This window comes from Cricetulus griseus, chromosome 8 (assembly GCF_003668045.3).
Source record: "Cricetulus griseus strain 17A/GY chromosome 8, alternate assembly CriGri-PICRH-1.0, whole genome shotgun sequence".
In the NCBI taxonomy this organism is placed as follows: domain Eukaryota; kingdom Metazoa; phylum Chordata; class Mammalia; order Rodentia; family Cricetidae; genus Cricetulus; species Cricetulus griseus.
The window spans coordinates 92470800-92604316 of record NC_048601.1 but is presented as its reverse complement, the minus strand read 5'-3'; the positions used below and the strand labels follow the sequence as shown (position 1 = coordinate 92604316).

Sequence of the window (133517 nt, the reverse complement as noted above, 5' to 3'; positions counted from 1 at the left end):
ACTGGTTCAGCTGTTAAGAGCCCTGGCTGCTCTTGCAGGGACCCAGGTCCAATTCCCAGCACTCACATGGTAGCTGGTAACAGTCGACAGTTCCAGTCCCAGAGGATCCAACATTCTCTGGTCTCCAAGGGCTTCCACACTCTCTGTACACATGAACACACACACACACACACACACACACACACACACACACACACACACACACACACAAACACACACACATGTGCGAGCGCGCACACACACATACACCATTAACTTAAAAAAGAGCCCAGGTGTCAAGTTTCCAGCTGTAAACTCACTTGGGCCAGAGGAGATTAGGATGATTATGGAAGCTTTCAGTTTTCTCTTTCTTCTTTAAAGAAATGACTCAGATTTAGTTAGGGCTCTGTGAAACAGCCCGGAACATTCTTCTTGCATAAATGAAGGCGCACACTCCCACCTATTACAGTGCCTTCACTTAAAGGACACTTGACCAGCTGTGGCTGATGAGACAAAAAATAGTTGCCATTCTGAATGAGCAGACTGATAGCCTTTAAGAGTTCACTGTCTACTGAAATGGATAGCCAATGAAAGTGATACAAAGGCAGTTTTTGTGGAGGGTCAGAGTTTCCATTTCATTAGGTTCAAGAGACTTTGTCATTAGGAAACCCAAAGTCTCCCTTTGTGCGTCAGTTGTCTGCATTCAGACATCAATAGGATACGAAGCACAATGAGATTGGGTTTTGGTTTCATTTAGCCACCACCACTTCAATGTCTAGTGAAACAAGCACCGTTTCCTTTCTAAGAAAAGGGGCACCTATTCAGTTCAGCAAGTGACAAACTGCCATCATTTCCCTTTTTTTCCTGTGTAACAGAGGGCTGGGTGTGTGCTGAATTGACAGGGCAACCCTATGGGAGACATTGAGTCACAATGGATGTCAGTCCTCTATGATGAGTCTAATTTCAGACTGCTTGGAACTAAGGTTGGCCATACAATTGCTCAAGCCAACGAGCACTCACTCAGCAGACTGGGGACTCTGGGGGAAGCTGTTGCTTTCAGGGCAAGAGGATCGCCTTCTTTGTTCTTTCCCACCTCATCCTGTCTTTGACCGTGGCCAATGCCACTAGCTACAACAGCTGCCATGCAGTCATGACTAATAGTCCAAAGCCAGTCTGCTGAGGGTACCCGGACAGATGGGCAGAACCAGCTGAAGGTCTGATGGCATCCCTGAGCTGCTAAGCCCTCCGGTCTTCCCTCCCTGCCTTCCTGTTTCTGCAGCAGGATCTCACCTTGTAACCCAGGATGGAGTTAAAATCCCTGTGTGCTGAGATTACAGACATGCATGCACCACTGTGCCCAAACTGACTGTCGACACTCTCGGTTTGCAAAGAACAAATGTTCTTCAGATTGAAACCACTGTCAGCTCTGTCCTATGTGCAGTCACAGTGCTCCCAACTGCTATGCAGGTGTTTAATTACCCTTTCAGTGACTGCCCACATAGCCAACATCTAGATTTAACCATTTCTCACGTTTTCCATGTTTGCTTTTTTAGTGTATATTTGCATTTTAGTTGTATTATTATTGTTGTTGTTGTTGGGAAAAGGGAAAGAAAGAAGTCAGGGGGGATATTACGTGCCTGTAGTGCATATGGGGGCCGGGGAACAACGCTGGAGAAGCAACTCTTTCCTCTACCTTTTCAAGGGTACCAGCAATCAGACTTAGGTCATAAGGCTTGGGCAGCGAGTGCCTTCACCAGCACTGCCTTTGCCTGTTTAATGTGGGGGATAAGTTGTAGGTGCTTCATTCCTTCAGCACTCATCTCCTAAAAAACACTTTCCGTCATACCCACAATGTGTGTGTCTATCTCCTCCCCAAATAATATTCAGTCTTAGAGAACCCGCTCATATTAGTTTTCTCTATTGCGTTTTGCAGTTGGAGAGATTTGTCTTTTAAATGAGACTGGTGAGACTTGGGAGTTTTTCACTCTTCCTTCTAATGAAAAGGAAGGATTTACTACTCCTTCCTCTTGTGAGGTTAAAGTCACTTCCCAGAGCAAGACGACTTACGAGGCCCACAGAGCCCCTTCGACAGTATGAGACAGTCTTGGAGTGGATAAAGACTGTAACTGATCACCTAAGCACACTGTGTAGAGATGTTCTCACTGGGGAAAGTATGTGGGGTGGGGAGGAGGAGTGTGTGCTCCTGGGGAGTGTGTACTCCCTGGGGAATGGGAGTGTGTGTTCCTGGGGAGTGTGTGCTCCTGGGGAATGGGAAGTGTGTGCTCCTGGGGAGTGTGTGCTCCCTGGGGAATGGGAGTGTGTGCTCCTGGGGAGTGTGTGTTCCCTGGGGAATGGGAGTGTGTGCTCCTGGGGTGTGTGTGCTCTTTCTTCTCAGACAGCCATGGAAAGCACACTGAATGCCTAATGCAGACCAGGGGCAGGCTTCCTGATGACACACAGTGGTCACACTCCACAGTTCACAACAGCCACATGAGAAAAGTGTTTGGTGGGCGTTCCAAACCCTGCCCTCAAGGTGCCAAGGGTGGGCCCTCCCCTGGAGTCACCTCAGTCCAGACTCCGCCCCTAAAACTCTGCCATTGGCAGCTCTGCCCCAGAGGGTATTAAAAGTCCCCACCTCTGGATTCACCTTGTGGTTCCTGGTTTTCTGTTCCCCTGGAGCCACCCAGCAATGCTTTGCTCAAATTCAACCTGGATTTAATTCGGTCTGATTGGCTTATTGCACCAGTGGTGGTGGGTTTCCAGTAACCTTTCCTGCTTACCCGGATTTTTAAACATAACAAAAAATACTTTAATGCAGTGCTGGGGTAATTATACCACTAATTGTGTATATTAGTCAACACTGTTTATGAGTATAATTAAAAAGTAGACTTAGCTCAAACTTTGGAAGAAAGAGATAGGAAAACAAAGCTAATTGTGTTATGACATTTAAATTAGTAAAATCAATTATGACTTAACTAGAATAGTGTTACAAAGTTGACAAGAATAGCATTAAAAGGACAAATGTTATTTGTCCTTTGCTTATTGTTTAGCCTTTTTTTTTTGCATAGTCACAGCTGCTGTGTTCACAGTGCACAGTTCACAGTTCACAGTGTTCACTGTGACTATAACCTGGGAAAATGTGAATGAAGCACTGTCGTCCCCACAGAGAAATGAACACACCCCTCCCCATCTCAGGAGGAAGTTATGGAAGTCACAGCTAAGCAGAACTTACCTACAGCACTCTTCTCTCTCTTCATGCATCTGTTGTCTGAGGCTGTAGTCTGTTTCTCCTCATTTCCAGAATTTTCCACATCAGTCAATTTTTCCACCATAATTAGAAGCTAAAAGGAAACAGGTTTCAAACAACAAGAAGTACATTCCAACAACATGCTTAATCAACTTAATTCTGATTGGCTTCTGTTACATCAGTTAATATCACCCTCACGTCACTGTAGAGAGTTAACTGTGTGACCCACTATAAGGGCTTTATTGCACATGAATAAAGTCATGGCAGTTGTCATAAACATATACAGGCCCATTATTAATGCTCAAAACCAATTATTTGGGGGAAACGTCCATCCAGCTGTAATGAGAGACTCAAAAGATTAGTCACACACATACCAAAGCTTAAAGACAGCTTCTGGCCAAGTTCTCTGTGTTATCATTCAGCCCAGGGTCCACAGTACATGTAACTTGCCCTCCTTTAACATGTTACGTTTCCAACTTTGGACTCCCAGCAGGGTAAATTAATTAAGGCTGGCAAGTCATAACTGATGAAAGTTATAAGTAAAAGCTTCTTTTCCCTTAACATTTATCCACAGAAGAGAATGCTTATGTCTGCTAACGACTATTTTGTTTCCAAATAGGGTGAAAACTGGGGCATTCTTCCAAACTTAATCATTTTGCTTACCAAACACAGAGGACGACAGCAGGGTTCGGGTCTCTCACCGAAGGCCAAATGCAAGGACAGAGCTGCGCAGTTGGAGAGCTTCCGAACCACACACAGGTCTTGCTCCCCAGCCCTGCTTTGTGTGAAAGTGCTGGGGGTGCAAATGTGTCCTGTGGGCTATAGGAAAGAGAGGCCAGCAGTTTCTGCCTCCCATGACCGCCCAGCACAATACGCCCTGGCAGGGGCCCTTCTGGGCCCAAAGTTCAGTGCACTAAAAGGGTACCTGGGGCTCAGCCACTCCTGTGGGCCCAGACAAGGATATGCTCCAAAACCTGGACACATACTGTAACATCCATTAAGATTAGTAAAGGGACAAAAAGGCTTATTGGTACTTTGAAATATGTCAGAAATTACTTAGAGGCAAGTAACTGGTCCTTGATAGAGTCAAGAGAGCAACATGTCACAAGACCTCTAAATGCTTAGCGACACGCCCCCCCCCCCAACTCCGGCAAGGGCTACAGCTTCCCAGGCTTTCCTGAAGGAGGTTCCCCAGAACCCCTCACCCACTTCTCAAAAGGCAAACTCTGAAATGCTAACTCATCCCTAAGTCAACTACACAGGCCAGCCCCTGGGCAGAGGAATCTCACTACAAGTCAGCACTGGCCACAGGCTTTGAGCTGGTCCTCCATGTGGGGTGGCCTTCTTCAAGAGTAGTGCCAACCTAACCTAAAGAGTTCTAGTTTAAAACTGGAATTTTTTTTTTTTTTAAGCACAGTATTTTGGGAAGACAGTAGGACTAGAGAACATATTGGTTACTTTAACACTGCTGTGACCTGACAAAAAGAACTTAAGGGAGGGACATTTGTTTGGGTCCACAGTTTCGGGGGTTTTAGTCCAATATGGCAAGGAAGAGAGTGAAGAGATGATGACATCAGAGTGTGTGGCAGAGGTCATGTCACAGAGACCAGGAAGCAGAGGAGGGGCCTGAACACCTCCTCCCACTGTCTATGCCTCCTGAAGGTTTGTTTCCTGGGCTTCCAAAAACAGCACCACCAGCAGGAGAAAAGCAGTCTTCATCTGAGCCTGGGGGGCATTTTAGATTCAAACCATAGCACTAGCTCCAGGTGTTGGTGTCATAATACAATGGGTAGTACTGAGTGGCAACTGTAGCTCAATAAACATGTCTTTAGCATCCCAAGCATTCAGCACTGAGGGAATGCTTTGATTATTTTCAATAATTACCTAAAATAGTCCCTTCACATTCCTAAGACTGCCTCAGAAGTTCTGGGTCTGTACGTCTTGTTTGCAGTTAGCCAAGAGTTAGTTGAGAAATCTAAAATAACAAAGTTTTCAGATCATAAATGTTTTTACAATGAAACAAGATTTGCAGAAGCCTTGTGTTTAACACATTATAAACATGACATTTAACTTCTGCTGCAAACACTTCAGCCGAACACAAATGGTTTTAGAATTAAGTAGCATGGATTTGTCAAAACTCTCCTATTTAGAAGAGCTGTAGTGCCTGTGACTGTGAGCTCAGGGGGATGGAGAGGAAAATCTTACAGGCTGATGGTGGTGTGTGTGTGTGTGTGTGTGTGTGTGTGTGTGTGTGTGTGTGATACAACTCCCACCATGGGGGGCTCTTAGTCACCAGGTCATCTTCCCAACTTGGGCCTCAGCCAAAAGGTGGAAACAGAACAGACATTTGTGCAAGGAGCCCCATTTGTTGAATTTCCAAGAGTGACTTGGGGGAGAGATAACTAACAAGGAATACAACATGTCCCGGTTTCATCTCTGAGGGACGCACGGGAGGAGAAAGGCAGTAGCAGAATTGCTCCATCCAGGAAAACACTGTCAAGGAATACAGTGATAACAGAGCAACACTGGAGCCCCAAGGACCTCCCGTGCAGAATTAGGGAGGAATCAGAAATGTGCAGAATTACGGAGGAATCAGAAAAAGCAAAATTAAAAAAGAAAAAAATACAAATGGCCAAGAAACATATTTTGTTTGTTTGTTTTTGTTTTTTGAGACAGAAGCTTTTGTGTATGTGAGATGATGATTGAATTGAAAAGTGTTACCATGTGGCTCTGTTGTACATTTTCCCAATTAAAAGGCAGATTAATTTTCTTTATCTGTCTTCATGTCTTTCCTCTAGCCTTTGTAATTAAGTTGGGGACATCTTGGGAATTTTCTTTTATCAATAGATACATTATCAAAACACACATAGATAAGAATGAATATACTATATGCATACATACATAAGTGTGTGTAAATACGCTTGAATACAGATTCCTGTCATCAAACTAAAAATTTTAGTCATAAAATTTTGGATGCTTTGGCTGTGACCACAGAAATAATAAAATAATTCCCCAAATATGGATGGAGATAGAACAAATGGGAAAATGTAATTAAGTGTAAGATGGCCAGCTTCCTGAAAAACAGGGAGATATAGGAATTATTTCAAAGCATGCCAATTTATGCTTTCCTTGTCCTTCTGAAGCAAAACATATCCAAACTAAAATCAAGAGAAGGAAGGGAGTTGGTCACTGGCCCAGGCGGGCTAGCTGTGATCATCACTAAAGGACATTTCTTGCTATTTTTATCTACTGTCATTGTTTTACAGAAAGTAAACTGGTGATGGAGAAACTGTTTTGAGGCTTGTATGTGAGAGTAGACAAGCTTTTACCCTCCAGTTAAGATTTTACCCCCATTTCACGTTGCCTGATATAACGGTGCAGTTGACTTAGAAACTCAGGGCTAATGAAAACTGAAGGACAGGCTTGAAGGGACTCAAGGAGGAAGCAGTGGGACATGGATTAGACTATGGGGGTCTCCAAAGTCCTACACCCTCCAGTTTTGTAGTCTGTGCACTCCTCTGAGGACACTGACAGCTCACCTGCCTCTAAGGAATGGGCTCTTCTGAGCCCACTCTGGGAACACACTGCCTAGGTTCAGACCTAGGTTCTCCACCCACAAGGCACACAGCCACACTCAACTTGGCTGGCTTCTTTACGCCTTGGTTTTTCAACTCTAAGATGGATATGATAATAGTAGTTACCTCAAGAAGAGCAGCGGGAATGATCGTACACAAGGTGCTTAAGATGGGGTCTAGCAGGGTTAGTGCTGGAGAGAGTTTAGGGAATGATACGTGTTGGCAGCAGTACTCACGTTCAATTATTATCACGGTTATTACATTCAAAGCGTTAAAGGGCAGTCAGTGTGGAGGAGAGGTGGTGAGTCCTCTGGGAAAGATAAGCTTATAAAAACAACAACAACAACAACAACAACAACAACAACAACAACAACAACAAAACCCCTTTGTTCCTTCCTTGTCTGTCAGGCCCCAAAGATGAGGGATTAATACAGACATTCCACTGGGATAAAAGCAACAGGATGAATTCCACAGAGCAGGACCACAGACAGGAACAAAGCCACTAGTGTGGCATGAGATGCAATACATGATACTGTTTTAATGTTTGAACTTAATACTTATGCCATAAATGCATAAGCTTGCCTTACAGATGCTCAAATAACACAGATGAGGGACTACTCCTTTGATCACCATCACGGACTCAGGTCCATTCTTCTATGCCCTGCACAGGAAGAAAATACACACCATTGATTTGATTGTCATAAGTGGATTCAGCTCCCACACTGCTTCATAATTCCATTCAGCAGTGTCTGGAAAGGTTTCCATGTTGCTATGTGTAAGTAGCTCCACCTCACTGATTCTTTTCCATTTGTGTCTATTACCACTAATCATAATGGATGGCACCCGTAGCTGGTGAGCATTTGTTGCTTATTTGCCTCCGATTGTTCTAGAAGTCATGGCTTCATGGCAGAAATGCCACTAGCCCGAGACTGCTAGCTGCTGTTCTTTGGTCCTGACAGTTCTAAATAGAGATCACGAGCTCATCATTAAGATGCCCTGAGCTTCCACTCGCTGATCTATTGATGAGAGCTTGCATTTTTAAAATTCCCACACACCTATGCTAATCTGTGTTTGGGGCTTTGAGATGGACGAAAAACCAATCTCTTCTGAAAGTCAGAATGAAGAAAATAATGTGAGTGGGTGGAGCTGATGCTCCCTCCCCACCCCCTGTGAGGTCCTTCACACTAACAGCACATGCCTCACACAAAAATGAGGTGGGTTCCAACTAACTTTGTTCCCCTAATGCATATAGACTACTTAACAGCATGTGGGCCTTATTCTCCATTCCAAGAAATGCAGTTGGATTGTTTGTTGAGGGGTGCTAGATGTGAAAAGTGTGTGATACAAAGAAGGAATCTGAGTGCTCCAAAAGGGTGTGCTCAATCTTTTGTTCATTGTTTATTGAGCATCTACTATATTCAGTGGTGGAGACATTGAGATAAAAGGTCTAAGAACATTACCCTTTGTACTTCTGAAGTCTTAGTGATTGCTGTTGTCCATCTGTGTGTGGGGGGGTGCATTCCGAGATACTCTCTCACTGCCCAGCCCACCATCAAGGTATCTATGTGCTGTGGAAGAATCCTGGTAAAGCCTTTGAAAGTGGCTTGTCAGCTTCCTTTTTCTTTTTTGGTTTTTCCAGAAAGGGTTTTTATGTGGCTGTCTTGGAACTAGCTCTGTAGAATAGGCTGTCGATCTGTAGGCCTTTGCCTCCCGAGTGCTGGGATTTAAGGTGTGCACCACCACAGCTTGGCTTTCTTAATGAGGTCCCTATTATCCCCACTATTAATGTTCAATCACTGAAGGGGGGGAAATACCAGTAACCCTTCTATCCATGTTTGTCTTTAGTAATTGCTTTTAGACCATACAAAACACCATTACCGATAGCAAGAGGGAGGGCTCTTTATCACTAATAAATGGGAGCGTGGTCTGTTAGGGTATGAATGAGTGGTGTGATAGTTAATACTGTCAACTTGCTAGGGTCTAGAATCAACTACAAGACACACCTCTGGGCACATCTATGAGGGAGTTTCTAGATTAGGTTAATTCAAGTGGGAAGACCAAGCCTACATGTGAGCAGGACCACTCCATGGCTGAGGTCCTGGGCTGAGTGAAAGGAGGAGAAAGTGAAAGACTCCTGCCCCTTAGCCCTTTCTTTCTCAAGTTTGTCTCCTCTTCCTCCTGTCGGCGGCTTCCCTGATCCCCACCCCCGGCAGCCTTCCCCGCCACCCGCGCACGCCCGGCCCGAGAACGAGCACCAGGTGGGCCGGCACGAGGGCGAGCACCAGGTGGGCCGGCACGAGAACGAACACCAAGTGAGCCGGCCTGGAGCCCTGCCCCTGAGCCCCCGCCCGATGAGAAACACTCCGTCCCAAGGTCTCCGCCCCCAAGGTCAGCCATCTGGACGCGGAGGGGGGGGAATTGAGTCTGTTGTACCAGACACCAGACCTTGAGAATATGCTGATCTGGAATGGCTCTGTGTCTCATTTGAACCATCCAATAGAAATGATTCTGTATTTCGCCTCATTTGAAAGACTCTGTGTTTCACCTCATTTGAATAACTCTGTACTTCGCCTCATTTGAATAACCCTGTATAGCGCCTCATTTACATTGACCAATGGGAATAGCTCTGTACAATGTCTCATTAGAATTATCCAATAGCATCCCTGCACCTAGCTTGCGCCTTTTTCCCTATATAAGGACTCCTTTCCCTTGGCTCAGCGAGCTTAGCCACACAGAAGCTAAGTCGCCCCGGGTACCCGCGTCTCTAATAAAACCTCTTGCGGTTTTGCATCCAAGTCTGTGGTCTCGCTGATTCCTGAGTACGGGGGGTCTCCTCCTACGAAAGTACCTCTTTGGGGGTCTTTCAAAAGACTGAGCACAGGTACTGACTGTAATTCCTGGCTGTGGCTGCAGCTCGAGCCTCACTCTCCTGCTGCTGTCACTGCTCCACAAACTGTGGGGCCAAATTCACGCTGTCTTTGTCCCAGCAATGAGAACAGTCATTCATTGCAAACAGTGTGACTGAGTGTGCGGAGTGTGCAAAGGCTGACGAGGAGGTTGTGGTGTTAGATAAGGAGGGAAAGTCACAGCAACTTCTGTATTCCCTGTGACAAAATGCCTGAGGTAAACAATGTAGAACTGTACAATGTACAACGTGCAAGATTTATTTTGGCTCCAGCCTTCAGAGGTTTCAGTCCATGGTCACTTGGCCTGGTGACCTTTGGCCTGTGGTGAGGTAATACATCACAATGGAAGAAAGCCGATCACTTCATGACAGCAATGAGAGAGTAAAGGACCCCGGAGGGGTCAGTCACACTCTTCAAGAGCACATTCCCAGCCAAACACTTTCCCCAAAAGATCCTTAAAATTTCCGCTACTTTCCCATAGTCTGTAAAACTGGGACCCCACCAGTGATTTCAGACCTCACCTGAAGCAGTCACCTCCCAAACATTACCCCTTAGCATTGCCGCACAGAGGACAAAGCCTCTGAAATCTGAGCGGAAGGGAAACATTCTGGATTCAAACCAGCTCCCCCTCTGAACTGCAGTTGCTTGTAAAGACTTGGAGAACGCACAGTATCCACTGTCCTCACACAAACTTTGGTGCCAAGCCCTTGTGGACGCTAAGGTCAACCCTGAAAGGACTGGCATTGACAATGGACACACCAAGACCAAGTTCAAAGTGATATGTTTCTGCCAATGCAAAAGGCCAGATCGGAGCAGATTAAAAACAGACAAATGCAGGTGTATCGAGCATGGCTCCTGGTTGGATTCACTGGGCCCAAGAACCGGGCCAGAGAAGTTGCACTAAGGCAGGGAGGTTTTATAGACCTTAGGTGAGGTGTGCCAGACAGGAGCTGGCATTATGCCCAGGTATGGTCAAAAGCTGAGTCCCTGGGCGGGCACTTGGGTGCCACTCCTTTGTTCATCATTTTGCTCAGTGTGGGAAGGTTTGGGGGAAGTAGAGCAGAAGGGGGTTTTCCAGCCTTGTGCAAGGGAAGCCGAACACTCAGCCTAAAGGAAATGCCCCAGAGGGACAGAGGGCAGGGAATAAGAGACAAAGACAGGAGACAGAGGACAAGAGAGAAGGGGGAAGGTAAAGGAAGAGGGGGAAGGGGTATTTGTCCCAGAGAGACAAAGGACCACCTTTGGATAGAGAGGAGACAGATGCGGCCCCATAGGCAAATGGCAGTTTATAAAGGGAATGGGGGAAACCCCTGTGTTAGGTTTATTTTGTTTGGACATGTTAATTAGTTGAGCCCAAGGGGGCTTTTGATTGCTGGACTTCAATACTTTGATAGCTGGACCTTGGTGGTCAGCCTCAGGAAGTGGCCAAATAAAGTGACAGGTTAGCTTTACATTAAATTACAGGAATGTAATTTAATGGTTTAGTGAGGAAGAAGGGATAGGGAAGGGCAAGGCCTGCCAGAGCCCTTCAAACCCCCTTGTCTCTAACTCAAATTCTACGCGTTGTGTACACACTGGCAACTGCATTCTGACCTCTTAACTGTAGTCTTCACTCCTGCCCAATAGTTTACTTCATAGTCTCCAGGGAAGTAAGATTGTTTGCTCAAGAGAGTCCTTGGAGAAAATAGAGTTTTGTTTGGTTTTAGTTTTGTTTTTTTGAAACATAGCCTCATTATGTAGTCTTGATTGGCTTGGAACTTGCTATGTAGGCCAGGCTGACCTCGAACTCATATTCAACACTGTCTCCAGAATGCTGGGAATAAAATCATGAATAGTTTTGTTTTTTGAGACAGAGTCTGGTTGCATGGCCTATGCCACCCTCAACTCTGCAGTCTTCCAGTCTCTGTCTCCCTGTGCTGTATCAGGCAAGTATCAGACCTGGAAACCCAGCAGTTTTAATGGCATGCTTCAGGCAGGAACAGCTAAAAGGGGGTTGGGTTATTTTAAGTCACAGTGTTTGGTTTGGTTTGGTTTGGTTTGGTTTGGTTTGGTTTTGTCTGAAGCCTCCCAGATCTCCCTAAAGTGCCTTGCTAAGAACAGCAGCGCCATGAGTCTGTGTAGTTCTCTTTTCATCCTTAAAACTGAAGAGGAAGAAGAGTGGAATAAAGCTGCCATATGCCTGTGATTCAGCAAGATGGAACAGATACAGACTGTGAGTTATTTTTAATGTAAACTGAAAACAAACTCATCAGTGAATTAAAATCAGAATATTTGTATTCTTTGGCAAAAGTGCTCTAAGATCCTAAATTTGTGTTGGGCTGAAATTCTTAAAACTGTTCTATGTAGATTGCCTTCTATACATATACTCGTTTTCTGATAAATCATTATCTTTATATTAATCTTATGTCAGAAATAACAGTGGGCTAATTTTAATTTGTTCTGTTTAAATGGAAATTTAAATGCATTATTGAAATTAAATTTTTTCTTTTTGGTTTTTCAAGACAAGGTTTGTCTGTGTAGCCCTGGCTGTCCTGTCTGGCCTCAAACTCACAGAAATCCACCTGCCTCTGCCTCCCAAGTGCTGGGATTAAAGGCTTTTGCCACCACCACCTAGCTTAAATTTCATCTTTGATTGAATTAAAACCCCACTTTTTTTTTTTTGCAGGTGTGTATATTTAGTGAATTCCTTTAGAAATATACTTTATTTATTTATTTATTTATTTATTAACTTAGTGATAGTGGTTGATGTTGATGGACTGAGAAATGCCTAGAGAATTAGGAAATAACTCCCCTGGGAATGTCTTCTTCAAGGGACATTTTTCCAGGCACATGTTTCTGGAGAGGATTAACTAAGAAGGGAAGATCAGAACCAACCTATAAACTGGGGGACCCAGACTGAACAAAAAGGAGATGAAGTCTATTTGTGTAACCAGTCTCTCCCTGTCCCACCCCCCTCTTTCTCTGCTGTCTCCAGCCACTGTAATGTGAGCTGTTCTCGTCCTCCACACCCTCTCAGGCACAATGGACTGACACCTCTGAAACCATGAGCCAGAGTACATCATCTTCCTCCGTTAGTCATCTCTCTGTCACAGTGGGAGAAAGTCTGACTTACAAAGGACATTCATCCCAGACAAGTACTGTCACGGTGTGACTGTACCTGACTATGGTTTGGAAGCCTTTGCAACTGATTTGTGAGAAGAATTTGGAAAAGTCCAGAGAAGCAGGCTAGAGAAGCCATGGCGAATGCTGTGCTCTCTCTTTCAAGGTTTATTGTGTAGGAGTTCAGAAAACCAAAATGCAGATAGTAATGCCTATGCTCAGGAGGTTTCAGATAGAAATGAAAACTCACTTAGGAATTGGATTTAGAGGCCAGTTATTCTAGCAAAGAGTTTGTCTACATTTTGTCTGTGTTTTGAGATGGTTGGGAGTCTTTGGGTTTAAAGGTGTTGGGATAATTAATCTGGTCAAGCAGCATTTAAGGTAGCCTGGCATTGAATGTGGGCTGGCGTTCAGGCTGTGGATTTTACTGATTGCTTTTAGCCAAGTAGACAGTGAGAATATTGAGAAAAATGAAAGGTGTGAAAATTTAAAGAGTTTTCCAAGAAAGAAAGACAGGGAAAGTTGGAGCCAAGGAAAGTGTGGCTGCTTTCCTTGTCAAGTTATTAAAACAACGCCAGGACAGTAGGAAAGAGGCCTGCACGGCACCCTCAGGCTGCAGGACCCACACATCACAGGCTCAAGCTATAAAGGGTGTCTGTTGTTGCTGGGCTCGCTGCTTTGTTTCTGTGAAGGGGATAGAGACAACGTTTCACAATGTAGTCCAGCCTGGCCGGGAACTCACTTATACAGGCTGGCCTCAAATGAGATTCGAGGTGTGTGCCAACATGTCTGGAATGTTCTGACTCATTGGGAAGACTACACTGAGAGGAAAGAGCTCTGGGGAGTCCTGATTGCACTTGGACCCCTATGGAAGTATACCCCTCACCCCATTCAACCACTCAGTCACACAGAGACCCCACAGACACTGCCCAATGGCGCACAACTACTGCTCACGCTGATGGAAGAACTTGGCATCCAAGTGCTGCTAGTTTCATAGTCACGGAGTCTCCATCAGATTTAAAAAGAAGCCATTAGAGGTAGCGCGTGGCTGGGTTGGGAGCCTTTCGGGTGGCCCCTGGGAGGTGACACGAGAATCAGAAGATACAGTGTTAACCTTAGAGGCCCAGAAAGTGGGAACCGCCCACGCCACCCTTTGCCACCGTGCCCCTCGTCAGACAAGGAGGATTTAACATTGTCCCACCCGGTTCCAATCTCGCTTTGGTGTCCTCTCTGCTTTACAATGGGGATGCTTACTTCATGTCACAGTGGATTAGAAGTATGTAACTTTATTATTTTTATTTCACAGGTATCAAGGCCAAACGTTTGCCGTGAGTCTCAAAGGACACTTTGAACTTGGACTTTTGAACAGTGTTGAAGCTGTTAAGGCTACGGAACTCTTGGGATCAGACAGGATGTAGTTTACATTGCAGGGTGTAATGTTACCATTTAAAGAGACGGTTTGTGCATCAGGTTGACACAGGTGTGATGGTTAACCTTGACAGTCTACTTGATTGGACTGGAAAGAGCCCTGGAGGTCAGAACAGCACAACTTTGGGTACTTCCGTGAGTTTTGACAGGGAATAAATTAGTGTGAGAGATTTCCCTAAATGTGAGCAAACCATCTCCTAGGCAAGGGCCCAGGTGCAGTGAGAAGGAGAAAAACCTGTCAGCTTGGGTGTCTCTCTGCGTCCTGGTCCCTGTGATGTGGGTCACTTGGCTCTGCCATACCCTGCCCCACATGATGGACTAAGGCCTCTGAAGCCACAAACTTACCGTTTCTCCAAGAAACTGTCTCTGTCTGGTATTCTGTTATAACAATAAGTTTACACAGCAGTCAAGACCATTCTTAGAAATGACAGAGTGATGGACCAGTGAAGATGTAATTTTCTTTCTTCCTAACTTTCATCCAGCAGGATCAGGCTTTGTTAAAATTTAGTTCTGTTTCAGGTAATTATATATAAATGCTCTTCCCCCACTCCCCCCAAATATTTTCAGATGGATAAACAAAAGTTACAGAGTTGTGAATGTTATGCACACAGTCCTGGGACGGAACCAACATATACTGAAAACTTGGCCAGATTTCACACCAGGATTCCAGACCACTGAATGCTAAAAGCCTTCCTTACAGCTTAGCCATCTGTGTGATTCTTACACCCGACATGGCTTTCAGCCTTTCCTAATTTTCTCTCTTACACAAACCTTACTTTGGCCCCAGGAGTGAGGCAAACAGTCTTGAGGTCTTAGACGCATTGTTTTCAGACAGAAACACATCCTACTTGAGCTGCTGAAAAGCACTCCTGGCTGCCTGGTTATTTGTCATAACTAAATTTTCCCCCTTTAGAGCTCTCATGGACCATGCTGTTTTTCTAGCCCACAACATACAAAACCCAGTATAGGTCACAGACAGCACTACACACCAGCAAGATGAGGACGATGTTTTTATTACCATTACCTTCTGCTGTGCACACTGAGAGGCCTAGTTAGATGAGCCCCGAGATTTATATTAATGCAAAATGAAAAGATTCCAAGTTCTTCAAATTTGGCATTCTCAGAGCTGTCATCTTGCCTTTCTATATTTTAGAAACAGACTTCTGGACGCTATGATCGTATTTAAATCGGCTTTGCAAATTCCAGCAGGAGATTGTGTCCGAATCGATGCTGGCTCGGCTCTGCCGACTTCCCTTGCTTCCGCCTAGCCAAAAGATAAGTCATTTTTTTAAATCATAATTTTACTTGTAAGTCTGTTTAAGCAGTAAACATACAGCTAGCTAGGTTCCTTGGGAATCACGGTACAAAAGGGAAAAGGACAGACAGGGAAATGCCAGGCAGAGTTCAAGTGAGACTCTAATAAGACTAAAGGAACAGAGCAAAGCACACTCTAATGGGTGGGCTGCGGGTCTGGCTACTCTAGTTATTTAGTTATTACTTAGTTATTTCTCAGCTAACCTTGGGTTAATTTGTTCAAAATGCCCATCACAGAGCTGTTGAAGTCAACGGGGTGCACACACCTGGGGGCATGAAGCCCTTTTCCTGCAGCATCTGGCAGCAAGGGCTGGGCCTCAGAGCTGTTTAGCACCTACAAAGCCCAGGGAGTGAAGAGGACTTTGGATCCAGTTTCCTTACAGCCTCCCACCTTGTCCAGGTTTCTGTGCCTTAGAGTCGGCTTCTACACAGTTCTCTGTGGTTATTGCACAAAACAACAGGAACCAAATGGAACGGGGGGGGGTGGGGAGTGGGGGGGCGGGAGGGTGGAGGGAGGGCAAGGCAAGAAGGAAAAGAGGGGAAGGGAGGGGAAAGGAGGCCTACTGGGCATTTCCTGACCTGGAAAAAGGCCTTACTCTTCTTATCTTTTCTGTCTTTTAATTTTTCTTTTTCCAAAGGGGAGTCTTCTCTAATGGGCTGGGAGATCTGAGAATAACTCTACTCTTAGTTCTGACCTCTGGTCAAGTGTCTCACTTCTCTAAGCCACCTGGATTCAACCAAAATGTATCAAACTTGTATCTGCCAAGCAGTTTGTATAGACACTTTATGCCCTAAATTCTCATCAGAGAGAAACAAGACACAGCGTGATGATGAAAAGGCCTCTATTATAGACGGCTGTAGAGGTACAGATTAAGATACACATGACTAGGATATTATAGGTTAATTTTATTCAGGGAGAAGTCACTTACATGAGAAACTGACAACCCACAAGTTCCAGCTCCGAGGATCAGCTCTCAGCTGCTCTCTGTGCCTGTCCTGGAGACCAGACCAAATCCCACACAGGAGAGTGCCACAGCTGAGTTTGCTAGATCTCTCACTACAGATAGCGCCACGTGCCGTAAATGAAAGGCAGAACCAAGGGAAGAGGATGGAGAAGAAAGACTTCAGTTTGGTTTGGTAGGAAAGGCAAAGCTCTCCAGGAAGGAGGTTCAGTCAGACGCCAAATGAATAAAGAGAGCTGTGTCTGAGGGAGGAACAGTATCTGCATTCTTCAAGGTGAGAGCAAGGTTGGCTTGTCCCATGAAGACGATGAGACGTCATGGCTAGTGTAACACAATTGTAGGCAGAGTAGGTAAGGTCAGATATGTTTACGGGACCATTTCCTATTGGTCCATGTGGGTCTTCAGAGTATATTGAAGGACCAGGAACAAAGGGAAAGTTTTAAATTTATTTATTTATATTTAGTGTGTGTGTCCTATTTGCCAGTGTCTGAGGAGGCCAAAAGAAGGTATGGAATCCCCTGGAGCTGGAGTTACAGGTGGTTGTCAACCACCTAACACGGGTACTGGGAAGTTAACTCAGCTCTTCTGGAAGAACGACCAGTGCTAGTAAACACTGAGCCATCTCTCCAGCCCCAGACAACAGGAGAGTTTTAGAAGAGGAATTGCATGGTGCCTTTGTGAAGCTGGGTACAGTGACAGAAGTGGCTTACTCTGTCTAGCAAGGACTCTGGGAGCATTTTCACCCTCGAGGTCATTATTGGAGATGATCCTTCCGCATCATTCCCATTGCCCGAGGTGACACAGCTGAAGTAAAGACTCATTAAGGAGAAGATGAAATCCCTGACTTTGGTGGAGATCTAAGTACACATATAAATCCAGCTGGGTGGACCAATCACCAGGCCAAGGGACCACCCATCAGGAGGGCAGTGTCACCTTAAGCCTTGGTAAAGACACAGGCAGGATAATTATCCAGTCAATGAGATGCTGTACTCTTCCTGCCGGGCATTCCCATCCCCCAGTGCAGTCCCTACAAGCTGCCATGAGGTTCTGTTGGCTCTGCCCACCTTTCTGAGTCTTGGCTCAGAAAGATGTAACTTTTCTTTCTCTGTTTCTTTCGGATGATGGCCAGAAGCTAAGTGTACTTTGGGCTTCTTCATCTTTCTCCAAAGGCGTCCTCTTCTTCATGTGGGTACTGGTCTGCCACATGGCTGCCTCCATGCCAGCATAACTCAAAAACTGTATTTGTTTGTTGGTTGTTTTTGTCCTTCTCCTCCACTCCCTCCTCCAGGCAGCTGCTGGGATTGACAGCTGGGCTTGCCTGGAGCTTTTCTTTTAAACTCTAATGGAGTTGTCACATTTGAGTAAACTTTGGGTTGGCTTGACTTTCAAGCTTTCTCTGCCTTGTAATTCTTTAATCAGTGGGGAAAAGGAGCCTGTCCCCGCACCCCACACTGTGTCGAAAGGATTCCAAATGCTCCTTGCTCAGCTGTTTGCTCAGGAATGCAGAGGACGCACTGAGCAAGTGAGCAGGGTGGTTGGTACACAGCTGTAATCTTAATACTTGGGAGACCCACACAGGAGGGTTTCGAGTGGGAGGCCTTCTTGGCTGCGTTAGTCAATTCCAGGCCAGCCTGGAATAACGTAGGAAAACCTTATCTCAAACAATCAAAAAGCAAAGCAGCAAAATGTCCCAAGCCTGTTGTGAAGACTGTTGTCCTTTAGCTTTAAGGCCTGCAGTTGGTGACACGGAAGCATCATGGCAGAAATGACTCAGAACCGAACCCCTCCAGGGGGCATCTGACTACGCAAAGGGGGGTGTCTGGAACACACAGTGCAGGATGGGGCCGTGCTGGTACGGAGTGTCTGAGATCTGGGGCTGCTGCATGAAATAGTCTTGTAGTGTATAAACTGAGGGCATGGCCGCTCCATGGTATGGTTAAGTGGAAGGTTTTTAACTATAGATACGAGGGAGAGTACAGCCAGAGGCATGTGGCATAGACAGGTCAGAACAGAGTGAGAAAGTAATAACCTGAATACGGCCAGAGAGAGAAAATGGGAAGGAGACAGACAGAGAGAGAGAGAGAGAGAGAGAGAGAGAGAGAGAGAGAGAGAGAGAGAACCAAGAAAGGGTAAAAGAGAGAGACCAAGAGAGCTCATAGCCAGAATAGCAGGGTTATGAGGAGAAGTATCTGGAGAGGGGGAGCCCATGAGATGGAGAAGCTTAGGGGAGGGGAGGGCCAGGATGTCAGTATGTGCTCTGGAATGTGTACCAGGCACTGATACTGAGGGAGCCTGGAGGCCAGCTGCACTTTGGTATGCTAAAAGGCGCCACAGATAGCCATTTGTCCCTTCTACCAGTGATAAAGAAAAAGGGCTCCTTTGGTTGGAGGGAACTGGCTTCACAAATTCCTGAGGAGTGCTGACTTTTGTCTAATTGTGGGGTTTGGGGAAATGCAGTTTCCTTCGGACCCGACATACAATAAATGTGTGACTTCCCGTGTCATCCCTCTGGGAAATACACAGGTGGCAGGATATCCTGTGTAGCCCAACTCTAGGGAACCTGTGAGGCGGGGACCCCAGAGGAAACAGCATTGAATCCCAGATGCACCCCTAACTGAGAAAACTGGGAACCTGAGATAGCACACTGTAGCTATCATTTTTGCCTTAGCTTCTTTACCCATAAAATAGGAAAGTCTCTCTCACCAGCTCCTTGGAAGGCTATGAAAATTGATTAAGATGTGTACTGTGCATGCTCTTATTATGTTACAAATCACAAGGCTAAGCAGACTACCTACCTCTCTGCATCCACAAGCTGTTAACAAGATAAAAATCCAGTCTGTGCCCCAGAGAATTTATAATTCAATCAGCAGAATTAAAGAGCTGCAAGCCTTTATTAGATGACAAAGTAGGAAATATGCTTTCAAAATTATAAGGCTGTTTTCACGGGCCAAACATCTTATATTTAATTAAAATTTGCTAATGTCAATTCTTTTTTGTTTCTGGCAAAGGATATTTTCAAAGCATAATCCATTCTATACTAAAATACATTAACTCAAAGATATCTAAAATATGAGTTGGTTTTTAGGTACCATTGTTTCTATCATTTACTTCCCTTTATTTTTTGCTTTTGTTGAGACTAATACTATTTCTTATATAGCAAATTATTTTCATTGAGAAAAATTGTGATCTGCTAAAATAAAACTGAACCAATTCCTAACAAAATATTGTGGAAAAACATTTTTAGGTTTATTTATTTTATTTTATGGATATCATGGTTTGGCCAGCATGCATGTATGTATGTGCAACCATGTGTATGCCTGATGCTTGATGGGGTCAGGGAGAGGTGTTAGATCCCCTGGAACTAGATTAATGGATGGTTGTGAGCTGCCATGTGGGTGCTGGGAATAAAACCTGGGCCCTCTGCAAGAACAGCAAGTGTCTAGCCTCCAAAACTTTATTTTGTTCACAGAAAATAATGGTGTCTGGGTAGATGTCTCAGGCAGTAAGCCCGAGGACAATGCTCACATTCCCAGTGCTCATATAAAAGGTGGACTTAGTAGCACATGTCAGGGTAGGGGTAGGGTTAGAGGTTGAGACAGGGAGAGCCGAAGGGCTTGCTTGACAGCCCGTCTAATTGAAATGGTGAGAGCTATGAGTCCAGTACAAAACTGTCCTGGCTTCTGGTGTGGGTGTAGAAGGACTCGGTTTTCTTTAGGGGACTGGCCATGGGAGTTTGATCATGTTCCAGGAGAGAATATAGGCAACCCATATTGAACTTGTTTCTTCTTCTTTTTCTTCTTTTTCTTCTTCTTCTTCTTCTTCTTCTTCTTCTTCTTCTTCTTCTTCTTCCTCTTCCTCTTCTCCTTCTCCTTCTTTCTCCTTTTTCTCCTTCTTCTCCTTCTCTGTCTCTTTTTTTGTGGTGAGGAGGTCAGGTGGGAGGAGAGGGATGAGGGGGTGGGAGAGGAAGAGACCTGGGAGGACTGGGCGGTGAGTGTGATCAGGGTTCATGATGTGAAATTCCCAAATAATCAACAAAAATATTAAGTAAAAAAAAAAGCAAGAAAGAAAAGAGAGATGACAGCACATGCCTTTCATCTCAGTGCTCAGGAGGCAAAGGCAGGAAGATCTTTGAGAGTTCAAGTCTGGCCTAGTCTACACATTGAGACCCTGTTTCAACAATAGCCCCCCCTTTGGAAAAAAATAAGGTGGAGAAAGATTAAGGAAGATACCCAGCATTGTCCTCTGTGAAAGGTTCAGGCCTGCCCCTGTTACTGGGCAGAATCCACTCAGGCAGTGCCCTGGTCAGCCCAGGGTCCCATGGGAACTAAGTCTGCACACAAGTGTAGAGGACCCCTTTAAAAGACAGACCCCGCCCACTTACTCCTCTTTTACACTTACACTCTTTTACTCTCTTACTCTCCGCCCTGCTCTGTTCTTCCATTTCCCTCTCCCCCTCCCCTCGATCTCCCGACCTATAATAAACTGGTTAATGTGCTCTCGATAGTTCGTGTCCATCTCTCAATTTCTAATTTAAGCAAAAACTTAACACTCTGGCCTTCACATACTTGGGAACACCACATGTATGTACACACACACACACACACACACACACACACACACACACACACACAAACGCACGCCCATGGCAGTTGCAGTAGTCTGAACAAGGGCACAGCAGCATGGGTTGGGGAGGGGCTTTCGAGGCAGGAAAAGCCCGGGGAAACATGGGGGACTTGAGTAATACTAAAAACTACACTAATATAATCAATATTTAGTATTACATCCAGCAACTGCATAGATTCTCTCTTCAGGTATGCATGCATTCACCAAGACAGAATATTTACTAAACCATAAAAGAAATCTCACTAACTACAAAGGGATTGGTGGCAGAAGTATTTATCTGATCAAAACAGAACTGAGGTCTGGAGTTGGAGCTTAGGGATAGCTTTAGATTGCCTAAAATGTCCAAGGTCACCAAAAAGAAAAAAAAAATTAAATTAGAGATCAACTTTTAAAAAGATAGCCAGAAAATCTCAAATATTTAGAAATTAAAGAAAAATCAGAAGGAAATTGAAAAATTGTTTTGCATAGAACAGAGAGCCATCTGACACATGAGAATACATAGACGAAGGCCAGGCAATGCCTGGAAGCAATGAGAGTTAGGCTCACTATCGCTGTGGTGAAACACCATGACAGAAGCAACTTGGGGAGGAGAGGATTATTTCACTCACTTCCACAGCTCATCACCAAAGGGCAGAAACTCAAACAGGGCAGACACCAGGAGGCAAAAGCAATGCTCCTCCTGGCTTGCTCAGCCTGATTTCTTACAGAATCTAAGACCACAGGCCCAGGAATGACACCACCCCCATCTATCACTAATTAAGAAAATGCCCTACAGGCTTGCCTACAGCCCAATCTTATGGAGCCAATTTCTCAACTGAGGATCCCTCCTCTCAGATGATTCTAGCTTGTGTCAAGCTGATGTAAAACTAGCCAGCCAGAGAGCTTCAAATACTCACGATAGAAAAGCTCTAAGACCACACTCATTATATTGTAAGCTTAACAAGTATCAGACAAATAGCCGGGTGTTGGTGGCGAACGCCTTTAATCCCAGCACTCGGGAGGCAGAGGCAGGTGGATCTCTGTGAGTTCCAGGCCAGCCTGGTCTCCAGAGCAGCCAGGATAGGCTCCAAAGCTACACAGAGCTCTAAAAAAAGAAAAAAACAAAACAAAACAACCCCCCAAAAAAAACAAAACAAGTATCAGACAAATAAACTCAAAGCAACAGAGGAAGGAGATAAAATCAACTAGAACAGCAGTCAGAAAAACAGCAAAGAGACAGAATGGGCACAGCCATCACTGAGGACTACTGGAGCCAAAACTGGAGCCAAAACTGGAGCCAAGACTCCCTGGGCATCAGTGACAAAAACAGGTTAGTATTGGCAAAAGACAGACACAAAGACCACCAGAACAGAGAGCCCAGAAATAGGTCATACACACGGTCAATTTAAAAAAACAACTTTTTAATACCAAGCCACTTAAAAGTCAGTAGGTAAAGTAACCTTTTTTTTTTGTTGTTCGTTTGAACTTTAAAGTAACCTTTCTAACAGCTGGTTCTGGTTATTTACAGCAGAAAAGTAATCAGTGATTTCCCAATCATCTAAAAAATTAAGTTGGATTTTATATGACAGACAATTGTAATGAAGGGACCAGCTCCCCATTTTGGCAGCCATAACAGCTGAACACGTGCGTGTTTGACCTTGCCTTGGTCACTAGGAGGTCAGATGCCTGCCTCATGGCAAGGAACCAATCAGAAGTTGGCTGGTGGTGCTATGCTTTATGGCTCTGGGTGTGCTTTACGGACAAGTGCACAGCAATGACACTCAGAGCATAGCAACCACCCTGGGAGGGCCTATGGTCCATAACAACCAGTTGACCAATCAACACAGGGCAAGCCCTCCAAGCCTGGAGGCACACCAATCCTGAGTCTGTGCGTACCCCTAGACACTCCCCTTATGCTGCCCTATAAGATCTCTATGCAGACGATTCGAGCAGTCTTTCCTAGCCATCTGCCATGGCAGGTGGATGGAAGGCCCGAGCTAACATGGGGTTAGCTCGTTAAGCAACTATAATAAAGCCTCGTGCTGTTTGCATCAAGCTTTTGACTCTGCCTGGTGATTGGGGTGGCTGCAGTCCTGGGCTGAGATCCTGGAGGCCTGAGCTTCCGGGGGTCTTACAGTAAGACCTTAAACTATAAAACTCCTACAAGAAAACATAGTTATTTTAGAATAAACAGGTCTTTTTAGATAAGAACACAAAAAATATGGAAAGTCAATGGGAAAAATACGATGTCGGATTTTGGTAGCCAAAGGGCAGTCAGCATGTAAGGACTTGCTCCAAACCACAGCAAGATCCCCCTCCAATATGCTGGGGCAGCAAGAGCAGAAAAGTCAGGGCTGGCAAGTTAGCCAGCAGGTGGAGGAGCGACCATGGTGGCACTGAGGCCAGCACAGAGTGGCCTAGACACTGGAGAGCAGCCTACGACTCACCAGAAGGAAAAGTATAGTGTCACTACAGAGCCCAGCAGTTCACTCCCAGGCACAAGCTGAGGACAAATGAAATGGACATCCATGTTTAAAAAAAAAAATGGCACAGAAATGATCACAGCATTTGTAACTGCCCCCAAATGGAAACAATTCAAAATTGAAAAACTCATGGTAGGGTGTCAAGAAAACATGATTTCTTGATATCAAACATGATAGGGTGAAACGTGAATACCTGATACCAAGAGTAAAAAGATCAGGGTTAAAGCTACATGCAACAGAAATTAGAAGGATTATGGAGAACATTATGAAAATGTCAGGCAAAAAAGAAAACAAAAACTGGACAATTTAGATGAACTGACCAAACCACAATCTGTCGAAACTGATAGAAGAAACAGAATATTCAAGTGTCCCTACCACAGTTAAAAGAATTGAGTATTTTATCCTCTGTCCCACAGAAGGAACTCAAGGCCACGTGGTTTCAATGGTGAATTCTCCAATCAAGGGACAAAGAGCACTGATTGGTTGTGAAATCTTTCAGGAAGCAAAAGTGGAAACAGCAATGGTCTGTACTTGAGAGCCTGTAACTCTAGCAGCTTCTTAGAAAGGCATCCCATAGTGACACCCTCCACAAGCTTCCACTTGCCTCTCCCAGGGAAGGTTTCCAACATGGGAAGGCATTTCATTATCATGACTGGACAGAGGGAGGGAGCCAGACTGAGTGAAGGTGCAGACCCTAGCAACCACATTCCTGCAATGTTTTAAAGGTTTTACTTCATTATAGAATATTGAAGGAAAACAAGTAGAGAATTGTACTTTTTTAGATTCTAATAGAATTTTTAAAAATACTTATTTTTATTTTATTTACATTGGTGTCTTGCCTGCATGTATGTTTGAGACACTGGATCCCCTGGAACTGGAGTTCCAGACAGTTGTGAGCTGCCATGTGGGTGCTGGGAGTTGAATCTGGGTCCTTTGGAAGAGCAGTTGGTGCTCTTAACCACTGAGTCATTTCCCCAGCCCCTAGATTTTTAATCTAGATGTAGACAGCTGTAAAAACCACGAACATAATATTAAAGCTGTCAAAACACAATACACAAGAAGGTAAGGCTAGGAAGATAGAATGTATAAAAGTGTCACACCTAAAGGAAAGGTTGTGATTACTGAAAGGTTCAGGCTTTAATGCTGATTGGCTCTACCTCTTTAAGAGACAGACCCCGCCCCCTGACAACAGTCAGGGCACACACAGGGACGTGCCATCACCACATCACCCACCACGCACACCACGCATTTACAGCCTGCGTGAAGACTCTGGGCATGCGTGGAACCTCAGTGCATGCACAGTCTTCCCTTTAAAAGTTTCAACTTCCCTGCTTCACGCTCTCTCTGCTTCTTATTTACTCTCTCTCTCTACTCTTCTCCTCTTCTTTGTCTGCTTCTGCTTCTCTTCTCTCTCTCTCTCTATGGCGACCGGCCATGGCAGTCAGCCTCCTCTTCTCTCTTGTCTCCCTACTCTGCCGGGCTTATAATAAATTGGTTAACATCTCTCATCTTGTGCTTCCTCTTTTTCTTTATATCTAATTTAAACAAAAACATAACAATTACCACCTTAAATTTCACCTCTAAGTACTTATTTTTGAAAAGCAAAGGGAAAGAGCACACTGCAGTTTCAGGAGGAAAAGTCTCATTTTAAGAAGCAGTTTCTGTCACCATCTTTACCTTGCTCTCCTCTCATCTCTGCTTATTTAGCATTTGTTTGCTTACACTGAGACAGGCTTTCCTCCTAGCCTCAAACTCATGATCTTCCTTCCTCGGCTTCCAGTGTCAAATCACAGGTGTATGTTGTCTTGGAGAGAGACAGACAGAGACTGAGAAAGGGAGGGAGGGAGGGACAAGAAACAGACACTGGGCCTGGCTTGAATATTTGAAACCTCAAAGTCCACCCTAGGTGGCACATTTCCTCCAACAAAGCCACACCCCCAATGGTGCCACTCCCTATGAATCTATGGGGGCCATTTTCATTCAAACCCCCACATTCCACTCCTGGACCCCATAGGCTTGTCAGCCATATCATAATACAAAACTACATTTAGTCCAACTTAGTCCCCATTGCCTGCCAAAGCCTGAATGTTTAAACTCCAAATTCTCTTTGGAGACTCATGCAGTCTTTTAACTGTAATCCTCTGTAAAAGCAAAATAAAAAAGCAGCTCACATACTTCAAACATACAATGGCACAGGATATACATTATCATTCCAAAACGCAGGGAAGGGAGCATAGCGAGGAAACACTGGACCAAAGCAAGACCAAAAACCAGCTGGGCAAACTCCAAACTCTGCATCTCCATGTTTGAAGTCAAAGTGCTCTTCTTCAGATGTCCAACTCCTTTCAACTTTGTTGGCGGCAACACACTTCCTTCTCTTGGGCTGGGGTCTCCAAGGAAATCCAGGCTTCACCTTCACAGCTTCACACAAAGGCTTCTCTGGGCCTCCATGCAGGGACACCCCTGACACATGCTTGGCCTCAGTGGCTTTCCTTAGTCACAGAGGGAGATTCTACAACCCCTGTCTTGTATCCTTAATTCTAAGCCAGAACCACGAGGTTGAAGCTGTCAAGTCTCTGCTGCTTGCTGGGCCTGGAATGCACCCCCACCCTTGTTCAAACACATTTTCATCAGCTTTCTGTTTTTGATGGTTTCCTTCACTGCCTAAACTTGACTGTTCTGGAACTTGCTCTGTAGACAAAGCTGGCCCTGAACTCAGGGATCTACATGCCTTTGCTTGCAGAGTGCTAGGATTAAGGATATGAGGCACCATACCTGGCCCTAAACTTTTCTTTAATTCTTTTCTACAAATTAGAAGCTCAGTTGGGTGGGGCCTTGCCCTGAGGTCACTTTTCCCTTTATTCCATTTAGCATCAGGTTTTTCTTTAACTTTTTTTTAATCTCCTTGAGCACTGGACTTGACTCCATTAAACTTCCTAGTGCTCCTTTCCTTCCTTCCTTCCTTCCTTCCTTCCTTCCTTCCTTCCTTCCTTCCTCACTTTCTTTCTTTCTTTCTTTCTTTCTTTCTTTCTTTCTCTCCTCTCTTTCTCTCTCTCCTTCCTTCCTTCCTTCCTTCCTTCCTTCCTTCCTTCTTTCTTTATTTTGTTTGTTTGTTTGAGACAGGGTTTTTCTGTAACAGCCCGTCCTGAAACTTGCTCTGTAGACCAAGTTGGCCTCAAACTCACAGAGATCTGCCTGCCTCTGCCTCCCTAGCTGGTCTGGAACCTCCTGCTCCCCCCAGCCTTCTCCCCAACCCACCCCTTATCCACTCTTCAGAAAGGGTAAGGCCTTCCACGGGGAGTCAACAAAGCCTGGCACATTCAGTTGAGGCAGGATCAAGCCCCACCCTCCAACGCATCAAAGCTGAGCAAGGCATCCTGCCATAAGGAATGAACTCCAGAAAGCCATGCACAGGGGTAGAGCCTGTTTCCACTGCCATGGATCCCATAAACAAAACAGGCTGCACAACTGTTGCGCACATGCAGAGGGCCTAGTTCGGACCCATGCATGGCCTGGAATTCTTTATGTAGACTAGACTAGCCTCAAAATCAAAGAGATCTGCTTGCCTCTGTCTTCCAAGTCTTGGGATTAAAGATATATGTCATCATGCCCAGCCATGTGTTTTATATAATTCTTTTTCCTTCTTTCTCCAGATAGAGATATTTGTTTGTGTCATCAAAAATCTTTGGATTTTTCATCAAAGATATCAAATGTTTATGCCTACTTAATAAAAGTATTAATTTATGCCAGATGTTGGTGGTGTATGCCTTTAATCCCAGCACTTGGGAGGCAGAGGCAGGTGGATCTCTGTGAGTTCGAGGCCAGCCTGGTCTCTAGAGAGAGTGCCAGGATAGGATCCAAAGCTACACAGAGAAACCCTGTCTCAAAAAACCAAAAATAAATAAATAAATAAATAACTTAGAGTGGTTGTTTTTAATGGTACTGGGCATTAAAGCTATGGTTTTGCAATGCTGTTCAAGCAGACTACCACTGTCTACAATTCACAGCCACTAAGGCTTTCTTTCTCTTCCTTCCTTCCTTCCTCTTTTAAATGTGTTGTTTTATTTTATGCGTGTGAATGTTTTACCTGCATTTCTGTATGTGCACCACATACATACCTAGTGCCCACAGAGGTCAGAAGAGAGCATTGGATTCCCTGGAACTGAAGCTGCAGATGGTTGTGAGACACCATATGGGTGCTGGGAATCCAAGCCAGGTCCCCTGAGCCATCTCTCCAGACTTTGAGGTTTTTGCTGCTTTCTTTTCTTTTTGTTTTGTAATGTGTGTGTGGTTTGTATACTCGTATGGCATGTATGAGTGTGTATGTGGTATGTGTGTGAGTGTGTGTGAGTGTGTATATGTGTGTGTCCCTGAGCAGTACTGGTCCTACAACCCATGAATGGAGTCAGAGGACAACTTTGTGAAGCCTGTTCTGTCCTTTCACCTTTACTTGGGTTCTGAGAATTTCTTTTCTTTCTTTCTTTTTTTATTTTATTATTTTGGTTTTTCGAGATAGGGTTGCTCTGTATAGCTCTGGTTGTCCTGGAACTTACTCTGTAGCCCAGGCTGGCCTTGAACTCACTGAGATCTACCTGCCTCTGTCTCCCGAGTGCTGGGATTAAAGGCGTGCACCACTACTGCCAAGTGAGTTCTGAGAATTTAACTCAAGTTACTGAACTTGCATGACAAAGGCCTTTACCACTAAGGCGTATCACCAACTTGAAGATTTCTTAGCATGATTAGTAATTCCATAATTCACCTAGTGTAGTGGCCCAGAGCCAGAACATCAGCACTCAGGAGAATTGTGAATACCTGCCCAGCCCAGGCTACATATCAGGACCTTGTCTCAAAAATAAAAAAAGAAGGAAAGAAAATGAGTTAGTAATTTTACATTTTAACAGAAGTTATCTTCTTGACAAAATTCATAGTGCCTTTTATTAGGAAGATTAAGCAAAACGGTTGTCTAGTGCTGTCGCTGCTACTACTAGTGATGGTGGTGACGGTGATGATGGTGATGATGGTGATGATGGTGATGATAGTGATGATGGGGACAGTGATGATGGTGATGGTGATGATGGTGGTGATGATGATGGTGATGGTGATGGTGATGATGATGATGATGATGGTGGTGATGATGATGATGGTGGTGATGATGATGATGATGGTGATGATGGTGGTGATGGTGATGGTGGTGATGGTGGTGATGATGGTGGTGATGGTGATGATGGTGATGATGATGATGGTGATGATGATGATGGTGATGGTGGTGATGATGGTGATGATGATGATGATGGTGATGATGGTGGTGATGGTGATGATGGTGATGATGGTGGTGATGGTGATGATTGTGATGATGATGATGGTGATGATGATGATGGTGATGGTGGTGATGATGGTGATGATGATGATGGTGGTGGTGATGATGGTGGTGATGGTGGTGATGGTGGTGATGGTGGTGATGGTGGTGATGGTGATGGTGGTGATGATAGTGATGGTGGTGATGATGGTGGTGATGGTGGTGATGATGGTGATGATGGTGATGATGGTGATGATGGTGGTAATGGTGGTGATGGTGATGATGGTGATGGTGGTGATGGTGGTGATGGTGGTGATGATGGTGGTGATGATGGTGATGGTGGTGATGGTGATGGTGATGGTGGTGATGATGATGGTGATGATGGTGATGGTGGTGATGATGGTGATGATGGTGATGGTGGTGATGATGGTGATGGTGGTGATGATGGTGATGATGATGGTGATGATGGTGACAGTGATGATGGTGGTGATGGTGGTGATGGTGATGATGGTGGTGATGGTGATGATGGTGATGGTGGTGATGGTGGTGATGGTGGTGATGATGGTGGTGATGATGGTGATGGTGGTGATGATGGTGATGGTGGTGATGATGGTGGTGATGGTGGTGATGGTGATGATGGTGATGATGGTGGTGATGGTGGTGATGGTGGTGATGGTGGTGATGATGGTGGTGATGATGGTGATGGTGGTGGTGATGGTGATGGTGATGGTGATGATGGCGGTGATGATGAAGAGTAATACAAGTTATCAAGTACTGTCAACATCTTAACCCCCAGTGGCCTTGATACTCACAGCCCCACATCAGTTAACATTTCATGTCCACTGGCTCCTTTTCTGAGCAGAGGACATTTAACATGTCCACATATATACCTAAGACGAGAAAGCAGATTGTGTTCAAGAGGAAGGATGGAGTACATGCCAATGTACCAAAATCTGACGGATTAAGCCAAGCATGTGGTTCACACCCACAGTCTCAGTACGTGGGAGATTGAGGCAGGAAGGTTGCTGAAAGCTTAAGGCCAGCTAGAGCTACAAAGTGAAGTTCCAGGCCAGTCTCCACTACCCTAGGAGATCCTTCCCTGCCCCTAGAAGATAGATTAGCTCTCAAAGGAGCCTTGAACAGATTAAAAACTATTATTAAACTTAGGAAAAATAGAGTGGTATGTATTTATTTCAGCTACAGAACAATGACACATCATTAAAAAGGAGGCCATTTTTTTTCAGAATGTATAACACAGTAAAATTTTGTACTAGTATAAAATATCCAAAGAAAAGTAGCCAAAAAAATAGAAATACATAATGAGTGATAAGGAAGCAAATATATATGTGAATATATGAAACACACGTGCATATATATATATATATATATATATATATATATATATAATGATTGGTATATGATTTTCCTTTACTTATTGTCAATGTGGACAGTGACATACAGATTTACAGACATTAGTTTCCAAAATGAAAAATGGTAACCTTGCTGGGCTCTTTAATAAATAGAAAACCTATGGCATGACTACATGTCTATTAAATCTATTAAATTAAGAGTTCAAAATATTAAAGCCCAAGTGTTGGAAGTACTGGCTGGTGGGGGCTGGAATTACAGTACACATGTTGGAGGACTATGCAAATTTCATAAGGTGTAGTTCCAAACAGTGGAGAGACAGAGAGGGCTGCTGAAAATTTTTTTAAAAGATTTTATTTATTTATTATGTATACAACACTCTGCTTCCATGTATATCTGCACACCAGGAGAGGGCACCAGATCTCATAACAGATGGTTGTGAGCCACCATGTGGTTTCTGGGAATTGAACTCAGGTCCTTTGGAGGAGCAGTCAATGCTCTTAACCTCTGAGCCATCTCTCCAGCCCTGGGCTGTTGAAATTTTTAAGAACTTTGATGCTCTTCTGAGCATTATTAGCTACTCAGAGCTCCTTAACCTATGGTTTGTTGGTTAGTTTCATTTTTGCTCTCTCTCTCTCTCTCTCTCTCTCTCTCTCTCTCTCTCTCTCTTTCCTCTCTGTATGTGCCTGTGTGTAGATATACATAAATATATACATACACACATATATACATACACGCATACACATATAGAGACAGGGCCTCATGTAGCCCAGGCTAGCCTTGAAGTCACTATGTAGCTGAGGCTGACCTTGAACTCCTAATCCTCCTCCCTCCACCTCTATAATATTGGGATGTCAGGCATTTGATGAACACTTGGCTGTTTGTTTTGTTTTGTTTGTAGCAAGCATCACCTATGGCCTCAAACCTGAAATCCTCCTGTCTCCTGAGTGCTAATATTATAGGACTGTGCCATGACTCCTGGCTCCATAGTTTTCTTGAAACTCCCACTTCCATTGTTTCTTCAATTTAAGAAATATTCCTTCCTTGGCTAGATTTTCTGGGCCGGCACTGGTGTGACACACCCAGCCTCCCGTTCCTGCACACAGTACCTAGCTTAGTCTTCTCTCCCCTCCCCAACTTGTCTTATGATTTGGGTTGAGGGAAACAGCACACTGAGAGGTCCTCAAGATCAGCTTGTGCTGAGGGAAACAGGAAAACTTCATTGCCCAAATCCATCTGCTAATTCCTTGCATGCCTTTGAACTATGTCTCCTCTCAGTGACGTCCATCCCCTTCTCATTGGTCAGCCTATCGGTGTTTCCGTCTGCCTCCCACCCGCTCCCTACACCTCCCTATCCTCTGCTACACCGCACTCCAGCTAGTCCGAACCTTTGGACACGGGTGTGAAGAGTTAATTAATCGCCCCCAAAGAAAGGTCAGCTCCTGAGAGGTGAGCCCTAAGCCATAGACTGTATGGTGGGGCCCTTGACTCCACAGTGTCAGCTTGCCAGGGGCTAACGGTCAGCTATGAGGGCAGTCAGCCATAGCTGTGCAACTGACTTCGATAAAAACTGTGTGTGCAGTTGGGTGAGCCGCTTGACAGTTCTCCATCTTGTCTTACACCATTGCCAGGAGAGGTCATCAGTGTGCTGAGTCCCCTGGAACAGGAGAGGAGAGGAGAGGAGAGGAGAGGAGAGGAGAGGAGAGAGGAGAGGAGAGGAGAGGAGAGGAGAGGAGAGGAGAGGAGAGGAGAGGAGAGGAGAGGAGAGGAGGCTTCACACAGAGACTCCTGGGTTCTGCATCCTGCATGCTTTCCACTGGCTGGTTTTTAGTGTATCCTTGTGCCGGAATAAACCACAACTGTGAGCGTGAACTGCTTCCTGTGAGAACCTCGTGTCCTAGCCAGTTACTGAACTGAATTTGGTCTTGAGGTTCTCTCACTGTGCACGGAGACTCTCGAACATCAAGGTCTTCCATGCCCCAGACCTCCACTCCTACAGACCCTCCTCCTCCTCCCTATAGACCCTCCTCCTCCTCTCTATAGACCCTCCTCCTCCTCCTATAGACCCTCCTCCTCCACTCCTATAGACCCTCCTCCTCCTCCCTATAGACCCTCCTCCTCCTCTCTATAGACCCTCCTCCTCCTCCTCCTATAGACCCTCCTCCTCCACTCCTATAGACCCTCCTCCTCCTCCACTCCTATAGACCCTCCTCCTCCTCCTCTCTATAGACCCTCCTCCTCCTCCTCTCTATAGACCCTCCTCCTCCTCCTCTCTATAGACCCTCCTCCTCCTCCCTATAGACCCTCCTCCTATAGACCCTCCTCCTCCTATAGACCCTCCTCCTCCTCTCCTACAGACCCTCCTCCTCCTCCTATAGACCCTCCTCCTCCTCTCCTACAGACCCTCCTCCTCCTCCTATAGACCCTCCTCCTCCTCCTACAGACCCTCCTCCATTCCTGTGATCTTCCTCCTACAACTTCCCCACCACCCTTCTGCCCCTTATTCCATGACTTTTTTCTCACTACCCAAGGCCGGCCTGACCCACATAGCTAGCCAAGATAATATAGTGAGATGCTGTCTCAAAACAGAAAGAAAAAAACAAAAGCCAAGAACAAGACACCCAGTTAATGTTTGTTGCCTTCTTTCATCTGAAAAAGTAAGCTTTCTTTTTATATGAAAGACTTGAAAAGACAAGTACGAAGAATTAATCACCAAAGAATCACATTTGTAACTGCAAGGTGAGGAATGTTAATATATGGGAAAATGTTACCCTTAAAAGGAGTTAAATTTCCATGTGGATTTCTTGTAGCAATCCAATTAATTTTAGCAAGAAAATACATCATTATAGTTTCCCATTTCTTCTCAGCCAGTGAATTTTAGTTAACTTTTAGTCGTGAGTTACTGTAAGAAAATACTTGAATAGGCTTTTTTCTCTTTCTGTTTTCTTTTGAGACAGGGTCTCACACTGTAGCCTAGGCTGGCCTGGAACTCACGACGAAGCACAGTATAACTCATGGCACTGCTCCTGCCCCAGCATTCTAAATGTTCAAGTTACACATAAGAATGTCCCATGCTTGGCTTAAATGTACTTTGTTGTGGGATTTCCATCCTGTTAGCCCATGACTTTTGCGGCAGCAAGCCCTAGGGTGTGGTCTTGTCTTCATATGTGACAATGTATACGCTGAGGGATAGGGTCTCTGACTTTTCGTGCTCTGTTGGGTGGTTAGAGCCGAGCAGTTGGCTTGGTTTTTGGTACTCTTCAGCCCTGGGCAGAACAACCAGATGGGTCAGTGGCTGGGTCTAACCTGTTCTGTATCAGTGACTGTTTACTCCTATTTTCTACCTAAATAAATTCTAGAGAACCTTTACCAGACTCTCGTGGTTTCACACTACAGGTTTTTTTTTTCTTTCTGAAGCATTGGCCACCAGCCCACACACAAAACTTAGAAAACTGATGAAGCTTTTGTTGTTTTATGCTAATGGGTGTATTTATTATGTGGGACCAGCTACATAGCTGGGTCTTGTCTTTCTGGACGTCTCTATTTTGAGTACCTGCTTTTATTCTAAGAATGCCTACAGCTGACAACAATTCATGAAGGGTAAAGTTACTAGTGTAGAAAGTGTCTGTTTGCAAGCATTTGATTTCAAGAGCAGAGAGGAAGTATCCGAGACACACTTTTGTAAGACAGCCTTCATAAGCAGTTCCGGAGCCCAGATCTTAGTGATTGCCAACAAACTGGTGACTGCTCAGAGGCCTTAGCCCTAGAAGGCATCAAGAGACCTTGTCATAGAAAGCAGCGTTAAGTGGGGTTTTGTTTGTTTGTGTTCTGGCTCATTTGTTTACTGTTAGTCGTAAGTTGTTAGGCAGGGACTAGTCTTGTTTTGTTTTGTTTTCCACGCACTCAATGATTTAGACATAAACTTTAGCAATGTCTTTGGCAGCAAGATAATTCACCACTAAAACCATCCAGGAGCCCGCATACTACTGTTCTCACGTCTACCTTCAAGTCTGAGTTCTTGTAAAGCTTCTGGTCCCAGCACTGTGGCCTTAAGTCTGTCCTAACTAATGGGGTTACAGAGCCCCGTCTCAGCAGAGCAGTCATATCGCCATCGTTTTTGTTTTGTTTGTTCTTTCCAAAAAGAATGTTCAGATGGTCAACATTTGAGGACTGGTCAGTGATAGTGTCACAAAAGTATATCCATTGGTCTCATAGGAGGTCACCGGCCACTTTGAAACCCAAGAGATGATGACAGTTTTTCTTCTAAACTCCAAACAAACGATGATTCTTCTTCTGGGGGAACAACATGAGGGACTCTGAGGATTCCTCCTCAGAAAACAAGCACGACTGGTGAAAAATACTAAACACATCGTTTAGACCAGTGGTTCTCAACATGTGGATCAAGATCCACAGGGTCACATATCAGCTATGTGCAGTACGGTTCATAACAGCAGCAAAATTACAGCTATGAAGTAGCAATGACTTTCTGGCTGGGAATTACATTAAAGGGTTGCAGAGTTAGGAAGGTTGAGGGCCACTGATCTAGACACTGTGAGCTGTGCTAAGCATCCAGCAAATGGGTGGCTATTCACAAGCATCTACAAGAGTCGGAAAGAACAGTGGTGTGCTTTCACCCCCTCTGAGTAACTGGCTTTGCTTAAAACACAGTGTAAGAGAGTGCGAGCATAAGGAAGCTCTAGCCAACAATGGCTCCATAAGAGCAGCAGCTAAACCAGTGACTAGATAGCTCACCAAGGAAAGCCAAGGAAAGTGAGAATTAAAATCTGCTCCACTGGTTGGGACTCAGAGATGGCTCAGCAGTTAAGAGCACATGCTGCTTTTGTGGAGTTCCGAGTTTGGTTCCAGGACCGACACTGGACAGCTTGTAACTGCTTATAACTGCAGCTCCAGGGGATCCAACACTTCTGGTCCCCACAGGCTACACAAACACAAGCATACCTACACACAAGGTGGTAGTTTGAATGAAAATGGCCCCCACAGGCTCAAAGGGAGTGGTATTGTTTGAAAGGATCAGGGGGTGTGGCCTTATTGGAGGAAGTATGTCACTGAGGGTCGGCTTTTTGGTTTCAAATGCTCAATCCAGGCCATGTCTCTCTTCCTGCTGTCTGCTGATCTGGATGTAGAACTCTCGGCTACCTTGCCAGCACCATGTCTCCCTGTGTGCTCCTTTGCTGCCCACCATAATGATAATGGACCAAAACTCTGAACCTGTAAGCCAACCCCAATTAAATGCTTTTCTTGATAGAGTTGCTGTGGTCATGGGGCTCTTCACAGCAATAGAAACCCTAACTAAGAAACATATAATTTAAAATAAAATAAACCTTTTCTTAAAAAAAACTGCTCTCAGCCGGGCGTTAGTGGCGCATGACTTTAGTCCCAGCACTCGGGAGGCAGAGGCAAGGCCAGCCTGGTCTACAAGAGCTAGTTCCAGGACAGCCTCCAAAGCCACAGAGAAACCCTGTCTCAAAGAACCAAAAAAAAAAAAAAAAAAAAAAAAAAAAAAAAAAAAAAAAAACTGCTCTCACTACTGGGGCAGGGGGTGTATAAAGGGTGGTGGATCTTGGAGGAGCTGAAGGAATAAAGGGTGAGGATGATCAAGATATGATGTATTATTATATGGGATTCTCATAGAAGAGAGACAGAGACAGAGAGGAAAAATATTAAATGAAATTCATCAGGCTAAAACAAAATAAACTCAGATTAATTTGAGTGCATCTGAAAGCACGGCAAGTGTGGGTAAAATTAGAACTATATTCCCGAGCAGACACAGAACTCTTCTTTGTTATTTTAGCTGGCTTACCAAGCCAAGAGCATAAATCTTTATACATGTACATATGTGCATGCTTCTGAGCCTGTGACACAGAGCAATGCAATGTGCCGGCAGTAACGGGGGTGACAGAGATGGAAACTCAAACTCACGAGAACAAGCAAAAAGCACAGAGAACGACAAGCAAGAGCGCTAAATAGAAATACATACCTGATAGACATTATTTTTATCAGCAACACATATACAGTCACATAAACTAACGATTACGACAATGTTTTCCTGACTTTGTAGAGCAGAGAAAACATGGTATGTATAACAACAACGGCATGGATGAGGCCAGTACACATCTGACAGTGACTCTGACAGGCTAAAATGTATCTAGTGAACTCCAGGGCAACCACTGAGACAAAGACAGAAGGCCACAGTGGACACAATCATTAAATATGTTTAAACATGGTAATAGACAATGTTCTTTTTTCCCTTTTTAAGGATTTATTTTCTTTGGTTATGTGTATGGGTGTTTTGCTGGCATGTGTGTCTGTGTGCCAGGTGGTGGTAGCGCCCATAGAGGCTAGAAGAGAGCATTGGGTCCCCTGGAACTAGTTACAGATAGTTGTGAGCTTCCATGTGGATGCTGGGAATTGAACTTACGACCTCTAGAAGAGCAGCCAGTGCTCTAACTACTGAGCCATCTCTCCAGCCCCAGACAACGTTCATTTGAACATAGACAAATAAAATAAAACAAAAAGACACGAGACCTAGAGGAGGAAACTCAGACTGGCAATGGTTAAGTCCAACTGTATTAATGATAACATTAAATATGAATTATTACTTCACCCAGAGGCAGAAAATGGAATACTAGAAATGTAACAACATCCAACTACATGATCTCAAGTGTGTTACACATTTCAGATTAAAAGACAAAAACATCAAGTTGAAAGCAAAAGTGTAGGAAAAGAGATGTCACACTGACAGCAAGCTGGGAACCTGCAGCCATACAGTCTGCAAGCATGGGAAGCTGCAATGCTACCCAGATGGCAGACAAAACAGCCTTTAAACAAAGAGCACGCACACACACCGTGGGGCATGTGTGGAGAGCAAAGGACAGCCTGCCAGTCGGTTCTCTCCTTCTGTCACGTGGGTCTCAGGGATCAGACTCGTTAGGATTGGCTGGCATCAGGAGTCTTTACCTGCTGTGCCATCTCATTGGCTTTAAAGTACGGTGGGATAATGTCAGTAGAGCTCACTGACTCCTTTATGATTTCTAGCTGCATAGTGTATCTCCTGGCAGATAGAGTTTGGGGTAGGGGTGCTAGGATAAAGGGGGACTGGAGCTTGCTGGCCAATTAGTCTGGTCAATTGTTGAGCTCTAGGTCCAGTGAGAGACTCTGCTTCAAAACAGAAGTTGGAGAGCAATAAAAAACACCTGAGACACCTGACATCAACCTCTGGCCTCCACAGCACAGACGCACAACGTGAACATGCATACACGGGTAACACACACACTCATGCACACATGATCCTGGTTCTCATGACTCATTGATCAAACCTAGTTGTAAGTCCATCTCTGATAACACTAATAATTGGCTTGTTTGTGGACCCATTTTTTTGTCTTTAGATTTTCAATAAATGTATAAAATAGCATGTTTCTGTATGGCTTTTCTACATTTTTTTTTCTGAGACGGGATTTCTCTGTGTAGCTCTGGCTGTTCTGGAACTCACTCTGTTACCAGGCTGGCCTCGAACTCACAGAGATGCACCTGCTTCTGTCTCCCCAGTGCCGGGATTAAAGGCGTGCGCCACCACTCCACCTTTCCACCTATTATTAGTCCCAATTACCTCTCCCTCCTTCCTACCTTCCCACCCCTTTCCCACTTGGACCCTGCTGCCCAAAGTGCTCTACCCTCCATCTCAAGTCGTTTATGGTCTACTATACTACCCCACCCCCCAACTCTCACGGCCCCTGTCTGTCTTCTGGACTTTATCCAGTGTTAAGAACAGTACTCTAAAAACCTGTAGCTAGGATCTGCCTGTGAAGGAGAAGATGTGGCATTTGTCTTTCTGGAGCTGGCTACTACATTCAAGTATAGTGTTTTCCAGAACTTTCTATTTTCCTTCATATTTCATAATTTTATTCTTGTTTATTGAAAAATTCCCATGATTCCCATTTCACCATCAGTTTATGGACAACGAGGATGGTTCCGTTTCCTAGATTGTGAACAGAGTCTCAATGAACATGTATTTTCAGGGGTCTCTGAAGTAGGGATTTGCCCAGGAATGGTGGAGTTGGCTCATGTGACCATTTTGGCTTTTTGAGGAACCACCACACTGGTTTCCATTGTGGTTGTACCAGTTTGTTTTGATTTTGTGACAGGTTCTCAACATATAATCCAGGCTGACATAGAACTCAGTATGTAGCCCAGGCCAGCCTCAGCTTTATAGTCACCTGAGTGCTGGGAAGACAGCTGTGCACCAACATGCCTGGCTCCAAACGGCTTATTTCCTTAAGGTGTGTGAGCATGTGTGTATGTATGTATGTAGGGGCGTGCGCATTCGTGTGCGTGCGCGCGTGTGCGTGCACGCGTGTGTGAGCGCACGCACATGCCCCTACATACACACACACATGTGCGAACCTGTAGGTCTCCACAGAGGCCAGAAGAGGGCGTTGGTCCCCCACTCCCCAGGGGGAGTTGCAGGTGTCTGTTAGCCTCCTAATGTAGGTGCTGGGAACTGAACTCTAGTCCTCTGCAGAGCAACAAGTACTCTTAACCACTGAGCCATCTCTCTTGCCCCTAAATGACTTTTTAAGAACATGTTCAGAAAATAAAACAAAAGAATCAAATTCTCCATGTGAGCTCACTCAAATCTTAGAACACAAATAGACAGGCCATCTGTGGATCAGCTGCCTTTTGGTTGTTTTGAGGCAGGGTCTGGGTGTAAAACCAGCATGGCCTGGAGCTTGGCATGCAGCCCAGGCTGTTCTAGAACTCTTGATTTTCCTGCCTCAACTTCCCAAATCCTGGGATTACAGGCATGCATCATCATGCCTGGCTTTGTGAATCTGTTTTAATTCCTTTTTCTTCTCAATGACTCTCAGAATTTGTAATTCTCATCATTCTAGAATTGTGTGTGGCACATTTTACACCTGATCATGGTGTTTCCTAGTGGGAAGACAGAATGGGGGTGTGCAGATCAATAGTTCAGTTGACTTGATTCAGGTTACAACTTTATAAGGCTTAGTTGACTCTGACCTGCCTGTTTCTACGGTAAAGCTCTATGGTGTCCTGTTGTTTCGTTGTGTTCTTTTGGTGCTGGGCGTCGAACCCAGGGCTTTACACGTGCTGAGCCTCTGCCTTATCACCATGCTACATCCCCAGTCTGACCGTTAGTGGGCTTCTCAGACGTATACTCGTATCTTCCTCATTGATTTATTTGCTTTTTTTCGAGACTGGGTTTCTCTGCAGCTTTGGAACCTGTCCTGGAACTTGCTCTGTAGACCAGGCTGGCCTCGAACTCACAGAGATCCATTTGTCTCTGCCTCCCAAGTGCTGGGATTAAAGGTGTTCGCCACCGCCCGGCTATGTATCTTCCTCTTTAATGCACTCATGCTCTTTTCCTTTTTGCCTGTTCAATCTCACAATCAGTGAAAAGATCAAAACCAAAGCCTTGGCTCTGGCTTTCAGCCTCTGTCTCTGTATCTCTCTCTTCTCTCATTAGTCTTTCTGCTCTGAGAAGTTGATGAATACAACAACACATCCCCTCAAGGGTCAGCCATGAGGGCCAGACTTGTTTCTGAGTCTCTCCCTGACTGGAATCATTGCTCTCTCAAGTTCTGGCTGGTTTGGCAGCCTTTATTTGTTTCTAGTTCTGTGTGTTGTTGCCATAGTGTGTTTACTTCTCTGATAATTAGCAGTAACTCTTTTCACTAATTTTTTTTCACTAGAGTCTTTTGCTCTAATTTGTGTCAAAAATTGGCAAATTCCAAATGAAAGAAACAGCTGTGGAATACAGTCCCTTTTTCTGACTATCTTCTGCATGGGGAGACCCCGCATCTCACCCCTGCAGTCAGTGACTCACAAAAGGATTCCAAAGGTTCAGCTTACAACTGTGTTCAAGGCTATGATTTATTACAGCAAAACAATGAGAAGCCAAATCAACAAAGGGAAGAAAAATGCATAGGGAGAGATCTGGGGGAAACAAGGCCTGAGCTTCCTTTCCCTAGAGGACAACATCTTGTGCTTTATTCAGCCAGCACGGAATTGTGCCAAGCTCTGGATGCTCATTAGACACTTACTGTCCAAAGTTTGTGTTATGGCTGCTGCACACATCACAATTCCATACTCCCCAAAGAAGGCATTCAACATAAACCGCATTGCTGAGCATAAGCACAGAGTAGCAAAGGTGGAGCGTTTTAGAAAGCTACGTTCCAAGACCCGAGCCAAAGCCCAACTCCAAGTTCTTCAGCAGCTTCAGACTTGGGTTTCAAGCAGTTTTATCCAGTGTTGTTTATTCTTCTAAGTGCTGCATTGCCATGGAACCTCAGGTAGTCTACGCATTGATCTTGAGAAACTATACAGCTCTAAGTTCAAGATGACAGGCTGTTTGTCCCTCCGCAGTACATCTTTACTGTCAGGCAGCCACAGGGAAACTTGAACCTGGTTTCAGAAATTGAGATGACCTGGGGAGGGGACTGAGCCGCCCTGCTCTGCAAGCACAGCTGATTCTGAGCTCCTCATCCGCCTGCCTCAACCTCTCGAGTGCTGAGCTCTCTGCCCACGCGTCTGCAACTTCAGCTTTATTCCTATGGTAGGGAGTTCTAAGGCCCTAACCCAGGGCATAAGCACTCTCTCAGTCCTCTCTCATGACTTGGAAATTACTGCCATCCAGTTTTTAGCTCCCTGAAGCAATAAGATGACCAGAAAGTAATCTCACATCTTCAGGGTTTCTTCTAGAATTGGCCAGCATTCCCAGGAAATACGTTGGTTTTGAAAGTCTTTGCTGGGCCAGTGAGATGTGAGTGGGTGAGGCCACAGCTGCCAGGTCTGAGCTGAACTTGATCCTCGGGGCTCACAGGGCAGAGGAGAACCAACTCCTCAACACCGTCCTCTCAACTCGGCCAGAGCTCGTGACACGCACGGGTGGGCATGTGTGCACACACACAATAAGTTAATAAATAAATGTAGAAAGTCTTTCCTTACGTTCTTGTTTACTATCTAATGGGACATTTGATGTTAATTACTCTGGTTGCCAGTGTCAACTTGATAGGATTAAGAATCACCACGCAAACACACTTCTGAGTGAGTCTGTCAAGGTGTTTCTATAAAGAATTAACGGATTGGGGAAGGCCCACCCTGCAGGTTGGCTGGGGTGTCCGACTGGATAAGAGAGAAACGAGGGGAACACCAGCATTCATCAAACCTCCTTGGCTGCGGATACCACGTGAACCTCCATTCCTGACGCACAGCTCCTCTACCTTGATGGACGGCCTCTACCTTCACACTGGAGCCAGCACAAACCCTTCTTTCCTCACGCTGCTCTTGCTGTGTTCTGTCCCAGCAATGAGAAGTACAATTGCCCATTGTAATGTTACTAGAAATGGAACTCCGACTCTCTCTGGACATTTTAAGGTGAGGTGCTTCAGGAACCTTAAGAGAAAACCAAGATGGTAAGCAGGGTATCTGGTCTTACACAGAGAAGCCCCAATACTTGGGGAAAGCAAACCTAAATCCAGACTCAGAGTGATGACGTGTTCAGGGAAGACAGACAGCTGCCTCTCTGAGAGGGCGGCATTGATGGAACTCCTTCCATGTTGCTGTTGCTGACATTTGTGCACAGCCTTGATCCAGGGTAGCCAGTACTCTTCCCTCACGGTTGTCTGCTGACTGAACAGGGATGCCAACGAGCCCCATGGGCACCCACCCACCTTCATTTTAATTATGTGCTTGTTAAGGGCTTCCTTCACAATGGGGCCTGTGCCTAGCATTTATGGCAAACAATTATTCTTATAATATGAGCCCATTATAAGAAATCCAGTCATACCTCTAGCTCCAAAATTTCCTTCACACGACCTGTTTCTTTCATGTCCCCAAGCACCTGAATGGGTATAGAGGGTGCAGATCCGCACCTCAGGATGGCTCCCCGAGCAGACAAGAGCATGACTTGCATTCCTGGTCTGGCTCTGCTGTCCTCTCGCTGCCTCTGAAGGGGATTTAATAGCACAGCTTCATCCAACTATCCCAGTGCATTGCGCGTTATTGCTGGAATGGTTTTTTCTCATTGGTGAACTCACAGTGCATTATTTCCCATTGCAGGTGCAGCTCATGACTTTCTTTCTGGCTGTTTTCTCCACTCAAAGGTCTTATGGATGTCAACTTGATGTAAATAAAGGCTTAGGGAAAGAAGTCATTATTGAAACAGGATTCAGGATTCTGAACCTGTGTGGAATTACAAAAGAAGAAAGTGGTGGCATATATGGTAGGGGGTTCGTTTTTAAATCAAAGGAGAGAAGAAGAAACTGTGATCGACAAGTATGTGGCACCATAGGAGGGTCAGGAATAGAAAGTTGCTGGTTAAACTGTCAGCAAGAGAGTTCAGATGAGTGCTCGGATGGCCCAGGGCATTACACAGTGGACCCAGCTGCAGACACAGCTAGCAAGGCAAGGGGAGTGTGTGATACGGAAGACGGATCTTGCCTATTTTGCCATCTCATTATCACTCAAGTGCACCAGATACACAGGAGAGAACGATATGGTAGAAAACAACAAAACAAAGTTAAAGTTAATGCGAAACACTAGTGTAGAAAAATCATTCCATTCCATTATAGCTCTGAGGAAAAAGAAACATATTTTGCAACATATGGAGAAACAGGCATAGGAATCACGTTAATCACATTTTACAATCTTCTCCATGCAGACAAATGGGAGGGAATTGGTTTTCTGACTTCCCTTGAATGCATGAGAAGCAATGTGTTTCTGCTGCCTCCCTGGACTAGAGTCAGAGTTCACCTCATAAAGCACATCTTTGCTCTCTGTGGTGCAGTGTGTACTAAAGTTTCACTAGGGAAAACACAAGCACAATGCATTGTAGAGACCCTACTAGAGTAACCAGTTAGGCCCAAGGGCTGTTGGGGTCAAGATGCTTCGGAAGAAAACTGTGGAGATGGATCTTCAGGTTAACCCTGAGAAGTCAGTACACACTGGCTACACACTGACTTACCACCCTTGTAAAAAAGAAAGAATTCAAGCCCATCAGCTGCAGCTACCATGGGCAGTGTCCCTATCGACCTGGCTTAGTTATTGGTTCCGGGAATCTGTGTCCAGGAAAGAGTAGAATGGAAGTGAATGAAGTAAACACGGAGTGTCTCCATTTCTTTCTTTGCTCTAAACAGACTGGAAACAATAATCTACATTCCTAGCAGTTGCTTCTCAGTGCAAGGTTGACTCAGTGCAAGGCTTTCTGCATCCCTGCTGCCACCATGAATCCTAAATGTTGGCTTTTCCAAACCCAACCCCTCCCTCAAGACAGAGATGCTTATTTGCACAAGTTCTGCAAGTACCTTGCTCCAGGCTGCAGATGCACCCAGAGATGCCAACCTTCACATAGTAAGCTCTGTTTAGTTTTGTCTTGTTGACAAGCCATCTGAAGTGAAACAATAGCAAAGGTGCTTTAAAAGAGACTGTTGACTTGGTGGGCCTGTACTCTCCTACAGGAAGTAGTCTTTAAAAGAGACTGTTGACTTGGTGGGCCTGTACTCTCCTACAGGAAGTAGTCTTTAAAAGAGACTGTTGACTTGATGGGCCTTACTCTCCTACAGGAAGTAGTCTTTTTTCTTTCTTTCTTTCTTTCTTTCTTTTTTTTTTTTTATGCCAGAATAGTTTGTTTGTTTTTCACTATAGGTCTCTGTCAGTGATGTCACTGACCACCGATCTTAGGGAAGCTCCACTAAAAATACCACATCTCTTTGAAAAGGCTTTCTAAAAACAAACCACCACCAAATACCTAACCCAATGCTGGTAGTTACTGGGACAAACTCTGGGTTAAGTTGAGGAACTTACTAGAAATACAGGTTTCCAAGTTTCACGCAGAGTGATTATGATTCTTGGAAACTAGCACAATCCCCAAGAATCTCCAATTTTAGAGTATCAGTTTTTCACAACATAGGCTGTTGACAGTTAAGAATTTATTTATATGCGTGTGGTGCATGGTGTGTGTGTGTGTGTGTGTGTGTGTGTGTGTGTGTGTGTGTGTGTGTGGTCAATATGTATGAGTATGTGCTATTTGTGTTTGGGTGCCCACAGAGACCAGAAGTGGGCACTGGATCTCTTGGAACTGGCGTTGGTTGAGCCACTAGATGTAGGTGCTAGGAAGACCAGCAAGCACTCTTAACTGTTCCAAGCCTGTCTTTAGACCACATTTTGAGAAATAATGTTCTTTCATGCATACTGTATGTGTATTATACATATTATACATTAACTATTCAACATAAATATAATGAAATGGGCTCATGCTGTATACGACATATGCAGATCCACATTTTTTTCACCCCACCCCAAGATCCACATTTTTAATGGCTACATCATGGGGGCTGGAGAGATGGCTCAGAGGTTAAGAGCAATGACTGCTCTTCCAGAGGTCCTGAGTTCAATTCCCAGCAACCACATGGTGGCTCACAACCATCCGTTATGAGATCTGGTGCCCTCTTCTGATGTGCAGATATACATGGAAGCAGAATGTTGTATACATAATAAATAAATAAAATCTTAATGGCTACATCATATTACACTATATGTACTAAATGAGACATTTAAAGTCCTGGATTTTTTTTCCCTATTACAAACAATGCTGCAATGAACACTCTGCATTTACACATTTGTGTCAAATTTAATGCAGATATAAGGTAGGGTTGCTAGGTCAGAGGATATGGGTAAAGATTCTGCTGAACTGCTTGCTCACTGATTCATTTGTAGCAATTTACAATCCCAGTTGTCTCAGGCACTAATGATTTCTCCAGATAAATACAAATACCAGTTCCAAACTTACCAATCTTTGATTTGAATTAGCCTATTTCTAATATAGCAATAACTAGCATTCTGATTACTAATGAAACACAATTATCTCATATTCTAAAAAATATAGCATCATTTAGTTTCATGAAAATTTCACTTTACTTTAATATGGAGTAAATAAATTTTAAATACATGTCCATTTGACAGGACTTAGATCCTTTTATTAAGCAATAACAATGCTGTAAGGCCAGTTTGTGTTCAAGGTTGGGCGTGGCCACCCAATACTTGGTGACCTTGGGCAAGGCACCTGCTCCCAGAATGCTTCAGTTTCCTCTTTTGTAAAATGGGGTGCTGCTCACTTTTCAAGATTGCTTTGAGTAATTAAGTGACGAATCAGCTATTATAACCACAATAATAATCTAAGAGAAATTATGGAATGACTAGCTATTTACAGGCCTTACTAATAATTATAAACCAGGTATGCAGATATTAACAAAGTCAGACTCTCCTAGGCGAGCCAGCTACAGTCACCAGAAGAGTGCACATTTCACAAGGTACAGTTATAAGTCTTTAAACTGTCAGGTGCTGGTTCTACAAGCCATCTTCTAAGAGCAGCTAAGGAAGTATTTCCTGGCCTATTTTTCCTTAGGTCAGCTGGAATGACTCACATATACAATCATCTGCCCATTAGAATGGTTCCATTTTAATGGAGTTTGTTTCAGTATTCACAATGCAGATCGGGAATGCCACTGTGATCTCCCGCAGCCAAGAAATGAAAATACTGTGATGGATCCTACCATCTGGAAGCCAGCAGCAACCCAGCTCTACTCTGCGCACCCACACCTGAAGGCATGTGCTCAGGTCTAGAGGCAGCCTTCTGCACTCAGAGATAAACTCATTAAAGGCAATCCTATCCACTTTGTCCATGTTTGATTCTGGCATAACAAATCAGCCACTGCCTCAACCCACCCCCACCCCCACCCCCAGTTCCTCATCCTGAGACATAAAGCCAGGAGTGAGAGCCATCGGCTGGCTAACCCCAGCAGCTCCCAGTGGCTGGGCTCACCCTAGCTTAGGTTTGTCTTTCCCGCTTCAAAGTTCACAAACTCTTGTAGCAGTTTTTAAAGAATAAAATGATCTGGAAAAATCATGTTTTAGTTTTTATTTCAACAAAACAAGAGGAAACACGATGTATAAAGTACTGCATATGGAGAATGTTTATACAAATGTATGAAACTTCAAAAAACTCCAGTTTATTTCATACCTTAAAAACATAGAGAGCACATAAAAATACCCAAAGTCATGTTTATTCTTAGGAATGTAAACTCTAGGAGTACAATGACAAACAAGTGTATCTGTGAGAAGAGTTTAGCATTACCACATGATCAGGAGGGAAGGTCACAGGTGCACAGTCAGCTCCAACAAGAGACAGTATGGGGGAGAGGAGAAAAAAAAACAACTGCAATCCAGACCCGAGGCAATAGCACTCTACTGTAAAACACAAAACTGGCTTCAAATTGTTCGCTCTTAGTCTTTTGGGATATGTGCAAGTGACAGCGTGCAGAAGCGAGCACACTGAACACTCTGGTAGGCCTTGAGCAGTACTGAGCACACATGTCAGTGCCCACTGTGTCAGCACTCAGCAGCACAGCTGCAAGTGTCAGCTTGTGTTCACTAAAGGACTAACTAGGAAGACAACACTGTACGTTCATTTCTATCTACAATGCCTTAGTACCCAACATTGTGTTTTCTACATATTTTTCTGTTACAATACTTAACATATGCTTCCTTAATGTGCTTTCCTGTATGGATGCTTAGTGTGCCTATAGATCTAAACATTAAGCTGCCTTACTTCAACTCTTTGCTTAAAATCAGGTTTCAGAGTAAACACTTTCCTCCATAATTTACCATTCAACATTTTAGTTATGACTTCCCAAAATGGGCAAAAATTCCTTTAATCTGGGATCTTTTGTATCTTTTTTTGATTTAAAGATATATCTCTCTTTAATTTAACTTTTAACATCTAAGTATTATTTGCAGAGTGATTGCTTTACAATTGAAGGGACAAGGAAATGTTCCCTGCTCTTTGGTGCTACAGAGACGGATAGATAGTTTAAGCAGCGTCCCAGTGACCCTAGGGTGCTCTCTGGAGGCTCCCAGGAAAGGAAGGGAGGCACCCGGGTGGGAAGCAGGACCCTTGGGAAAGTCTACTTTTCTTCTCTCTTGACTTGGGTTTCAGAGGCTAGTGCTGGGCACACTTCACAGGAGTGCCCAGGCAGCAGGGCTTTAAGAATGCATGGGTCATGTTAATTCAAGAACCCATCTTAGATCTGAACTATAGGGTGCCGGGCCCAGTTTTGTGTGGAATCCTCTTGGTAAAAGCTGTTACACTGGATCCACAAAATGTCTATACTTAATAACTTTATAGGAAAGTGACCCACAAAGCCACCCAACTTTTCACATTTGAAAGACAAGTAGGGAAAGAGTTGTGAGTATAACAATTGTTGCCATAAGCAATATCATCCGACTTTCACAACTGTTATAAAAAGCCTTCAATGTGCACAATCCTTACTTGAAATAGTATCAAAAGTAGTATAAAATAATTTATTGTTAACATAACTCCATACTTCAGAGAATAAATCAGAGTAAATCATTTGTAGCAAAAATTCAGATTCACTCCATGGTGTAAGCTGTTGCAGATTTTGTAAAAGAGAATGAACACATGCAAATATTCTGTGCATCAAGTAAGAGTTCAAGAACAAAGGCAGAGCCTTTTCCACTTAAAACCAGAATCCAAGGCTCTGGTTTCATTCATAGTCAACAAGAGAAGCAAAAGATACTATATTTTATTACAGAAATAAGTGAGGACTAGGAACTTAAAATGAGGTGTAACAAGTCAATGTCATTAAAAAGTTAATTAGCTGTCAAAAACAGTATCTAATATCTGTGCTTGAGGACCGTGAGACCACTGAGACTCCTGCGTATTAGATAAGTAATTAGCACTCTGAAACTGTCTTCACAAAGACAAATGCACACAAGCATCCCTTGGGACCTTGTTAAAATGCCAGTTTTGATTTAATAGGTCTGCCCCTAAAATTGTGAAGTTTTATTAAGATAACAGGTAACACCAATGATCTTTGAACCACATGAGTATCAAAGGTCTTGAACAATATCAAAATGAGGTTTCATTATAGAACCTGAACATTATCCCAATCTCTCATTTATGCCAGATAATGTTTCTTTAAACTTATTCTATGCTTAAACAAGCACCTCAACTTGCCTAATGACAATCTTTTCAATTTCTTCTTAATATTATCAATACTGCTCATAACTATGTGTAAGAAAAATTCTTCGTTAAAGAGTTATAAGTAGACAACAGGAAATTCACAGTGACATTTTACAAACATTTTTAACTGTACATAAGATTACTATTAAATCATTCCAATATCAATTTTACTGTCTAGTTACCTTATAACTTTAGAGAACATTTAAGCCAACAGTTCATTCTGTTACTGAAACTAAAATGTTAAACTCATTTATGCTAAAAAACAAAAAACCCCTCAGGTCTTTGATAATTAGGCTTAAATTGGTAGGTAAGCATTTAAAACCATATCTCAATTGTAAATACGTTGCACTCTACAACATGTTCAGGTTCAAAAGGGAAACACAAGCATGTTCTCGTGACCACAGCTAGGGACTACCAATAAGGAAACCTTGGTGTGCTAAGAGTCAATGGAACCAAGAAGTGGTCAGCTTCCTAGGTCATCCCCACCGACCTTGCTTCCCCTCACTACAGATCACCACTCAAGCACACCGGCTTCACCGACAGTCAAACCGAGATGACAGCACAGGTACAGAGAGAGCCTTGGAGTCCGTCCAGAGCCACAGAGCTCTCCAGAGCTACAGACACATTTCTTAGCCTCTGCCTGGTACCCTTTCTCGGTTTAAGGGTCTGACTGGCAGAGGTGGGTGTGCAACTGAATTATTCTTTCTACATCATGACAAGAACACTGGAAGCTCACAAACAAGAAGTACATTCTTTTCTTATGCTCAATTTAAGAAGACAAACACGAGCAATCCTAAGTTAATGCACAAATATCCTTTGTCCATATTCACTAGCTTCATCTTCTTTTTATCACATTTTTGTAGATGAAAAATTATCTATTTCCTTCATTTGCAGACAATTCACTATTAAATGCTTGACACTGGTATCATGGGAGCTGTGTTGCAAGATTTACAGTGGATTTCCAAAGTCGAGCAGCAGAGTCAATCAGCTTCATGGCTGGTTACACTTTAGAAACCCAAAGGGACTTTCACCCGTGGAATCCAGATCAAACACTTGAAAACATTATCTACCAGCAATCTCAGTTTTGCTGTTTAATGTTCTCAGGACACCAACAGAAGAAATCCTCCCACCTTCCCTTGGCAACTGTCCTGCCAGGCAACTTGCAGCATCTGAGTAAACTGTCCTCATCTTAAGGATGATGTGGCCACAGAGCTTTTACTGGCACTTGGCATCCTCATTGCTCTCATCGCTTCTGTTTTCTCAATGCCTGTTTGTCATCGTGGCTTCAGGGACTTGCTCCTCTGTCCAGGCTCCACAGCCGAGTCCTCTCACACAGAGACTCTCTGACTTCTCAGGGCAAATACACAGACACTAAAACACGAGGTATTAAAAACAACCTCACCCAGGATGTAACCAACTCAGACATCTACAAAAATTTATTGTCACCCTGATCATCTTAGAACAATACAACTAACAGGAAAGAGGAAGAAAAGAAAAGAATAAAGAACTTAAACCAAGGGGATAAGGGTGCCCAGGAGATAACAAGACCATGTATGTCTCAGCTTACAGCAAACTAGACATTTTCCCCTTCATAGTCAAAGGAGCCTTCAGAACTCGAGACACAGGCTTCCTGCCAGGACCAGGCATGAGGACTCGGTACTTTCATAAAGGAGCAAAGCCATCTTTCCAGCCTCACTACTCATAGGAGAAAAATAAGTTACAAGTTAATCTGCGGACAAAGTGATGCTAATACTGGGGGGTCCTTGAGGACCTGCTTGATACTTCATGGCAAGCTCAGTCCTTTCTGACACGTAAGTGAGCTTTTCTTCTTGGAGACTACAAGCAGAAAACCTATGGGCATCTGCCCCAGCAACACAGCTGACGGCAGGAGAGGGACTGCGTGGGACTGGGACGCCACTGACCTGTTCAAAGGACTTACTAAACACAGTGGCTGCAGTCTTAGCCAAACCTTGGCTGCTGGGCTTGGGCAGGGACTGGCTGGAGGTCAGGGTCAGTCTCTTCAGAGAGAGAAGCTCAAGGTTCTCGCTCTGGGCTCTCTGGGTTTGTTTTCGAGCAAAGTGATCTCTGCAAGACTCCCCTGCAGTTTCTCTCTCTTTTGCTCCAGCTTTGCTTCCTCCCGACCGTCTCTGGTTCTTCCCTACACTTGTCTTGTTACTACAATTGTGACTACTGTTTGATAGACCCGACTGGCTGGTGCTAGACGCAGCCCTGGAATAAAATCCCTCGTCAACTTCAGTTATCTCCATCAGTTCTTCTTGACCTGTTAATTCTGTATCTCCTAAACAAAGAAATGACAAAGATTAATTATCATTAAGTATCTTAAGCAACTTTTAAAAGAATACCAAGTCAATTACATTTAAATCAATACCTTAGCAGAATTTCTTAAAGCAATAGATTATAGAACAAAATCAAAGGATAAATTGAAACTTTTATAAATGTCAAGGAAAACCAGTTCATTATAGTTAAATGACAGTGATTTAGAGTATTATTAATCCAAAAGCATGCTGTAAACTATCCCCCACTACATTTTTAGAAAGAGTTCTCCTATTATGCATGCAAAGAGCAGAAGCAATTAGAAAAACTATCAGGTGTTATAAACTAGGGGTGACCTCTCTATCATAGCTCCTACCAAGGAACTTAAGTTAAAACAGGAGAACATTTAAAGAGGCTTCTTGTTGTTGTTGTTGTTTTTAAAGGAGGTTGTAGTCTCCATTACAAATACTCAAAGAATTAAAAAATATATACATACACTGTAAATATCACAAGTTCAAAACTTGTTAAAATTCTATACACATTACCTTTCATATAATAGATGGCAAAAAATCATTTTAGTTCCAAAACTTAAGCAGAAAATTACGTAAGAAGCAATTTTCTGCCTCAGTTTCTCTAAGAAATTCTCAAAGACCACATAGGGATGGTCATTGCAAACAGTATTAGAAGTCGCTGAGAAATTACAATGCATAATCCATGCACCTCATTAGATGGCATGCAGATCGTCTGTGGCTGTGCAACTGTTGCTTAGCATGCACAGTGCCCCTGCCTCAAGGTACCTTGGATGCAGCTATAAAGTGCTCTGCTAAAACTGCACTCTGCCAGCAGGGGCCAGTCCATCCTCCATCACCTTTCTCACAGATTTCTGCCTCCTGAGCTCGGGCAAGCCTTTGCTCTCACTTCTAGGGTCTGTGGCTGTCTCCTGCACGCCCTGCATATGCTGGGCACCAATGTCGCCCAGTGTTCTGCCTTTTTCCCCATTCCCGGCTCTCTCTCCGGACACATTTGTGACACTAATCTCAGGAATGACAAGGATGCCCACTTCAGTAGCATCATTATTGCTGTCAGGTTGCTCTAGAATTGAAGATGATAAGACAAAATGATGGCTGAAGACAACACAAAAGAAAATGCAAAACAAAACAAAACCCACAAAACTGGATGACTGGATGCTATGACTTAAGCCAAACACTGACACTGTGATCCCATGATTTACAATCCTGCGACAGCATAAGAGACAAGGGCTTCAGGCTCTTTAAAATAAACAAAAAAAGAACTCTTTAAAAAAAAAAAAAACATTGTGACCAACTGAACGTATGCAAACTTTAGGGAGATACTCCAAATTATACAGGCAAAAATTCTGGCTCTTGCCAACAATGGTAATCAAAGCACTTAGAAAGTCCCCTTCATGTCACCTCCTTTTTTTTATTAGATGACATAAGTCTGACTTAACCATGGTATTTAGGGAAATGTTTCTTCAGTCATGGTGTGGTGATTAGTAATCACACAGGTCTAGCTGTTCACTCACACATGCAGTATCTTACACATCAGTAAACATTAATGTACACAAGGGATTTCTGCAGGTTCATACTGAGCCCAAGCATTTTCATCAGCTTGTAACAGTACATTACTATAATGGAGAAAAATGAAAACAGACATGTAAAAATCAACTGATTCTTAGTGCTTTATTCTTAAAACAGCCCTTATAATTCAATGAAAACAGACATGTAAAAATCAACTGATTCTTAGTGCTTTACTCTTAAAACAGCCCTTATAATTCAAATAAATGAACAAAACTCATAGCTAATAAATATCTATAAAGATGACTTTATTTTGTGCCTTAAATCCAAAAGGTTTTAAAGCTCTCAGGTAAATATCTGTAATAAGTGCTAAAAATAATATAAACATGTAAAAAATTGGATCAGTGGTGAAATTTAAACTTCACAACCACATAAGACAACACAACCAAAACCCAAAACAAACAGTACATACTCTTAAAAAATGTAGCACACGAATCTGTATGAGAAAAATAACCGTTTTCAAAGATAGACTCATCAAACCCTTACTAATTGTAAAGTCTGAGACAGTGTATACAATAAAAGAAGAGAGAGCACTGCTGCATATACCTAAGGAGGCCCTAGCTTTGCAACATCAACGACACCTGGGCATCTCTGAGCATCTACGGTGCACTCCCACTTTCACCCCAAGCAAGCTGACTCGCAGGTAGGATGGGGTAGGGTGGGCATTACAAGTCTGGAGCTCCCAAGTGACTAATGTGCAGCTGAGTTTGGAAACCAATGCTCTGATTCCTTTATATTTTGAAAATGGAATTTCCACAGGTGCCTTGACTTCCACATCTAGCCACACACTGGGAACACTTCTTCCCACCTCCTCAAAGCTCCTTGTGTCTTGCAGCCATGATCCCGAGCCAACACGACTATTTCTCCTAAATTGGTGCTTCACACACCTGTGGCCACAGGTGCTCCATACCAAGTTTCTCACTCTCAGGTAGGCTGAAGGATATGAGGCTCTAGTGCCCTGCTGCTAGTGCCCAGATGTAAACGTGCCAACCAAGCCTATTCCCAGCTGCTAACAGCTGTAATCAAAAGTAAGGGCGAATCAATTCCTATTGAGGTACATGCCAGAGGTCATGGCAACACAGTGTAAAATCACCATGGCACTGATGGGTAGCAGCCAAGACTTGTTCATTTACATTGTAGAAGTCACTTCAAAAAGAAACATTACAGGGCCCTTCGGTCCAAAAGGCAAATCAAAAATGTTGGCAGTTACCCAGACATAAAAAGCTTAAGTAATATTTAAGTTTTATAAAAAAATGTAAAAGCTATACATATGCATTCTAATAGAATAAGGAACACTCAGTGGCACCATTTTTTTAGCACATTCTCAAATATTATTCTATTACATTCTCAAAACAATATGATAGTGAGACTCTGAAGTAGCCATTTAGTCCCCGTTTGCATAAGAGGAAACTGAAGTTCAGAAAGTATACAACTGTTTAAAGGGAGAGGCTAAGAAATGAGACTTCTGTTTTCAAACATTTATTTATTTATTTATTTATTTATTTATTTATTTATTGGTTTTTCGAGACAGGGTTTCTCTGTGTAGCTTTGGAGCCTATCCTGGCACTCTCTCTGTAGACCAGGCTGGCCTCGAACTCACAGAGATCTGCCTGCCTCTGCCTCCCAAGTGCTGGGATTAAAGGTGTGCTCAACCAACACCTGGCTGCAAACATTCTTTCACATATACAGTGAATTCTAACTCAGTTTGTTAGAATCAACTTGACTGAATGTTCTCTGCCATCTCCCAACAATGTTTAATTTACTTGTTTAGATTCTTGGTCATTTCAAAGAAGGCAAATAATTTACTTTAGCTGAACAAAGAGCCACAGCAAATACACTCTAGAAAAATACACAAGGAATTGATAAAACTCAAGGTCGTTCACTTTTGTTTTTAGTTGGTTTTATTTGTGAAAATATGCTGATGGAAGTTAATGGCTTAAAAGTGGCGATTTACCAGTGGAAAGCTGCAGGGAAACTGAGAAATGGCGAGAAGAGAATTCTCAAAGCAGCAGTGGCAACTGAACCATTTAGTCACCACCAGGACAGCAGTCAGGGGCTGAGCAGATGTCAAATCATGAGGAATTAAGTGGCATTGAAAAGGGGAGTGAGAACTTTCCTATAACAACAAACTCTGGTTAAATGATACATGTGGTTGCTCTAAAGGTAGCCGGGCTGTCTAAACTACTCATTAAATTCATAAAAAGAAAAGCAAGTATTTCTGGACAGAGCAAGAAAGGCAGGATTATTCTCCAGGAAATTAGATAGAAAAGAAAGATGATTATATAGGCCAAGCATTTATAACATGATCCTTTCCTTAACGTCTTTGGCATTTTCCACAGTAACTCTCGGGACTGAGCCCCTAGCTCCCCAGAACTGTGGGACTGGCCCTGGGTTTCCCAGACATCTTCCTTCTTCAAAGACTTTCCACTGCAGACTTCTGCATCACCACATCACAAGTCTCAACACCCCCTGTATCCACATTCTGTTTCTTTTAGAAAATTGATTTTAACAAGCTACAACTACCTTGTCTCCCCAGTTGTATATTTCACAGTGACACTGATTTTTGTCTGGCCACTGTTAAATACTTAACACTGGGAAAGTACCTTGTACATAGCGGACAATAAATCTTTTGGGTTATTTTTTCTTAAATTAAAAAAACTATTCTATATGTATTTTGTCCGCATGTATGTATGTACACTACTTTTTTGCCTGTTGCTGTGTGGCCAGAAGAGGGCTTCCAATCCCCTGGAACTGGAGCTAGGAATGGTTGTGAGCATCCTTGTGAGTGCTGAAAATTGAACCTGGGTCCTTTGGAAGAGCAGCCAGTGCTCCCAACCACTGATCCATCTCCCGAGCCCCCCAAATGTATTTTTTAATGAACTAAATGAATATCTATTACAAGATAAAATTATTACTTAAATAAATAAAGGTGAAAATGAAGAAGATATGAAAAAGGTAAGCTTGGGAAATGTTACTTTTTCCTTTCAGTCAAGTAATACACAGCTTAAGATAATTTTTTTGATAGCAAAAAAGAGTAAAAGTTCTTTGTTTGAGAAAAATGAAGTAGGAATTTCTAAATGTAGGTTTATTATGATGCTTAATAACACCAAAACTTTTATAAGCTAGTTCATTTTTATTGTTATCCAAAAAATGACATACGTAACTAAAGAGAGATAATTATTCCTTTCTGTAAGAAAATTATGTAGAAGATGTTTTAGCAGAATATGAATTATATAATGAAAGAGCTGCTTTTCCTTGGAACTTAAAAATGTATGCAAAAGGAATTATGATTAATTTATATCTAAGAAATGAATTATTTACATTGACTTTAAATAATTTTAAAAAATTGAAATAATCAAAAAGAAAATTCTGAGGCTATTTTATTTTATAACTTGTATGTACACAAGCACAGTTCACATTTGGAAATGAAGAGCGTTAAAGAGTAAAGGGTTACAAAATTCGGTGGGTACAGGCACTGGCCATGCAAGCCTGACAACCTGAGTTTGGGACCCAGAACCCACGTGAGGGTGGAAGGGAGAACTGACTCCACAAAGTTGTCCTCTGACCTCGACATGTGCACCATGGCATGCAGGTCTCCCTTCCCTCCACACACACACACACACACACGTATGTGTGCATGCAAACACTCACATGGATGCACACACACACACACACTTTATAAAAACTTTAAATTTAAGAATATCTACAATGCCCTTTGTTGGTATGTCTATTTGAACACAGACTCTTGCTCTATAGCCCAGGCTGGCCACAAACTTCTGATTCTCCCACCTCAGCCTTTTGAGAAGCTGGAGCAACAAGCCCATGCTTGGCCACAGGACACTGTTAATAGACAATTCCAATTTTGTTCTCAAAGACAACTCAAATAATTTCACCCTAAACATTTCCTCTGATTTTTGAGGGGGAAAAAAAAGGTAAAGTGAATCACAGACATTACTAAAACTGATTTCTCACAAACATAATTTCACAAATCCAAATATCTATTGCATCTGCACTTGTGAAATAATCTTAGGTTCTGTTCTTACTTTCCTTCTGGTTATTCTGTTTACTAACAGTGACAATTTTAAGAAAAACAATTTAACTGTTAATAGAATTTACACATCTTTGTACTCAACCACCTTATGAGCTAAAGTATGGTATGAGATGAGGCTCCAGAAACTTCTCTGTGAAATAGAACCTGCAGCGTAAAACAGCTGAAGACCTCATCACACAGCTTTGACGGTAACTGTAAAAAGTGCTCTAAATCCAGAGACAGGCATATACATCACCCGAAACTTACAATGGTGCAGACCTTTCTGCATACGTTTACAGAAATGGTAGAAGGTGCCTGAACAATTCTTATTCTTTTTTGTTGTTGTTGTTGTTTTGTTTTTTGTTTTTTTTGAGGCAGGGTTTCTCTGTGGCTTTGGAGACTGTCCTGGAACTAGGTCTTGTAGACCAGGCTGGTCTCGAACTCACAGAGATCTGCCTGCCTCTGCCTCCAAAGTGCTGGGATTAAAGGCGTGCACCACCAATGCCTGGCCTACAATTCTTATTCTTTAGTACTGTCTTTTAATGATTCTATTTTATTCCATCCAATGAAGAAACATTCTCTATGTATTTACTAGGTTGTACCTTAAAGTATTATTTATAACAGGAAAAGTGAGAAGCAAATTATTCAATATATGGGCACAGGTAAGTAAATGCAAGTTATCAACTCAATGTGGAATATATATTATGTAGCCATTAAAATAACTACAATGGAGTACCAGGAGAATTTGGAGAAACATTTGAAATGTTAATTAAACAAAACCAAAGCACCAAACATTTTAAATAAGGTCAATTATGAAAATTATATGTACATATGAAATAACAAAATGAAAACTCTAACAACTGTAATTGTAGATGAACAAACGACCCTACACATCAGCTTTTCTACATCAATAAAACAATTAGAAAAGAAAGGACAAATTGCTCACCCTAAAACTTTTCAAATCATCCACTCATTCACCCATGAATGTAACTACAATGTATTGAGCACCTATAATGCGTTTTAGACACTGAGAAGTCAATGGCAAACATAATAGATACCAGTCCTTCCTGCTAAGTAGGAAAGCAAATTTGGATAGCAGAAAAATGCAAATAAACGTAGTGGAGCAGGGTAAGAATAGGGGGAAGGCTACTTCAGATGGGCACTTTGGGAGGCTTCCTTGTGGAAGGGCTATTTGAGATCTGAATAATGAAAAGATGTTGGCTATAGAACAATCTGGAAGAAGGAAGGGTGCCTTCTTGCTATTCAAATTTCAGCCAAACATCCCAGAGAACTAGTCAAGGTCCTAAAGCAGAGATGACTGGACGCTGGAGGGTTGGAAAGGAAGAGTCTAGTGCTCTAAAGTGAGGTGTAGGCAGTAAGCGACTGCATTTCACACTGCAGAGGCAGCACCGACAGGCACATGGATCAACCACCTGCATACTTCATTATCGTTTTAATGAAATAGAAGTTACACTGCTTAACACAAAACACTAAACACAAAGTTATTACCTATGTTAGAAAGAGGAAGAACTGTGGCAAGGCTCAGTCTGGGCCACTAGTCTTCAGAAGAAATCAAAACTTTCCAGAAGAAGCAAACATGGACTGGGAATTAAAGGGCTGCTCCCTGAGCATGGAAAGATTGGAGATGGAACAAGAGCAGAAAGCTACACCGGCAAGTCAGGAGCAGACTGTGCAGGCCAGGGGGCTCCTGGGATTTACGCACAGGCCAGGCTGGCCCGGACCACCATGATACTCCATCTCAGCTCACAGTCCTTGGATTACAGCTGAAGCCACCAGCCTGGCTTAGAATTGTCATTTTCTAATTGGAGATGTAGAAGGGAGTCCCAAATAATAACCAATTCCCAAGTTTAAAATGATCACTATTTCTCAAAATTAAAAAAAAAACTCTTATGAACTTTCATTTCCCTCAGGTTATGCCCTTTCTCATTAAGTAATAAAATCATACTCACAAAATAAATATTCCACTTCAAGATTTATTAGTTTACCTTCTCCAGTATCTAGAGAGACAATCTTAAGTGGTTTGAGAAGCTTATAAACAATTATTTTAAAGTTATTTTCCTAGAAATAGACTGATGACTTTACATTTCTTCAATAGTTAGAAAGTACTCTCTTGCTTCATCAATGGTATACACAACAAAAACTTATTAACAACCTCTACAGGACTAGCCAGTTTAAAATAAATTATTTTATATACATATTGTATCTTTTGCATTTGTGTGTCTGTGTGTTCATGTGTATGCCAGAGTTCAGTCAATTGCTTCTTCACCTTGTTTTTTTAAGACAGGGTCTCGAGAAGAACCTGCAGCTCACTAACTCGGCTAGACAGGCTGACCAGTGAACACCAATGATCCTATTGTCTTCCACACCCAGCTCCCAGCGCTGGAGTCACAGACCTGCACCACCAAACCCAGCTCTTATATGCATGCTGGGATCTGAACTCAGGTCCTGATGCTTGCCTGACTATATCTACTACTACTACTATTACCTACTGAGCTATATCCCAGCCTCTGAATCTTATTTCTTTTTTATTCATCTAATAAGAACACTAAATTATTGAGCAAATTATGACACTGACTACTTTTTCTGGTATTTTTTATAACATAATTACGAATCTCTTTCAACTATGTTATCTCACTTAGATTTAAGTTCCATGGTATCCATTAAATAGAAATAATTTTATAAAACAAAATTGTAATCAAACTTCTTGATATAATAACTTTCAACTGCTTTTTCTTTGGGCTCAATATATCTAAAATTGTATTAATCTGATTCTTCAATATAGTAAAATATTCTAAAATTCAAGGTAATTGCTTTTGATCACCATGTTAGAAAACTTAAAAGCACATATCTCTTATTTATAATTATTTTTCACCACTTAGAAGTTTGTATTCCTGTAAATTCTAAGTCAAAATACTTAACAAGCAGCACTAATTAAAAATATCCACTAATTAAAAGGTACCCAAGGGCTACCCTGGGCTACATACAGAGATCTTACCTCAAAAACTCAAAAGCTTAGGGATATAGCACATGGGAGCTCTGTATTCAATCCCTACCACCACTAAAAAGAAAACCAAAAAAGGTTTTTAAATTAAGTATTTAGCATATGCTAGGGCCAAAAGTAGAGTGAAGTTCAAAGAATCTAGTTTAGAAATATTATTTGCATTATTCTTTATTATTGACACTTTCCTGTTGCAAACAGTTGTAACTGTATGTAACTGAGAAATCTAAGAGAGGTTTATTTCCTATTTTGACATGAACAAGATAAAGCAAGATGCAACTTTTTAAAAATACTGGCTCTAATAATGACATGTCAGGTACTTGAGGGCATTTCCACACTTTAGACACACTGTTGGCATTACATGCACACTTGTGCTGAACAGTACTCTCAAAATAAGCACATTCTTTTCAAGTTAAGAACATTCAGAAGTTAGTTTTAGGAGGGGATATCATTTGAACGGCAATTAGCTAGTATAAACTTATCAAGAACGCAATTATTGGATAGCTAACAAAGCAATTCTTAAGGAACTAGTCAGCCTTTGGCTGGTTAGCTTTTATGTGGCCCTTCAAAGTATACAAAATGCTTTGTTTGTACTTGCTGCTCCCACCACTGGACAAATATATAGAGGAAAGGATGCAGAGATGAAGACTTGGGAGTTCAGTGAATTATTAGATACTAGTTGGCAAAGTTGCCTGTGCTTGTTATTTGCAACCATATGCCAGTCCCCTAACTTAATTAGGGGACTTATATAAAATGGCAGTGTTATTTCAGTAATCATTTTGAGAAAAAGGAAAATAGCTTCTGATGTTCTCGTGTAGGTAATTTTTTTCAAAAGTGGAGGAAGAGTGAGTCATAATGGTGGTAGTTGTGGGAAACAAACAAAAAATAGCAGTTAAATTTGCTCTGGAAGAGAGGTGAGCAGGGGAAGTTTGGGATGCTCAAGCACAGACAGCGTGGTGGAACTTCGGTGCTGGGAACTCTGTGGGGACAGGGTCCCCAGCTGCAAAGGCAGCAGCAGCTCAGACTCTCAAGACCATAGAATAAAGCAAAAAGAAATGCTTTGCTTCCCTATTCTTCATATTTTTACTTTTAAAAGAAAATATTTAAGTAAAATTGCCTTTTTGGTTTTAAAAATGCTACTGATTTATCAAATTTTAGCTTATTTTTCTTACTGGAGTTTTAATTTTTTACTTTTTATCATCATAACCTATTTATCCTTAATTTAACTTTTTAAAGTATAATCATAGTTTTTCCTCTATTTGCCTTTTACTTTCTATATAGCCTCAACATACAAGTGACTTAAAAATCTATATTTGAGCTGGGCATTGGTGGCAAGTGCTTTTAATCCCTGCACTCTGGAGGCAGAGGCAGGAGGATCTCTGTGAATTCGAAGCCAGCCTGGTTTACAGAGCGAGTGCCAGGATAGGTTCCACAGAGAAACCCTGTCTTGAAAAACAAAAAACAAACAAACAAACAAAAAACTGTATTTGAAAAATATATCTTTGCCTTGAATTATTTGCCACCATGGAATAAAGGAAACACAACAGGATTGAAAATTAAATTATCACCTTATAAATAAGGATATTAATCATGAAATTATGAAAAGTCAAAGCAGTAACTATATATTATAACTTCCATTTCCAAACTTAAGCACAGACATAGACTGAATCACTAAGACCTTTTCAAAGACTTAAAAACAAGACCTGAAGAATTTGAAAGGCCCAACATTGAATGAAGCATTTCACTATAATATTAAAAGAATCAAGAGAAAAAATGTGGAGATCAGATCACCATGCACTTAATTGTCTAATAGATTTCTCTAAAGTAATACCTATCCATGGTAACTTCATGAACAGTGCTTCTCTATGAAGGTGTGGTTTCTATATGGTTTAGCGCTGGATGCCAGGCTCCTAGCGTGATAATGTGAGAGGCAGTGGAATTTTTCAGAAGAGGGGCCTAGTGGGAGGTGTTTAGAGTATTTTGTTATAGCAACAGAAACTCACTAAGAAGGAGAAGCAAGACTAACTACTCTTAAAAAGGATACTGCAGCTCACCTATAGACACAAATAAGACTAAACAAGTACATTTTATTACAGGCTAATCCACATCCTCTATCTGCTCATGACTGTGCCTTTTTTTCTTTCTAGAGATCATTCTCTTCTATTTTCTCACCTATGACATTTTTGCTATCATAAACAAGAGGTGCTTGAGTGATGTGAAGGCTAAATAAACAAGAAATAAAAAAGCTACTTAAATGATGTTGTAGCCTGAAACAGAATACAAACCTGCAAGTAGCAGTCAAAATGGAACAGAGACCCATAAAAACATAACAGATACAATGTATGCAAGTAGTCTTTTATTTTGTTTTGGTTACTTTTTCCTATATAATGTTTCTGAAAAATAACTTTCATCTTGTTGCAGAATATGTATTTCTTTGTCTTAAATGTATACCTGGCCGGGCAGTGGTGGCCAGCCTTTAATCCCAACACTCGGGAGGCAGAGGCAGGCAGATCTCTGTGAGTTCGAGACCAGCCTAGTCTACAAGAGCTAGTTCCAGGACAGCCTCCAAAGCTACAGAGAAACCAGGTCTCACCCCCGCCCCAAATGTATACGTGGGCACGTACACACACACACACACACACACACACACACACACACACACACACACACACACACACACACACACGAGCATCAAAATGTCTTTCACATTTGAACTGTATGACCCCCACCTTCCCAATATGTCCATCTAAACAGCAAGAAGGGAAAGCAGAAAAGAAATTAGAATTAATTCTTGCACTTTTCAGAAGCAGTAGTTTGAGAGTGATTATGTCCACATGTCCACAAAGGCCAGTACAATCTGGCTTGTTGTACCTCCACCTACTTCTCATACAATGAAGCCGAACAAAAACCACTGACCTTTAGCATACCACATATCCATTAGATTACTTTCTTTCTGTAATGTATTCCCATTTAACAGCACAACTTCACTGAAGAAAATGAAGTTTGTTTGGGGTTGGCAAGTTTAAGTGGATTTTGCAGGTATACTTGCCTAATAGCAAACATCACCACCTCTTTTATGTCTCCCTGTTGGACCTTCAGGGCTATGGTAACTTTAAAATGAGTAGGATCAAAAATAATCATTGGTTAAATTGTATAACTTCACTCTTGTTCTTCTTTTGGCGTATCTCTCTTAGCATGTATGAAGGGGAAATGGAAAGCCTTCTCAGTCAGGATCAGCTTTCTGCGTTATGATCTGTTATGATGCTTTCTTTTCCCATTTCTCCTCAAAGAACACTGATATGAGTTATAGTCTACCAAGCTGAGCTGCAACTTTCATTTCAGTAAACAGGAGGAAGAAGGCAGAGTAGGTTTTCTGCTTAACACACACTGCAGGCTCACTTGGGGCTAAGAAGTAGCTTTCTGCCTCCCATGCAAAGGTCCCATCTAAGGAGGGCGATATTAATCCTCTGGTTCTTGCTACTATAACTGCTAGGAAAGAAGTTGTAACAGGAAGGAAGAATTAAACAAGCAGTAGATTAAACAAGAAGAGAGAGGAATGGGATAGCATGGAGATAGCAGGACAAGTGAAATTAACTTCCAGCAACATTGTAATATAAAACGAAGCTGACAAGGAATCTTAAATAAGCAATCTTGAATGAAAAGGAATCTGTAAAGTAGAAATGCCTGGTGTTGTATCAACAGCATGGCATTCTTTGCCAGGGAGTCCAAACAGAACTTAAGTAAGATTACTGGTAGTTTTACTCCAATGTGAAAAAACTTGCACACTAAATTCCTGACTGAGGAGTAAGAACATTCAGTAAGGGCCGTTTTCAACTACTCAAGAATAGCAACTTAAAATACATGAGCAGTTAAAATGTATTTTTGTTACTCTCCTACTCTACTGCAAGAAGCGAGTAAAATTTTACACAATTCTTCATTCATATATGTAACGTAAGACCATCCCTTCCCCTCAGTGCCTATTGCCCCTGGATGAGAAGCCAGGAGTCAAAGTGCATGAGATAGCATTTTCTTTCCTATGCTACAATGGTGCTATTTCCTAAAGTTACAAGTTCTAGCACCACAATCGCAGAGTGACATGTGAAAGAGCTACCAATGCTCAAATCTGAAGAGTTCTTACCATGTCTTTTCCACCTGTGACCTCTTATTGACATGCTGGTAACTGCATTTCTTGATATTCTAGAGGAAGTTGGTGTGATTTCAACTTGAATACACCTTGTACCTTCCTTACTAGATTTCATGGCACCATGAGGCAATGAAGCCTTTATTGCATTAGCAACCTAAAAGGAAAAATAAATTTTAAGATCAATAAACATCTGTAGTATTTACTTTTTGATAAAATATAAAACTAAGTGACAATAAATTTATAAAAAGAATACTTTCCCCAAGGTATTTATATGATGATCCACATACCCACCAATAAGGAGTAAGAGGGTCAGACAAATGCTTATACTTTAAAACAGTATGAATGGGATGTGGTTTGTGATTGTTAGATATTAAGCTAGGTTTCTTTCTCAAAATTGAGTGCTAATTGACAAATGTATCTATATGTTGAAATTCTTATAAGCAAAAGAAAATACTATCAGTTAAACATCTTAAGTGAGTCTAATTAAATCTCCAAATTATATACAGGTGCTTTTAAATGTAATATTCCCCAGTACAACACAGCATGAAACACTGAGTAATAATGACATTTTAATATGCTATGAATTACTTCTCAATGCATAGCTCTAAACTGGAAAATTATAAGTTAAAATTTGCATACTTAATCAAGGAACCTACCAGCAGTGGCTCTGGATATAATTCTAGCTGGGCTCTGTATATAATATCATCCAATGCTTTCTGAGCTAGATCCCATTCTCCATTGTATCTACAAAATCATGGGAGTTAAACAGAGAAAGAATTTTTAATTTATCCTATAACAGAACAAAACATAATGAGGAACTATTTATCTCTACTAACGAAAGCAACAGACCACATCAGCACACCGCTTACCACCATATTCTCCTTAAGAATGCATTTTAAGTCATAGAGTTCCTATTATCTGAAAGCCTATTAATAGCAAAGAATATTTTATACATGTACATTTTTTCTCTAAGGAACATGACTATTTATAGAACAGAAATCAAATAGCTAAGGCAATTTCAAAGCACCTTACACTGTCAAAGTAATTCAGAAGAACATAATAAATTATATACTTTAGAATAATGTTTCAAACAATTTATGTTCAAATTACTCTGTAGTTTCCATGGTTTTAATGAGAACCCAGCCCTACCCACTTTCCTAAGTAGCTGCTCCTTTGCCTTAGGAAGGCTATTTAGAAGGGAACATAACACATGTTGTGAACATGAGAGAGAAGTAAAGAAAATCAGCATGCGTGTATTATATATGTATAACTTTCAACAATATAGCAAACCCTTCCTAAAAAACCAAATGAGTGATAAAAGTCAGCAGAGATATAATGGTTTGGTCATCTGTCAACAAAGTAAAGAAATGTGAATTACATCAAGAGTACAAGTGAGGCCTGATAGGGAAAGGCATTACTTCCAGCCTAAGGCCAAGATAAACTCAGGTTATCTCCAAAATCATGACTTCTAATGAATCCATCATAGAGCTGAGGGCACAGGGCAACCAAACAGTCTGGACCCAAAGGAGGGAGGGCCATTAGGCATCAAATAGGGATCATTCAGCTAAGTTTTCTAACAAGTTCTAACACACCACACAGCTGGTTCTGGAGCTAGCAGCACAAAAACTCTGGAGCACATACATGGACAGTACACACCGCCACACAGGCTTCCCCACAAACCCCCTGTAGGTACGCACAGGAAACCTGGTTTTAGCACTAAAATGTGAGCAAGTGTGAGTGGTACTACTCTGGAGCTACAAAGGTATCCTGACTTGTTGGGCTCTGAAGGCTGGAGCTGCAACAGGACAGCTCCGCCCTGGAGAGAATGGCATCCTGACTTATAAGGCGCCAGACTCTCTGAAGCTGGGGTGCTGTGGGGGATGGTCTCCCCACAGGATATAGCAATCCTGCTCCTCTCCTGGAGAGAGCTGCTACAGCTGAGCTCTGCTCTGTTACCCCATGATAGTACTTCTTCAGCTATTCTGCTAAATGGAGCAATCTCCTCAGGCTCAGTTGAAAAGTTGTGACCTTTTTTTGCTACAGACTTGCTCAGCAACAGGGAAAGTCTCAGCAAGTTCTTCTGTTCTGCACCAGCAAATGAAGATCTTCACCCAAGACTTTGGAGAAAGAGATTTCTTTGGGAAGGAGGAGTCCATGAGAGTGGCTGCCTCTGCCAGGGCGGGAAAGGACAGGCCACAACTGAACAGACAGGGAGCTTATATAGGGTTTCTTAGGGGCAGGAGTTTTCCCAGGGAGAGGTTTTCCTGATCAGGGATTGGTTAGTTTAATGGTCACAGGAAGAGATGGCTTTGATTTCAGGGCCAAACTGTTTTTTTGTCTGTTTGTTTGTTTTCCATTTGTCTCTAATTTGAGGGTCAGGGTGTATTTCTTTCACTAGCTGTGATTCCAGGGACAACGTATGTTTCTTTGGCACTGGTTTCAAAATCAGGATGTTTTTATTTGGTTCTGGGTTCAGGAATAAAGTGTTTCCTTCACTGGCTTATGTTTCAGATCCTGGGTGTGTTTCTTTCACTGGCTCTGGGTTCAGTCAGGCTGCTCAGGGACTGGTTGGTTTCCTGTTTGATCTAATCAGGGGCAGAGATGGTTCTGATTTCAGGGCCAAAGTCAGGTTTCTTTGATTAACCCTTTTACCCTACAGTGCAGGCTTGAAGGAGCAAAGCGGTCACTGCCATGGGAAAGCACAAGGACCCTGCCAGACACTTTTTTTCCCCCCATGAACAAAAGTTCTACAGCTTTTAGGGGAGAGAATAGCCAATTCTATTAACCCATAACCCCCAGGGCATAGCTGATGAGGAACTATGGCTCTGAGGGGAGAAAAAGAGGATATAAACCCCATTCTATGCTAAGAGAACTAAGGGTTCTCTACTTCTGAAGGAGAGGCAAGAGCACTGAGGACCACCCCCTACCCTGCCCCTACCCCTGCACACACATCACTCAGGGACAAGAAGTCTCCCTAGAACACTGATTGGCATTCCATCCCCATCACCGTCAAGCTAGTGTACATTAAGAAATAAGGAGTAACAGTCCATTGCTGAAGGAGGCTAAAGAAGGGGGAAGAGGCCCTTTTCAAGGCATACAGAGAGAACTGAAGGACGGAAACTCTTCAGCAATCCAGCTCCCACTGAAATACTAGGTAAGAGCAGGAGATTTGTAGTATGAATGTAACTATGGCAACAGCAATGCAAACCCTGCTGAAACCATCCTGGCAAGAACAAAGACAGACACCTGTGCCCTTCCCTTTGGCTACCTGCCCATTGAAACTGGGGACCCCAAGAAACTTAGTTTCCTCGACAGTCTCATGCTGGGAGAAGAAAAGGACTGAGGCTGCAGTGCCTGCTGCCAGAGAGGGAGCTCATCTCCAGGAATACAAGTCAACAGTCTGACAACTGGTCACCACACCTTGCAAGAGAGCCTGGAACAGACAATGATGGATCCACAAGGGTGGACTGCAGCAATGTATCCCTTTGTCTGCTATAATTTGCTCCTCTCCCAATACGGCTACACTGAGTAGAACTCCTTTTTCTGCTTTTTTTTTTTTTTAATTTTAGAAACAATCTAATTTTACATATCAATCCCCCAATTCCCTCCCTCCCCATCCCATGCTCCCCACTGACCCCCCACTCACTCCCCAAGGATAATGAGACCTTCATGGGGGATCATCAAAGTCTGTCACATCATTTGGGGGAGGGCCCAGGCCCTCCCTCTTTCATATATCTGGGCTGCAAGAGTATCCCTCTATAGGGAATGGGCTGCCAAACTCCATTTGTGCACTAGGGAAAAAAACACTGGCTCCACTGTTAGAGGTCCCATAGACTGCCCAGGCCTCCTAGCTGGCACCCACATTTGGAGGGCTTGGTTCAATCCAATGCTAGTTCCCCAGCTTTATGACTAGGGTCTCCGTGCTCTCACTAGGTCAGGTTAACTGTTTCTGGGGGTTTCTCCAGCACCGTCTTGGCTCCTTTGCTCACCCCTCCTCCCTCTCTACAACTGCATTCTGGGAGTATGGCTCAGTGTTTAGCTGTGGGTGTCTGCTTCTGCTTTGATCAGCTACTGGATGAAGGCTCTAGGAATGGCAACCAAAGTAGTCACCAATCTCATTATAGGGGAAGGACATCAAAAGCAGCCTCTCCACTACTGCCTAGATTCTTAGTTGGGGTCATCCCTGTGGATCCCTGAACATTTCCCCTGTGCCAGACCTCTCTCTAAACCTATACTGGCTCCTTCTATCAGGGCATCTCCTTTCTTGCCTCCTCTATTCCTCCCGTCTCAGTCCTCCTGATCCCTCTTGTTCTCCTCCCCCTCCTCTTCTCCTCTTCTCCCCTTCTCTTTTTCCTACCTCCCCCTCCCCCAGCTTTTTCTGCTTTTTACTAATTCTTGTTAAGGCTGCCAGGGCCCTGGGCTCTGACTCTAACAGTGTCATAGCACTGCCTATAAAATTTCATTAGTACCCTTGAAAAAGAATCATTCCTATTTTCAGGCATAAATCATATTTATATCAGTTTCTACTGCCCTACTATTGATTCAAATAATGAACAATAAAAAATTACAAGGCATACTATAAACAAGAACAAAGAACCCTGTCAATAAATGAAGTAATTAATTGAATTAAATTCAAGGCCAGAGATACAGGTAAGTGTTAGAGTACTTATATGAGACACTGGGTTCAATCCACAATACCACTAAATAAATAATAGAACTAAGTCCAAAGGTTACCCAAATATTTAGGGCAACTTAAATTGCTATGATCAATATTTTAAATGCTCTGGTGGAAAAGCCTGGGAACACACACAAATACAGATTTCAGAAGAGATATGCTCTATAAGAAAGAGCAGAACAAAAGAGTAGAAGCAAAACACAGTAAGAAATGAAAAACCTTCAATGGCCTTGGAGTAGACCACAGATCAAGTCTACTAAGTCACAGAAAAGTTAAGCTAAGGATGGAAACACATCAACAGAAGACACTCAAAATGATCCACTTTTTTAAAAAATTATTTTTTTTATGTGTGAGTGCTCTGTCTTCATGTATATCTGCATGCCAGAAGACGGCATGAGATCCCATTATAGATGGTTGTGAGCCACCACTCAGGACCTCTGGAAGAGCAGTCTGTGCTCCTAGCTGCTGAGCCATCTCTCCAGTTCCAGTACTCAAAATGAAATGAGAAGAAAAAAATAGAGCATTCAAGCCCTGTGGGGCAATATTCACGATCTAACACAAAGCCAAAAAAAAAAAAAAAAAAAAAAAAAACCAAAACTCTTTTAAGGGCCAGTAAACAAGTATTTTAGAGCTAGGCATGGTAACACATCTATAATCTCAGGATTTGGGAGGAATTATATAGTGTTAGGAGTTCAAGGCCACACTGTCTCTAACAACAACGCAAACTCCCAAATCCAATGTTTTAAATTGTGGACATGCCCCCTCTATCAGAACTACTCAGCTCTGCCATTGCAACAGGAAGACAGCCACAGCCAGTGTGCAAACACAGGAATACAACTCTGTCTCAGTAAAACTTTACAAAGTGCAGGCCAGATTTGGCCTAAGTCATAAATTCATCCTGATTCAAGAAGCTTATTATCTACCAGAATAAATTAAAGTATCAAGTGAAAATAATGTAAAGTGCCTTATCATCTGTGTAACCTGAGAATTACACAGTACAAGACAGGATCCAGATATATACTGGTACCTGACGATTCTCTAAAGTGCTTTTGAATAGCTAATATTTCTAGAAAAAAATATTCATTGGGACTTTAAAAATCCAATTTGAAAACCATAGCAAAAAAAAAAAAGTCATGTATAGAAGAACTAAGCAAATTGACATTTTAGCCATTTTCATTCTGACCCTGAATTTTTTAAAAATGATGAAGTATTTTAGTCAGTTTGAAATTCTTCACAACTTTAAAATACATGTTTTTAATGATAAAAAAGTATTAAGAACTTGACTCTTGCCGGGCAGTGGTGGTGCACGCCTTTAATCCCAGCACTCGGGAGGCAGAGGCAGGCGGATCTCTGTGAGTTCGAGACCAGCCTGGTCTACAAGAGCTAGTTCCAGGACAGCCTCCAATGCTACGGAGAAACCCTGTCTTGAAAAAACAAACAAACAAACAAACAAACAAACAAAAAACTTGACTCCTATCCTTTCATAAAAATATGACAGTTGGTCAGGTGGTGGCCCATGTTTTAATCTCAGCACTCGGAAGGCAGAGGCAGGTGAATCTCTGTGAGTTTGAGGCCAGTTTGGTTTACAAAATTGAGTTCCGGGATACACAGCACTATTATACAGAGAAACCTAGTCTCAAAAAAAAAAAAAAAAGATGATTATTTATCTTATTGAGATTACATTGTTGTAGAAACAGATTGGTGCAGGGCAGTGGTGGTGCAAACCTTTAATTCCAGTCTGTTCTACAGAGCAAGTTCCAGGATAGCCGGAACTGTCATACAGAGAAACCTTGTATCAAAAGAAAAGAAAAGAAATAAAAAGAAAAGGAAACAGACTGGCAAGCTATAATATGCCAAAGAACCAACAGTGTGCTTTGTATATGAGACACACTTACAAGGCAAAATAGACTCCTGTTAGCATCTGCACCATGAATCCGGATGAAATCGGTACCCTGCTACTTACACCTTTGTATTTTCTGATGTGTTGTCGAGGATATCCACAGACACAGATTCTGGAAAGGCCAAGATAAACATATTCATTAGTGCAGATGATTTTCTAATATTTATGAGCCAACAATAAAAATAACAAATGTAATATCTATAAAACTATCTCCCAAACAGAACATTTGCCTGTAACATTTTCCTGAATATGTTAGACTGGGAAATGCTTGTATAGACAAAGGTGATATAATGTATGCAGCTGGTGAATCAGACACTCGCTGGTTGATTTACTAATTTTGATCAATTTAATTATCAATAATTCTGGGCAACATTACATGGATCTTGTCATTTACAGATCTTCAGAATAATCTTTAATTCCTGATTAAGTTTTTGGTACAAACCACAGGATCAGAAAAATTACTATAATTTAGACTCATTTCATTAAATATCCACAATAGATTTCAGACATATAAAATAATTTAATGCTCCTGCTAGACACAGTGATGCACACCTTTAATCCGAGCACTTGGGAGGCGAAGGCAGACAGATACCTGTGAGTTCAAGGCCTGCCTGGTCTTTATGGTGAGTTCCAGAGCATACATACTATTTATACCCTGTCTAAACACAACACCTGAGAGAGAATTCTGAAGAGAAATCAACAGGTTTTGCTATTTTTTTCAAAGAAAGTAACCTGAATAAAACTAAAACTTGTGACGAGAAGCAATGCAGGCACCAAGTGAGCTGCAGCACAGAGGTCTCCTTCTAGCCCTTCTCACCTTCCCAACACTAAGCCCCACCAAGATTAGGTGCATGGAGTGGACCTGGGGGCCCTGCACCCTCAGGCTGCAAGGACAGCAATGTAGACGCATGCACCTGCAAAGCCTAGACCCAACACATCCGATGCAGGGGGCCCTGCAACTGGAAGAAGAAATCTGAGCCATCTGCAAGCTCAAGTTTTGGAGCACAGGCACCAAGCTGCCCCCCCCCCCCCGAGGCTCGCCAAGGAAGGCTGGTACAATGCTCAGGGCCAGGAGACCATTTGTGTGACCAGCCTGCACCGCAAAGGCCAAAGCTAAGAAAGAGAAAGGCAATGCCTAAGGCCAGACCCACCAAATCTCCAGGCTTAACTGGGGTCTAGCACAGCCCTGCCCTTCCACAGGTCTAAAATGGACTCACAAGAGTCCACCAGAGTCTGTGCAGCCTCGTGAGTGTTGTTCATCACGTCCTATCTCTGCCCCCTACTTCTTACGCCAAGTGCCCACAGTTGGGGTGGGGAGAAAAGGGCCTCTGGGAAGCTCGAGCCTCCCCTCAGAGGAACCCGATTCCCAGCACCCTGTTCTCTTCTTCTGACACCTGTTATTAAATGAAGTAAACGACATGCACTGACTCCCTCGCCCAAGGTGGGAGCAGTGCAGTGTCAGAGGGCTGTTCAGAAAAGATTACTTCACACTGTGCCTGAGGATTTAGAGTCACCTAGGACTGCATGCCTCGGGGTCCTGGAGCATCTGTGAGGATGCTTTCAGAGGGGTTTAACTGGAAGGAACACCGCCCCAATGAACGTGGGCAGCATTATTCCATGTGCGGGTTTGGCAGGGAAGAACACAAAGGACCAGTGGACGTCTCTCTCTGCTTCCTCCGGTGGCAGCCAGTCTACAGCTACAAGCCTCTCAACACCATGGCTTCTGTCAGGATAGACTGTGTTCTGAGAGGATGAGCCAAACAGTCTCTTCGTGGATTAAGCTGCTTTTGTCAGTACTTTGTCACAGCAATGGGAAAAGTTAACCGATATGCCCTTCTTCTGGCTAATTGTTATGTACTGAATAAATTACTCAAATATGAATCTCCACCTAACTTCCTTAACTCCATAATTGCCCTTATTTACTTGACTTGTAAAAGGTAAAAATCTCAGTTGTTTCTGTTTTGTTTATTGTTTTAAAAATGTTAACCATAGAAAACTAGAGAGTCATGGAGTATCACAAAGGAAAATAAAATTATTTCATAATGCTCTCAATAAAATGAAGTATTATTATCATTTGGACCATATTTAGCAAATATAAGAGCTGTAACATACCATACCACATATACTATTAAATGTTCAAATGCTAAAAATGCTTAAATCAAGATTTTAATATTTGCATAATATTCCCCAAATTTTAAAAATTATTCAACAAAAATTTAATTCTATTTTTTTAAAGGAAGAAAAACATAATGCCATGTTTCTCTTATTTTTTGGCACCACAAAAAAAAATAAGACAAAAAGGAATACCCAATCACATTCCACAAATTAAAAGGTTATGACCATGCCATCATTTTAAATGTAATATAGTAATATAAGCCCTCTGATTTAATATTCCATCCAAACATTACTCAGTTGGATACTCATCACTGTGGTTTTTTGGTAGCGACTATTTCTAAGCCACCTTCTATGCGCTTTGGTGGGCTGAAATGTATATTCAATTATATAATGTTTTAAACAAACAACTACACAAAACAAAAATAACTTAGGTATGTAACAAACTAGTAGTCTTACATTCATATACTCCAGTATTAAAAATACGAATTTAAATTTACCTTGAGCAAATCTGACACAGTGATTGAAGAGAAACACTGGGCATATAGGTTAAGGCAGCATTGTAACACAACAAAAGGAATGTCAACACTTCAAACCTGAAGGCAAACCAAAGGAATGTTAACAGATATTGTGTGATAGAACTGACTTACACATTACAAATATATAAGGAAAACTCAAAGGAAAATGAAGTCTTTGCAAGTAACAAAGACTTCCCCACCCCAGCCCACTCCACTCCAACCCCCTCCTCAGAAAGGGCAAGGCCTCCCAAGGGGAATTATGGAAGTCTGTTACATCATTTGAGGCAGGACCAAGGCCCTCCCTGACTGCATTCAGACTGAGCAAGGCCTCCCTCCATGGGAAATGGGCTCCAAAAAGCCAGTTCCTGCCCTAGGGCTAAATGCTGGTGCCACTGCCAGTGGCCCCATAGACTGTCCATGCTCCCCGTCACCCTCATTCATGGGCCCTGGTTTGATCCCATGCACGTTCCCCAACTGTCAGTCTAGAGTCAGTGACGCCCACTTGCATGGGTCAGCTGTCTCTGTAAATCTCCCCAGCATGGTCCTGACTCCTTTGCTCATATATCACTCCAACCTCTCTACAACTGGACTCCAGGAGCTCAGCCCAGTGCTTAGCTGTGCATCTCAGCATCTGCTTCCATCCATTACTGGATGAAGGCTCTATGATAGCATTTAAGGCAGTCATCAATCTGTTTATAGGGGAAGGGCATTTAAGGCACCCTCTCCTCTATTGCTTAGTTCTCAACTGGGGTCATCCTTGTGGATTCCTGACAATTTCCCTAGTGCCATGTTTCTCATTAACCCCACAATGGCTCCCTCTATCGAGGTATCTCTTTCCTTGTTCTCCCTCTCTGTCCTTTCCCCAACCGACCTTCCCCTGATACAGTTTTTAAACAACTTGGTGTGGTAGAAGAGCTGGCTCTTCACAGTATACCTGTTCTGTGCTGTCAGCATCTCCCTCTGAGGATGGGGCCCACTGTACACAACTTTTGATAAGCCATGCTGGGATAGTGCACTCTCAGTCAGAGCCATAGACCCAATGCTGGAAGGCTAAAGAAAAGACGCTGTTTTGTTAAATGTGACACAAAGCACAGAGAGTGCCTACTAGGGACATCATATAGCTTACAAATATTCAGACTGCCTATCGAATTCCACTTCAAGATTTAATAAAAATTAAACACTTTCATATTTTCATTAATTAAAAATTAAAAACATTTTCACAAATGAAAATCAGAAAGCTTAATTCCCAAATTCTATCATGGAGTACACAATTGTCCACCCACCCCACATACACTCAAATTAAAGTGAGTCTTACCCATTAAATGAAGATTAAAAAAAAAAAACTGCAATAAGGCTCTCACTATTAGATCTTAGTTCACTGCTTAGTGATTTTGACTTATTTTTGGAACAGTATTCACTCTGTGTGGTGCTAATTAGTACCTTTTGAGGCACTAATTATACACCTTTATACACAGGTAACTACACCCTAATTTATGGGACTATGAGAGCTTAGGACCCAATAAATTTACTTCAATAAAAAAAACTACTTACTTCATGATATACAGATGGTTTGGATAAAGATGGAATTGTAAAACTCAATACTTTACTATGTCCCTGTTTGTCAACTATTTCCTACAAAAGTAAAAGAAAATATCTTAAAATAGTCACCTTTAACACATAACATTTTAAAAATGAAATTATCAGGACAATTTTTCTAAGCATAATTTTTTGAGATTATAATATTAATTACATTTCTCCCTTTCCTTTCTTCCCTCTAAGACAATTTTTTAAAGGACCAGAATAAAAGGAATTATAAAATCAGTTAAGAATCTTTAAAGATTGGCGGTCCACTATCAATTACCCATTAGCATCAGTAGTTAACATGTACATGGCTGCATTTTTAAAAACAAAAGCAGAGCAGAGCACTGTAGTTCACTATAGAAAAAACCTGACTAAACAATTCCATTGTTTTCAGGACAGCTGCGGTACAGACAGTATAGTAATTCTTCGATAACAAGTTCTATTCTCTAAGTCAATTAAACATGAAGTGTGTCTACAAATGGACCCCACCTTTCTTTTCCATCTTAAAGAACACAAACCGTAAGTATCTAGCATGTTATCTCCTAACCGATGCTCACGCTATGAAAGATACACACAGTTAAACAGAATGTTCATGCTTAGGAAGCAGTGGAGACTTACAAAGTGTGACTAGTGAGTCTCACATGAGGTCTTCCGACTGATTTTTTTGTGAAGGTAAAAAAACAGACCACTTGTAGATAAACTGAAATGCATAGTAAGTAAAAAATTTTAAATACAACAGTAGCTACACATGGCAGCACAGGTCTTTAATCCTAACACTTGAAAGTCAAAGACAGGCAGATCTCTGAGTTTGAGGCCAGTCTGTTCTACATAGCAAATTCCAGGCCAGCCAGGGATACATTGTGAGACCCAGCCACTAAACACAATGAAATAAACCCCCACTGGTGGTATTGTTATTATTGTTATTGTTATTATTATTATTATCATTACTATTATTGTTATTATTATTATTATTATTGCAATCTCTACAAGAGAACTCTATCATTATTGCTATCTCTATATAACTTTATTATTATTTTTTATTATTATTGCTATTTCTATAACTCAAATGCTCTGAGTTTCAGCTTTCACTCAACCCATACAAGTTTGTTTAGATAATTATATAGATGTCCCAATACTATTAGGTTCTTTTTTCTTTTTTCTTTTGCTGTCCTGGAACTTGCTTTGTAGACTAGACTGACTTCGTACTCAAGTAGATCTGTGTGCCTCTGCCTCCCAATGCTGGGACTAAGGGCACATGTCACCATGCTAGTCCTTCTTTAAATGAACAGTGATTTTACTAAAATGAAAAGCAGTTTTCCAAAAAGCATTTTGTTAATCTGTCAGATACAAACCAGGTTGTAAACCCCTAGAAGAAGGGCCTCTATGCAGCCACTGCTGTGCACATTTCTGCTGGCTGACACGGCGAGGTAGCACCAGATCAGCTCCGGGAGGAACTGCAGGGTGAACCGTAGCAGCTGCTCCTCCCCGCTGCGGTAGAACTCAAAGAGCTGGTGACACACAGGCTCTAGCAACTGGAAGAAGATGACATGGAAAACATGAACTGGACTGTATGTGAATGACACCACTGTATGAATTAGAAAAGGTTTCTCAGAAAGATTAACTCTGAAATATACAAATATTTTAATTCCCCTGAAGCAAAACTGCCCAGCAATTTCAGAAAGCTTTAAATTCTAGTGGAGGGAGGAACAGTATAACATGTCAGCAAGATGCTCCACAGCTCTCAACAAGTTCTCTTACTTAAGTCATGTCATCTTACCTCTCAGCTAAGCTATAGGGCATCTCTTCCTTAATGCCTTCCTTCTTAGTAAATTATAGGTCAACATATATGGGATCATCTACAGAGCAGAAGAAGCCAAGAGAATCCTGGCCCACTACTTGCTCCCATGTGTGCAACGGTTGGTGTGTGGAGCAGTTATTGAGACATTACACCCAAATCCCTGCTGAAGCCATGGTTACTGCCCCTGGGTTTACACATAAGTTGCAATCATCTACAGCCTTTTTCTTTCCCACTGTACACTATGTTAGTACAGCTAACTCTACCTTTATTAAAGACTCCTAAAAATCAGACAAGCAAGTTAAGAGACTCTCATGTCTCTCAAGTGTTACTTTAAGTCATAGACCGTGATCAAACACAAAGCATGATCAGATGCTTCAGGAGAGTCACAGGTACTGTTTTTTCAAGGAAACTTGAATAAACAATATATCTCATTAGCAGACAACAAATTAAATCAAGCTATCAAGTAGATTTCTATTACTAATAATTACAACAAAGAGAAACCAATGAGATAGTATAAATTTTTATTTCAAATAGACTAAATAAGTAAACTAAGTATTAAGTCAAACACATCCACCTCTGACAGCTACTCTTCCATAAGGGATATTTTTTTCCCAAATCACAACAATGGTTAGAAGGCAAAAGGTAAGACTGACTCAAATAAAACAAAAGACCTAAGTGACTGTACTGCAACCCAACACTCATGTTACCAAATCCCCAAGCAAGCCTTAATTGAATCAATTCATGAAGCTTGGTTAAGTTTAACAAGTATTTGCAATTATGAACCTTGCTAGAAAATTCATTCAAGACACTCTGTAAGAACACATAATCAATTTTAATCAAAACACACTCAGAGTCTTTATAACCAGTTTCAAATACCAAATTAAAAGAATTTTTGCTTAATGAAAGCAGAATTAAATGAAGACAGATTTTAAAGAGAAGAAAAAAATCAAGTTGCAAAAAGATTAAATAAAATTATGCATTTGAAGCCAATACAGATAAATACCAACATCTGTTTGATGTTTTACAGCTTGCAAAGTACTATTCATACAGAAACATTAATTCCCATTACACTGTAAGTAGAATATGATCAGTCATGTTGTTCATATAAGGAAATGAAGACCATGACAGACAGCACACATTCACAAGAGCCAGAAAGGAGCCAGATCTGATTCTTACAAATGTCACAAAATAATAATATATAACGTGAGAAATCTAGGCAATTTTAGGTATGCAATTGAGCATGTTGGGTTGCTAATGGCTCAGGCACATTTTGGAATATATTTCCTCATGGAAACATTGTCACATGGTCATTAGGTTATTAAAGAACTGTTAAGATAAGCCTGTACCTCAAATACATATATTAAGTAAATGTGTGTACGTGTGTGTGTGTGTGTGTGTGTGTGTGTGTGTGTGTGTGTGTATGTGTGTGTGCGCGCGCATGCACACTCATGCACGTGGAAGGCAAATGCCAACCTCAACTGTGGTTCTTTAGGTGGCATCTACCTTGGTTTTGGGGACAGCTTGAAAATTAGGCTGGCTGAATGGCCACGCCCCAGTGATCTCCCTCCCAAGCACTGGGATTGCTGGCCTGCAGCACCATTCCAAGGTTTTTCATGGGCTCTAGGGACCAAGCTCAGGTCCTCATGCCTGCATAGAAAACACTTCACAAGCTACCTCAGCCTCCTAAATGACCTTTTTGTGAGTCTAATGAGAACCTAATCATTACATATTCACTGTCTGTTTTCAAGCACACCCTGAGTTCTGGTTAGGATTGTATATCTTAGTGGTAATGCACTTAGCATGAACAAGGCCCTGGGTTCAGTTTTCAGCACTGAAGAAACAAAAAAGAAAAAAAAAAAAAACTCAACATTTCCAAATATTAAAAATAGAACTGTGGCTGAGCGGTGGTGGAGCACACCTTTAATCTCCTCACCTAGGAGGCAGAGGTAGATAGATTTCTGTGAGCTCAAGGCCAGCCTGGTCGTCTACAGAGCGAGTTCCAGGACAGACTCCAAAGCCACAGAGAAGTCTCTCAGAAAAACAAAAAACCAACTGTGATATATCACTTTTGGGTATGCACCAAAAGGAATCTGAGTCAGCTTATGATAAAGACACCTGCAGACCCATGTTTACCACGGCACTATTCACAATCATGGGCTTGGTCTAGGTGCCGCAGCATCAATAGATAAAAGGCAAAGAAGTGCCGGGCATTCGTGGCACACACCTTTAGTCCCAGCACTGGGGAGGCAGAGGCAGGCGGATCTCTGTGAGTTCGAGGCCAGCCTGGTCTACAGAGTGAGTGCCAGGACAGGCTCTAAAGCTACACAGAGAAACCCTGCCTTGAAAAACCAAAAAATAAAAAAATAAAAAATAAAAAATGGTAAAGAAATGTGCTGCATACAGAAAATGGAGTTTTATTCAACCATAATGAATAAAATCAAACAGATAAACAGATGGACTATAGATCATTGTCACAGGCAAGGCAAGTGCTCTCAGAAAGCCAGGAACTGCTTGCATAGGTGGGGGCTATGGGGAGATAGATGAGGAAAAGAGAGGGGAGGGGAGATTCAGAAAAGTAATAGAGAGGTTGGCTATGATAAACATATTCATATATGGAAATGTCATCATGAAACTCATTACTGTGGAAATAATGAAAAAGAATACTGCGTTCTAAAACAACTGAGTTACAATGAGACTTCCATGACATCCACTAGTAAGAAAGAAATCTGTGTGTGTGTTAAGAGATATGTTTAGATACAGAAGTATGGCACAAAATGCTCCCTAAGGACTAAAACCACCATTTGAGCAAACTACATTATATGTAAACTGCTTTTTATAAGTTCTTGAATATAAATGTGTACACACCTCAGGGCCTTTGCACCTACTGCCCTTGTCCCTAGTTCTCTGTCACTTTCTTGGTCTCAGCAAACACCTCCCTCCTCTGCTTTACTAAAACCACTATAAATTCAGTCTAATTTCTATCTCATCTATGGGAACATAAATTCTGTTCTATAACATCAGGAATTTGGTCTACTTTTTCTTGCCTATATTCCTTAGTAGTTCCTAATACATCATGTTCATTCAATAAACAATTGTTAACTGAATAATGGAAAAATTCCATTAGTAAAGCCTAAATGATAAAGTTGTTAGGCCTCAAATACCAACACAACTTATATTTCTCCCAAGTTTCAAAATGACCAAAAGACAGTGTCAACTCCTTGGGAATATTTACCAATAAAGGCAAACTACTCTAAAAAGCAAACAAGTAACAACGTTAAAGTCAATTACAGTGTTACATTTCAGAAGCACTTCTAAATAAACTTGAAAGACTAAGCTATAATTTAAGAATACAGAATACATGCCATGTTCACCCACATAAATGAGAATCAAAGCAAAACAGGCTTAGATGGAGAGCATCCTACAGCAGTGCTTCCAAGGGCCATGGGTGGAAGAGTATCCTGATACTGTCCCCAGTGCCCAGCAACACAAACAGAAACTGAGAGGAAACATTTTAAAACTGTCACAGCAAGCAGGGGGATGGTGGCAGCCACCCTGAGCAGAGTGCAGGTGGGGTTGTGTGGCACCTCGTATATGCCATGCTATGTGCATCACATCAAGCTGACCAGGTGAACTATTAATTAGTCTGAGTGATTGGAAATGTGCAAAGGGAGAGTCCTTGGTCCTCTGAATTGTTAGAGCTGTATTCCTTACAGTTACTCCAACAAAAGGGATGCTCTAAACTAAAACCTCTGGACAGAAACTGGCCCTACAACAAACACTTTCCACAGTAGCCTACTCAAAATCCAACCAACAGAAACATGTTTCAAACCCTTTAAAACGCTAGAGTAAATGATAATATTTAATTGTTAAAAAATGTACATAGTATATTTATTTTATTTGGTGAAGCAGTTCTAAATCAAACAAAGAAAACTTTAAGAAGGCTTCCCCCCCCTCCTACCCCCCTTTTTTTAAAGTTAGAGTCTGGCTCAGTATCCCAGGTCTTGAATTCACAATACTTGTGCCTCAGTCTCCCAAGTGCTGAGACAATAGCCTAAGTCACCACTCCCAGCTTTCACCCAGACCTCAGTTGCCTGAATTTACTGTGTGGGCTGGGCTTCCTGGGCTTTTTCCTACCCACTTAAGCACATCTATCGTTGTCCTTGTTCTGCTCATGTTTAGGCAGTCATGTTGGTGACATTACTAGGACACACAACCTCACAGCAAACTACTAGTCCTCTGACTCTTACAATCTTTCTGCCCATCACCCACAATGTTCCCTGAGCCTTAGTTCAGAAGTGTTTTATAGATATAGATATAGATATAACAACTTTATACTGTGCACTGAACCCAGAACCTAGTGTATGCTAGGCAAGGACTCTACCATCACCATATTCCTGGTCCATTTTCAAATATTTGGTACAATGGTAAGTTTTCAGAAGAGTCTTAGAGGAAACAATCATATAAACTAGTATCAAGAGACTCAATTAAACTTGGTTGCTTAGCCTCTTCCACTTTTCTCTCTCGGGATAAAGATCTCCAATCGCTGATCTTTGAGCCCCTAATGTCTACAACAGTAATGGCTCATAGTAGATACATAAATACTTGCTGAATAAAAATAATTAACGCACTGACCTAGACTGTTCAAGGAAGGCTACGGAGAGTCAGAAACACACAGAGAAGGAAGTGCAAAGGAAGATGGACTTGAGGGTATAGTAAGGATTCTAGTTTTTGGTATTTTATTCTTGTTTTGCAAACATATACATTTTCTTACTTTACGTATGTATGCCATATTTCATAATTAAAATAATCAACTGAACACTATTAATACAAATGGTAAAGTACTTACCTCACTTTGTGGCTCCTGGATAACTTTATAGAGAGATGAAACTAACGAACTCTTGTCTTTCAAATTTGTGGCATAATTTGGCAAAGATGTCTCTGGGAGTGTCTAAACAAATTTAAAAGAGCGGCTTTTATTTTTATGTAGTTCTAAAGCAAACAAATTTAAAAAAATATCCACTGGTCATTAACATAGACTGAGGGAGGGAGAGGGAAAGAGTAACAAGCATGGAGTCTCTGGAATTCCACGCTGGTGTTTGGTGCAACCTTATAAATACAACAAAGAACAAGAACAAAAGTAAATAAGAACAATCCTGCTTTCTCACTTAAGATAGTGAGACCATTTTATGTGATGTGAATTACAATTCAACAGCAACTTTTTTTTTTTTTTCAAGACTGGGTTTCTCTGTAGCTTTGGAGCCTGTCCTGGGAACTCCATCCATAGACCAGGCTGGCCTTGAACTCACATAGATCTGCATGTCTTTGCCTTATCTTTTAGAGCATTTTTCATTAGCAGTGTTTGTCTCCCAATCATTGCTCCCACCCAAATTCCTTCCTTTCTTCACTCACTCACTCACTCACTCACTCACTCACTCAACCAATCAATCAGCTGGTACTAATCACTCAGTAGACACATGTCAAGATATTTCTAACAGTCATTTAAGACACACACTATTTCTCACATATTCCATAACCAAGTATTTCACGAGTTAATGTGGGCTGTGGCTAGAATACAGAGCTTTATGTGTGCAAAAGCATGCACAGAAAATTAAGCTGCATCATTTTTATAGCAGGGTTATTTGATTTAGTCCTCCTTTACTGGGGTCTCCTTGAGGGAATGAGCTGCCCTATCCTCATCCACCCCCATCACTCAGCACAAAGTCTTGTAACTCAGACCCCCCGCTGAGAGAACACAGAGGGACAAAATAAGAAATGGAATCATCATTGTCTGCACTTGGGTAGATTCTTTAAAAACAGGTCCTGTTTTGCCTGAAGACATGTAAGTCAATAGGCTTTTCTAATTTAATAAGAGTGCTGTTTACTAGCATGGCACTTAAGTGTGAACTATTTGGGAACCTTCCACCATTCTCCAGGACAATAGCAGCCACCACCACAACAAACACAGTCACTGCACTGCTTACATAAGGCAGAGATTACCACATTCTTCAATATTTCAAAAGCAAGTAACAAAAGGCCTCCAGGCAACATTCCATTCCTGTCATTTAATCAAGAGTAACCCAGTACTGGAGAAATTTATATAAAAGGGAGTGATAATCAAATAAGTATCAGATTTCTAATCCCCTAAATAAAATAAGCCTGAAGACGTGTATAAAGCATACGATGTAGTCTACATGAACACATATTTCTGTGAAACAGTCAGAGGCATTTAGTGTTACGTGTCTTTCCCCATACTGCCCTTCCATTCCCTCAACCCATTTAATCCTGACACTAAAGACTATGGAAATGTCAGATGGAAACCTACTACCATAGAAGTTTCCTAAAATGTGTGTGTGTGTATGACTCTGTGTGTGTGTGTGTGTGTGTGTGTGTGTGTGTGTGTGTGTGTGTGTGTGTGTATCTCTAGCTACCTTATAATGGGGGGCATTGACACCCCTAGAGACCATAGCTATCAAAAAAACACCCCAATACAGGGTATTGGCTAACTCGTTGAGCTGTTATTCAGTAAGATCTCCACCCCCCATCCAAATGAAAGGTTGTTGTTTTTTTTGTTTTTTTTTTTTTTTTTTTTGGCTTGTTTGTCTTTTGCCATTGCTCTTGGTCACTGTGGGGGTTTGAATAAAATTGGCCCCCATAGCTGGGCGGTTGTGGCACTCACCTTTAATCCCAGCACTCGGGAGGCAGAGGCAGGTGGATCTCTGTGAGTTCAAGACCAGCCTGGTCTACAAGAGCTAGTTCCAGGGCAGCCTCCAAAGCCACAGAGAAACCCTGTCTCCAAAAACCATAGGCTCATAGGGAGTGAGCACTATTAGAAGGTGTGGCCTTGTTGGGGGAAGTGTGTCACTGTAGGGGTGGGCTTTGAGGTCTCAGAAGCTCAAGCTAGGCCTAGTGTGGCATTCACTTTTGCTGCCTGTGGATCAAGATGGAGAACTCTCAGCTCCTTCTCCAGCACCATGTCTGCCTGCAGTCACCATGGTTCCCGCCATGAGGATAATGGACTGAACCTCTGAAACTGTAGGCAGCCCCAATTAAATATTTTTCTTTATAAGAGTTGCTGTGGTCATGGTGTCACTTCACAGCAATAGGAATTCTAAGATAGTTACCTTCCAGAACTTGAAGTAAAACCCTACTGCTCAAGATACCACACATCTGAGTAACAGGACATGAGAAATCAAGCTGGTGTACCCTGGGAGCTTCTTTACTGCCTAACTTTCATGGTGCTGGAATGATCTAGCATCCTACCAGGGAATTGGCATCAATAGTCCTACTAGTGAGCACTGCAAGCTACAATAACCACTGTTAAGAGCCAGAGGGAGTAGATGTCTGCATCGAAACAGCAGACAGCTGTCAGACAGCTCAGTTCACTCACGAACTCATAGCAGCTAGGACTGCACAAGATTTGCCCAAGATCAAGCAGCCTGAGTTCCAGCAGAGATAGGGGAGGGGCTCATGAAGTCCCACCCCTTCTGAGGAGCTATTAGCAATTGATGGCTGCTAGGGTATAAGAAAATCAGTTTTCTTCAGGAATGCAGCCCCTGAGAGGCTACCCCAGCTCCAGTGGACGGTCTCACATCCATACACTAAATGGATCCAGTGGGTATTGAATTACTTTTTAAAGAAAAAGCATATGAAATTAGGAGAGAAAAATGAGGGGAGGATAGGGAATGAATGGAGGGAAGAGAAAGGGGAGGGTTTGATCTGAACACATATGCACATATGAATATTAAATAAAATATTTTTAAAAGAGAAAAGAAATAGCCAGAGACAAAAGAGTCTGAAGAGTCAAACTCTGTGAAATACAGTGTCCTGAGGCTGCTGGTGGCAAACAAGAAAAGAGACCCTCTAAAACCGGAGAGGTGGCTATCACACTCAGTTCACACTCATCACTACCACATGGTATGGATGCGAGCAGTCACTTCTCTACAGAAGGAAGGGTGTAACTACTGTGCTCATGGTGCTTTGAGTGGGAGACAGGAGAGGTGGCTCAGCATTAAGAGCACTGGCTGGTCTTCCAGAGGACCTGGGATGGATCCCCACTCTCAGCCCCTACATAGTGGCTCACAGTTGTCTGTAACTCCAGTCCCAGGGGATCCCACCTCCTCTGTTTGCCTCTGCAGGTACCAGACACACACACACAGTACACAGAGATGCATGCAGACGAAACACCCATATGCATACAATAAACACATAAAAATTCAAACAAACCAAGCAGTGCTTTGAAAAATGGACCTTAAAGGACCAGATGAACTCAAGAACGATTGGCCTTCTCAACCAACCACCAGCTAAGGTTTCTCGTGTTACAGAAGGCAGAAATGGAGATGAAAATAAAAAGTATGTTAAAATTATTCTTGACAATTTTTTTAAGGGAACAGATGCTTCATATTAAAGTGCCATGTGGCAGATGGCTTTAAAGGAGGTGATACGGGTTAGGTGAAGAGAATTAATGAAGATGGGCAGATGGGTGAAGAATCAATAAACAGAACAGGCCCGTTCAATAGCTTCACACATGAAAATGGATTCAGTGACTACCAGGAAATTGGTAACAAATTAGGAGTCTAGAATCTGTTAGATAATATACACACAACATTAAGAAAAACACAAAGCAATCTGAAATTTCTTTTTACAAATAAATCATTGAAAATATTAAATATTCATGAAATTCTAGTTTAATTACTTAGTTTATCAAGGAAATACTAAGAGATTATCTAGCATAGATACTGAATGCTTTTCTACAAGTAAAATTTTTTTTTAATTTTTAAAACTTTTACATTTACTTATTTGTATTTAGTTAGTGTGTGTGTGTGTGTGTGTGTGTGTGTGTGTGTGTGTGTGTAGGTCAGAGGGCAACTTTTAGAAGTTGGTCCTCTCTGTGGGTTCTAGGGATCTAACACGGGTCATCATCGGACTTGGTGGCAAGCTCCTCTACTCCCCACTCTCACCCTACCCTGAACTATGTCTCCAGCTCACTAGAAAAAGTTTTACTTGTGTTTATTTTTCGTATAAAGTTTTAGTTAAAGCTTTACAGGGGTAAAGTGCATTGTCTCTTTGGGTTTTAGAGGCTGCTGAGTCAGACTGTGCAGGGCACATCATGGATCTGAAGTCACCTCTACAGACCATCTACTTGAACCCTTCTGATGCTACTGATTGAGCTGTGATGATTTACTCAAGAAAACCACCTACTGGAATGGGGATCCAATCAATGGGGTTGCTGACTCTCAGACCACTCAGTCAGTTACAACAATGTTGCCATAACTGTGCTACTCAAAACAAAACAAACAAAAAAACTCAGAGCATTTTCTTTAAAAATGAACAAACAAAACAAAACAAAACATAGGGCTGGAGAGATAGATAGCTCAGCTGTTAAGAGCACTTGTTTTTCTCCAGTTCCATTCCCAGAACCCACATTGGGTGGCTCACAACCATTTTCAGGTATCAGATGCCTTTTTCAAGTGCATATGTCTTCCAATTCTAGTCTAACTCCACTCCTTGATTTTCTACCGACAAAACCTACTCCAGGCTTGCAATGCCTTTCTTAGACAGAGCAAAATCTAATTCCCATGTTCTTGATATATGTATTTATTTACTCAGTGGCACTAATCTACCAGCACAGTCTCTCCAGCCAGCTCTTGTATAAGTCACCTTTGCAACCTTCTTCCTAATCAGATAAGTACTCTGCTCCCTCAGACCCTAGGATACACCACTGTCAATACTGCTACCCTGCCCTGTGTCCTTCCTACTGCATTTCCTACGTATCTGAACACTATGGCAGGAAAGGGAAAGAATTAGCAGACAGGCATTGCCTTAAGGTTTCTATCATCACAATGAAACACCATGACCAAAAGAAAATTGGGGGGAAGTGTTTATTTGTCTTACACTTCCACAGCACTGTTCATCATCAAAGAAGTCAGGACACTCAAACAAGCCAGGAACCTGAAGGCAGGAGCTGATGCAGAGGCCATGGAGGATGCTGCTTACTGGCTTGCTCAACCTGCTTTCTTAGAGAACCCAGGACCACCAGACCAGGGGTGGCAGCACCCACAATGGGCTGGTCCCTCCCCCATCAATCACTAATTAAGAAAATGCTCTACATCTTGCTGGCAGCCCAATCTTAAGAAGGCATTTTCTCAATTGAGGTTTCCTCCTCTCAGATGACTATTGTTTGTTTTAAGTTGATACAAATCTAGCCAGAAAAGGCATCATGATTTTCAAACATTTGCCATAATCATCATGTCTTCTAATGTACAGCTCTGTCTTAAGGAATCAGTAACTAGCTATGTTGGCTTTTCCACATTTTTTGTTTTTGTTTTTCGAGACAGGGTTTCTCTGTAGCTTTGGAGCCTGTCCTGGAACTCACTCTATAGACCAGACTGGCCTCGAACTCACAGAGATCCTTCTGTCTCGGTCTCCTGAATGCTGGGATTAAAGGCATGCACCACCACCCTGGCCAGCTTTTCCACATTTGACATAAGAATGGTCTACAAGAAATGATACTCAACAGTTAAATCAGAAAAGTTCCATCAATTGGCCCTCACTCAAAAATCATAGCAATGTGTAGTAAAACATTATAAATACTTTTGAAGCAGAAGAAAAGTTTTTAAAACTCCTTGAATGATCATTTACAAAGCTAACATGAGGGAAACATATAAAAGGTTTAATCCAAACATTAAAATTTGTAAAAAAACAACAACAACAACAACAAAAAAACACTATACAGTGTACTTCTACAGCATTCCACACTGCTTCATGGTGAATTAGGAAATCCAAAGAAGGATACTCTATTTGTGACATTAAAAACTAAGTAGCTGAGCAGTGGTGGTGCACACCTTTAATCCCAGCACTCAGGAGGCAGAGGCAGGCGGATCTCTGTGAGTTCGAGGCCAGCCTGGTCTATAGATCGAGTTCCAGGACAGCCAGAGCTACAGAGAAACCCTGTCTTGGGGTGGGGAGAGAGGGCTAAGAAAGTATCAAAGTCTATCCAGCATTCATGAGCATCAGATAACTGGAGCAGATAAAGCCCACATAAGATTAACAGGTCACTTAGCAACTGGAGTGTAGCAGCACTCCCTCCTCTGAGAGACTATTGTATTCTTGCTTGATGAAAAGCCTTGTCTAAAACCACAAATCATCCAAACTTTGTCATTTGAACACATATCAGGAAGAATGACACATGCGCCTCTTGCCTGAAGGATCTAACTCAGCGACACAGAGGAGCAGTCTTGGTTTCCATCACAGATAAAGACCTTCAGACCAAGAGTTTGAACCGGTTACTAATCGACATTAACATTATAGTTTTCAAGATGGCATGATTCTGAGTCCATTTTCAAGTCCAGACTAGAAGTTAACCCCATTACACACAACCCTATATTGTTCTGAGCCCATCAAAACATGTTTTCATCTAAATTTCACCTAAAATACCTTTCCTCCAAATGCTTCCTCTGTTTGGTGATGTCACTGTTGAATTACTGTGCAGTGTCCTTCCCTATAGCAAGCCTAGAAGCCTGACACTATTACATTGTAAATCTGTCCCTAATCAGCCCAGACAAAATCAAAATGACATTTGCTACCCAATCTCTTCATGTCTTTAGTTTAGGTTCACAAAGTGTCCCACAAGGACAGGAGAAAGGAACTAGCTGGTTTAAGGAATACAGGGTTAGCCACCATAGAGAAGGGCTCAGGAGACACAGAGCCTAAGCTTTATTTTCTTCACCAGTGAGTCAAGGATTACACTCTCCTAACACAGCTCCTAGGTCTCCATCTAGAGACAGATTCCGTGGTGAAGATTAAGTCAATATCTTGTGCCCTCTGCTTTCTGTCAGTCATGAACAGGTCCACTATTTCCCACCCTATTTCTGACAATGGATCACTGATGATCACTGTGGGGGTGACATCAACATTCATGGCCATGGTAATGTCACGTGGAAGGAAGAGAATACACAGATAATAAGCTCTTTGAGACACTTGGGGGAAAGGAATTAAATCTTCCACAAAAGATCGCTGTGAATAAATAGCTCCCTACTATGATACAGTACATTCTTTTTCCACACATGCTTCAGCATGTTAGTCACATAAAATACAAAAAGCCACTAGAATTTAAATGCAGACAAGCTTTGTTTAGGAAGGAATTGCTATATTAGAAGAGTTGCTATTACCTTAAATTCTGACAGCCATTCTTCCACAACCCCCATCTCCGAAGTGAACATCTTTCTACATTTGTTCCGAACCTTTAGTCTGAAAATGAACATAGATTAGTGTGAAATGTTTGAATTAGCTCTACTTCATTCTTAACACTATGTATAGAAGTGTTCCTATAGTTACCCCTTACTTGGGAAACTAGTTGCAAATATAAATTACTACATTCATTTAAAAAACAATCAATGCCCACAAGCAAACCTTAATGCAAGATTCCAACAAAAGTATAAATATCATAAAATAGTAAAACTGCCTGTACAATTTTCATTCAGCTTTCAGGAATGCCAGTTGTAAAGCATTCAAAATTCTTCTTTACTTTTAATTGATCATTTTAAAATTGTGAAAAAGACTTGAAAACTATTATAGTATAAAAAAGATCTACCCACAAGAGATCTTATGTTTATAGGAAACATTAACTTATTTTGCATATATTTCATTTAGCTAAGCAAGCCATTTGATCTTTCTCCCTCCCTCCCTCCTAGTCCCTCCTAATATAATCTTATAAATCTTATAAATGTAGATTTATAAAGGAAAAGTGAAAAGGAACTCCAGAGAATGGGAGGGGCTCTGAGAGAGGGACACCCCATTTTTTGGCTTCTTTTGATAGCTTCGTATCAAGAGAATTTTTTAAAAGAAAAGTGACAATTCCAACATAAAGCTATTCAATAATGATTACTCAGAAGACTGACTTTAATATAAATACAACACACACACTAAAGAAAATGTAAAATTTCTATCTCATGCAAAATCGTTGTTAATCTCCTTTTCCTCACCATCTGTCCATCTGTGTAATAGACTTAGACAAGTGTTTCCTGGGGAAAACACTCTAGTCAAACTTGATAGCACAAGTCTGACCTACAGAGGGTTCTTACCAGTAATGCTAATGTAGCAGGAAGTGAGGCCCAACTGTCAGAAGCCAAGTCCTGAGTCCCTTGCATACCTGTCGTATGACTTTGACAAGATGTTTGCCTCACTTCTATATCCATGAAGAAATGATAACCACAGATACTATCACAAGGGGTTGTTCTGAGGATTAAATTTTATAATACAAATAAAAGCACTTATCAGAGTGCCTGGCAATAAGGATTACTACTCAGTAATAAAGAGTACCACAAACTCACAGAACATCTGCTCCAGTGTCTATCCAAGTAAGCAGACATATCTAAATGAAAAACACAGGTTCTTGCCAACAGATATATTAATTCATGGTGAGTTGAGTGATACATATATCTTACTTATTTTTTAATAAAAATGAGGCCCATTATCCTTGGATCAAGTCAAGATTATCAGAAAAACACACATTTGTACTGTTGTGGATTCAATAGAACCGTCTAGATAAATGGGGTTTTGAAATTATGTTCAAATATTATCCAAAGTACTGTTGGATCAGGTTATCACACTTAAAATTCAACAGAGGAAAAAAAATCACCTCTTTAGCTCTCAGTACTGGGAAAAAGTCTCCTTTAAAGCAAATGGGTTGTTTTTATATTGATTCCTTTAACTATAGCTGGTTGTCTTATTTTAACTCTAATAAAGTTGAAATCAAAAGTTTCCACCCTAACTCTATCAAAAAGGCAAATTTACCTTAATGTTATCTATTGCTTTAGTTTACATTCTTTGTTGTTGGACTGTTCTGTTTTTGCTTTGTCTTGTTTGGTTGGTTAGCTGGATGTTTTTGGAAACAGGGTCTTACTGTATAGCGCAGCTGCCCTCCAATGCACAGCCCTCCTGTCCCAGGAGGAACCCACACTCAGTTACTTCACATTGTTACTCATTTTCTCCCACCTCTACCTACTGACATTATATTTCCTTTTGTGTATATTTGCAAAACAAAACAAGGAGATACATATATTTTCTTTTTATATTCTACTGCTGAATAAATGTTAAAAAGTTATCACAAATACACCATCACAAACCACTACAAATAATAGGGATGGTAAGACTTTCACAAAAATTCAAAACAGCTGCTACTAAAATGAAGACTTATTTTTATACTACTAAGAAGCATCAACGGGATGTGCAAACAGCACAAGATAGTCAAGGACACCTTGAAAGCAACAGAGATGGAAGACCTGAGTATGGTGATATGTTATTTATGATTTATTAAAGCTTGCCTGAGGATTCAGAAAGCAAAGCCAGCCTCAGGCTATAGAGGTCAGGCAGTGGTGATACACACCTTTAATCCCAGCAGCCATACTAGCTAGCCAGGCAGTGGTGGCACACCTTCAATCTCAGGACTCAGGAGACAGGCAGATGGATCTCTCTGAGTTCAGGGTCACCCTTGCCTACACAAGAGTGAAGAGTAACAGAGCTCACACCTTTGATACCAGCACTAGGGAGGTGGAGACAGGAGTGATATGGCTGGGTGGAGAAAGGAATAAAAGGAGACAGAGACAGGAACTGAGAGCTTTTGCCTCTGAGGATTCATGGAGGCAGGACTGCCATTTCAGCTTGGCAGAGTTAAGATCTACTGGCTTGGCTGCCTTGCTTCTCTAATCTTCAGCTTGAAGCTTGAACCCTAATATCAGTCTCTTGGTTTTTATTATTTGTGCTACACCTGGGCTTCCAGATAGCAGAGTTCACTCTGAAACTTAAACTTTCAGCTAACTCAACATGGTATTCTCAGAGGGACAGGAAAATAAGCTAACAGACCAGAATGGAGTGGTCAGAAATGGACCTACAAATACATGTCCATTTGATTTACTGTAATTCTGTGAGGGAAGGACAGTCTTTACAATAAATGTGACGGGGCCAACTGGACAGTTGTGTGGGCACCAATAAACAAAGAACCATGATGCCAGATAACATGAAAAACCCATTTCTAGTTGAATTATAGGTCTAATTAGAAAAAAATGTAAGAAAGGACTTTCATCTTTCTTAAAAGGCACAGAAGTGCTAATCATAGGTGGGAGAATGATACATTGGACATCATTAAAGGTAAGAGTTGTTTATTCATCAAAAGATACCACTTAAAGACTAAGACAGCAACTCATCATATACGCACACAACCAAAAGTCTCATATCCAGAATATATAAAGACTGTTTAAGAAAAAGGCAGAAAACCTAATAGGAAAACAAAGACCACCACTTAGCCAGACAGAAATCTAACAAAAGAGAAAGAAGTCCACAACTTCTTTAATTATGGAAGAGTCAATAAAGATGTACAAAAAAAACATTATGCACTCCTTCACCCCCCCCCCGTCTTTCTCCCTCCCTCCCTCCCTCCCTCCCTCCTCCCTCCCCTCCACAGTATAGCTAGAATGAAAGATAGATAATACCATGTGTGGCAGTTTGAATAAGATGTCCCCTCTCATAAATCTGTCTCCATTTGGTGGCTGTGTGTAGAGGACTAGGGAGAAGACTAGAGGAGATGATGGACAAGGTAAATATGCCCTACCTTTCTAATGTGCATACATGAAAACTGTCAAGACGGTAGGTCTTAGGAGTTCTCACCACTCACAAAAACCAAGTACGCAAAGTGATGGACTTGTTATTGTGGACATGTATCAAAACATTATGTTGGCCAGGCCTGTAATACCAGCACTTGTGAAGCTGAGGCTGAAAAATGACCATAAATTCAAGGCCAGCCTGGGTTGTACAGTGAGTCCAAAGCAAGCCTGGGCTACATAGCAAGAACTTTCCAAAACAAAACAAAACAAAAAAACAGAAACATGGTGTACATGATAACATATATGTCTTTTTTGTGACAGGATCTGGTCCCGACTGGCCTCAAACTCATGATCCTGATGCCTCTATCTCCTGAGTGCAGTTTATACAATTTTTATCAATTATAGCTTAGTAAAGCTTTGAAAAAACCAAATCTACATATGGTTTAAAAAAATCCTTTCAAGGTGATTTATTTAACTTTTTAAAACTTGTTATTATAATTGCAACATTTCTTCTTTTACTTTCTTCCCTCCAAACCTCCCCACTATCCCTCAAACTCATGGCTTTTGCTTTCATTAGTTGTTATTACATGCATATCTGTTTTCTGTATACACAGATATATTCCTAAATAGAACCTGCTTAGTCTGTATAATGTCCAAGTCTTACCATTTTGCATTAAACAGCCACTTGCTGTGTTCTTCCCTGGGAAAGACCATCTCTCACGTTTCCAGCTTTCCTCAGTTGCCTGTAGTTCTTTGTAAGGTGAGGAGGCCTCAGGAGCTTTTCCTTCTCCACTTTAGCATGTCCATTAGGGCTGTCCTGCTCAGCACACATTTGGGCAGTCATGTTGGTGAGACTTTATGAGTGTATCTTCTGACATCACTAGGAGACACAGTCTCACAGCAAACCCCCTGATCCTCTGGTTCTTACAATCTTTCTACCCTTTCTGCAAATTCCCTAAGCTTTGGGTTTGGAAATGTTTTGTAGCTGTATCCATTGGGACTACGTTCCACAATTCTGTGTATTGATTGGTTGTGGTTTTCTGTATTGGTCTCCATCTGTTGCAAAGAGAAGTTTTCTTGATGTTTCTCACGTATCTGTGAGAATAAGGACAAATGTTTATGGATTGTTGTTAGGGATTATGCTGGCTTAGTAAAGTAGCAGTTGTAGATTTCCTCTAACAGCCATGACTTCACTAACACTTAGTAGTTAGCTAGGTTGAACAGGGCCTGAGTCCAATCAGAGAGCTGCTGGTTACTGCCCCAAGGTGTGTGAGCCACCTCTGTACCCTTAGGTCATCGTGCCATGCTGGCTGATGATGTGGTTCATAGGTGTTAGAGCTGGGTACGACTGTTGGTTGCCTCCCTCATTTAGAAGCTTGCATGATGCCTACTGGTTCCATGAAAGTTAGTCCTCAGGAAGGAAGTATCCAGGTCAGTTCCAGCACAGGGGTCTCTGGGCCCTGTTTCTGAAATGCATGGCGTCTTCAGCAACAGGGATCCCCTTTCATCTCTAGGGAGCAATCAAGGGCAACAGCAATAGGCTGTATATTTTGGGAGTGTCATGGACAGCTCTGGCCAACAACTCAAGAGGGTTTTTCATGCCTAGTATTTGTTAGGTGGTCTTTGACTCTTGGAGGGAGAATCATCAACCCGTATAAGGGAAGTTCATTAAAATTATAGATGATATTTATTCACAGAATTACATGCATTACAGTTTTTCAGGTAAATAGTTAATAGTATGATTCCATGTGGCTTTTTCGGAAATCCCTATTGTTATTTTACACCCTCCCCTTCTCCTATATTTGCTTCCCTCTCCCTCCTTAAAGAGTCCTTCCTTTCCCATTCCCCCATCAGATCACTTATATCCTGTTATTCCACTGTCTCCTCCTCTCACCTTCTTCTGTACTTACCCCTTTCATCTCGCTAAGGAGTTCCCCTTTCCCATTTCCCAACCAGATGACTTGTACCCTGCCATTCCCTCTCTATTGTTCCCCAACTCCTTATCCTGGCAATGGTTCCCTTTTACTTTCCTGGTTGCTACAGGTTACGTACTAACTTCTGAAGATTTGGAGATAGGAACCTCCAATGAGAGAATATGCAACTTTCTGGGTTTAGGTTACCTCACTCAATATGATCTTTTCTAGATCTGTCCATTTATCTGAAAAGCTCATGATTTCATTTTTCTTAACAGCTGACTAGTATTCCATAGTATGTATGTACCATGTTTTTGTTATCCATTTGTCAGTTGAAGGGCATTTAGGTTGGCTGAGCAAATATATACGGAATTGGCTGTCAAGTCCTTGGGTATATGCCAAGAATGGAATAGCTGGATCTCAATGTAGATGTAATCCCAGTTTCCTAAGGAACCACCATGCTGATTTCCATAGTGGTTGTACAAGTTTACACTCCCACCGGCAATAAATAAGTGTTTTCCTTTCTCCACATCCTCACCAGAATAAACTGTCATTTGTTTTTATTGATTTTGGTCATGATTTGGCTATTCAATTTAAAGTAGTTTTAATTTGCATTTCCCTAAATAACTAAGGATATCAAATGTTTCTTTGTTTCCCAGCTACTTGTGTTTCTTCTTTTGAGAACTCTGCTTAGTTCTGTACCTCATTTTTAAAAATGAATTATTTGTTTTCTTGATGTCCAGTATTTTTTAGTTATTTATATATTTTATATACTAACCCTCTATTACAGTGGTTCTCAATCTTTCCAATGCTGTGACCCTTTAATACAGTTCCTCATGTTGTGGGGATTCCCAACTATAAAGTTACTTTGTGGATATTTCGTAACTGTACATTTGATACTGTTATGAACTGTAATGTAAATATCTGATGTGCAGGATGGTCTTAGGCAACCCCTGTGAAAGGATCACTCAGCCCCCAACAGGTTGAGAACTGCTGCTCTATTGGATGTGCAATTAGCTGAGTTTCTTTCCCATTCTGTAGCTTGCTGCTTTGTCCAAAGGATGGTCCCTTTGCCAAACTGAATACTTTCAGTGTCATGAGGTCCCATTTATTAAATGTTGTTATAGTGTCTGTGCTATCAGTGTCTTATTCAGAAAGTCTTTTCCCATGCCAATGATTCAAGACTGTTCTCTGCTTTTTTTTTTTTTTTTTTTTCCTGTAAGATTCTGAGTATCAGGTCTTTTGTTAAGGTCTTTAATGCATTTGGAGTTGAGATTTGTGAAAGGTGATAAATATGGATCTATTTGCATTCTTCTGCAATGAAGACATTCATTGAAGATGCTATTTTTCTCTCAGTGTATTTTTTTTTTTGCTTATTTGTCAACAAAAATATCCACAGATGAGTGGCCTTATGTCTGGGTCTGTTAACTTCATTCCATTGATCAATATGTCTGTTTTTGTGCCAATACCATGCTGGTTTTACTACTATAGCTCCATATTACAATTTGAGATCGGGAAATGGTGTTACCTCTTGTAGTTCTTTTATCATTCAGGAGGTCTCAGCTATCTTGGTTTTTAGTGTGTGTGTGTGTGTGTGTGTGTGTGTGTGTGTGTGTGTGTGTGAGTGTGTGTGTGTGTGTGTGTGTATTTCCACATGAAGCTGAAAATTGTCATTTCAAGTCCTGCAAAGAATTACGTTAGAATTTTGATGGAGACTGCATTAACTCTGTAGATTTGCTTTTGGTGGGATGGCCATTTTCACTATAATAACCCTACCAATCCATGAATCATGGGAGATCTTTCCATCTCGTAATGTCTTCTTCAATTTCTTTCTTTAATCTCTTAAAGTTATAATAAGTCTTTCACTTGGTTGGTTAGTGTTATCCCAGAATATTTTTTTCAGGATATTGTGAAAGGTACTGTTCCCCTGATTTCTTCCTCAGTCTGTTTGCCATCAGCATATAAGAAGGCAAGTGACTTTTCTGTGTTAATTTTGTATCCTGCTACTTTGATGAAAGTGTTTATCCATTGTAGAATTTTCTTGGTGGATTTTTTTAGGTTAATTTATGCATAAAATCCTATCTGTAAATAAAAATACTTTGGCTTCTCCCTCTCCTGTTTGTGTCAAGATGACATTTTCAAATATTTCATCATAATGGTGGTGCACACCTCTAACCCCAGCAGTCAGGGGGCAGAAGCAGGTGAGTTCAGAGCCAGCCTGATCTACAGAGTGAGTTACAGAACAGCCAGGGCTACACAGACAAACCCTGTCTTGAAAAAACAAAGGAATAAAAAATTTTCTTCAAAACAAGAAAAGGTATAATTCTAGAAATGAGATCTAAATAATTATTGCATTTTACAGGAAAGATACTAATGTAATTCTATAAAGATCAGGATGCATAGTTTAAAGAAACTCAAGAAGAAAAGTCGCCAGTATTGGCTGGCTGAAGCTTTTTTTTGTTTTGTTTTTACCCCACATTCATAACATTATGTCATTGTTTTAACAGTTTGTTCCATTAGGCCCAGGCTCTAAGATGAACCACAGTTACAATTTAAAGGTATCACGGAATTAGGCAGGGCAAAATGCAAAGTGACCTCAGAATAGAACAATGACTTAGAAACACTCTGTTTACCAGCAAGCAGCAAGAGACTTTGCATAGTTGTCCCTGCACCCCTGAACTGCCTTCTGAATATGGAACCTATTAACGCCACAGCAAAGCCTTCATTATGTAACAGCCAGCTCTGTGCAAAGTAGAATATATCAAGCAGCATTCAAAACATACTCTTACTTTTTAAAATGCTTCCCAAGGTGAAAGGAACAAAATTAAAATACAAATTTCCCCCTGGGTAACTAACTTCCTATTTTTCTCAAATATGTTCTGGAGCACAGTAGTTAAAATTATATTAGACAGTTCAGTAAAATTCTAAGTAGCATTTAACAAGTGTAGTCTACGAAATTGTTATATTTCTAACATAATAAAACTTTCCCAAATCTAACATTGTATTCAATTCCCACACTATATTCTTGTTTTAACTCTTAATGATAACCAAAATTCATCATTTAAAAGTGTTGTCATCAGAGACATACAGCATTATAATGGTTTTCGTTAATCCCAAAGATCCAAGGAGAAAGACTACTGACCCAAATCTTTAAGGCCAAATTAATTAAAACAAACAATTAATTAATGCAAGCCTTTTTATTTATGTACATAGGCTGCCTCCCCCTAAGGCAGGGTTCATGAGATCAGCATTGGACATGGACAAGATAATGGTTTTTATAGTTCAGGGGTAGGGGATTCCCAAATGGAGGATTTGGCAGGATTATATAAACTGCAAAGCAAGATGATCATAACAAGATAGTCATAACAAGGTAGTCATGACAACCTTTTCAAAGGTAGGGTGGCAAGATAGTCATAACAACTTTTTGAAACAAAGATATGGTTGCCATTTCCTGGAATAGGCAGTACAGAACTATTTGTAATTGATGTTACAGGTGGGCATGGGTCAATCTTTGAGAAACCTCATTTCTTTTTACTATAATATGGGTTTCAAGCCTAAGATGGAGGCAGGCTAGTTCATCAGTTTTATCATCAGCCAACTAAAGAATATAAAAAACTTGAACTATAAATCTAATATTTTCCTCATTCCTACTATAATTTCATATAATCTTCTTCATCATGAGGTATTCATTATATAAAGTACAACAAAATGTGTATATATATATACATATATATATGTATAATACATATATATATCTTATTATTTTGAAAATCAAGTTTCTATTCATGGATAGTGATATATCATGATTTTTACATGTATTTATTTCAATGGGGTTGGGTACATATGAAGTCAGTGGACAGCCTGCAGGAGACAGTTCTCTTGATCAAACTTGTAGGTTCCAGGGATTAAATTCAAGTTGTCAAGCTTGGAAACAAGCACCTTTACCCACTGAGCCATCTTAGCAGCCCCACATCATTAAATGTTAAACTTCTCCCCTATGTGAAGAGCCCATTGCCACAGCTAATTAAGTGCTGTCAGAGTGTTCTCACAGTTACAAGGTAAAATTCAGGGAAACAGAGTAGAGGGAACTGTTCAAATTATGTCACAGAACAAAGCTGATTCCATCTATGGATGTTACTGTTAAGAGTCTGACTAAGAACTGAGATGTTGTATGAAGCAGAGGATGAGGTACTGCTGGCTGCCCCAGGAAACTACGGCTCAACACACAAGGAAGGAGAAGGTAGACGTGTGGGAATCTTTTAATGCCTGCTGTGTAAACCTGTTTTCCCTATAAATCACAAATCACCTATCTGGTTACTGAAAATTGAGCATTTTTTTTAACTCAAAGAAATATTTTTTTGCCTAGTCCACAGACAAATAACAACATGCTGGAATGTCAGTGTGCTATGGAAACCAGCCCTGAGGGTGCCTGTTGGGAAAGTTAGGACAATAGAAGGAGAGATGGCAATCACTCCTCTCATTTCCATCTCCTATTCTTCTTAAATTCTCCACAACTTCAGAAAAATAACTTGTCCAAGAACAGGATATTTGACATGAACTCTAAAGGGGAAGTTAAAAAGAGTATTTTTCAACAACCATGTTGATATTTGAATTAGTCCTACAGCTGCTTTGACCAAACCCACATAGTGAAAAATACCAGGAGTCCTGAGGCCAGGCTTGAAGACCTCTGCCACTTTACCCCCTACACTTGGGGTCCCTCCTCTTGTAACTCAGGTGGCACAGTTAATGAAGCCCAAACCACCATGAAGACTGTATGGAAAAGAACTGGGGCCCCTGCAAAGCTACCAGACATGAGACTCAGCCAGTCTTATGTGTCCTCGTAAGGGAAGCCTACAAGAAGTTCTGCTGGGCTAAGCAATGAAATTTGATAATAGTCTGACAGGCAGCAACAGATACACAAAACACTAACCCCTCTCTCTGTCTCTGTCCTGTCTCTCTCTGCCATTACCCTCACCCCACCCCCAACCCTCCGTCATCTCTTCTGTCTTCTTCCCCTCTGTGTCTGGCTAAGCAGCTGAGGCTGGCCTCAAATTGGCAGCACTTCTGTCCCTGCCTCCTAAATGCTGGGATCACAGGTGTGTGTCACCACGATCAGCCAAAAGACTATCTTTAACATTTAAAACACACAATCTCTGTGCAAGGTATCATTGAAGAGACCTCGTAACAGGCTTTTAAAAGGTCAATACAATAAGGAATTCAGAGTTGATATAATAATAAACAAGCATTATTACTGGGAATGTCAGTACAAAATTGGCATTGAGGGGCTAAAGATGGCTCAGCAGTTAAAAGCACTTCAGTCCACCGCCCATGTGACGGCTCAGGCAGCAAACACCCTCTTCTGTCCTCCACAGTCACCCATGCACACACACACACACACACACACACACACACACACACACACGAGAGAGAGAGAGAGAGAGAGAGAGAGAGAGAGAGAGAGAGAGAGAGAGAAATAATAATAAAAATAAATACTTTAAATTGTCATTTAAAACGTAGCCGGGTGGTGGTGGCGCACACCTTTAGTCCCACCACTTGGGAGGCAGAGGCAGGCAGATCTCTGTGAGTTCGAGACCAGCCTGGTCTACAAGAGCTAGTTCCAGGACAGGCTCCAAAGCCACAGAGAAATCTTGTCTTGAAAAACTAAATAGATAGATAGATAGATAGATAGATAGATAGATAGATAGATGAAATGAAATATGCAATGCAAATCTCACTACTTTGTTAGACATTCTCAATTTTAACACTTTAACATTTCAGAAAAAGATACATGTAAAAGACCATAATCCATTATGTCTTAAATGTCCATAATGTCTTAAAAGATGAATACACAGATAGTTTTCAAACATTAGTATTTTCCCAAGGGATAATTTATATTGATGACAAAACTAAGAGCACAATTTTATGCACAATATCTTTAAATAAAAACTCTGAATTTTGAGACTTAAAGCCTCTTCAAAAGTTGGAAAGAGGAGATAATCACAACAGATTTAGAAACTATATAATAAAACTACCAAAAAAAAAAAAAACAGTTTCATACCACCAAGAAAGCACAAATCATCAAAGCCATAGTATGAAACAGATGCTTGGGTTTTTGTTGTTGAGACGGGGCTTCATGTAGCCTAAGCTGTCCTCTGTAGCTGAGAATGAACCTCCCATCTGCGTCTTGCACATGCAAAGGCTACAGATGTGCACTGCCATGCCAGGTTTCATGTAGTGCTAGGGACAAGACCAGAACTCTGCATATACTGTGTAAGTATTATACCATCATCAGAGCTATGTCCCCAACTCTAGAATGTTTTCTAAAACAAATGCTAAACCCGAGGCATGTGTTATTCTCATATCAATATGAAGTGTCATTTCATCATCTGTGTGGCTCTAACTAAAAGAAACTGGTCAAGAAATTGAAGGTAGTTCCATAAAGGCTGTGTGATTGCTCACTCAAGAGAGAATACCTGCAAAGAACCTTGCAGACATCCAAAAACAGAACTATAGTTTAACACTCTTGAGGAGACTGGACATAAACGTTAGTCTGTTTCCTAAAAGCCATTGGTCATCTGCTGTCACTCCGTGTGCCATGTTGTTTGCTCACTGGCTTCCTAACTAAAGTGCAGTAGCCCACAATGGTCATTCTATCATTTCTGCTCCAGATCCATGAGCATTTCCACATCAAACCCATGTGTCTCAATTTCCTAATTCTAAACTCCTCAAATAAATCTCTGGTTGAGCCCTAATTTCCTCATATTGGGCCTGAATACAACTGCTTGCCATCTCAGAGGCCAGCTGATCCAAGAGTTGAGACCAAAGTAAAGAGTCAGGTAGAAAAAAAGTTTGTTTGGGAGGGTTTTTAAAGGACAGAAATGGTAAACATATCAAATATTTGTATAAATATAATAACTCCAGAGAAATCTAACAGGATACTACACTATTATCAAGGGAACCTAAAACTTTATAAATTTCCTTAGCAACAAAGTTCCTCAGAAAGAGTTCATATCATGTGTGGTGGTTTGACCCATAAGGAGTGGCACTATTAGAAGGTATGGCGTTGTTGGAGTAGGTTGGCCTTGTTGGGGTTAGTGTGTCACTGTGGAGCTGGCTTTGAGGTCTCATATGCTCAAGCTACTCCCATTATGGCGCACAGTCTCCTGCTGCTGCCACCTGTGGATCAAGGTGTAGAACTCTCAGCTCCTTCTCCAGCACCATGTCTGCCTGTACACTGCCACGTTCCACCACCAATTAAATACTTTCCTTTATAGGAGCTGCCTTGTTCATGGTGTCTCTTCACAGCAATAGAAACCCTAACTAAGACATTAGGCTTAGAATCAGTAAAACCCTGAGTTCTTTAAAAAGCAAAACAAAACAGCTGCCAAACTGATCACTCTCACCTTGCACTTACTTAGCCATATTTTTACCATTTAAGTTACAGTATGGCATTGCTTCATTGGCTCACACATAATAAGCACATAAACACTTGCTTTTATGGATGAATACATGAACATACATAAATTTTTGCTAGTTTGAATCATGGATTCTGTTTTCTGAGTTGATTCTCAGAATCAGCTTCTGGTCTTCTTGCTGCTACCTCCCAAGTTGTGGAATTACAGAATATGCAACTCTACCTGGTTTATGCTGTGCTAGGGATCAAGCCCAGGGCTTCATGCATGCTAGGTAAGCACTCTTCAGCTGAACTATATTTCCAGCCCCATCCTCACTTTTTAATAGCACAATCACATCCTTAATTAATCATCCCAAGGTAGATGACATCACAGCATGCAATAAGAGTCATCCTAAAAGGAAGGAAGTCTCTCTCTCTCTCTCTCTCTCTCTCGTGTGTGTGTGTGTGTGTGTGTGTGTGTGTGTGTACACATGCCTGCAATGATGGTCAGAGGACAACCTGCTAGAGTCACTTCTTTCCTTAGGTTCTGAGAATCTAACTCAGGTCATTAGGTTTAATGACAAGTGTTTTTTGCTTCACTGAGCCATATCAGCAGCACAAGAATTTTATACTAAAAAAAAAAAATGTAAGGATCAAAATCAGAGACATGTAAAGTCATCCAACAATAATTGTTATGATGTTACCCAAACTGGGTATAGTCTGAGTATAGTCAAATTAAGTAAATATTCATGCTAAAAATCCATACCTTAATATAGATAATATAGGAAAGGAATAGGGTTCTATGCTGATGAAAGATCAAAAAAAGGCAATAAAATAGAAATCTCTGAATGAAAAAATAGGAGAAATGTCAAGAGGAAAAGCATGAACTATAAGGGTCAAAAGAAAATCTGATGGCCCAAGAGCATAAAACAAAACAAGGACAATGGGATGAAATCAATGAAGTCAGGTTTTCACTAAGCTCTAGGAGAGGGAAAAATAAAAGCAATTATGTTGGCAATACATTTACAGTATGAAGGACTATTAGCTGCTTTTCTATCGCTGTGATAAAACACCATATCCAAGACAACTTATAGAAGGAAGGTTTTATTTCGGTCTTACAGTTCCAGAGGGACAGGAGTCCATCACTATCATGGCAAGGAACATGACAAGTAGGCAGTCATGGTACTGGAACAATAGCTGAGTGCTCACATCTTGATCCACAGACAGGAAGCAGAGAGCAGATACACTGGGAATGGCTCCAGACTTTTGAAACTCAGAAGCTGGCCCCCAATGAACACACCTCCTTCAATAAGGCCACACCCCCTAATCCTTTCCAAACAGTTCCAACAACTTGGGACCAAGTATTCAAACATATGAGCCTATGGGGGTCATTCTCATTCAAATCACCATTGTAGGTAAGAAAAATGAACTCTTTTTGCCTACTGTAAACAAAAACATTCATTGTAAAATATTCCATGTCTAACTTTCTCATCAATAATTTAAGTTTATAACAATAAATTTATAACAATTTATATGTTATAAATGATTCCTAACATGATGATTTGTAACTTCTTGGCCTCATTCTGCCCTTATGTTTATAGTCCAGAATACCAATGATTCTATATTATTCAACATTTACTTATGGAAAACATTATTTTATAAGAAAGGTTAATGCCATTAAGTGGATTCATACATATTTTATGTTATTGGCTCTAAGCAGAGAAAATGACTTTGAACTTGAAAAGGACTTTGCAGTTTCTTTTAAACTATCCAACAGCTTGCTTTAAGTACTGCTTGAGGTAAAAATCAAGTTTATAACATGTTAAAAAAACAAACAAACCCAGCCAGGCAGTGGTGGCTCCTGCCTTTAATCCCAGCACTCGGGAGGCACAGACAGGTGGATCTCTGTGAGCTCAACACCAGCCTGATCTACAAGAGCTAGTTCCAGGACAGCCTCCAAAGCCACAGAGAAATCCTGTCTTGAACCCCACCCAAACCCCACCCAAAAAATCCTGTTATACAAAGTGATAGATGGCACTGCAAAACTAAAAGAACTTTTCTTTTTCTTTAATGGAATTTGTGTGTGTTTGTTTGTTTATGGTTTTCTGAGACAGGGTTTCTTGGTGTAGCCCAGGCTGTCCTGATACTCTGTAGATCAGGTTGTAGACCAGATCCACTCTGCTTCACAAGTGCTGGAATTAAACACATGGGCCACTAAGCCCAGCTTAAAGAACAGTTTTGTTTTGTTTTTTTATGTACTAGAATATTCGTAATACAAACGTTTAAGTTCTCCTTAGAAAGAACTAAAAATACAGAAGTCTCATGAGGTGGCTGGGGATGTAGCTCAGCAGTAGAAAGAGCACTTATCTACACACAAGCCCTGAGTATGGGCAGGAATGTGGGGGTAGAGAATCCAGTCAGGAACTCCCTTCCTTTTTTCTTTGTTTTTTGTTCTTGTCAGAAGACTTCTTACCTGTATGGTTAAGTAGTTGCCGTCCCATTTGATAACCAACTAAAATATAAAATATTTGGAGAAAAATGTTTTGCTCTCCTTTCAAAAATTTTATTTCTATCTATGTTGAGGGGGGTGCTCTCAGAGCCAGAAGAGGACAACAGATCCCCTTGAGTTGGAGTTATAGGTGGCTGTGAAAAACCCAATGTAGGTTGGTGCTGGCTACCAAACTAAGGTCCTCTGGAAGAGCAAAAGTGTTCTCAATTTCTGGGTCATCTCTCCAACCCTTGCTTCTCATTTCTGAAGGACCTACCACATTCACCTAAAAGAACAAACCTCAAAAAAAGAAAATGAGAATTCTACTAGCAACATACATTATTTGCCATTTTACTTTATTTGTTATTTATTTACTTCCAGCTTTTTGAGACAGGGTCTTATGTAGCCCACGCTGGCCTAGAGCTCACAGTGATTATGCTCCCTCAGCCTTCCAAGTTCTGGTATTATAAGATACTCACTCAGCTCATAATTTTATTCTATTTAATAATATTTTATGTTTGGTTGTTGTTGCTTGCTTGCTTAGTCGAAACAAGGTATGTAGCCCTAGCTGACCTGGAACTTGCTATGGTAGGCCAGCTCACATCAAACCCACAGAGATTCACCTGCCTCTACATTCTGAGTACAGGAAATAAAGGCACATGCCACTATACCCAGCTAATGTAATATTTTTCCAAATATAAATTATATAGCCATGTTAGGCTTGAAATACAGCTCAGTTAGGAGACTGCTTGCTTAATATGCACAAGGCCCTGGGTTCTGTCTCCAGCACCACAATAAAATAAAAATTTAAACTAAAAAAATAAAATAAAATTATGTAACAACTGCAGAGTTTAAAATTGTGTTAGTAATTATAGACAAAATTAGGCTCAGATATTATTAGCATAAATACATACAATATCTCATAACTATTTGCTGAATAAAGGATTACAATTTCACCCATCACGATGCTTGTCAAATTTGCCATCTGCTCTCCATCTCCACAGCAACTCTGAGAGCCTGGGTTTCATTGTCTGCACAGTTGCTCATGCAGCCTTCCTGCTCCTGGACCCCACCCCTCCCTTCTTCAGCGCACCATGTGAGATACTGCCATATTGATCTTCCTGAAACACCATGCTTCCTCTGAATACACACAACCATCATAGCTCAGGTCTTCCTCATCAAACTCACCCTACAGAATGGGCTTAGTTTACTTATCTCAACTTCTCTTGTCCAGTCTAAAATATGCCAAAGCCATTCCAGCCTCTGTGCAACTACTTCTCTCTGCTGTCTTCCTTTTGCTTGTCAGCTTTTTACAGTCTGCGCAGAAATAACTCCGGGTTCATGCTGATGAGGTGTGTGTTTGCCAAGGGAAAATGTTCAGGGAGCGTCATGGCACTGTATCTGTGAGCCACCAAAGTCTCACCCAATGGCATAGAGACTGACTAATATATGTAACCACTTAGAAAATCTCTTACTAGAAATAAAATTATGTATTTCATTAAATATAAGAACACCATAAAATGAAATTTTCAAATATAGTATTAGGTAGAAATATGCAAGAGCAATTATTGGATGAACAATTTTTTTTAAAAAACATGTTTATATTATCTTTCACAAAATATAACTGTAGCACTTGTTAGGTGATTCAAGTACCACATCAGTCAATCAAACTTCATTTAACTCTGATGACTAACACACAAAACTCTTAAAGTCATCTGACAGATTTTAAGAGGTTGCTGTAAAAATTTTGAACTAGGAATTATCTGAAGAGAATTAATTGACATGATTGTTATGTAAATGCATAGTGATTAAGAATGCTTTTCCTATATTCACTAGACCAGAACCTCAGGTTGACAGTCATTCAATCCCTGTCAAGCTCATACAATTTATGCAGACTATAGGCTTACAGCACCAGAGAGGGAACAAAGAAAGAGACTATGAATAAGAAAAACAGACAAATGAGATCATGCTAAGAGTTAATGCATTCAACATTTTTGTGTCTGCAAAAAATCGATATTACTATGTATTCAAATCGTAACATTAATATTTCAACAAGCCCCTGATTGCTTACTGAGGATAATGGAAGGTTTTCCTATTACCTTGCACTATTGGCAAAAAGACAATGAGATCTGCTCTCTGTCCTTAAAGAGCACACAATGCAGGTGGCTGAGAAAAGGGTGGCGGATAAGTGAGGAGAAAAATCAACTGATGGGGTACCAGCCATTTAGTGGCCGGCTAATTACAAGTGCTTAGTTAGCATCATGGTCAAATTATAATCTTAGTAAAGTCAGTAGTTTAAAAACTGTTTCTGCTGACTATACCACACAAGATAGTTACAGAACACCTACTAAGAAAAAAAGAAAACACACAATACTGTGAACACTTTAGTCGGACATCTACCATCTTCCCTATCCTTCTCTAAAATAGACATTATTTTTAATTGCTATACTTGTGTTTTACACATAAACTATACTACTAAAAATTATTGTGCCTGGCATGCTGGTATACACCTGTAAGCCCATCACTTGGCAACAAGACAGTATCTAAAACACAAAAGCATTGGCCTTTAGCAACACCTTTTTTTAAAAGTTTATTGAAAACTCCAGAGTGGTTATACTTACTTTTATGTTAATTTTCACAATATTGAGAATTTTAACAATATATTTTAAGTGTTCATTTAAAAATAAAATGCTAAACCTATTACATGTCAATATAAAACAAAAAATTGTTGAGATGAGTGGCATTGTTTCATATTTTTTCAAACCTCTTTAATGTCTTGGCTTAACAGAAGGCAGTTGGATCCTCCATAAACACTTCTGATTGCTGTATAGCCCAGCTGGCCTCTAAGTCTCTATGAAGTTCAGGCTGGCCTCAAACTCATACCAAACCTCTAGCTGAAGCCTTCCAAGTGCTGAGATTTACAGGCATAAACAACTATGCCCAGCCTTTATTTATTTATTTATTTATTTGTTTATTTATCCTTTAGTCAGTGTCTCTACCTAGGCCAGGCTAAACTAAAATTCACATTTCTCCTGCCTCAGCTTCCCAAGTGCTGGGATTACAGGTATACTAAACAATTATTTTGCTTTCACTCAAGGGAGAGAGAAGAGAGGGTGGAGAGATCTGTTAATGGCAACCAAGTTGAAAATAAGAGGGCCACAGAAAAGACATGGTAAGGTACTAGAGGAAAGGTCTTCAGTTAAAACTCAGATCTAGTCAGGCAGTGGTGGTACAAACCTTTAATCCCAGCACTCGGAAGGCAGAGGCAGGTGGGCCTCTGAGTTCAAGGCCAGCCTGTTCTACAGAGAGAGTTCCAGGACATCCAGGGATACACAGAGAAACTGGGTCTCGAATAACCAAAATCAAAGCCAAAACAAAAAGACTCAGATCTGTCATTTATCTGCACAATATGGGGGAAAGTCTTGGTTTTGGCATTTTCTTCAATTGTAACAAAAGAAAGGAAAAGGCCTAAAGAGACCTTATCATTACAGAGTTAGGGTACAGTTCACTGGTAGCACATGTGTGTGTATGAGCATCATAGTAGGTATGCGGCTTTTGGTTCAATTCTCAGCATCAAAATATAAATAATAAAATACCTTACTAGTATTTACCAGGGTGCTCACATATCCATAATAAGGATGCTCCAAAAATGCACAAATTATGACCCAAGTTTTAAGACATTTGTGGCTTTTTCTTTGCTGGATAACAAACACAAGTTTGCTCTCCCCGCTCAGGGACCAGAGTTTTTATTTCATTCTGTTGTTAATCACATTTACTTTCGGAATTCTAGTAAATGGCCTCCAAATGATGAAAGAACTGCTTTGTACATATTAAAAAGTAGGTTTTCATCGAAGAATCTCAAAAACACTATAAAAACGTGACTAAACACAGCACCACTTGAATATGACTTAATTTCAAAGCAAAAAAGAACTAAGTGGCTAAAAACTTTACACAGACTTACATAGCATATAAGTGAAGCATGTAATGAAAAAATGCTGACAAGTCTGTGGCAGCTCAATGGGGCTGGTGACCAGAGGGTATCAAAAGCATCAAAGAAATAGGAATGAGGCAAAAGACACACTGTGCTGCCTCTGCTGGCTCTGACAAGGGCAGAATAATGTAGATAATATTGAGATGCAGCTGTAACAATGCAATTAGCTGGAATTAACATCATACTAGAAAGCACTACATTTGGTCTTCTATTTTCTACCCTGAAAACCCAACCAGGACTATTGGTAGTGGCTCCTCTGCCCTTAAGAACATAAAAGCCCATAAACACGTTCCCTTGATCAAACTAAACAAATGCAATTGAACTAAAAATTTAACCACTTGCTACTGTAGTACTGTACTGGGAAGCTGGTGGAGGAGACAAATGGTAATTTCTTTCTCCATGAAGATACCCCAGATCTCTCCCATGTTTTGCCTAGAGGAAACATAAAATGTTTGGGGGTTTAGACATTAAGCTGGGAAATCTATTTCTTGGGAATAAACAAATGAAGGGATTTGAGATGCATACAAGCATATAACCCATCTGTATAATTTCCTAGGGCTATAGTAACAGACTGGGTAAATTAAACTCAGAAATTTACATTCAAAAGATTCTCCAGGCTAGAGTCTGAGAGCAAGGAGGATTCCTGCTAAGAGCCACCAGAAAGGGATCTGCTTTGAGCTTTTCTCTTTGGCATGTAGATGGCTGCCATCTTTACCTCCTTGCCCCTCTTTAACTGTCATGTCCAAAGTCCAAGAACTCCAGTCACATTGGATTAGTATCCACCTTAATGGCTTCATTTTCACCTAATTACCTCTGTAAAGATGCTAGCTAGCACCAGTTTCATAGGAGGAGCTAGGAGTTGGGACTTCCACATATATTTTGGAGGGGACCCAAGTCAGCCCATAACAGCATCGAAGCCACAATCAACCAGGATCCAGAAATCAACCTGGCTCTTCTTTTGTTGTACTAATGCTTAAATACCACCCACTTAGTCACATCTATTAAATGTCTACTATGTTATACTGGCCACAAAAATGGATATGGCATAGTAGGTGACTTAAGGATTCAGTCTGTTAGTGGAGACAAGTAAACCTAAAACAGCAGAAGTGAGCTTTCCTTAGTCCACTTTGAAATATATCAAGATGAATCAGGGTATAAGCAATGAAACAAAACAATAAAAATAAATGCTATTTATATAGGTTTAAGAATATAAATGAGGTGGGGCGGTGGTGGCGCACACCTTTAGTCCCAGCAGTATGTTTCGATCACTTTAGTGTCATTCACTCCTCTCTTCTCTTTCCCAAACATAATAGCATGCAAAAACACACTCTTCAAAGCACAGTTGTGCTTTAATTTCTTAAAGCTTTCTGCATTTTAAGTGGAAGTTTTCACTTCTAGGGATAAAGCAAGACAGAAATGTCAAGAAAACCAAATTCCAATTAACTTGTGGGTTGATGTTTTGGAGTGAGTCACTGTCCTTTAATAAGCTGGAATGGGATTCAACTGTTAGAGAAGTTGCCAGTGGAGTCCCAGATGTTCAATGAAAAACGATGAGCAATGGGGATACAACAAGAAAATGCAAGAAAACATTGCTAATGGCAGTGATGCCTACTAACAAAACATCATTTTAAAATGCAACAGATCTAGGCTGACAATGGAACTCAGGGGTACAGCACCCGCCTAGCATGTGAGAGGCCCTGGCTCTTGATTTTGTTTCTACCACAGCCTTAGTCTAAGACAGGAGAAAATAGATCTTCCCAATCAGAAACTAGGTGGTAGGTCTCATTAGTACAGATGTTTGTTTGTCTAAAAAGTTACAGTAATCGAAGCACATAGTTTAGTAAGACCACGATGATTGGTAGAACAATCAGTTTGGTTTAATAGAAGCTGAAGTGTAAAATAATTAAAAAATCGTTTTCAAAAATATTGTCATATACTAATACAACAAAATAGACCTAGATGTTGCTTCATGGCTGATTAAGAAGCTAAAACTGTCACAGCAAAAGTTTTTTTTTTTATCTTGGCTCCACCCAAGGTACTTGAAAGCCCTATAATGACCATTAATCTCTAAGAATTTTTTTTTTTAATTTAAAAGAAAAAAACCTGCCGGGCAATAGCGGCACACGACTTTAGTCCTAGCACTCAGGAGGCAGAGGCAGGCAGATCTCTGTGAGTTCTGAGACCAGCCTGGTCTACAAGAGCAAGAAGGAAAGAAAAACCTGCTTGGACTTCTTACCAATAATTAATTCATGATTGATGGAATTCAAATTCAATAAATCACATTACATTGTAATCAACTCTTGGAAACTTTATAACACAGTAACATGGAAAGTATCTGCTCTGATTGCTGACTTTAGGCCAGCTCAGTTTTATTTCCGTTGACACTGCTAGCCTTTTTTAAGGAGTGACCTAATACTACAGAACATATTTGTAGCTCTCATAGTGAAAATAACAATTCTACTCTTATCTTTCTTAGTCTTTGTTGGCTGGTCCTTTTCTTTTTATCTTCTCAACCTAGCATTATCATCGGAACATACATATACATGTACACCTCGCAGAGAGATACTTAATAACAATACTAATAAACTGGCGCACTGTAAATGCTCAAGATGCTCAAAAAATATGAATCTATGAGATACTAACAAGAAATTTGCCACTTGGACAGCTGAGAATGCGCTTCATCATTTCACAGTTTCAGAAGACCAGCTCTTCTGATTCCAATGCCTTAACGCTACTTCCATCCTTATTCATTCTGTGGTGACATTCCGATGCATCAGCCTCGGCTACTGCCACTGCCTCCGGCTGCCTGCCATCAGCTGCTCACTTAACCAACCCTGTACTGTCGACTTTGGTTCTCATCATAAGCTCTCTACAGCCTTACAGACAGCAAATCAGCCCGCTCCTCTTCCAGGCTCATCCTTTAACTTTGCATCAAATCTCTTTCTTCCAAGCTGAACTTCTATGTCTTGACCTCACAGACGACAACACTCCAGTTGCTTTGTTCACATGACGGGTCTCTGTGCTTCCTAGACAAGCCTAACAGTCTGTTTGACTCCAATGCTTCTTGCTCCACCCATTTCTAAACCACTGTCAGCAAGATCAACTTCATGCTTCATAATTTCCCAAATAGTCTCCCTCTTCTAATTACTGTGTACTGCTTTGTGGTCATTCTGCCTGCCACTCCATCTGTAACATCTATCAACTAACAAATTACTGTGAACTTTGAAATTTAGGTCAAAAGAATAAATAATACATCCAGTAAGTTCAGAGATGCCAGAGTGGCAACTTTCTATAGCCGATGGGGATAGACAGTCTGTGGATACTGATTAGAATCAATACTCTATATTTAAAAGGGGGAGTTCAAAAAGTTCACAATTGTCTGCCCAATTTAAGCACTTTTAAAGCTTACATTCTTCTCTTAAATTTCCTAGTCCACACATTACACCACTCTATTCTTTTTGTCTCAAGAGAGGGTCTCAGTATGCTGCCCAGGCTGGTCACATAAGCTCAAGTTGCCACCTCAGCCTTCAGACTGACTACAGACATCTGCCACAGTGTCTGACCCTTACACAGATATAAACAAAAATAAGTACAAATCTTCCATGAAACCCAACATGATTCTCACAGTTTAAATTTAAAAACTCATACATACTGTGTCTATTAAGTCAAATACAAATTACTGAGTGAATTCTTAAGAATTAGAATGAGAAACAACTCATGTCATCAAGTTTAAAAGATTCATTGTCTAAAAAAATGCCAAATTTAACATCTACTACTGAATGCCCTGACACAAAGAAGAGACATTTGGACAACAATGGAAAAGTACTGTTTTCCAAACTCAGACATCTCTGACAGACAGTACTTTCACTATAACATTTAGAACATACAAGCAGGACTTGGGAATACAGATCAGTCTTGGAGACCCAACAAGCCTGGGTCTTAAAAGTTTAAGTCCGGGCACAATTCTAAACTGTTAAGTATATTGTGTATGTTTTATAAAAATCAATTTTAAGTTCCCCATCTCATCTCATCTCATCCAACTACTAACACTGTATTAGACTATACTTATTAAAGTAGCAGAAGGTACAGTATCAACACAGAAGAGACCAGTAATAACTATGATAGGGACACCAAAATATAATTATACGAAGAGGAAAACAGTAAGATTTCAAGTAAGTGATTTATTTATTTATTTTTCAGAAATAAGAAAAGCGAAAAATGTCAAATCAGGAAAATGTTAGGGAACTAATGTAAACACCAGGACTTGAAGAGATAGTTGGTCAAGTGCTTACTACACAAGCATGAGAACCTGAGTTTGTCGCCAGCACACACAAGTAAAGGCTGGCATGCCTGAGATCTCAGTGCTGGAGAAGTGAAGACAGGAGGATTTCTGGGGCTTTGCTGGGCAGTTAGCTAACCTAATTGTCTAGCTGCAGGTTCAGCAAGAGACCCTGACTCAAAAAATAAAGCAGAGAGTGACTGAAGAAGTCAACTAATGTTGACATCTAGCCAACAGGAAGATATGTAACATCCATGCACAGACAATTAATTGGAGCTGTGATTTTAGACAAGAATTGGGTTTCAACTCCCTATACTTAGCTTGAACCGAGACTCAGTTTTTAACTGTAAAATAGGAATGGAAATCCTATAGTTGTGCAATTAAAATATTTACATTAAGAAAGGATTTAAGCCCAATTTGAGATCTCAACAAACTAGAAGGGAGACCTAAACATTTTTGCACTAAACTATTTCAAACCTGCCAAGGGAGAGATTGCCAGAGCAGAGAGAGAGAAAGCCCTTTCACATCCTCTTCCCAAGCTCGCTCGCTCTCTCTCTCTCTCTCTCTCTCTCTCTCTCTCTCTCTCTCTCTCTGTATTCAGAAAACAAAGCACTGCAAAGTTTATAACACGGGAAAAGAAACACTGTGAGATCACTCTCATGCACTTCAGAAACAAGTTACTACCAAGATGTCTGTATCCCCAGAAGAGCACCCCTTTGTGAAATCTAATAAGAAGTCTAATACAACTCACCAACCAACAGTTAAAACAATACCACATTGTCATCTCAACCTACATTCTGAAGGCATGTGATCAGATTTAATATCTCAACTCAAAAAAGTAAAAAGACAAAATATTTTTAACAGATCATAAATGAAAATTATGAATATCTGACTGTGAAACCCTAAAGGCATTCTTAAGCATTTAGGGCTGACTTCTTGGGATTGGCTAGCCTACCACGGGGCTCATCCCTGGGGAAACTGATTCTCTTCTCTCAAGCACCCATTAATTGCCTATAGCTCTTCTTTCAAGGAAGAAACTTCAAAAGAATTCCCCCACCCGACTTGTCAGTTGGGATGGCCACTTTCTGGTTTGGTTTAGGGAACCATCTTGTGATTACCTGGTACATGAGATTTCCCTGTCATATACAGAAGACATTGTCTCATAGCAGACATTCCAGTTCTGTCCTCTGACTCTTAACAATCTTTCTACCCCCTCTTCCATGATTTCTCTGAGCCATAGGAGTAGAGTTTGAGCTGCAGATGTATTACTTGGGGCTCAGCACCCCATAGTCAGTTTAAACAGCATTTTTAACTGCTAAATGTTCTCTCTCCTTTGTTCAGATAGGCAGCCTAACTCTGGGAGGACCAAAAAAAAAAAAGAAAAAAGAAAAAGAAAGAAAAGAAAGAAAGAAAGGAAGGAAGGAAGGAAGGAAGGAAGGAAGGAAGAAAGAAAGAAAGAAAGAAAGGTAGCACTTGGCTTTCAAATAGTAAGCAACAGACAAACTTAATTCCCCACCCCTACCCCACCCTCCCCTAAGACTGACAAAGCATCCCATAGTGATGCTAAGGGTCTCAGGCTCCACAGAAGGTGTCTTCTGAAGAATATCTGTTCTCACAATATTAGGATGCTCTCTTACCTGTTTTAAGGACCTTTTAAAAGGCACTTCAGAAAACCAATCTTGGTACTACTGACAACATCAACTATTATAACAGAGTACACTGTCTTTATTATCTTGTTCCTTGTTAAGATGTTGTTTCCAGAAATGTCCTTCCTTCTTACTGGTCAACCTTCTCTTCAGATTCTCAAGGGTGAAATTTGAAAAATTATCTCTTACCTTGAGTCTACTCTTTTTCTTCATGCACGCATGCAAACGAACATTTAAATTCTTTCAACCTATGCTTTACTGTAGTGGGCTTTTTATAAAACATTTATTGTATGTGCATGACTGTTTTGCCTACATATATATTTTACCTACATACATATAAGTGAGAACTGCATGAGCACCTGGTGTCGCTGAAGGTCAGAAGACAGCATTAGATCTCCTGGAATTGGAGTTATGGATGACTGTGAACCATGTGGGTGCTAGGACCTGAACCAGGCCCTCTACAAGAGCAACAAGTGCTCTTAATCACTGGGTCATTTCTCCAGCTCCTGAAATGGTTTTTCAACTATGTTCACACAATCTAATTATCTAAAAAACCAATAATATTTTTAAAGTTTTAATTTTTTACAGGCAAGCACCCTATACCAACAGAAAATAGGTGAGTGTTCCCCAGGGATCAGAAAGAAAGATTACAAAGGACATAAATAAACTTTAGGAGGCAATGTACAGGTTCACTACTTTAATTGTGGTAATGATTTTGCAAATACTAACATATTAAGCACTAAATGGCACAATTGAAATGTATTATTTTATTACATGCCAGCTAAACTTCAGAAAGTTCTTGTTTAAATAAATGCTGATGCATAGGTCCTATCCTGCCTTCATTGGGAAAAGGGTGGGGATTCCTTCTGAGAGTAAAAAAATTTAAGTTCCTCAAAAGATTATATATGTGTAGCAAAGGCAGAGAAGTGCTATTCCATAGCCAGCTTTATCTCCTTTCTTTACTTCAGTTTTCTTGAAAAGCCTCACTCACAAATCTCTACTTTTTTCCAACCAGTAATCTGATGACTGGTTTTTGAACTACACTCTTAAAAGTCACCTATGAAGATTTCCTGGGCTTGATTACAAAATAATAGGCAACAGAATGCTGAATAAGAGTGAACTAGAAGATATATACATATAGTCAAAATTACACCATTCCTTAAAAATGCCACCAAAAGGGATTTTATAAAATAGAAGAATCAAAAACAAACACAAACTAGAAAAAGGAAGGACAAGGTCTTCGATATGACTCAATGGTAAAGGCACTTGCCACCAAGCCTGATGACCAGATAGTCTAGGCACCCGCAAGGTGGAAGTAGAGAACGAACTGATCTTGGTGCCATTGCAATTGCATGCACTAGTGTACACACACACACACACACACACACACACACACTTTTAATTTTTCAAAAGGAAAGACAACAGGAACTGTGCACTGGTCCAGCCCATTCCCTACCCTGTGTTTATATCCAGAGGCTGTTAGTTCTGATTACTAACAGGATTTCTAATCTATTTCTGGCAATAATATTAATCAATCAAATTACTTTAATAGAATACGTTTTCCTAAATACATGTGGGGCTTCCCCTTACACTAACGTGATCACATTATCTGAATATCTGCCTTTGAGGTTACTACTGACAAAGCAGCCCTTTTTCTTTCTTGTCCTTCCCTGTGCTTCGAAACGTGGTTCAAACTAAGATTCATCCTGTAAACCTTAAAACGTATTCACTTAAAGGGGGGGGGGGGAAAGTGCTCACAAACGATAGAGGGCTGGTGCTGTTGGCAGCAGAGCGAGCTGTCTTAGGAAAACACATTTCCCAGAACTATCGCATTGCTTCAAGGTTACACTAATCTTTATGGCTTTATGCCGAGAAAAGTTTAAAAACTGAAAAACCTCAAACTGCAACGTGTTGCACGAACCACAGGGCTGGCACATCTCCTCCAAAACCTACTGTGCTACCCAAAGGACACCCACTTTGCAAAAGGCCGGGTGTAGCCCTGCAACCGGTAGCAGTCTCTAAGTAGCAGCAGCACTCCCCCTACCTGAACAACGCAGCCGCTGCCCTCGTGCGACAGCGTTTTATCCTAGAGCGGATTTTGTGCTGTGCAAAACCACTAGGGCCAAATTTAAATCCTTCAGGAACTCTAAAGGTACAAAGCACACACATGCACGCGGCAGAGCAGACAGACACCCAGTTTTGCCGAAGCGTGCAAACCCGGGGTGTTCTCGTGGTGAAAAAAAATTAATAATAATAATAAAACAAACAAACAAAAAACGTTTAGCGGAAACCCCGACGATTCTCGAGCACGGTCACCGCAGTCTCCGAGGCGGCGGAACTCCAGGGTCCAGGGCGGCGCGGGCAGAAGACGAGCTCTCCGGGTGATGGATGGACCAGGCTGGCACTCTGAACCCCCCAGCCCCGCGGGACCCGAGACCCGGGCGAATACGGCTTTCAAGAGCACCGGGTCTACGGAGCCCGCGTGGGCCGTGGGGCCGGACGCTGGGCGCGGCGGGGACGAGTGAGTGAGTGGGCAGCCGCCGTAGGCTACGCTGGACTCCGCGACAGGCCGACCCCGGGGCGCCCCGAGCTCACGGCCCCAGCCGAGAACGACCGACTTCGGCTTCCCCGGCCGCCCCGGCCGCCCGGCCTCGCGCGGGAGCCGTTACCCGCCGCGGGCCGCCGCCCCAGGACGAAGTCCTTGCCCGCCGCCCGCCGCTGCCTCAGCCCCACTCCTCCCAGACCCAAGAAAGTTGTCGGTGCCCCGGCGCCCCGGGGCCGGCGAGCGGCTCGCGGCGGACTCACCAGAGCAGCTCCGGACCCACCGCGGCCTCGCCTGGCGACCACCGCGACCGAAACGACCGGGCGACTGCGCTCCGCCAGCAGCCGCGCCACCTGCCCCTCTCCTCCTAGCAGCGCGGGTCCGGGCGAGCCATCTTCCCTCCTCTCTCTGACTGACAATCCAGCCCCGACAGCCGCCGCTGCCGCCAGCCTCTGACAGGCACCGCCGGGGACCCGTCCCCAGACAGCCAACCACCACCGCCCCACGCCCGGGCAGCCAATCACCGGCCCCCAGGGTGGGACCAGAACAACTTCTTCACCAATAGGAATCTGCCGGGACTCGGAGTGGAGGGGGGGGCGACTTGGGGCGTGCTCTGGTCGATGGGCGTGGCCAGGGAACGCCCAGGGGAGATGAGTGACTGTGGGGTTGGTTCGTGGTGGCCCGTTAGAGCTCCAGGGCTTCTCAGAAGAAATTTTAAGCCTTACCAGACGCCGTAAAACGTAATCAGAAAAGAAAAGCAAACTGATAATTAATTACTCAAATCATTTCATAAGAGTCTATCAAAATTTGATCAGATCCTCTGAGGGGGAAGGGGGAAATATACGTTTTCAGAAACAGCAATGAAGATCCTTCCCTTTTGTTATATTCGTTGCTTTTGTCCTTAGTGTTCGAATTTTCAAATATGGGGGTCAAAGAAATGACTTAAGAGTTAAAAGTACTCACTGCTCTTGCACCCATATGGAAGGGGAGGGGGTGTTCACACCTCTGTAACTCCAGTTTCCAGGGATCGGTTGCCTTCTTCTCACCTCTGCAGGCATCTGTGCACACGTGCACATAACACACACACACACGCACACACACACACACACACGCACGCACGCACGCACGCACACACTTAAAATTTTTAACAGTCAAAAGGGGAATGGAGAAATGTCTCCGAGCTTAAGCGCGCTCTGTGCTCTTCCAGATGAATGGGGTTCAGTTCCCAAGACCCACATCAGGGTTCCAGCTGCCTATAACTCCAGTTCCAGGGGATATGCTGGTTTCAGAAGGCACCTGCACGATGTGGTACACTCAGCCATGCACACATACACATTAAAAAATAAATCTTTATCTTAAGAAAAAGAAATTCAAATATATTTCTCCACTTTTTCCATAATTCATTTTTCATCTTCCCTACATTCTTTCCCCTTAAGATAGTATTAAACCGACCCCGGAGCCTGCTCCACCATGACATTTGACCTTGTAAACTCCTGCTATTACAGTCCTCTCAACTCTAATCTCGTTAAATTAGAAGAACTTAAAAAAAAAGCCAACTTCCAACCTGTAAGACATTCTAGCTTAATGCTAGATATGAGAAAAAATTCTCCCAATGCATTAAGCAACTTTTTAAAACATACCAAAGAGATAACAATCAATCAACTCATTTTAGGTTTCATTAAACACATTGCCAAAACAGGATTGATTATCCCTCCAAAGGCATAGTTAGATATATAAGAAATAATGATAAAAATATGGTGTTGAAGTCAACAGAACCACGTTAAATGGGTGAAAAGAATACACGGCAAGAAAAATCAAAGAACTCCACAGAGAAGACGTTTTCGTCATCTCTGAGAAGACGATACAAGATGATGGCATAGGCCTATATTCTGAACTATTGGAGAAGGATAATCAACTTGAGGCCAGCCTGGGCAACTTAGAAAGACCCCGATCAAGGTAAAGGTTTAAAAGGGCAGAGGGAGTTCCACAGTGAAGTACCTGCTAGTATGTGCTAGCCCCAAGTTCAATATTCAGTACCAAAGAAAGTTTAAAGTCAAGGTCATTTCACTGGGTGGTGGTGGCGCACGCCTTTAGTCCCAGCACTTGGGAGGCAGAGGCAGGCAGATCTCTGTGAGTTTGAGACCAGCCTGGTCTACAAGAGCTATTTCCAGCAGTCTCCAAAGCCACAGAGAAACCCTGTCTCGAAAAACCAAAAAAAAAAAAAAAAAAAAAAAAAAAAAAAGAAAGAAAAGTCAAGGTCATTTCAAAAAGAGAACAGCACATCCATCCAAAGTCACAGAGTTGTGGAAGGGCACAGAGTGGTCAGGGAACACAGAAAAATGCCTGAGACAAAGAGATGATTAGTCACAAACTAGCCTACCGCAAAAAGTTGAGATGGACCTATGAAAAACCTACACCAGCACCATTCACAGTGATGTAGTCTCCATTGTATTGTCCAAAATGTCAACAACTCACTAAATATGGCTTATTCAGCACTTGGAATATGACATGATTGGGGATCTTGGGGTTGGTTGGTTTGTTTGTTTAACTGTGTGTGTGTGTGTGTGTGTGTGTGTGTGTACATAGATGCACATGTACTGCACCATGGGTAATAGGCCTCAGCTCAATTCCAGGAGCTCAGATCTCCTGTTATGTTTTAGATGTCAGCTGGTTACCTCCAGATGGCCTGGCCATGGTGGAGAAGGGCTCCAAGTTTGTGTAACAAAAGACCTAGGCCCTGGGTGAATCCTCAGCCATCCTGAGGGCTAGTAAGACTTGCCTGAGGACTAGTGAGGAGTGCTGGAAGGCTGGTGAGACACGTCATTATGGAATGCCTGAGGGCTTGAGTACATTCTAGGACTATCTCTAGGGTTAAAGGAAATATTTGATGTCAGCTCTATACATGATACATGATACAAGTACCCCCGTTTTTGGAAAGTAACTTAAGAGGATGCTGGAATAAACTGTGATCTCCAGTATTAACTGAGAGCCCTCCTTCAATGACCAGATGTCTCTGTCTCATCCTTAACGTCACTGTGTAGCTAGGATCTCCCTCATCCACACTCCCTCACTCAGGGTGGGACCTGGGGCTGTTTGGCTGGTTCTGATCACAGCCGCAAAGACATCAGTCCAGAACAGATGGCTCTCTCAGTGTAGGACTAATATGGACCCTGGCAGTTCATGTATATAGGTGCCCATGTACTGTAGCATGTGCATGGAAATAATTATTTTTATAGAATTGCTTCTCTCCTTCCATCTCTATGTGAGTTCCAGACATCAAACTCAAGTGGTTAGGCTTGTATGGTAAGTGCTTCTAACCAGTAAGCCATCATGTCAGCCTTAGAACTCCAGTATTAATATAATCTTAATAACATCCCATTTGAACACCTCAGGTTTATAGTTTGGTCTATAGGTGATGAAAAACCCTCTGAAGTGTGGGGTGGAGGTATTTGTTTGGGGCTTTATGAGACATGGTCTCACAGTGTAGCCTTGAGCTTGCCTCCCGACACTGCTTCCAGGTTTGCACTCCCATGTCCAGCTCAACAGAAATTTGAAATAGCACGGCCAATATAATGTTGCTTCATTTAAAGTGTAAGAATTCAAAACAGAGTAGAATGAGTCTATTTCCTTTGACAGTGTGGTAGTTTGAATGTAAGTGGCCACAATAATCTCATAGTGGGTAGCACTATTAGGAAGTGTGGCCTTGTTTGAATAAGGGGGGTGTCATTGGAAGAAGTGTGTCACTGTAGAGATGGGCCTTGAGGTCTTATATTTGCTCAAGATATGGTCCAGTGTCTTCAACCATTTCCTGTTGCCTGAAACATGTAGGACTCTCGGCTACTTCTCCAGCACCACATCTGTCTGCACACCGCCATGTCCCGCCATGATGACAATGGACTGAACCGCTGAACTGTAAGAGAGCCCCAATTAAACATTTTCCTTTGTAAGAGTTGCTGTGGTCATAGTGTCTCTTCGCAGCAATAGAAACCCTAACTAAGACAGATGGGAATCTTAACGGATCAGCCCAGGTTCTGGCAGAGAACTGGAGTGATCATTTCTCTCCCCTAGGATAGGTAAATGGGAGTGTGTAGCCCCAAGGCACTGGGACAGGAAACCTGAAAAGTTAAATTCTGCTTTCAAGCCCTGGGGAATAAGGGAATGAAGGCCCAGAGAGAGGAGGAAATCCAGACCCAACTGGGTCATAAAATAGATAAACAAGATATACATAAGAAGATACACTAACACAATCAGTTTTACTGGCCATTGGCCATGCTGGCCACTGATGTGTTGGCTTGTTTTAAAGAGCCAGGGTGTCTAGTGGCAGGAAGGACAGAACCAGGGCATATTCCAAGAGCTGAAGACCTGAGGCACACCAAATGAATTAGTGATGAAAGGTGGGAGGAAATACCAGCTTCCTGGATTGCACAGGCTCTTGACTCGTCACGTAAACAATCAAATGCTAGAAACCTACAGCACAGGTAGCTGGATAACAAACATTAAAAGTTAATGGTTAATCTTTTGATGCAACTGTAAACGAGATGGCACAAGACAGTACACAATTAAGGCATTGTTCCTGCAGAGGAGCAAGCCCCCCAGCCTAACATGATAAGGGAGGCTTCCTGGAGGAGGTATCAGCTGAACAGCATCTCGAAAAAAATGGGAGTAGTCTGAATCAGGAAAAAAGGTCTGGGGAGGAAAGTCTTGGCATGCCTGCGGAAATAACAGAGAGGGCCAGCACAAGCAATGTTTGGAGGGCATTGGATGCAATATGGCTGGTCACAGCCTGGCATCTTGGCTGTGAACAGAGTACCCTGAGTACAAGCGCAGTGTGCAGGAAGACAATATTCTTTCTCTGTTCTGTCTACTTACTAGAATCACTTAGGATGTGTTCCAAAATTACCAATACTCAACCTGCTCAGTCAACCAGGAAATTGGGGAGTAGGGATGAGGTCAAGGGTATGACATCAGAGCAGTTCTCTAATGCTACATTCCGACTGTGTGGATGGATTGACTGAAGAGACACTGAAGTCTAAGTATATTTTATATAAATTTGTTTTCTTCCTTCAGGAAGAAATAGCTTACTGCCAGGCTTCATTTCCTGTTTTACAACAGTCATAAGCTAATATAAAGTCTACGTAAGTCTTCCTCTAAGTCAAAATCAAACCAAGAACAAATTTCTGTTTGCCAACTACTTTTTACCACAAGCTGTACACATTAGTTTCTAATAATAAGAGTCTAATAATAAATTAACTAATAATAAGAGTCTAATAATAAGTTAACTGCTACACAAAACCATTTATATTTTAGTAGCAAAACAGTAGGGTGGGGGAGCCTAAGAACATTCTGTTTCAAAGGGGAAATGCTTTTAAACTACTTTATAAAAGTCATCATATCCCATGCCCTCCCCTGCCTGTCTTTGCTAGTCTCTGCTGTCTGGGAGCGCAAGCCCACATAAACTGGTAAGATGGCTTTACCACCTGAAAGTAGGTCTGCGAGAAGACCAGTTGGACATTTTCCCTATTTTAGGAAATCCCAGGAACTCTAAGAAAATGGGTTCCTAAAATGGACTTCTATTGAAGCTGACTGGAAACAAAAAAAATAACATGACTTTTTAATGAAAAGAAAGAATTTTACTTTTAAGAATGCGGGAAAGCTAGGCATGATGGCACACACCCATAACCTCAGCACAGGGGCGGCTGGAGCAGAACTGCCATAATTCAAAGCCACCGTGAGCTACACAGTGAGTACCAGGTCGGCAGGGGCTACAAAGTGAAATGCTGTCTGAAACCACCAAACAAACAAGAAACGGTAAGAATATATGTCCAAGTTTTGCTTCACTAGTGTGTTAAACATATTACAATCTAAAATCTTAGTGTGCCTAAAGGGCATTGAGAGGTTTTGCAGTACCAGATGCTAGAGCAGACTCCCATATGACCCACTTCACAGAACTGTATAGCCCGGGGCAGCAAAGCTTAAGAGGTGACTGTAGGAACACTGCACAACAGCAGGAACAGTGATAACTGCTTATACCTTTTCAGAACTTGAATTAATCAAATCAATCACACAGTGGGGGCTGAAGCTAAAACACTGGGTAGCAGAGGCTTCAGAAGCCAGCAGTGGGACAAGTTAATGAGCAAAGTGATGCTGGGAAGGAGAGACTGGACATACACAACAGAGGGTGTGGACGACAGTTGCAGAGCAAGTCTCCATCATAAAGATGGGACCACCTAAGACCTTTCTCAAGGGACCGTGAAACAGTCTGTTTCCCACAGCTGCACTGGCTCACTCTGCACACACTCCCGCCCCCACGTCTGCATGCCACATCTGGGAGGTCAAGTTGCAGCTGTTCACACAGCCCCATAAGATCCCCATCTCCATCATCTACAGGCATTCCACACATCTCATCCGGTCTTTCACTAAGTAGACTTCCAGATTTGCGAACTGTAGCGTGGACACATTTGGAGTTTTGTCTTCATTCCTGGCTCATGACTCTCACAACCCTGATTATGCTGTAAATGACTGAGGCCAAAAAAATTAAAGTATTTGGCTTTTTGACTTTGGCTTCTAAAACGACTTTGAAATGGCATGAGAAGGAGAAAAGGAGAAAGCCAATCTCTTGTTATTCTGTTGGGGTACGCTAGGACTCATGCAGGCTTCAGCAAAATCTTTCTTTCTGACCCCCTCTAGCTTTCTTTCACCTACTACTCTCTTTTCTCCCAAAGGCAGACCATACAAATTAGAAATGATTGCTAATCTCTGTCCGTCTTTGTCTTAGAGCTGGCCATGGAGAAATGCTCTCACATTCTCCAACTGATAGCAGATCCTTAGGGCCCCCATTTCAGCAGGGTGCTGTCCTACACCCAGAAGCAAAGAATGCTGCACAGAGAAGCCAAGAAGAATCTGAACAGACAGGCTTTGCTGGGTTTCCCCACTCAGTCAGTCAGTCAGTCAGCATTAGGTCATGCCTTGCTGCCCAATCACACTTCTACATGACTGTCCATGCTTCAAGCGTGCTTATGCAACTGCTTCCTATGAAAAGGGGCAGGCTTCAGAAAAGTCTGGACAGCAGAACGTGTGAAGGCTTGCAGAAGTCAGCAAGAGCTCATGCGCGTGCAGCAGGGCGATGCCTCAGCTGCAAGGGAACAGAGGCTCCTGCCCTGGAGAGCCCTCCATTCCTTGCTCATGCATGTCTTCGTCTATGTGCTTATATACGTGCTTTTACATATCCCGAGGAAGCTAACAAGCATAGTAATATTAATGTTTCCCCGAGTTCTCTGAGGTTTCTAAGCAAAGTAATCAAGCCTAAAGAAGAGGTTATGAGACCTCCAAATTTGAGTCAGATGGTCAGAAATTTTGGAGGCCTGGATTTTGTACTGGTATCTGAGTACTCGGCCTTTGGGATCAAATACTATCTCCGTGTAGAAAAACGGTCAGAACAAAGTGTATTAGAAGATCCTCAGCTGGTGTTTGCTGCACAGCTGCTTACTGGCTTGCCGGTAGGGAGAAATGCCCACACATATTTGGGAATCGTGGAAACCATATGCAGCAGGCTTTCTCGGACCACCAGCCCCAAATCACGACGTGGAGACTTATGAGTTATGAATGCTTGGCCTTGTCTTATGCTTGTCCCACTAGCTCTTATAACTTAACCTGTTTCTCTTCACCTATGTTTTGCCTCGGGCTTTTTACCTTTCTTTCATTCTGTATGTCTTACTCTTATTGCTTCCTCTGTGTCTGTCTGTCTGGCAGCTGCCTGGCTGTCCCTTTCTTTCTCCCTCATTTCCTCTCCTCTCCTCTCTTGAGCCTACACACTCCTCCTCCTATTTATTCTCTCTGCCCTCTAGGCCCACCTATCCTTCTACTTCCTAGCTATTGACCACTCAGCTCTTTAATTAGACCAATCAGGTGCCTTAGGCAGGCACAGGAACACATCTTTTCATCATTAAACAAATGCAGCATAAACAAATGCAACACACCGTTACATAGTTAAAGTAATATTCCACAACATGATCTGTGTCATAGGGTGTAGGAGAAGAAACTGAGTTGATTCTCGCTATGTCCTCAGATAAAGTAAAAAAAAAAAAAAACAGATGGGTATTATTTTGCAAAGAAAATTTACCCTTCAAGGTTGGTCATAATTTTTCTAGAAATAATATCAATGGAAAACAGAGAGCATCAGGTCACATTGGTGGAGCATTGGCCTGGCACGTGTGAAGCCCTGGGTTAAAAACGCAGAGCTTATTTAAGTTCACCGTCATTATGAGGATTTGAAGGGGAAAGTGCTTTCTCTGTCTTTTAGTAATGGAGCTGACCTGGGGGGGGGGTACTTACTGGCAAGCCATAAAGACAAAGCAGAGCATCCAATAACCAGCTGTTCCTTTCAAGTAATTAAAACTGAAAATACCCACGTTGTCTTCTAAGATATATTATTAGCCACTGTCTTCTGGAAGAACTATTGTTAGGGGAAGATTATCATGTCTCTTTCATAAATCATATTTTTAAAAATAATTTATGATCTGGTAAAAAGACATTTCCTTCACCATGTTAGACAGATAGGAAGCTATATAAATGATACAGGAAGTTTTACAAGAAGACAAACCAGCATTGCAGAAACATAAAGAAATCATAACCTTTGTTTTCTTCTTTGTATGCTTTCACTTTACTAAATGTTCTATAATACATTGTCCTTTTTAAGATTTATTTTTAATTATGTATATATATGTATGTATGTATGTATGTGGGGGGTATGAACATGCGTGTGCAGGTACCCATGGGGCATGGGTATCCCTGAAGCTGGAGTTACAGGTTTTTGTGAGCCACCTATGGTTGTGGGAAATAGAACTCAGCTGCTCTGAGCATGCGTTCTTAACCACTGAGCCATCTCTCAGTGTTAAGTTTTATAATCAAATAGGAGGAAGTGTAAATTATTTTTTTAAAGGAGGCAAATCAGACTGCGCATGCTGGTTGTTAATTCTTCCTAAGTGAACTTCTGTTCAACATTCTTCCTTTTACTCCTAGACAATGTATTTATTACTCAAACTTCTCTAAAGGGTATTCCTGAATCGTACAGGGAAGCTCCCATTGGTGCCGACAAGCAAAAGACCTCACTGGAAAATGTTCAATATAGAACTATGAAACTATGTATCAGTTTGCACTGCCAGATGGGAACCCAGAGAACAGAAACGATATGTTTATAAATGTGACAAACCATGACTGCCCCAGAGGAAGTTGAGCTGTGGTTTGTCATCTTTGGGTCCCCGGCAGTAGAAAAATGCTGGCCACAGAGGAAGTTCAGAAACACAAGTTAAAGAGTACATGAGCAGTTTTCGTCCCTTGTCTCAGTTTGTTTTATAGTTTCTTTTCAGATTCACACACTTCCCTCCACATCCACAAGGGAAGGGCTGGATCACGTGAGATGTCCCATTTCCCACCACTCACTCTGTTCATGAGAACAAAGTATTGCAGTTACCTTCAGTTTTATATCTCACTGTGTGCCGCTTTAATCTTCAAAAAGCATTTCCTATGTGTTGACTGTCAGAAAGCAGAGGCAGCTCGGAGCAAGGAATACACGTCTTTGGCTGCCTTGCTGAGTGCTATGCAATTCCCAAAGCAGCTGGACAAGCATAAACGCTGGAGGAAGGGCGGATGACTCTGAGGTCACAAGTCAAGCCACACAAAGAGGGATAAACGGGATAGCAAGAAGAGGCACACCCTCTAGCAGCTCTGGAAGCCCACTGTTTCTGGTTTCTGAAGGCCCAGGGAGTCCATCATATGAATAATACTTCCATGTTTTAATTTTGTTCTCATCTGCTTAGTCACCATCACCACACCCCAATATTTATGCCAGATAATTGTCCAAAACAGAGCAGAACATCACCACATGTTCAGTTAGAAGAAGCCAGCCTCTATTTCTTCTTTCACCTGCAAAAGTGACACAGCTCATCATCACATAATCTCTCTCTCCCTTCCCCACCTCTCTCTCTCTCTTTCAGCCCCCTGTGTTGGCAAAATCAAAGTGCATAATCTTTCACTTTCTTTTCTTACCCCAACACAGACATAGTCTGGCCAGCTATTCTGTGTCATTTGAAGGATGTCATTCTGAAAACCTCTCTAGGTTAGACCATGAATCTAAGCCTTAAAGTCACCCAAGGGTTATCTTTTTACAGTATTGGATTTACCAGCAAGATCAGCTGTCAAAAACTTATCAAAGATTCAGTGGCTATCCTTAAGAAAGAAAGGGGCTATTGGAAAGAAAATGGGGAAGGGTAGAGAAGAAATGTAGAGATGTGATTAGGACAGTCCTAGGGAGCTCTGGAGACCATGGACAAGAAGACATGGCCTTAAGCTGAGAAACTAGATGAAAGGAAAGGACCAAGGTGAGGCAGGCTATACAGAGCGGGGTCGGTCCCACCAGTTCTGCTCTTGCAACATTTTAAAATAGCGCAAGGGCTGGAGCATAGTGGTCAAGAGCACTGGCGGCTCTTTCAGAGGACTCAGGTTCAATTCCCAGCCCCGAATGACTGCTCACAACCTTCTGTAACTCAAGTTCTGGGAAATCTCATGCCCTCTTCTGGCCTGGGTGAGCCCTACATAAATGTGGTGCACAGACATGCAGGTAAAACACCCAGACCCATGAAAGATATCTTTAAAAAAAAAGAAACACAGCCGGGCGGTGGTGGCTCATGCCTTTAATCCCAGCACTCGGGAGGCAGAGGCAGGCGGATCTCTGTGAGTTCCAGGCCAGCCTGGTCTCCAGAGCGAGTGCCAGGATAGGCTCCAAAGCTACACAGAGAAACCCTGTCTCGAAAAACTAAAAAAAAAAAGAAAAAGAAAAAGAAAAAGAAAAAAGAAAAGAAAAGAAAAAAAGAAAGAAATAAGTAATCCCTTGCTTTCCTGACAGAGGATGTTTTCCAAGACATCACCCACCCCAGAGGATGCCAATATATATGAGCATGGTATCAAACCCTATACATACTATGGGTTTCTTTCTTTCAATACAAGTTTACTTATGATAAAGTCTAATTTATAAACTAGGCATATTAAGAGGTGAACAACAATAATCTAATAAGAGAATAATTGTAACAATATGCTGTAATAAAATTGCCAGCATCACTACATTTATACATGATGGGTTATTATTAAATAAAATGAAGGTTGTTTGAGCCCAAGCCTGTGATCCTGAAACGGTCCACATTCTAACTAGGACAGGTCCCGAGGGGCAAAGGGTGGACAGGATGCATGGTGTTGGACAAAGAGATGCTTCATGTTCCGGGTGGTAACAAGTAGACCAGCACATGATTTCATTGTGCTGTTCAGATGGCTCAAAGTTTAAAACTTGTACTTATTTCTAGGATTTTCCATTTAATATTTTCAGGCTAGCATAGACCACAGGTAACTGAAAAGTTAGAAAACAAAACCTCAGATGAGGCAGTGGGACTACTGTACAATATATACAATAAAAAAAGAAAAGCCAAAAAATACAATTAATTCAATATTGTTACAGGCGACATTCTGCAACCAGGTCAAGAAAAACACCACCAACCAATCATGAGCTCAGCTGGACCTATTCCCAGCCATTTTCTCCACCCCCTCCCCAAAGGGCCACTTTAGTCTGTCTATGTCTGTTAAATTCCACAGAGTGGAATCATATGGAATTTAAACTTTCAGCTCTAGCTTTGTTTCTCAATATTGTGTTTGTGAGTTCCTGTTTTTTGTAGTTCTAATTTGTTCATTTTCATTGCTGCATGATATTTTCCTATATGAGTATTCTTTGGCTTATTGGACCATTTGGAGACATTTGGGTGGTTTCTAATCACTGGGAAGGGGACTGTGACAGAGAATGTCTTTGGGGGCATTCCTGTGCATGCCTCTGGTACATGTGTGCACTCACTTCCAGGATACACAGCCAAGAGTGGAAACGCTGGCTGTTAGATCAGCACATTCTCTCCTTTGCATCATTCTGCCAAATGGCTTTCCAAAGTGCTTGTACCTCTTACACACCCACAGTGGAATATGAGAATTCCAGTTGCTCCACATTCTTGCCAATATTTGAATTATCATTCTTCTAAATCCTAGCTAACTGGGTGGGTGTGTAGTACTATCTCATTGTGGGTTTAATTTGCATTTCCTTGATGACTAATTCCTATCTTTTCATGCTATGCTGGCTTAAGGCATCTCTGCATGCCTGTGTTACTGCAAATTACTGTTCGGCAACATTTGGATTCAGAAGCAGCCATCATTTACTAAGTCCCCATGGTGAGTCACAGTCTACATGTGTTTGATGCCTGCCATACTCAATGCCTCCGAGGACTTTATTTCTGGATTGGGTGGTTACTCCTCGTTAGTCCTGGTTAAAGCTCCCCGGTATATTATCATGAACATCGTGTAGAAACCAATTCCAAGTGGAGCGTGCCCTAGGATGGGTGAAGGCAGCCGGGCAGGGATGGGGTGGAGTGCAGAAAATGAAAAACAGATGGATTTTCAAACCTTAAAGCTCTAAAAGAGTGGAAGGCAGTTTTTAAAACTTCAAGTATCAGTGGTGAAAATGGGATGGTGATTAATAGTGTTAGCAATAGCATCAGTTTTCATAAGCAAGAGAAAGGTGAGCTGGTGTTGGGCAGTACTATGAATAAGAGTGGCCCAGGATGACCCACCTGGAAGTGTGGGTAAGCCTCTGGTAACATGACATACTTTGAGAGCCAAACACAGGGTTTACTTGACCTTGACCACCTGATAGTTTTGTGTAGAGGTGGTGGGGAAGCCAATGAGAGAGAGGCTTGGAATATTTTTAGAAGAGGCTCTGACTTTCCTTCCAGGGCATCTCACCAGAGAGGTGACACTGGTGGGGGCTCTCTATGCTGTTTCCATCACAGGCTGAGTGTAGTGTTTGCATCATCCATTTAAGATCAGCTGATCAGACTGAGATGAGGTCGGTGTGGGAAGGGGAACTGAGAATGAGAATGGAGGGGAACATCTGGGCCTGGACACCTAGTGAGGGTGAACAGTTAGCTAGCTGCCCTCTGCTCAGCAGCTCCCCGGCTGAAATCTCACTGAAAGGAAAACCCTAAAGACAGACAAACCTCAACTGAGCAGATGTCAAGTCCAGACTAAAGTGTGGAGCCCTGTGTAAGGAGGAAGGAGAGTGCCCCAGCTAAGGAAGGGATGCACTAACAGGGAGAAAGAGAACTTGGAAAGAGAGAGCATGAAGTCACACACAGAAGTCATCCATTTCCCACTTTCCCCGAAAGCCAGCTTTGCAACCTAAAGATCCTTTTCTCCTTCCGAAGTCTGAGCCCAGACTGGACTTAACAAAGCCAATATTTTGGCTTCCTTAAGCACCCACTCAAATTGCCACACAGCACACCTGGGAGCACTAAGATGAACCAAATAGATAGGTCTTGGTGAGCCAGTTCTTCAGATTCCCGCCAGGCAGGACCAAAGAGTAACATCTAGGCTCATGTTGTGGCACCAGGTTGAATATCTGACACAGGCTACTTGAGAAGTTAGGGTTCATTTGCTCACAGATTTGGAGGTTTGAGATGCAAATAGCACTGTGAGAGTTTTCATCTGTAGCTGACCCCTGGTTGCACTGCCTCATGGCACAGATAACAATGACAAGGGCAGGTGGGAGCAAGCACTTAGATCAGACCAGGAACAATGGCAATGGGAAGACAATAGCAGATGTGCTCCTTTTTAAAGCTGTCTGGTGACAACTGCCAGAACTACCTCACAGCTTGATGATTCAGCCCCCTTTACTAAGCCCCACACCAATGGTCCCAGTCCCTCTTACTAGGACCACCCTGGGAACCAGGACATTAACACGTAAGCATTTGGAGGAGCACAACTAGATCATATCCAAATAAAAGCAGGGACATTGAGATTTCTGTGGAATTTGTGCCCTGTTGTATTTGCAGGAACCAAGGAAGCTGCCCTGACTCAGATGAAGCATCCAGTGATGGTGGCATATGTCTGCTTGGAGAGAAGATCGTTGTCTCTTTCTTTCCTTCCATAGGAAACAGGGATCTGGAAGATTGAACTTTGAGGACAAATAAGGACATGAGGGGACCTAGAAGAACTGAAGGCAAAGTCAGGAAGTGGAATAAACTAAGGTCAAGACATCACATTTCTCTAGTAACATGTGAGACCTTGGACACAAGACTCATGCTGTGCTCATCTCAACCTTCTCGTTTATACAATGAGTGGGCAGGGCTCTAACCTGAAAGAGAAATAGTTCCTCAATTGACATATGGGGTTTTGCTCAAAATTTCCCCAAGAGGTTATAAGTGTGGCAGAGAGGAGACCCGGTGAAGCTCCTTGGTCTCTCAGAGCTGCTCTCTCTGCTCCCGCAAGGCTCTTGGGTTCCTTGTTCTCACTTCCATCTGGCTTTGGCCAATGGTAGACCCTTGGAGGAAAGCTGAAGCTGGCAGAAGAGGGAGTAAGAACAGTACTTTAGTGTGACTGTTCGTGTCCCCTCTACAATTTATTTGTTCAAATCTAATTCCTAATAAGATAGGAATGAGGCAGATAAGCCTTCGGAGGTAATTAAGTCATGAGACTCTCTTGCCCTCTCTGTCCTTCCACCTTCTGCTGTGTGAAACCACGTCATTCAAGGCATTATCTTGAAACCTAAATCACCAATCTGTCTGACCTTGACATTGAACTTCCCAGCCTCCACCAATATGGGCAATAAATTTCTGTTCATTATAAATTGCACAATCTGTGGTGTTTTATTGTAGGAGAACAGTGAATCACGGTATTTGTCTTCCTCCTCCTTCCTGCATTGGTGTCTTACATCTCCAAGGCCAGCTCCCACGCAGCATCCCCTTCTATTGTAACATCTTTCCTCCCCTTGATACTGGAGCCTCCTAGCTTGTCCTTGGGCATCTTAGCATCATAGCTTTCTTCTTTTTTTTTTCAATGAAAATAGAATTTCTATTATGAGGCAAAACTACTCTCATCATGAACTAATAAACTCCAATAAGCCATTTCTGATATGGTGTACACAAAGTATTAAAGAATTACCATTGGGGGCTTTCTTTAGACCCTTTTCAATGTCTAGTATAAAAGGTAGCCTGGCTAGTTAAAAGGACAGTTGTACTGCATAGCTTTTTTCTTGATCTGTGCTATAATCTCTACAAGTCGTCAAGTAGTGGAATCTACTTAAATGTCTGTCCAGTAATGAACGGCTTAAAACTGTGACCAAGAGAGAATAAAAAGGGTGCACAATGCACACACAAGGTACAATTCAGCCTTTATAAAGGACAAAATCCTGTCATTTACAGCAATACAATGAACTTGGACAATAGTACATGACATAAACACAACACAAGAAGACAGATACTGTGTGCTTTCCCCTGTATATATAATCAATAGAACTGCTTCCACAGCCCTTGAGAGTAGTTGAGTTGGCTATTGGTTACCAGGCAGTGATAAGGGCAATGTGAGAACACTGGTTGAGTTGGGGGTGCAATGTTACAGTCGGGTGGAAGTGATGAGTTCTGATGTTCGGTGACACAACAGTGTGACTGTAGTATAGTACCTGTTTACTTCAAAATAATTCCATTTTGAGTGTTCAACTGGAAAGAAATGATAAATGTTTAATGACAGATAGCTTGATTTACTTATTACACATTTGAACACTGTGCCATATTAGCACCCTGAGCCTACAGTTCATTCAATCAATACAATTAATCAATCAAGTGGGGAACTTTGTTTCCTCCCAGGACTCTGATTGACACCAAAGTCCTTCTTCAAAAAGGTCTCCATAGTCACCCACTGTGTGTGTGTGTGTGTGTGTGTGTGTGTGTGTGTGTGTGTGTTGTGTGCGCGCGCATGTGCGCGCACATGCATGCATTCTTGAACACACACAGACATAGACATAAAACTTGGTGCTTCCTGTTTCTAGAGAGTGAGGAGACCTGGGGAATTGTAATTACTTTGATGACAGAAAAGTGTGCAGAATTAAAATTTCCTCTTTCTATTACTTACACTACTGTTCCCACCTTGGACACTCAGGACAGCAACTTCACCCATACACAAAAGAAATCCAGACAAGGAAATGGCTGAGTTATTTGACTGACAGGAATGGCCAAATGATAGGGTGCAGCTTCCAAAGGCCATTCTCTCCCTTTTCACACTGCCTCTAAGCAGAATTATTGGATGTGATTACAAAGCGAAACCAGATTAAACCAGCACTTTCCAAGTTTTCCCTCCCCTTTACATCCCAAGATAGACATGATCCATTACTTTAATCTAAGTGTATTTGGAGTTCAGTCGGGAGTTGACAGTTTTTCAGAAGGACTGTGCCAAGTTTTCAGTTCTCTACTGAAATTTACATTTTCCATTTCTGGTCCTAGCCTTCCTTGTTATGCTCTCTTCTTCTCTCACTGCCTCCCAGCAAGTCGCTGCAGATGGAGGGCTCTTAATCATCTGGGAGCCAAGGGATTTGAGAAGCTAAATGTCAATCACATGCATCCCAGATCTGACTAGCAACTCCTGTGATATTTTAAACTAGAACTGCTGAAGTTGCAGGAGGTTTGCGGAGAGTTTGCAATTGGGAGACTAAAACTGGGAGTTTTCAGGGCATTGAAGAGCTTAAAGGGAAAAGGAGAAACAACCAAAGAAAAAACTATTAGAGCCAGACACTGTGATTCATGCCTGTAATCTCATGACTTCAGAGGCTGAGGCAAGAGGATGATCACAAGTCTGAGGTCAGTTGGGGCTACCTAGAGGGTTCCAGATTGTGTTGGGTAAGACTAAAATTTTGCCTCAGACATACTTTGCCTCCCTGTACCTCATGTACCCCCAAAATTTTAAAAGAAAAATAGCTTGTATTAGACTTCACTAGTGTTTGTACCTTGGTATCTCAATAGCTTAGAGGCCCCCATGGGGGCACTGGTGAGGAGAGAAGCTATAGTCAGATTTGGGAAATCGTATAAAGTGTGACTCTTGAATAGTCCCAAAATATGTTAAAGGCACTGAGAATCCAGTAGTAGAGAATCTTCCATATACTGGTGTGATGGCATACACCTGTAATGCTAGCACCGGAAAGGAGAGGCAAAAATGATCAGAACTTGAAGGCCAGTGTCTCAGACACAGGGAGCTCAATGCCAGTCTGAGCTACATGAGGCCTTGTTTAAAAACAAACAAGTGTGTCCCTTTCCCCACTCTTTATCTGTTATCTGTGAGATGGGGGCTTGTACCACAGCACTTACGTGGAAGTCAGAGAATGGGCTCTCTCATAGCGCCATGTTAGTCCTGGGAACCAAAACTCATGTCATCCGGCCTGGCAGTGGGCTTTTAACCCACTGAGCTATCTCTCAGCCACCCCCCAAATCCTCCATAACAATTGAATTATTGCATTCTTAAACTTTCTAGGCATGGAAACTTTTCAAATGGCTCCTGTTACCACTCTAGGGTTAAAATCCATATGACACCAGGAGCAGAAACTCAGGGGCACATGGTTGCCTGCCCCTCCATTGTCTATCTCTGGAAATACCCCCTGTCCTAGAGTCCCAAATCAGACAATGTCCCTTTCTATCTAGTGAACATTCTAGCAGATTTCACAAGAGCCACACTAGTAAATGGACTGAAATGAATTAATGACTCAACTAAACTTTTAAAAATTGCAAAATAACTTAACCCAGTACCTGAAAATGGAGGAATATGTTATTATCCCTACTACTC

General features: G+C 41.8%; 1 protein-coding gene and 1 long non-coding RNA gene across 6 annotated transcripts; both read right to left on the bottom strand.

Annotated features, from left to right (window-relative positions):
* Positions 1-40153: 40153 nt before the first annotated feature.
* Positions 40154-44731, bottom strand: LOC118239281. Its single transcript, XR_004771143.1, has 2 exons — positions 42087-44731; positions 40154-41692 (listed from the first exon to the last, which is right to left on the bottom strand). It is a non-coding gene; the product is annotated as an uncharacterized LOC118239281 (long non-coding RNA).
* Positions 44732-46199: 1468 nt separating this feature from the next.
* Fam126a (family with sequence similarity 126 member A) lies at positions 46200-125438 on the bottom strand. Of its 5 annotated transcripts, none has more exons than XM_027429571.2 (12): positions 116096-116228; positions 92245-92397; positions 88152-88230; positions 80831-80932; positions 75539-75718; positions 74157-74237; positions 73540-73655; positions 72588-72683; positions 69971-70087; positions 64057-64144; positions 63395-63554; positions 46200-50637 (listed from the first exon to the last, which is right to left on the bottom strand). In XM_027429571.2, the coding sequence occupies exons 3-12, from the start codon at positions 88200-88202 to the stop codon at positions 50063-50065; spliced, it is 1566 nt and encodes a 521-aa protein (XP_027285372.1). In that variant the 5' UTR covers positions 88203-88230; positions 92245-92397; positions 116096-116228; the 3' UTR covers positions 46200-50062. The 5 variants fall into 5 exon arrangements, with proteins under 5 accessions (XP_027285372.1, XP_035304816.1, XP_027285373.1 ...); XM_035448925.1 differs by having other exon boundaries at positions 92245-92675; positions 116096-116224; XM_027429573.2 differs by lacking the exon at positions 92245-92397 and adding an exon at positions 51410-51704 and having other exon boundaries at positions 50500-50637; positions 116096-116219.
* Between the last annotated feature and the right edge of the window lie 8079 nt (positions 125439-133517).

Excerpts from the sequence above, each read along its gene's own strand:
- Fam126a (XM_027429572.2), bottom strand. The coding sequence starts at position 88,202 with ATGTTCACTTCGGAGATGGGGGTTGTGGAAGAATGGCTGTCAGAATTT. Across the intron at positions 80,933-88,151 it reads AATGGCTGTCAGAATTTAAG|ACACTCCCAGAGACATCTTT; the intron begins GTAATAGCAACT and ends AAATTTGTTTAG. Across the intron at positions 63,555-64,056 it reads TATATCCAGAGCCACTGCTG|GTTGCTAATGCAATAAAGGC; the intron begins GTAGGTTCCTTG and ends TTTTCCTTTTAG.